The 133,181-nt window shown below is 40.8% G+C and overlaps 5 protein-coding genes across 5 annotated transcripts; 2 read left to right on the forward strand and 3 right to left on the reverse strand.

Moving 5' to 3' along the window:
* Window positions 1–934: 934 nt before the first annotated feature.
* Window positions 935–4,887, reverse strand: CMBL (carboxymethylenebutenolidase homolog; the record flags this gene model as incomplete). Its single annotated transcript, XM_079533831.1, has 5 exons — window positions 935–1,114; window positions 2,026–2,117; window positions 2,508–2,650; window positions 3,755–3,862; window positions 4,673–4,887. The coding sequence occupies 5 exons, from the start codon at window positions 4,885–4,887 to the stop codon at window positions 935–937; spliced, it is 738 nt and encodes a 245-aa protein (XP_079389957.1).
* A 19,510-nt stretch (window positions 4,888–24,397) lies between these two features.
* On the reverse strand, window positions 24,398–29,538 carry LOC306944505 (carboxymethylenebutenolidase homolog; the record flags this gene model as incomplete). The annotated part of the gene is made up of 5 exons (XM_079533046.1): window positions 24,398–24,577; window positions 26,126–26,217; window positions 26,621–26,763; window positions 28,598–28,705; window positions 29,333–29,538. The coding sequence occupies 5 exons, from the start codon at window positions 29,536–29,538 to the stop codon at window positions 24,398–24,400; spliced, it is 729 nt and encodes a 242-aa protein (XP_079389172.1).
* A 17,267-nt stretch (window positions 29,539–46,805) lies between these two features.
* MARCHF6 (membrane associated ring-CH-type finger 6) lies at window positions 46,806–94,196 on the forward strand (the record flags this gene model as incomplete). The annotated part of the gene is made up of 26 exons (XM_079533732.1): window positions 46,806–46,824; window positions 51,903–52,002; window positions 53,011–53,084; window positions 66,469–66,612; window positions 69,594–69,666; window positions 70,831–70,999; window positions 72,103–72,295; window positions 72,596–72,657; window positions 75,022–75,054; window positions 75,938–75,989; window positions 78,596–78,654; window positions 79,397–79,477; window positions 80,633–80,701; window positions 80,813–80,887; window positions 81,493–81,627; window positions 82,614–82,733; window positions 83,049–83,149; window positions 83,835–83,972; window positions 85,021–85,222; window positions 86,410–86,479; window positions 87,595–87,776; window positions 88,810–88,944; window positions 89,577–89,666; window positions 90,901–91,033; window positions 91,755–91,890; window positions 94,106–94,196. 26 exons carry the CDS (start codon window positions 46,806–46,808, stop codon window positions 94,194–94,196), a joined length of 2,736 nt encoding a protein of 911 aa, XP_079389858.1.
* Window positions 94,197–100,157: 5,961 nt separating this feature from the next.
* ROPN1L (rhophilin associated tail protein 1 like) lies at window positions 100,158–104,910 on the forward strand (the record flags this gene model as incomplete). Its single annotated transcript, XM_079533907.1, has 5 exons — window positions 100,158–100,288; window positions 100,989–101,112; window positions 101,287–101,448; window positions 103,050–103,225; window positions 104,847–104,910. The coding sequence occupies 5 exons, from the start codon at window positions 100,158–100,160 to the stop codon at window positions 104,908–104,910; spliced, it is 657 nt and encodes a 218-aa protein (XP_079390033.1).
* A 2,260-nt stretch (window positions 104,911–107,170) lies between these two features.
* SNRNP48 (small nuclear ribonucleoprotein U11/U12 subunit 48) lies at window positions 107,171–112,286 on the reverse strand (the record flags this gene model as incomplete). The annotated part of the gene is made up of 9 exons (XM_079533757.1): window positions 107,171–107,210; window positions 107,629–107,793; window positions 108,060–108,175; window positions 108,530–108,651; window positions 109,560–109,748; window positions 111,159–111,233; window positions 111,828–111,888; window positions 111,976–112,089; window positions 112,191–112,286. The coding sequence occupies 9 exons, from the start codon at window positions 112,284–112,286 to the stop codon at window positions 107,171–107,173; spliced, it is 978 nt and encodes a 325-aa protein (XP_079389883.1).
* Between the last annotated feature and the right edge of the window lie 20,895 nt (window positions 112,287–133,181).

The following is a 133,181-nucleotide window of genomic DNA, read 5'->3' on the forward strand; positions in this document are numbered from 1 at the left end:
TCTTCACTCATCCATTGTTTTTTTTCTATGTTCTACATATGGCTGATGACAGTCTACTGTTCTTACTTAGTTCTTATTTCTCTTCTGTTTCCCATCCTTTCAAAGTCTCTTTGTGCCCTACCATCTACACCCTTTTCAGTTCCTTCTTTGCTTGATCTGCATATTCCTCTCGTCTCCTCACATTTCTCTCATGCTTCAGCCATATTTCCCAACCTTCTGTAGCCCCTTTTCATTCTGTAGATATTTCCTCCCATTGTTCTGTTCCCTTTCTCTCTTTGTAGAACTTTCTCAGGCTCAATTTTCATGAGTTCTGAACATAGTATTTTTTCCAACAAAATGTCCCAGCCTTTTCCAGCAAAAGTCCCTACTCTGCCCTATAAATAAACTCCTACCCTGATATTGGTTCACTCTGTGCAGGTGGAAAAAAAAAAAAAAAGAAACATGCATCCCCATTTTCAAAGGTATATATAAAAAAAGTAACTATGTATAGATAATGTGGCTATTTAAACTCAAATAGATCATCTTTGTAGGAGCTTTCCCTCTCTGATGGCACACGTCTCACAGCCCAACAACTTTAAACACAGCTTGAATGAGAGCATTATCCGAGTGGACACAGGGTTTCAATAATTTTTTTATTACACTGATAGAAATATAAGAAAGGGAATCCTTCAGATTCTAGAAAACACCCCACATCACATTAAAACAATTCTAAGGTACATGAAGTTGAATTTAAAAAATTTTTTACAGTTACAACTTCCAGCATTTGTAAAAAAATGTATATAACCCCCTTAGAAAATAAGTACATACACATAACGCTATTGTAAAAGGTATTTGAAAGTATTCTGATGATTTTAAGAGCATTTTAATCACTATAATCTTTATTATTTTCTAATTTCATAAGCCAGTGTTTTGTTTTATGGGTGCTTGATTCCTTCTACATGTATTTATTCAGCCAGTTGATCATATCCCTTCTTCCTTCCTCAATATAAGGTTTATCCTGAGGATTGATGTTTTCTTTTTTGCGGTGCACAAAACCGTGAGTCTGTCCAGGGTAAATTTTAACTTCATAATCAACTTTAGTGTTTTGTTTAAGCTTCTGTTCCAGCACAGTAACCTGTAACAGAGAACACACCATCTTGGCTGAAAATTGAGTTAGCATGTTAGGTATTTACAGCCTTTTTTTTTTTTCCCCTCCTCTATGTTTTTAAGTTCCACTTTTTTTTTCCTCCAGAAGAATAAAAGCATGCAACTGTACAACACTGCATAAGGTGTATAAGTTACTCTAGTAATACCTCTAAAGACAGAAGCACTTACAGCTCATTGTCACAAGAAGGATAACATGAAGTCATTGCTACAAGTAACTTCCGAGAGGCTCCAAGAAATAAAACCTGGCAATATTTTTGAATCCATTTGAAATGGAGGGAGAAGAAGAACAGATGCAAAACTGACAGATCAAAGTTACTGGGATTTTTGCCAGGAAAACACCACTCAAAGAAAACACACCCTCCTGCTTGCTCCCCTTTCTAGATCATCTTTTTCTCCAGACATTCTCCACCCTTGCTCCCCAGGAAGACTTTTGACAAGTGTACCAGAAAGCAGAAGCTCTGCAGGACAAGCAGCCCGCACATGAAGTGTCCATATTTTGCAACAGAATCAGAAAAACATTTTTAGTGTCACTGTAAAACTTTTTGGGTTAAAGATAAGCAACAAATTTGTTTAGAACTGTAGTAAAAAGGGAGAAAAATGCAAATTGGAATAGCCTCCCCAGAGAGGTGGTTGAGTCACTATCCCTGAATGTGTTTAAAAACCATTTGGACATGATGCTCAGGGACATGATTTGGCAAAAGGTTGTTAGAGTTCGGGTAGTATGGTTAGGTTGTGGTTGGACTTGATGATCTTCAAGTCTTTTCCAACCTCAGCAATTCTATGATTCTAAATTCATCTTCTGGTTTCTTTTAAGTAAATACCAATTTACAAAACAAGAACAAAAAGCATGGAGAGAAATATCTTCAATGGGAAACTCACTTGCTCCAGAGGGACGACTTCATCTTTTTCAGCAAAAATGAAGAAGGTTGGGTGAAGCAAACTGCTTTTGTCATCAAAGAATCTGATCACTCCTATGGGAAAAGGAAAGGCATATGAAGTGACTAATGCTAGTTAAAGAGGTTAAACCACTGCTAAAGCTATCCAGTCAAAATAAAAGACATTACAATAACTTACAGCTGATCAGATTATAAAGGAATTAAACACAGTTTGTTTGAAAGTCCCTTTTATTTTGAGAAGTTCCCGTGTTTTGGGTTGCTGTTAAAGACAGAAAGACCAGTTCTGTTTGAGAAATTCAGGGAAGATCATTACTCAATTAAAGTAGTCAAAGTAATGGTATTTTGTAATCATATCACCTTCTTTAGTAAGCTGTCACACTGAGTTTTGTCGCAGGAGCGCTCCTACAGGACAGCTTCCTGCTCTGGTTGTGCCTTCCCACAACACAACAGCCATCTAACACTTACCATAAAGAGACACTCCTGTCTTTAGATGAGGATTTTTCAGCATCAGGTGTTGTACTGCTGCTCCACCCCAGCAGAACCCAATTACACCAATGTTCTTTGCACCACAATGTTCCTTTAGATACTTCATGACAACATCAACTTCTCTAAGAAACATAAAAGAAAGAGAATTAAGGCTTGAGCTCTGCTCCCCTGGCTTCCCTGATGGCTACTGCCCAGAGGCAGCTGGGCATCCACTGCCCATGGGAGGGGATAGTGACTGCCTTTCTCTTGCTTGTGCTTTTTCTCCTTTCCTTCACTTAATAAACTGCTCACAGGCTTCCTCAGCTATTTCCCTCCTATTCTGTTTGTTGTACTGCCTAGGAGCAAATGCATGAGTTCTTGTGCTGGCTGAGGTCCCACAACAGTACAATTACTCATTTCTGAATTATAAGATAAACTGTAGGTGAGAAACCCAAGGAGAAAATACCCAAGGAGAAAACACGCAAATTCACTCTTCCCAGATCACTGTAATTAGAACCTGAGGGGATTTTACATATAGTATGCCAATTAATTTCACAAGTGGCAATATTTGTCCTATAGCATAACATAAATAAAATATAACACAGTTAAGAGATATCAGATGAAAGTTTAAGAAATATTACTAGAGAATGGCAAAGTAGTATGCTTAATATCCTTTCAGCACTGAGGTGCCCAAAACTGAACACGGTACTTGAGGTGAAGCCTCACCAGTGCTCACCATAGCGGCAGGATTCCTTCTCTAGTCCTGCTCACCACACCATTCCTGATACAAGCCAGGATGCCATTAGCCTTCTTGGGCACACTTCTGGTTCATATTCAGCCAACTGTCCATCAGTACACCAAGTCTGACAGGAAGCAGGACTAATGAATTCAATTTTGTTAAGTGACTACACCTTGCCTGAAGCCCATGGAAGTTGTGCTTGCCTGTAGGAACTGCAACCAAACGGAAGTGGAACAAGCCCCCCAGCTTTGGGTTATTCTTTTGAGTCATTAATCTTCCTTCTACTCTCAGTAGAAGGAAATAATGGTCACTTTTACTCTTGCTCTCCAAAAAGCACCCCTCAGATAACTGTAAATTCAACACTTGAACTGCATGAAATTTTTGTTTCTGGACAGCCAGCTGTATTTGACACAATAATAATTTAAGACCTAATCCTGCATCTTCACTGAGGCAAAAATTCCTATGAAATAAGCACATCCACATGTGGAACAATGAACAACTGTTGTACTTGTCTATTTTGCCGGCATCTCGTGATTTCACCCATTCATAGAAGGTAGCCCAGTCATTCGAAGGTTTCCACGGTTCTTGTCCCACAAAAAAGTCTGGCAGGATGGCTCTGTAGGAAAAATAAAAACATTTTATGCCCATGACATAACACTAAAAAGGGATTAAAAGGAAGTCTGTGTGCGCTACAGCAAGTTTGGTTTCTTGAATACACATAGAATTTAATCTCCATCAAAACATTACACAAGCAACCTCCATTGTTTTTCTGCCTAAGAAGCACAGACAGCCTAACTTGCCATGCTAAATAATAATTTTGCCCTGCTAAAATCCATTAACTAATTTGACACATTTTAAATTGAAATTGGAAGTCCTTAGTGGCCTCCTATCAAAATAGAAGAAAAAAAAAAAAAGAGCGAGCGCCTACAATTTACAGGGTTCATTCATTAGGGCTAGAAGGAATCATAATGCAATAATACAGAGAAGAGGATATCCAGGCTACTTTCACATATCTGAGACCTTGTTTCTTTGTCTGGTACAAGCTTGTACACTTCATTTCCATAGAATTACTTTCAGCTTCCCTGAAATTTTTTGCCAAAACAGCAAACATGCAAGCATGCTATGAAGCAGGCTGTGTCAGGCTCACAGAAGCATTTCAGTCACCCAGTCAAAGATTCAAAATAAGGCTTTTCTTGGTTCTTTTTACCCCTTCCCTCCTCCCTCCCCTTCTTTTCAGTACTTGCATACTGCCTCGATATGGTAGGACTGCTCAACAATGTTCTTACAATGCTTTAGCAAACAGGAGATTCATTAATTGAAACCTATGAAATTGCTTATATTTCTATGGCTTATAAAGAAAAGGAAATGGAAACGCAACCTGACTTTCTCATTAAAAAGGCACTTTGCAAAGTGTAGGATTTCTTACACGTATCCGTTGGCTGTTAGCATATCGGCTATGTATCTCGTGTTTGGGAGCTCCCATCCAAATATGTCATGAATCACAATCACAGCTTTGTCTGTGCTGGTGGAGGGTTTGGAGACATAGGCCTTGATGTGCTCCACTTGTACTTCCTGCCCACGGCCACCATAATCAAATCTGTCTCCAATGTCACATGGACAGGGCCTTAACTCGTTCGCCATCTGGAATGCCACCCAGGAAAAACAGAACACTCAGGGGTGAATATCACAGCACGCTGAAAAAGACCAAATGCAGCGGTGTCACAGACCGGTGAACTTTTTAATCCCTTCACTGATATATTGTGAACAAACCCACTGCTGTCAGATCAAAAATAATACATGGGTCAATCAGCGAATTGGGTTATTTTTCATAATAATAATATCATTAGAGCTGCTTATGTTATCAGTTCTTCCACAGGGATCTGGTACATAGCTTGAACTTGTGCACCCTACAATAATAAAGGGCAACCAGGCAGGCAACCATCACAAATAATTAAAATAGGGATAAAGCCAAATCTTTTACCCTTCATCATATGAAGGTGTAACACTCTATCATAGACTGTAAAGGCTTCATACAGGGCTTAGCATTAAAAAAAAGTAAAAGGAATTAAAACAACTAGCATATTAAAAACAATTAGATTTATATTACATGCAGTATTTTCCTCTAGAAAAGTCGATTTTCTATGGCAGACCTTTTCAGTGTCAAGAAATCCTCTCTCTAAACCAGCTTTAGCCTCAGATGTTGCAGATTTTGAAGAAGGAGACTTAAGGGGTTTGCAAATAAAAATATACTCAGTGGTAACCAGAGTGCATAAACATATTTAGTCAATATTAAAAGGAATTAGTTTTAACTCCAGGATAGGAAAAAAACCCGAATGTAAGGAAAAATTCATGAAATTGAGTCAAATATTTTACAAACAAAGGAACAATAAGGGTATGGTTAAATATTTACCATTTAATTTTTACTAACTATTGCTTAAACGAAAACAAACAAGTAATTCACAAAGGTCAAAAAACACCAACAGGAATTAACAGTGTTTGTGTAGCTTCTTTTCACCACAAGTTAATGATTTTATGACACTGATCTTAGCCCAACCACCTGGGTTAACTGACTCCAGATTGCTACAAAATGACTCACATAAGTTGCCTTAATATGTGAAGATCATCTCAAAATTGTTCAAGATTTTTGAGAGAATGTAGATTAAGCTTTGTCTGAACTCTTCCCATACAAACTGCAAAGCCTGTGAGCACTGTGTAAGAAAAAAAACAACTGCTTGGTATACAAACAAGAATGGTTCATCCTGACTGTGCCAAATACATTCACAGAGAGAAATGGGAAAAAGCAGGTTACAGACCTCTCCCCCTGAACTAGGGTGACTTCAATCATAGTGGCATGAATGGGATAGCTGCCAACAGCCAACCAGCTTTACAGCCAGATCTGCACAGTGGTCCAGAATATTCAGAAATCCAACAATCTCAGATGAGTTGCACATCTCACGAGATCTCACTAGCTGTATACTATTTGAAAGGTGCATTAGCCCTCAGCAAACATGGGTGCAAGTCTAAGCCACACCCCCCTAGAGGTTTCTGCTGTTGTTTTTTTTTCCCCCCACATGCTGTATTCTCATATGTATATATGAAACCTAATTTAAAATAAGTTTGCCTGGGAAAAAAAATGAATTAATAGACAGGTTTATAAACCAAAGCACAGTATAAACATATAATAGAAGAAGTGGATAAGTATTTTCCCTTCCACAAACTGTTTCCATTTTATTAAACTGAAATCAGAAAGCAAAACCAGATCAATTGAATAGTAAAGAAGCACATTTTGGAACTTCCAAAAAATGCAAGTGCTATGCTCTACAGTTAAAGCCTTTCAGGATACATCGTGTACATTTTTAATGAAGTTGTCTGATAGATTTAATATAGAATATTAAATGTAAAATATTAAATATTTAAGGGTTCAGATGCGGGTAGAAGAGCTCCTAGCTCAAGGCTGTGCAGTGCTGTGGAGGCTCCTATGGTGCATCAGCCACATAGGCCTGCAAACTTTGTAGCACTGATCCGTTTCGATTATGTTTCTACACTTGCTCCAATAGGTGCTATATACAAATATTATCTTCTTGCATTTCTAGGATGCTATTGAAACTTTTCTCCAAAAAAAATCCCCCTGCTTTATATTCAACAAAGGCAGATTGGGAGGAGCTGTGAGCCCACCGCCATCACTGTGCTCTCATTCCCCATCTCCACTTCCAAGCACTTCAAGACCAAACAGCAACTTCAGCTGTCAGCAACCTGAACCTACACTAGAAAAATATAAAGGTAGTGCTGCACAGCTTTCTTCTGCTTTCGAGAGGCTGTCCTGATTCTGAACAGTCATCATCACCTTGAAAAGGAAAGCAAAGCCCTTTAAACCACTATCTGGAACAGTTAGGGAAGAAGTAGCACCCTGGTGGCCTTTCAGTGAGCATGAACTCTGTACAAAGGCACATGGATAACGTGCAGCTTCCCCAGACACGTTAAGTCTTCCCTCAGTGTGCACTTGCTTTATGATTCTCACAAGGAAAAACAGTGAAAATTAAAGAAAAAACAACTAGCCATGCCTACCTGTAGCACAACCGAGGTACGAGGTGGCAGAGCCAAACTGCAGCGCGCAGCAGGGACAGCAGGCACTGGACAGGAGCGTGGAGAAAGTGCTAACTCAGAGTGGAGGGAGTGAGAACCAGGATCAGGTTTCTTCAGACAGGAGTTACGTCAGTCACTGCCCTTATCTGCACATAGCACCAACAGTCAAAAGTTCACTTTTTTAAGGCTTTTCATTTTACTTAAGGACAAGCAGGAGGTGCTACTGGGGCAAGTCATGCTATGTCTGAATATGAAATGTTCCTTGTAGCTTGTACAAAACAGCATTAAGAACACTTAGGAAATGTGCCTGCTTAACTGAGCAATCCATTTAGAGCATTTTTTTTTCTTTAAGGGTGTTCCTTTGTTTTCAAAGATAGGGCTAATATCACTCACAAGTATTAATGCTGACATTTTTATTCCCTCAGATTATATATTCATTGATGATAGAGGAATGCTAAGTCATCAGCAGGGTGAGGTCCCTCAAATTGTTTACTCATTGGTGATAGAGAAATGCTAAATCATCAGCAGGGTGAGGCAGTGACACAGAGAAATCATTTCAAAGCTCTGTACGAGACAGAGTACAGCATAATAAGAACATGAGAACAAGTAAAACGTAAAAGGGTTACACTTTTGTACATTGTTCTACTTAAAATGCTGATACATTCTTATCATATCATTGGATGTGTTATAATATTTATTTTTCTTTTGAGATAAAATGACTCCCTTTCTCAGCCTTGTATACCTTTGTAAGAAGCTGGAATTTTCTGATCTTTTTATGGATAATTTGGTTTATTCTCTAAAGAGCTTTTAGAATATTCATGATCAAAACTGTTTTCTCAGAAGCACATCTGAAAAAAATACATCACTAAGTTCACTTCTGTCTTGGAAAAGTGACCTGGCTTACCATTTGGTCCTCATGCATAAGCTGTTTTCCCATGTTCTAAATAATTTTATCACTATTATTTGTTTACAGTTCTTAAAATGAAGGGGGAAAAAAAAAAAAAAACAAACAAAGAAATCTACTATGAAGTCATAATATTCAAAACCAAGTTATTTGGGAAGTCTTCTTTGGGGAGGGGCGTCCCCACATATTGTTACACAGCACAGTGTTGGGTTCTCCCCAGCTTCCTCAAAAAAAAAACAGTAGTAAAATAAATGTAAAGTAAATAAGCAGTTGAAATCATTCCTAGGAGCAGTGTTGTACAGATTCTCCTCTCCATTGGAGTTTTTTAGCCCCTGAACTGTAGCACTGTGCCCATGGAAACTATAAAACTATTCCCCATTGCCTTAATATTAACACCAAACCTTAGAATTTTAATGAGTTTTATTTTGATTTCCTGTTGGTTCTGAGTTCCTTGCTGGACAATGCATTCTAGTTTTTTTTATTTACAGCTCATGATCTCTCCATGTACACATTAATTCTGGATCTTAGAATTCCAGTGATCTGCAGTTTTATCGTGAAGATTTGGCTGTACTTGCAGTAACTTGCATTTATTCTCTTAAATTCGAGCTAACACTGTGTCTCAAGGTTCCTCCCCCCCCCCCCCCCCCCCCCCCAGCTTAGTCACAGTATTAGTTTTACTTCACAAGTCAATATTAATGAATCGCTGCAATTCTCTAAAATCCTCTCACACAATAGATAATCTTTTAATGTTAATAGAAGTCGACTGAATTTGGTGTTTGCCAGTTTTCATACTGGGGTAATTAAGACACAATGAACTGCCACTCTACAATCTTGTCCTGGAAGAAAGACGTGTTGTCAGTGTATTACATACAGATGGTATCTTATCAAAAGCAACACTAAAGCAATTGCATGCCAAAATTAGTGCTCTCCTTGAAGACTCAAAGCCAACTCTACAGTCTTCCCTTTGGGAAAGATAGATAGCCACCAGAAGCAAGTAAAGGGGGAAAATGTTCATTGAAGCAAGCGAAAGAAATTGAAAACCCATTGAGAGATGGTAAATTAATATTGTTGATATCATTTTTAAGTGAAACGCTACAATGTATATTTCTCTGATTATATGTTTAATGTGAGAGATTGCCACGACAAAAGTTAAAGCTTTTTTAAATTACATTCTCTTCCCCTTAAATCACACAACAGTTTATGTTAATAGCACTGAGAAGGTGAAAAGAGACAACATCCAGTGAAGATCCTAGGCAGCTGACTGCAAACTAATGAACACACATGTTCACCCCGTAGGGCATAATTAAACTGTGGAAGTCCCCATTGTGGGATGTGCTAGAGGTCAAAGTCATAAGCAGATTTAAAACAGGACTGGCAAATTCACAGAGAGTAAGTCACCAGTGGTTGTTCAACACAACAGCCCAGCAGCAAGATTCAGCTCAGGAAATCCCTACATTGCTGCCTGTTAGGACATGGAGCAAGAGGGAAAATTCCCTGAGCAGGCACTGCTGGAGGCTGAGGGAGATGCAATCTTGAGCTGCTGCAATGCAAGGATTTTTGCTCTATTAAGGGAAAGTTATGTAACAAGATGCATTATGCAAAAAACACTGAGCACTCCTTCTTTAAGCAGCAGTGAGGGTTTGTAAGACGCAACAGTGTGATGTTTGGAATTTGTATTATACTTTTTAATTCCTAAACTTGTTAAATACATACCTGTCACTGACTTACTGATCAAAGAAGCCTTGAGACTCAACACAATCTCCACCAAAGAATCAATTGGTGTCTCTAAATTTTGGGCCTATGGTTTACATGGCACTTAAATGAACAGTGGCCATAGCATAAAAACAGATTACCACTACCATAACTTGTTTTAATTACTAAGCTGAACAACAAAGTACTGGAGAATATTTTACAGCATATTAAGACACAGCACTGCTAGGTGACATCTAAAACCACTTCAAAATGAATATAACACGATAGGAGCTACAATCTACTGGGAAAAAAAAGGCTAAAGTATGTTTGCTTTTTTCTGTAATTTCTATTTTCTAAATAACAATTCCTAGTTCTCTAAGATGTGCTATTGAAAGTCTCCACACTCTATTATATGATTAGGTTATAAATTAGTCACTTGGTATTCTATTAAATATATTTAGTCAGTTAACCATATCCTTTCTGTCTTCCTCAATGTAAGTTCTATTCTTAGTATTGATATCTTTTCTGTAATGAACAAAACCATAAGTTTTACCAGGACAAATTTTAACCAGATAATCAACTTTACAGTTTTGCTTTAGCTCCTGCTCCAGCAAGGAGACCTGTAATATAGGGCATAGTCATGGTTACATTAAAATAGCTATATTCCACGCTGCCAGGCCATAGCTTACTCATCATTCAAGCCTGAAACTAATAACCAGATTCCCTATAGGCATAACAAAAAGTAAAGTTACATTAAAAAAAAAAAAACCACTTTCACTGATAGTCAAGAAAATCTGCTACAGTATAAAGGCAGATACAACAACCTGCAAAGATATGGCTACAAGAAAAGTACATATGAAACATGTCACTATGCTAAATACACTAAAACTGAATTAAAAGCCTCGCATGGACAACAGTGAATGCAAACTGGCTTATAATGCACATTCTGTAAGTGCATGTGTCCAAAAAATTCAAAGAAAAAATTTTATGTACTATTTAGAATACGTAAGTGATAGCAAGGTGTTTTTTTTTTTTTTTTTTAAAGTTTTAAGAATAAGTGTTGAAGATAAGGATTGTGTCACTTCCAAGTTTCATACAGCCATAGAATTACTGGGGGATTCTGGGGACCATCTAGCCTAACCCCTAAGAGTCAATTGCAGCAGGCTGCTTAAGGCCTTGTTCAGGTGGAGTATCTTCAAGAATCCAAGTCTCACCACTTCTCTAATAATAATAATAATAATAATAATAATAATAATAAAAAAGCTTCTCCTTATGAGTACTTGGAATTTCCTGTTTTCTTTTTTGGCCCAGTTACCTTTTCTCCTTTCACTGAATACCACTGAAAATTGTCTGCCTCTGTTTTACCCATTTTTGCATCACCTCTAATTTAAGTAGCACTGTAAAAACCATGTACAGTTTGACCTCACTGAGATTTCTGAATATTTATTTTGTAACATAGCTAATCAACTACGAACATAAGTCAGTTTACATGAAAATTCTTTCTCTACTTCAGACTATGCATGCAAGAGTGAGTACTTCAAGTTACAATTCCTGTAGACCAGCTCTCCAATTATGAACTTGGATTTCTTATATCACCCATAGAAGTCCTTTTATGAACTTGTAGATAAATGTGCACACAAACAAGTACAACTCTCAAGAAATTCATTCCACGTAATGATCACAGTTCACAGGACATGTCGAGACATCTATAAGTAAGGCTTACTATTCATCATTATATGGACAATCATTAAGACTTAACAGAAAATAGCTGCTGGTAATCTTGGCAAATGGAATGATTAAGTGCTCATAAATCCCAGACCAAAAGTTTCCTCAGCAACCCTAATTCTTTCTTTTGTGTTATATTTCATAACGCAACTCTCAGGATAACTCCTTTCATCCGTAAGTCCATCACTATTAAGAACACAAACTGTTTGACAAAAGAAAAAAGTTTGCAATGTGAACAGATCTGTGAATGCTGAATGAGGCAAAGAATCAAAGATAAAAAAAAAACCACAGTTTTTCATCCTGTAAGTATCATGACTAGAACAGGGTTAGCTGCAATGAAAAAACAAGACTGTTCTCATCTCTTTCTTAACTTTATCCCCTCCACTAACTTCCCACGAGTACAATCAACAAATTTACAGAGCGGCGTGGTTGGGCTGGTACCTACAGATTCATACAGTACAACTAGAAAGATTATCACAGCAGAAAGGGATAATTGAAAATGCTCACCTGTGTCCAAGGCTTGCAAAAAAAAAAAAAAACCTCCAAGGAGAGCAAACTCCAGAAAGAGACCCTTCTTTAGACGCAGTCAGCCCTTAAATAGGGTCTAGGAGAGATGCAGCCAAGCTCCACCCCTTCTGGTCACACAGCTTTATTGCCTTCATCTGTGCTCCCAGGGCTGACCCAGAGTTTGCCTCAAGTGATCAATCGGAGGTTCAGGCCGTCATTCAACAGTTCCTACACATCGCTTCTACACATTTTCTTCATTGTGAAGTCTGAAAAAAGAACCATGTCAAGGCCAATAGAAAAAAAAGTCATCCAGAGCAGAAGTGTTCCCTGAGTGCACAGCAACAGGATTTTCATACAACTTTGGTACTGAGTTACTGGCAATACTCTGGCAAAATAAAGAGACATAAGAAAAAAAACATTCTTATCTTAGGTTACATTAATCCTTTTATGTTTGGCTCCATTTTTCTGCTCTTCTTTCTTTAATATATTTTCAAATATTACTACGAAGCTGAGCATCAACTTATAATTCAGGAGGGAAATTTAAACATGCAAATGAAAGAAGACAGAAGTTGTCAGCATACTTGATGGAGGGGAATGAAGTCATCTTTTTCATCAAAAATGAAAAATATAGGTTCAGCAGAATGGATCACCGTCAGAATCCTTGATTATTCTTAGAAAATATTTTTTAAAATCTTCATTGACTTTTAAAGTGAAATTCAAATTCAAGTGCAGCACCCTGTTTATGCAATGAAAAGTTTGCATATCTAATGCAGTATCTAGCCATAAATGTCAGCTTTTTGTCAAGCTACTGTAAATATGGCTTCTAGTAGGACACCGCCCAGGCTTAACATTTTATCTAAGTCAGTTTCTTAAGCTACTGACTGAAATCTGAATGCTGGGTTCTTTTGAATTGATGGGGAAAGTCCCCATCAAAGAGTTCAAAAATTTACATTCTCAGTACAGTAGCAAAGAACAGCTTAAATATCTCAGCTTCTTGGGAAGAGCGTAAAAGGAAAGCTGATGTTAAACAACCACAGTCTAGCTGTACAGAGTAACTGGATCAAAAATAATGCTGTCTGCACGAGGGCGACATCCCAGCTCTGCAGTATGCAGTTGCCAAACATTAGGAAACAGGAAAATGGGGCAGAGTTGGGAAGATGACCCAATCGCGTGTCTGTCTGTCCAAACCTGAAATAAAGACACAGCTCCTATGATTCATTCTGAATCTAGGAAAATTTCCTTATCACCATCTTCTTTGCATAAGAGCTTTCCTACTTTACTGGAAATATCTCTCATCATCAACTGAGAATATAATTAGAAGAAATACTGATGGATCAAGTACATAAGCTACACAACACATATGTATACGTGTGCCTGCTTGTATTGCATCCTTGTATTTACATCAGCCTTCAGTTTGGGGTATATCATCATCATCACTCCATCAGAAACAAACAACTTCTAATTTCTTTGCACCACACTGTTCCCTTAGGTACTTCAGGACAGCATCAGCTGCTCTGGAACATAAGCAAAGCCAAATTAATCACCTATAGTAAAACCAGTACTGGAAAATATGAGAAGATAAAGATGTATAAGCGTCCCCAGATCATGTTCCTACCATATTTTCTTTCATACACTTTAAATAAATCATTACTTCAGGTAAATATTATGGGTTGTTAACTTGAAATCATCCAATAGAGAAAAAAAAAAAAGAAAAAAAAAAAAGAATGGAATTAAATAAAAACACAGCATGGACAACATGCACCAAAAGGAATAGATGGAATGGATGATTGATTAAATACTTTCCTAAGAGGTAAAAAAGCTTGAAATTCTCTGAAGAGCTGAATGAATTTTTGTTTTATTCATCCAGACAGAAAAAGAAATAAATGCCTCTCCAGTGAGCATAACTTATTAGAAAGTCAAAATGTTGACAGTAACTGTAAGTTAGCATCAGAGATATTTTACTGCAGGAAAGTCAACATATAAGATGCTTTTGGAAGATGCTTTGAGAATTCACGGTGTCATTTGAAATACACCTTACCCAGGCACTGTACTCAGAAAGCATTTACTCCAGAAGTAGGTTTCAACATGCAGGCAGAGTAAAGAGAAAGTACTGGTGGGAGAGGGGTATCAGAGTAGTGTTTTATATCACCTCGAGACTATTTTCAGCCCCTTTCCCCTGGGCATGCAATCTGTTTACGATCACGATACATTAGCCTTGCAAATATCAACTTATCTGCCAACACATACATACAAATTAAATGCCAAAAAATTTTGTTCACGGAGCTGACATTTGAAACATGCGAGCTGCCAGTAAGAAATGCCAGACAAAGTCCAACCTTTCCTTCCCATTGCAGCAGAGTGGGTACAGATTCCAAACTAAAAAGTTTCCACAACAACTGACTCCTTTGAGACAGGAGCTCTCTGGATTTGATTCAGCTATGTCTCCCATAACCTTCTCACCACATACCTAAACCTAGCAACTTTCAATATAGCTACTTCTAACAGATTAAGAAAGAGATCTGGTCTCCCAGTAAGTCAGTCAGCTTGGTATCTAATTAGTTTGGTCCCTTCACAGTATTGTCTTGGCAATGTCTTGCCCTTCTGTGTTATTAAGGCAGCAGAATATCTCTGCTAGAGACAGAAGGTCTTTGACAGCCAATGTCACTCAAGTCTTCAAAAAGGGCAAGGAGGATCTGGGAAACTAAAGGCCAGTCAGCCTCATCTCCATGCCTGGAAAGGTAGTGGAATGACTTGTCCTGGATACCCTCTCCAAGCAACTGGAAAAGAAAACAGTTATCAGGAGTAGTCAACATGGATTCACCAAGGGGAAATCATGCTTGAGCAACCTGGTAGCCTTCCATCACTGAATAAGTAGATGGGAGAAGAGCAATGGATGTTGTGTACCTTGATTTCAGCAAGGCATTTGACACTGTCTCCCACAGCATCCTTGTTATGAAACTTAGAAAGTGTAGGATAAATAAGTTGACGTGAGGTGGACTGAGAACTGTCTGACTGGCAGAACTCAGTCAATTGTCATCAGTGGTGCAGAGTCTGATTGGAGGCCTGAGTGGCACGCGAGCCATAAACTCCATTGCTGGTGCAGAATGAAGACGTTTATTGTAGGTGCTCACAAACTTTTATACCGCCGTAACAACCACTTGGTCACATGTACCAGCCAGGTGCCTTGTGTGTATTCACATCTGGTGCAAATAGCTACCAAGCTTGTTTACTCATTTGGAAGGCCTTTTGTTCATAATGTCTTTGTCCCCCAGGTCTGTAATAAGTGGAGTTCCACAGAGGTTGGTGCTGGGTCTGGTCCTGTTCAACATCTTCATCAATGACCTGGATGAAGAGATGGAGTCCTTCAGCAAGTTTGCTAACGATACAAAGATGGGAGAAGTGGCTGACACACTGGAAGCCTGTGCTGACATTCAACAAGACATAGACAGACTGGAGAGTTAGAAAGGAAGGAGCCCGATGTGGTTTAACAAGAGCAAGTGTAGAATCTTGCATTTGGGGAGGAATAATTGCATGCATCAGTACAGGTCAGAGGATGACCTGCTGGAGATGAGCTCTGCAGAGAAGGACCTGGGGGTCCTGGTGGACAACATGCTGACCATGAGCCAGCAGTGTGCCCAAGAAAGCCAGTGGGATCCATGGGGGTGTATTATGAAGAACATGGCCAGCGGGTTGAGGGAGGTGATCCTCCCCCTCTTCTCTGCCCTCAGGGTGCCACATTTAGTTTGCTGTGTCCAGTCCTGGGCTTCTCAGTTCAAAAGAGATAGGGATCTCCTAGAAAGAGTACAGCAGAGGGCTGCAAAGATGATTAAGGGCCTGCAGCATCTCCTGTATGAGGAAAGGTTGAGTAACCTGGGTCTGTTCAGCCTAGGGAAAAGAAGACAGAGACGGAATCTCACAAATATTTATAAATATCTAAAGGGAGGTGAGAGGCAAATGGATGAGGCCAGGCTCTTCTTGGGTATGTGCAGTGATAGGACAAGGAATGATGGCCAAAAACTTGTACGTAGGATGTTCTGTAATAACATGCGAAAGAACTTCTTCACAGTAAGGGTGACGGAGCACTGGAATAGGTTGCCCAGATTGGTTGTGGAATGCCCTTCTATGGAGATATTTAAGACCTGTCTGAACACCTGCCTGTGTGACCTGTTGTAGGGTATCTGCTTTAGAAGACTCATTATTCTCCTTCCAAACCCTGCAATTCTGTGATTCTACGAAATGTTTGGACAGTGTTGAACATGTGAGAGGAATAGGTCTGATCTCTTCAGGAGATTGTAACAGGACACTTCACATGCTAACACTAACAAGTTAAAATCAAAGAGCAGGTTAAATCCCAAGCTAATAGGAGCCATGGCAGGTACAGACAACTGCTTATGCTGTGTTCCTCACTGACTACTTCAAGTGTTATGCACTAGCTTCTATTTTGCAATGGTCCCAATGCAAACTTGTTCACTGAAGACATGACAGTCATCTACCATAGGAACAGCCACATGACTGTGGGGCACTACATCTACACCAGGGTTTAAAGATTTAAAGACTCTTGTTCAAGTTGCAGAGACAAAAACACCTTTGCTTGGGAAAGGAGCTCAGCATCCTATAGCAGCCTGGGTTCAACAGACCATACCTGGTATATAAACAGTGTCAAAAGCTTTTCAGTGAAGAGCAGCAGTTTGTACTTGCCTATTATTTTAATGTTCCAGCTGGACTGAACTGGAATTAACAGTTTCTTCAGCAGCGGTACCAAGATAACATTTTTAGGAGCTAATGAAGATACACTCTATCTCACTAACTGCAAGGACAAACAATCTGCATGTGTGCACAGCCTTGTACCTTTTGTTTGGCCAAAAGTTTGACTCTAAGGCACTAGCAGAGGACTCTTCGGACATACTGTCTGAAATTAACATTTTGTTCAAGTCAATCAAGGCACCATGGACTGGAATTACAGCAAACGTAGTCTTAAAAGCTCCTCACAGTGAAAAGAAGACTGCAAGCCTTATCTGCAGTCAGGCACCTGAACACATATCCTTTCTCCCCTGAGGGGCTTCCAGGCAAGTGCTGAGGGCTGACCTGGAGGGATCACAGCTGTGGGCAGCTCCACTCCCTCAGAGACCAAGGGGAAGGCTCCTGGGCAGCACTGTGCAGTGACCTCAGACCCTGTCTGCCATGGGATCTTCTTTTCAGCTGAGACTCTGCCACTTGGCCTTGCCTGAGCTACAGCTCTTCCTGTGCTGCAGCCATCCCTGTTCTGGGCCATGGCTGCCTCTGGGTAATGAACCCACAGACTGTCCTCCGAGTTTAGCCTCAGCCCTGCCACATCACTATGGACTTTCCTGGTTGGTCCCTGCAATGGTTAACATCTCTGAATCTGCTCCTGCTTCCAGATTCACATTCCCAGCTTGACTTCAGACCTGCCCAAGTCAGTTCTGAGGGGCCTGCCCTGCCCCTGTGCAGGAGCAATGTGAGATAAGAGATGTTGAGAACAGATGACCCAGATGTCAGCTGCCTGGGTCCAGGGACACTGTTCAGAGCTGGAATCAACTACCCTTATCTTCTTTCCACACAACATCTTAGAGTACCAGTTACACAGTTACAATCATGCTTTCTCACTTCTTGTGTCACTGGCCATTTTAAACTGTGGTTTTTGAGGCAGAGGAAGCAATTAGTAGTCTATGATATCAACATCATATGATATAAGTCTTCATTGAGCCACTGTTGAGACAGTTGTTCTTGGACCAATCATCAGAAGTCTTCCAAGCATTTTTTCCTGCGAAGACTAGATAGATGGCTCTGCAAGTACAAACATACACAGACAAAATCAAAATTAAATAAAATCTTCAAACTCTATGAATTTTTGGCCTTTTATACAATGAGATACTTCTACTAAGTCATTATATTATTTTGATTTCTTTTCCCTGAGAAAATCACATATAAATACCATGATAATTATTCTACAGAAAGATCTATATGTTTTAGAAAACATTTCTAAGCACCTATATGTGATTTTTTCAATGTTTCCATGTGAAATGATAAAATAAGGTCCTGCTTACAATTTAACATTTTGCACAAAACAATACATTTTGCATCATAGCATTTCACACAAGTCCATCATTAATGGACTCTGTAAAAAGAAAAGCATTTACAGAAAACAATTATTTACTACAGAGCACATCATGAGCCTCACTGACAAATTAAAAAAATAATGACGGACTGAGTGTTTCACTGCAGACGTCATTCAGTGACTGGTAAAAGAGAAGTACAGTAAGAGTCCACTCAGTACTACATAGTTCCTGCACCATGAAGAAAGCCAAACTCTGACTCAGGGTGACCTCAGCTAAGATGTGTTGCACGACCAGCAGCAGAATCAGGATGGTGCAGTCACCAGGGGATTGCACAGTGTTGGCATGCAGAAGGAAGAAAGCTGGCTCTGCCATCACTAGATCACCCTCAGACACTTTTATGTGTTCTGCCAAGCCCAGACCACAGGGTAGCAATGGGATCCTTGGGAAACCACAGTTGTCTTTCACTTACTGTCTTTGGCTCACTTCCCTGCTCAGAAACACAGTATGTACCTCCAGGATCGTGATGAAATGATTGCATCAGCTTTGCCTAAGGCAAACCAAAGTGTGTTGAAAGCATGTTCTTTTGTTTTGCTTTGTTTCTCAGCTCCTTTCTGCTTTACAAAGAGATCTTAGTCACATGGAAACTGTCCGCTGAAACCTGACTTCTGTTATGCTCTAATGGCTGAAACCACTAAAGGCAACATCTTATGAAACTAATGGCTGCACAGTTATGTAGAGCCTTGCTCTTTGGAACTGGAGGCCAGTCCCAACTCTACATTAATACATTGTACAAAGCAACCAGGGAAGCTTGTAGTATACTCAGTTATCATAAGGTACTGCTGCATTTTGGAATTTAACTCCTATAGTGCACCAAAAATGAGCATGAAAATTTGGAAGGCTGAAAAGGACTGTATTTAATAAGGCAGGTGTACATATGACATTCAACGTACATTCAATATCACATTCAACATATATAGAATTATAGAATCAAAGAATCATAGAATCCTTAGAGTTGGAAGGGACCTCTGAAGGCCATCTAGTCCAAATCTCCTGCAATGAACAGGGACACCTCCAGCTAGATCAGGTTGCCTAGGGCCTGATCCAGCCTCACCTTGAAAGTCTCTGGGTACGGGACATCCACCACATCTCTGGGTAACCTGCTCCAGTGCTTCACCACCCTTAGTGCAAAAGACTTTTTCCTTATATCCTAAATCTACCCTCTTTAAGCTTGAAGCTATCCAAATATAACCCGAATCACAATCACAGCTTTATCTGTGCTGGCTGTGGTTTGCAGACATATGCTCTGATGTTCTGATGCTCAACTTATACTTCTTACCCACAACTCTTTGGGAAGCTGTTTCATAGCTGTTTCGTAGAATTATAGAATCATAGAATTACAGAATCATAGAATCATAGAATCATAGAATGGCCTGAATTGGAAGGGACCTCAAAGCCCACCCAGCCCTGACCTCATGCCATGGGCAGGGCTGCCACCCACCAGTTCAGCTGCCCAGGGCCTCATCCAACCTGGCCTTGAGCACCTCCAGGGATGGGGCACCCACAAATCTTTTCTGTACAGCTGTGCCAGGGCTTCACCGCCCTCTGTTTATTGTCATTCTGCTACCACTCCTAGCAAATCAAAATGGCACTGGTTGCTTATTAACAAGAGCTAATCTCTCTTCCTGTATGAATGCATGCACTGTAATAATATTCCTTGGTCTCTGCATGTGCAGGCAATAAAAATGAAATGCACTCTTCAGTGTCTGACTCTTTGCTAGGAAAATATCTCAATCATGAATCCCATTTTAGATTTTTTAATTAATTCAAACACATCTCAGCTAAGCCCTTTAATATGCCTCCAGTACACCCTCCCCTCTGATATAAATATCTTTAACATTATAAGAATAGTATTAAGACCAAATGAGGAAAGCACAGTGAACATCAGAACTAATTACCTTAAATCCTGTTCTTTATATCAGTTATGCTCTTTTCATAGGACAAAATTCTTTGTTTCTACTGCTGGAAACATGCCAAAATGCTTAACATTCCTTTAAGGAGAGTGAAGTTATGCTACGAAATGTTAATTAAACTGACATGGATGTAGATTTTAAAAGTACAGAAGAACAGTTCACAAAAGGGATTGGTAGATACAGTGATTAGACCACCAAAAAAAAAAATAAAAAATAGAAGTTTCCACCACACCATTCTCAATGTATAATTTATCTGATACTGCTGAGAAATATGCATTTAAATAAAAATGCAATTTAGGAATGCAAAATGATTGACATTGTTTATTACCTGTATTGTGATTTTCCATGTGTATTTCTATTACCACAAATCTAACAAGAAGGAGGTGGTTGTTCATGGAAGCTGACTGTAACTGCAGTTTTGGTCAGCTCTTTGTATTTGTAGTTGAGATCTGTTCTTCCTGAAATTGCATAAAAAATAGTTAAAATGTGTCTATGGCCTGATGCATATGGAACAGGCTACCCAGAGAGGCTGTGAAATCTCTTTCTTTGAAGATATTCAACATTCTCCTGGACATTTTCCTGTGCAACCCACTGTAGAGCACTGTGTGGTCAGCAGGGCTGGACTAGATGGTCTCCAGAGGTCCCTTCCAACCCCTACCATTCTGTGATTCTGTGCTATCAGGTAATGACTTGATCTCCACCGAAGAAATTAGTTGCATTGCCATCTCTCGTCGACTTTTCTTTCAAAGCTTTATGAGCTGTGAATTTTGTCATGACTTTATAATACTGTATGTCTCACTTTTATTCAAAAAATTACTCTCTATACAATACTGTACAGTCTCACAGTTTGAGAAACTTCATCACACTTTCATCAAGACCACATATGATGTATTTACTGCCCAAATCTGGCATTTCCATTGTCTTGATTCACTCTCCCCAGCTACAGGAGTTAAGCTATCAAATTGGCCCCCTCTAAAAACAAAACAATCAAAACAATTTTGGTAAGACTCAGTTTAGGCTAACAGATTGATCAGTTTACTTTTAATTCTGAGACCACTGCACAACATCTAGACTGTTATCCTGCCCCGCGGAGAGCCTGAGGCTGCACTACCAACACAGTATCAACACAGAAACGCTCTTAAACAGCTCTCATTTTGTCTCCCAGCAACCTCCTTCATCCCCCCATTTATTTTTCCCGTTGCTGAGAAACATCTTTCTGAAAGCCCTTTTCCTGCTTCCTCCTTGGAACAGTGTCAAAGTGGCACCTCCCCACCTCCTCACCAGTGAGTTCTTATCCCTACATGCTAAGAACATCAGAGACAAAACTGGGAAGAATGGTTTGCAGAAGAGCTGGTTGAAGCAGATGTTCCTCCTGCCTTTCATAGCGCTGGTGATGCTGGGTGGAAGAGGTTTGGGTTTGCAGGTTGCTGTTCTTTCAAAGCTGCTTCATCAAATAAATGTATCTGGGTTGCATAAGGTCTGTCCTCCCTCAGTTGTGTTCCAGTTTGCTGAGTCATTTTAATGTGATTTTGCACTATTTGGCCAAACAAGTTTATATGACAGAGAATTGTAAGACAAACTCAGCTACTGGAACTAATGCCATTTAACATGGTTACAATTTGCTTCAGTAGCTCAGCATACCACTATTTATATTTGTATGAGAAGAAAGCTCACAGTGAGGATGAGCAAGCACAAACAGAATGCCCTCGGGGCACAATCAAAAGCATGCTTCCTGCAACTTACTGGCTTATCAAGCTTTAATGATGTCCCAAGACGATTTGATTTTGTTGCATGCTGGAGATAAGCTAATCTTCCAGATAACAAACATTCAGCAACGCATAACGAAATACAAGGTGTCATGATGATGTAACACAACCAGGGCTCCTTCTTTCAGAGTCCCGAGGTGAAAATCCACACTTTACCCAAATCCAGCATCCTACAGCGCCTTGCTGCATTCAGAGACAACACTCAGCAGCTCGGCTGAGCACTGATAAGCCGGGCTGCGTGTGAGAGGCAGCGCACTGTTACTGCAGTGTTTGACACGGGCCGTTCTGAGCGTCGGTTGCCTCAGCCTGAGCCAAACCTCCCCTAGGCCTCCTTGAGGACGACCACGGAGAGGGGCCCCATCTTGTGGACGTTTCCTGGAGTACGCACGGCTGTAGCAGGCGCCGTGCTCGTAAAGCAGCGCTGTAAAGCCAGCTCCCGTAGCCATCACCGGGACTTAACCTGAGCTAGGGTGCCTCGGCCGAGCGGCCGAGATCCGTGTGCTAAAAGCACCTCCTTTCTCTTGGGCTACTCCTGCCTGTCCTGCAGGTGTGAGGAGCCCAGCCTAAATTTTTGAAGACCTGGAGAGAAACTTCTGCGCTGCCTGCAAGCTCCATCCTTGTGCTCAGGGGAGGGGAGGATGAGGGCAGCCGGGGATGAACGGAGACGAGCGGAACGGGTCAGACTGCATCGGCTGCAGGGATCCGGGGCACTGGGGGGAGAGGGGGTAAGTAAGCTGTGAGGGTCTGGAGCACTGCTCTTATGGGGAGCAGCTGAGAGGACTGGGATTGTTCAGTCTGGAAAAGCAGGAGCTCAGAGAAGATCTTATCACATTCTACAACTGCCAGAAAGGAGCTTGTAGCAAGATGGGGTTGGCTTCTTTTCTCAAGTAACAGGGATAGAATGACAGATAAAGGTCTTCAGTTGCACCAGGGGAGGTTCAGGTTGGTTGTTAGGAAAAATTATTCTCAGAAAGAGTGGTGAGGCATCGGAACAGGCTGCCTAGGAAGGTAGTGGAGTCACCGTCCTTGGAGGTGTTCAAAAAATGTGTAGATGTGGCACTGAGGGATATGGGTTAGTGGGCATGGTGGTTAATGGTTGGACTGGATGATCTCAGTGGTCTTTTCCAATGTTTCCTTCTCTCCTGCAGCTATTGAATGTTCTCCATTGCTTCCCATCTTTGCTTATCATCTCTTTGGCAATACCTCCATTGATACAGCTGCCCAAAATGCAAGATGGACACATTGACAGCAGACAGAAAAGCAAGCATACTTTGGTCAACTCAACCCAAGAGCTGAGCTTCATGCCGCTTACAGCATCTCTGACTACACACCTTGTAGCAATATGTTCTGACAAATTCATCTTGAGGTATGCAGACAAATGGCACACAATATAGATAGGTCGAGAGCAGAGCAATCTGTGAAACTGCCAGACCTTCTTGCTATCAGAGGGAAAGTAATATCCATGCAGATGGTGGCCTTGATTTATGGACCTTGTTAAGGTAATCATATGAGAAACTAGCAGATGTTGTAGAAAATAAAATAAGAAGAGATGAAGACTTTGAGGATCTCTGAATAAGCACAAACTACCCAGTTATTGCCAAGGCAGTTAAATTCAAAACACCCCCCAAAAAAGGTCATCTGGTCAGCAAAACCGGAACCAGTGCAGTAAAAGTTAACAGGAATGTTTATTATTGTTTATATTTTTGTTTGTTTGTTTACCTGGTTTACCTGTTGGTCAGCCCTGTCCCTGATCATTGTATCTTGGAGCAGCACATTGAACTCACTGTTTCCACAATGTTCATGCCTGACTTACTTTCACAGTTGGGAGGGGCTGTCTATGTTTTCCCTTGATGTCAATGAAGCAATACTGGAAGTGCTTTTTTTAACAGAGCTAATGGAATTCCTGGAGGTTGCCAAACAGCATCATTCCCTCCTAAGTCCTTAACACAGCCAATTGTTCATTTCATGAATGCGAATTTTGATCACTACAGCATCACTATATCTGAGACAAATGCATTGTCGGTAATAAAAATGTTCTTCACGCAAACTTAGGGTGGTTCTATTCTAATACCTACAACTAAGAATCCTCATACCAAAATAAAACCTGAAAATACTCAGGTAATGTCAGAATGAAAAGTCATACCCTTTAGGACACATGAATGGCAAAACAGTTTCATTACTGTTGATGTCATAATGTAGAATAATGAAACAAATACAAATCAAGATAAATTCAAACAGTGCTTTAATGCTTAATGGTCCTTCAGTCCAACTTTGAGTTCACAATCTTCTGTAAGCCTTGCAAAAAATAAATTAGTGTAAGTTAAACTGTTTCTGTTTCTTGTTTCTATCCATCTTCCTCTTGCCCGTTTTCTTCTCTAAAATTCAATTGAACTCTGATTTTGAAGCCAGTGTTCCTTTATGTTTTTGTCAAATAAATGTCTTGATCCAATCAACCATATCCTTTCTAGCTTCTTCAATATAAGGCTTATCAGCAGGTTTCATATCTTCTGGCTTCAGTTGTGCAAACCCGTGAACCTGTCCAGGATAAACTTTAATTTTATATGGAACTTTACAGTACTGTTTCAACTTCTCATCCAATAAGGTAATCTGTAAAATAAAGCATTTTTCTGTTAGGCTGTGTTTTTTTAAGTTTGACAAACTTGCCATTAATCACATCTTTGCTCTTTCTCCATTATCACAATTGAAGTGGATTCTGTTATTCAGTACATGAGAAAATCCCTCTTCGGAATGTGAGACTGAAGTGGTTTTTGAAAATATGGGTGTGCCTGAGTACCCCCAGCAGCTACTGCTAAGATGGCTTGGTGAATCTTGTTGTAAATGAATAGATGCACTTCTATTCAGAGGCATAACATGGCTTATAACCTGATTTTAAACTCTGATCTTGAGAGAACATATTCCTCGAGAGAATACATTGCCTAAGTCTTAATAATTCACAGTCCTAAATATTTTGATAAACTTAGTAATAACACTTAAGAAAGCAGTTGCTTTTTCTCATTTTGCTGTACAACAAAAAGGCATTTTTCTTGCACAATCTTTTGATGTAAAGTACATGCAGAGTGCTAGCCATATGACACTGTACCTGTACATGTTTATAGACACACTTTGTGCTTATTTCCATAAGTAAGTCAGGAAATAGGGGATGGTCACTTGATTTACCTCTGCAAGATTAATTCTACTCATTGTGCCTTTAATCTCATGTAATTTAATGTTTATGTTGTCTCTTTTTTCACAGAACCCTTCATTATTCAGTGCAGAAAATAATGTATTTGAGGATGATTTTTTAAATTAAACTCAGGATACAAAAACTCTGAAAGGGAAAATCTCTGGAGAAAATGGGATATTTCAGTGTCTGACATATGATGGGAAAAAATAAAAATTAATCAATACATTGGAATACACAGTGAGAAGTAAAATTTGGTTGGCTTCTTCATTCACAGAGCATGCTGCTTGGTCCCCAGTGAGACTCTATTATTGCAGCAACAAACTATGCTAGAGGTGGTATGCTATCATTGCCTCTAAAGAGGAAAAACTGAGCCACAGAAGAGGGCCTCAGTTTACTACACATATACTTATCCAACCTTTCAGATGAGCTTATTATACAGATTATGTAAGAATATAGTTTGCAGTCAGGAATCAAAACAGAATCCCCAAGTTGTCATCAACTTATTAAAAATTCACAACCACTCTTCTGACAGAGTTTACTTTGTCTTGTTGTACCAAAAGCAACTGTCATTGGTCTACATTATTAGAAAGTTTTGTCACTGAGTTGACACTATTTTTTTCCATTCGAGGATGGTCCAAATTCAGTCATCTAACTATCCCTTGTCCCATATATGACTGCAGTATCCAAGTTCTTGAGGTGTTTGGTTCATACAAGTAGGATCTTCCTGCCCAGTTTCACACTCTGCTTGCATAGCCACTGAGAGACCAATAATAGATTTTTACTGCATTTCTCAACTCAAAGAGAAGCTCCAAATAACCTGAGCAAGATATGGGGGAAGTAAGCTGAAATATAAGCAAAACAATCCAGCCTATGTGATTTTTCATATCTGAAAATGGTTTCTGACAGGCTAGGAATTCTCTCTAGGATAGAAGAAAAATGGAAAAATAAAAATCATTTCTAATACAACCTACCTGGTCATAAGAAATAGTGTGGTCTTTCTCACCAAATATAAAAAACGTGGGATTTAGTAAATTGTATCTTTCTTCAGAGTCCCTTATTATTCCTATTTGAGAAAAAGAATGTTAGTGAGGTTATCATTCCTGCAAGATGAATGAAAAATTCTGTGACAAAATTTCTATTTAGGTTTATTTGTTAGATACTTTTTTTACTTGAGGAGAGTTTCTATTCTGATGGATGAAAAGAGCATTTGGAAAATAGTACATTCTCCACAAGCACTGAAAAAATATTAGAAAATGTACATGCACAGGAAACACTTATTTTTTTTCCAATTTACAGTATTCTTATAATGTTGATAGCAATATAGCACATTGCTGAAACAGCCATAATTAAAATTTTCAACTCACCTTTAGGTTGAGTACTTACAGAAAACACTACAAAGCAGTAACTAGAACTTACAGACTACATATAATGATGTGAGCTCGTGTAAGTTTTCATTTCTACACTACCATAGAGGGACACCCCAGCGGATAATTGAGGATTTTTCAGCATCAAGTGATGTACTGCCATTCCACCCCAGGAAAACCCAACGATACCAATCTTCTTTGCATCGCATTGTTCCTTTAGATACTTCAAGACAACATCAGCTTCCCTAAGACATATAAACAAAAGAGAACTAAGGGATCTATAGCATAATCAATATTTGACTGCTTAAGAAGTAAATTGAAAGAGATACATGAAATTTTCTGCACCTGCACCTCCAATCACTTAAAACAGAGAGTACATTAAAAAGCAATGGCTTCTATTCTTGGATGGGAGTTAACATTTCTGGTCCTAATTTAGGGAAGTAGCCATACACAGTTGTAGTGCTTAAATACTTACCTGAATTGTGACCTGCTCCTTTGCTTTCAAAAGAAGCATTTTTTCACTGAATCACTTTGTTTACGACAGGACAACTAAAGACAAGACATATCTGCAAGCAGAACAACATCTTGCATTATGGAATGTGGGAATAGGTGAGCTTGAATGTGTTATCTCTACTGAGTCTACCTATTTAGATAAGGAATTATCTCGAGTGTGTCATTCCTGTTGCATGAGTTAATAATATCCAACCAAGCCACATACAAAATTGGTATGTTAAATAATAATTACTCGATATTAATATATCACCAGCTACAATGTTTTCAAAAATGAGTATTGCATGAAGTATAATGAATTAAATACAAAACATTGTATAGATCAGAGCAGGTCACTTTTTAAATTAATTTTTTAAATTAATTTTTTATTACTAACTTCATGGGGGTAATGTTTTTATCTTTTTCATTATCTACAAAATTTTAAGTGAATTTTAAATGCAGACTGGGTACACTAATAACCGTATTTTCAAGTATTAGGTATATTAGTATGTCTATCACAAATTTGGATAGTCTGACAAAAAAGCAGTATGAAAGTGCCATGATCAGCAGATCATGTTCAAGGCTATATGAGCAGCATGTTATGAATGAATGAGTTCTTTCAGCTCTGGTTTATTTGAGATAGTATAACGTAAGTCATGAGTATGTGGGATTCCTGGTGCTCTGAGAGATCTTAAGGGCAGCTACAAGTCAACGCTTAGTAGACAACACAGCTATGTTCTTCAGGTGTTCAATGGTTAAGACAGTTGTCTGGAGTAGGAATTCTTATAGGTATTAGTCATTTGTCTTTTCCAAAATTTCAGTCACAAATCTGCAACTGTACAGTCAAAAGCTTTGCTGAGAGATGTTGGTTGGGCCGTGAGTGCTGCAGGGGCCAAATAAACACTTTGCAGCTTACAAGATGATAGCTGAGTAATAGGGTGTCACTGTCTATTGTTCTCTGAAGTTTCAGGTTGTGGTAACAGATACTGAAGAAGCAGTAATGCCTGCCTTAATTTAAGGAAGCTTTTTTTTTTATACTGGCTTTGCTAGGATCTACAGATAGTGGCCACTCCACATATTGAGAAAAACAGCATAGTTGATCAGACGAGTATTTGGGCAAATTCTGCAAATTCTGACCTAGTACTGCTCAGGAGATTATCAGCTATCTATCATTTACAAGGGAGAAAGAAAGATGGGCAAGTGACAACTGGTAAATAGCATGTGTACTTGTGGAAGAGTTTTCCTCCTTATCCTAAGGACCTGGAAGCAGTATCCATACTAATGAGTGAGAGTTCTAGGTGTTTCATAGCCTGTGAGACACCAGGCATGAGCCTGTGCAGCCAGTGTGACATAGTTAGAAAAGGGTCTGTGAGGAGGGGACAATAAGCAGCATGATAGATGGAGCAGATGACCATTTCCAAATCCCAGGGTAGTGCTTGGGACCATAGAAGAACCACGCAGAATAAAATAATTGTGTGCATGCAGCCAGCTTGCCCTGCTGTGAGGGTCACTTTAAACATTTCAGATACATACAGTTTCCCCTTGTTTGCAAAATGCTTTTTAAAATGCAAGCACAGTTTTGCATCCTACCTGTCTACTTTCATAGGGTCATGTTCTTTCATCCAGTCAGCAAAGTCATGCCAGTGATTTGTAGTTTTCCAGGGGTCCTTCCCCTTGAAGAAGTCTGGGCAGATGGTTCTGTGTAAGACATGGAAACAAATCAACTTTTATGTCCAGGTGGGGAGAATCTGTGGATATCTAAATGACTTCTAATGTCTTTTCTACTCCAGGGTGTACACCTACACAGTTATCATCTGAATCATATTCTGCTTATCCTGTTCTGGCAATCAGCAAAGCTAAAATTATATGTCTTGCTATGGAAAAAAAAAAAAAAACACATGCAAATAAACTCTCCTACTTTCCTTAGACACAGTAGAAAAGTAAGGGAATAAAGCAACCCTCCTGATTCCAAATGAATGGTTATTTATCTCTTTGCTAGTAAAATTTAAAGCAACCCTTGCTGCTGTATGAACTCTGAAAGGCTTGGCTTGAAAAGCTTACACAATTTAAAAGTTCATACTAATGTTTGGGTGTTTTTTTTTATCTTTTAATTATCCACATTGCCACATGAGCACAAACACTGTCACTTCATCACATTCCTTGCAGCTTTTTGCTCAGATAGCCATTCTTGACTGATCAGTTTTAGTACCTTTGGTGGCCACGAAGTGCTATAGGTGTGTGGAAAACATACACAGTGCTTAGCTTTGGGCCTGGTGACCTATCAGTGCATTGATTAAGAGGAGAATAGGAATGATAAGTGCTTACATGTATCCATGACCTGCAATTAAATCAACTATATATCTATTGTCTGGAAACATCCATCCAAATATATCATGAATCACAATCACAGCTTTGTTTGTGAAATAAGATGGTCTGCAAATGTATGCCTTGATATGCTCAATTTGCACTTCATGTCCAAGACATCCATATCCAGATCTTTCCCCAGTATTGTACAGGAAAGGATCAGCCATCTGGAAACCTGGGAGAAAAAAGAAAAGAAAAGTGTGAGAAAGTCAAATTTGTTAGTACAAGATTAGGACAAACAAGGGCAAGTGCAGTCAGCAGAAAGTAGTTCAATAGCTTTGATAAATAACATTGACATCCTTGTCTGAAAGGAGAAAGTAGTAAAATGCAAAAGCCATGCACCAATTCAGAATGGATCTTAGTCTATTATATGTTATTAAACTGAGAATGAAGAGAGACAAAAAGTTGCAGTGTGACTACTCTCGTATAGATCTTATATCACTTTTGTTTGGCTCCCATGACAGCACTGAGCACTGAAACTGAGCAGTGACAGCTTCAGATGTCACTGTCCCCAGACATGTGGAACAGTGACCAGTTACAGCACTCACACGTGTCTTCACCCAGACTCATAGGCTGGTTTCTCTGAATTGTGTGAGGGGTAAGGACCACAGCACTCAGCTGCTACAGAAAGGCATAGCATTCAGAGCTTCTTGCAGTGCTGGCACCTGCCAGCTAACGTGTGTTTTCAGTAGCAGCTATGGATTGTCACAGTAACTCTGGCATCCTGTGTACCAGGAGCGGTTGGCAACAGGCTGCAGTACTGATTTCTAGATTAGATTGAAGGGCATTGGCTTCATATGCCTTGAAAGGGAATTCAATAAAGCAAGCAAATGCCAGAAGCTGTTCTGACTCTGTGTCTGGAGCATGGGATGGACTCTGCACAAAGTAGAATGTTGATCTTGTAATTAAAAGTAGAATTATAATCCATCTATACAAGGAACCCAATTAGGTTTGCAGGGGCAGAGTCAATAGTAAAATTTCCTAACCACACGCTGACTTTAAAACTGCCCTTGGGAATTCGTACACACACCTATATACACATCATGTCTGTCTCAGTTTCATCATTTCTACATCAGTCTATTATTTCCATTTGAACTGTAACGTGCTCTTCAGAAAAGTGTCCAGTTATAGAAAAACAGCAAGTTGTGTTAAAAATGCGTACCTTCTTCAGCTCTCCATTAACCACAGCAGCAGAGAGCTAGGTTTTGCTGAGTAACAAGAAATTTTGGGTAGGTAATAAAGGCACATTGGGAACTATGGTGCATCCAGACTGAAGGACAGAGTTGAGCTGCAGTTTCACAGATGTCTTGTACCCATACTGTACTTTCTTACTTGCATGATTACCACAGGCCAAATAACAGCATTCAGTTTTTTGTACACATTTAATCTGCTGTGTACTTAGAATAATTAACCTTCCTGAAGTATGATCTAGAAACACTGCTCTTCCACTGGTCATCTTCTGAGGATGCTGTCACTGGGTCAGGCAGGGCCAGCACTGAGTTTGTCTAAATATGCTTTATTACAATAATGAGTACTGGTTGTTTGAGTGTGGTGTAATGATATCTGAACTGGGTGGATGTGGTTTTATTTCGAGAATTGAGATGCTTCAGAAATAGAGATGAGGTAGATGATCATACACAGTGAGATAATTCATTGTGCTGATAACTGAGAGCTGATTACGTTTGCTAATTGTTCTCCCATCTTTTTCAACATCCAAACATCAAGGTTGGTGCTAAAAAGTATGAATTAGTCCAGTCTTCAGGGCTAAAACCTCCACTGCTTTGTCACCAAACCTTCACGGCTTTGTAACATGCATGGGAGAGTATCTCCTAGCTTTCATCCCCCATAACAAGCCTCAAATGCTTGAATGAGTTTTGCTTATGCAAAAGTACTTCCTCCCTGTTTTTCTTTTAACCCAATATGATTGAGGGTGCTGAAGTGCTAGAGATTGCTTGAAGAATTCACAGGCATTCCCTAAGACAGCTTACACCACCAGTTCCTGAGACAGCTGCTCAGTCTTACACCCTTAGCAACTTCTGTTCAGAAGGGCACAGCACATAGTGTCCCCTTCAAGGAAACATTTAGGAAGCATTACACTTTGCAACAGCTGTGAAAGAGCCTACTGCCTGTCTTTTGATTGCTACCCAGAAATTATTTCTTTGGCCTATCTTAATTAATTCCTAGCCAGCTGGTTCTTTTCCAATTACCTGTCTGCGAAGAACTTATATAACTTAAATACTTAACTTAAATAGTCAGCCACACCTGAGCTGCTTAGAAGTCTTTGATGGGATCCTGTTCAGTCAGACGATTTATTTGTTCCTGCCCGCTTTGTTTCACGCAACGCTGTGCACTGAAGCAACGACCTAGGATATTTCCTACCTGTCCTGTCTCACCTCATTCTCTCTTCCCACCAATTTCATCCATTACACTTTTCCCCTTCCTGCTTTCCCAGTGGCCCAGTTCCAAACGAGGAGAAATATTTAGTATTATCACAAGGTGAAGGTGGTGTCCCTTGAATAGTAGACAGACCCAAACTACTTCACTTGTAGGGAGCAGCAAATAACAGGAGTAAAACCTACCTAGTCTAAACTTTCAATGAAAAAAAAAAAATCATACTCCAGAAGTGGGGCTAAGAATCTTTCAAAAACAATCAGGTAGTCCTGAAAAGGTGTTCCTGAGGATAGTCCCCACCATTTAGAAACTGAGTATGAGCACATGATCTCAAGGTGCTTTGCTTTTTGCCAAGATGAACCGATGATGCTAAGATTTCCTGGATCCAGTGATAACAGTTTTAACTCCAGCATTAACTTATTTCAGTGCTAAATGCTCCACTGTACCAAACAAGGGAAAGAACAGTAATTAATAATCATGAAGGCAAAATTAATTATCATGGTCCTCTGACATGATCTTGCTACTGCTGGACATGAACTGGAGACCAGTAATTCCTATAGAAAGACCCCAGACTGTGGCTGATTTAGGATATCTTCAACAGAGTCAGTCTAGAGTCAAAAGCTTCCAGTGAATGTATTACCTCCCCTTGTGCCAATGCATGATGATGTTTAGAGGAAAAAATATGTTTGGGGTGTCCTTAGAAATACTGCTGTGCTGCAGCAGCAGGCACTCAAAATCTACTTTCCCAAAGCTAAAACCCTATCTTCACCTTGTCTGTTCCTTAATACTTATTCTTGTGCATTTTTTTTACTGAAGCCAGAAGTCCTTCTATAAATGTTTTTTGCTGAATATTTTATGCATTTTCAATGCTGCTTAGCATCTTTGGTTCTTATTGCTCAGCAGCTTCAGATTTCTCCCATTCAATGCAGTTAAAAATAGTTAGCCTTTCTCTGCTGCCAGCTCAGTCTTTGTGGACCAGTTTGCTATCACTTACCTGGAGTACAGGATCCTGAGTTAGCCCAGCTCGCTTCTTCTGTTCAGTGAGAAACCAGCTAGATTTCACTATACACAAAACGAAGAAAACAAGTTCTGCTGATAGTTTTTCTGCTGCTGCTGCTCATCCAGTTTCCAGGTGCTCTTCAGCTCTGCTGCATAGTTTGGGATTGGGAATAGAGGAGGAGACGCTTGGTACACCAAGTCACCCAGACCGGAAGGGGTGGAGACAGATCATGCAGAGAGGCAGGGTTTGGTACATTCATCAGACTCCAAATCAATTGCCTTTTACTCCATCTTTTATTTATTTATTATCTAAAGAGTTCTGAAAGCAAGACACACAGCGACACTAAACAACACTTGTTTTTCCATTTCTCTAAAAGTATGTAATTCCTGACAAAATAGAGAAGTTGAATGAGAATCAGTGACTCTTATTATCAGCAGACTTTATTTTTTTTATAAGCTTTCCCTTCTAGTCCTGTACAGAGCAATGAAATGTTCGATGCAGCCATTTAAGACTGCAGAACCTTTGGATCTCAGAAGCTGACACCTAGCTTGTAACACCTAGTGGTGAATTTGTTGATACATTACTAAGTTCTGAGATGCATTTTCTTGTGGTACATTCATGCACTTATGATGTCTTTAATGGAATTTGTGAATTAAGATGAATCTGTTCCGGCGAATTTGCAGCATAAGAAAATTAGTCTCTCCAGCACACAGATGAAATGTATTACAGCCACACCCACATGTATTCCAAACAAGTCTAAAAGTGTTTCAAGTTATTTCTGATTAGACTTGCTTTCAACAAGTTAGAAACATCTGAGTCTGCGTTGGTTGTTATTGATGGTGACTTGTTGAAATTTTCCACTTCCATAGTGGATTTGTATGCGTTAGCTCAGCCCCTGGACAATGTCTACTACAGGTTTAATTTTCTGTGTGTGCATGAGGTTTGTGTACGTATGCATGCTGTGGAAGGCAAATTAAAGAGACAAAAGGGCTCCCTCCTGTTCTGAGGACTCCACATCTGCATGCAGTACTCCAGGTGTGGTCTCACCAGCGCAGAGTAGAGGGGCAGGATCACCTTCCTCACCCTGCTGGCCACACTTCTTCTGATGCAGCCCAGGATACGGTTGGCTTTCTGAGTTGTCAGGGCACACTGCTGGCTCGTGTCCAGCTTGTCATCCACCAGAACCCTCAAGTCTTTTTCAGGAAGACTAGATCCTGAGCTGTACTCTGTATAATGACCACCACATCTGAGAACTATGTAGAACAGGCTGGATTCAGTTCACCCAAACTTCAGACATTTACAATGAGGATGTCTGTATGGTAGCAAGGTATCTGCACCCCACATTTTCCATTAAGATGTGTGACTCAAACTTTATGGACGCCTTCTTTACAGTGACATGGGTAGTCCCCTAGACGCCACCAACTGTGATGATCTAATTATCTCTGAGTTTAATGGCAGCTTACCCACCTAGTGCTGGTGTAGATCTCTGTGCTCTGAGCATCAGCAGGCAGGCAAGACGAGTCCCACCTCTGTGTGTTGCATGCAACTCAAAATTAGGGTTTGTCATCTCAGAGAGACAGTATTTTTTACCTGTCCTGTCATGCCTGTTATTAGCTTTGTTCTTGTTTAAGAAACTATTAAAAAGATTGCTAGTGTTGCAAGGGAGGGAGCGGGACTTCACTGAAAAGATCTGATTTTACTTTGATCCTAATGGCATCTGGCTTGAGTCTGTCTAAGCCCCAGGATTTGAGAACACGCAAGCTGCAGCACCCTCTGACAGAAACAGGCCAGAGAACCAGAAATCTGATCGAAGATGCATACTGACATTCGCAAATGTTTCCTTGTTTTGTGCCCAGCATCTCTTTGGAGTTTGCTAGGGTGAAAGGAGAGCAAAGGACAAACTCTGTTGTAATGCAAGCCTTTACCTGCACGCTGTCATTACTTTTGACCCGCAAACCCCAAATCATTTAGATCTCCCTTATTTGAAGAGGCTGGCTCTTTCCCCACAAGATAGAATCATCTCTGCAATAGGCTCGCAACTGTGGAGTTCATTCTACACATGCATTCAGACACACAGTAGTTAAATTTGTCCTTCACCTGAAACACACAGCTGCTTGCTTTTTTTGGTTTTGTCTGAATTTTTTTATTTTTTTTTTAAGGCTTTGCACCAATATTCCTCTTGCTTTTACAGGAATGAGTGTGGAATAAAACCCCAGAGTAAACCCTCACAGCTGTCAGCTGCATTTTTAGCTGCACAGTAACGTAAGAAACAAGATGCTAGGACATGCAAGCCTGTTGTCTGGAGGCAAAATAGCAAGATACTTTCTCCCAGACAACTAATGATACACAGAATCCCAGAAAGGCAAGTAACTCTGCTGGATCTAGTGTGGAACAGTCTGATTGAGAGACTAATGTACAGGCTTAAACACGTTCCATTTACCTTCACCTGATACAGTATTTGGAGCGCTGCTGGTGGCAACAAACATGTCAGAAACTTGAAATCCTTACAAATGTAATATTTACATGTGAAAGCCCTGCTCAAAGTATGTGTGATGAACGATGATCTTTCTGCTTGCAGCCTCAGCCCCCAGCAGCTGCAAGTGAGAGAGGAAGGATGGCAGGCCTTGTGGGGGGCTGCTAAACGGAGGAGGTGGTGGAGAGGCCTGAAGGAAGAGTGAGAGGAAAGGCTTAGCAAGGTCAACAGCTGCAATACCAGTGAGGACTCTGTGCCCTGCCCAGAGCTGAGACCCGAAGGCACTCCCCTGGGATGTGGGTGGCTACTGGAGGGAGCACTTCCAGGCCCTCTCACACAGTTTCACAGAGCTCATTAGTGGGTTTGTAATTGGAGTTGGGTTTACGGATTTTATTCGTTAGTCTGAGTCTTTTGCATCCATTCTGTATCTAAAGTTATCTACGGAGTCATCACCTGCGAGTGAAAAAAATGCAGCACAAGGACAAAGACCTGGGGGGCTTGTGATGATTGATCTTGTCGTGGATAACGCCTCTGAGCTTTGCTCTGATAGTCTTGCTTTCTTTTTGGGTAGCCCAATGTCAGCCCTCAGAGCACACAGCTCCTTTTCTCCCTAAAATCAGATCTATAGCACAGGCCACCAGAACAGAAGAATGATCTGAAAAACAATAATAATAATACTAATAATCTCAGATAGCCACATTCCTCATTTCCTTGTTGGTGTGTAGAACCAGTGGGCCCAAAATCTTCTGGGTCTCTCATGCTTGGATTGGATTAATTTGGATTAATTTTTACCCAAATTAAATGGTGAATATTTACTCCCAAATTTCATAGGGGTTAATCATAGTTGGAAAGGACCCACAAGGATCATTGAGTTTCTGTGCAAGCTGTCTGTAACTTCAAGGGAGTCAATAGATCCTCCTAATTTAGTGTCATCCACAAACTTACCTTAGTTCTCTTATTCTGAAAGAGCTTGTGGAAGACTAAAGAGTGAGGTTTGTGAACTTCATGGAAAAATTGTAGGGTGCAAGTTTAATTACACCAAAGCAATAGAGGGAAAATTATTTTAATGTTGCACCTGACATTTACAGAGCCATATTAAAATTACCTAACACTGCCCAGGTGTTTCTAGGTAATTCAGTAGCTCATCACTTGATTAAAAAACACTTCTAATAGATTCTCAGTATAAGGCATATGATTCCTAACACTAACAATAATGAATTGTGGTAGAAAAACATAGAAAAACTAGTAAATTTTGGAGCAATTACTCCAAAATAGCCATCTAAGACCGGAAGCAGCATTACTGCACTGAATGCTGTAAACAGAGATATGAGCAGGACAACAGAATTAGGATTATGTGAATAATTACCGGGATTCAGAGTATATTTCCTTCTCTAAAAAATCTGAACTGTTTTTTTTTGTTTGTTTGTTTTGTTTTGCTTTTGCATGACATAAGAATATGTCTATTAGGTTTTCTTACCCAACATTTTGTCTTTTCCAAAACTTCAAAAATTTGACACCTAGAAATAGCTGAAAAGTTCTTTTTCTTTTAGTTATCCAGCTTTAGGACTATTACCTTCAAGGACGAATAAACTGTACATCTTCTGGATGAACTTTCAGGCTTTTTTTTCCTAATTTGGATAAGGGAAAAATGTTTGCTACCATCACTGATTATCAATAAATTTTTGCAAAAAAAAAAAAAAAAAAAATTGTCTACACTAAATCAGTGTTTAAACTCACAAAATTATAATAGAGTGAAAGGGAAAAAAAAAATCTTCTTCCATGTCTGCCTGTCTTCAGGAGTCCTGTTTTGCAAACGTCTACACATTAGTAATCTTGGCCAGAATCCAGATAGTTTTGGACTGTATCCCAGAGAGCAATATAGACGCCCAAGTACAACATCAAAGCAACAAGTTAAAGGAAAGCAAATATGAGACTTTCTAATTGCATTACAAGGTGATTACCATACATACATCAGCTCAGAGCGATCAAGGTACTTCAATAAATACATTTCCAGAAAGCACATGTTCTTACCCATTTTCTAAAACAAAATAAGGAACTTTGGACAAGCATAAAGAAATGATATTTCAGTGCAACCCTGTAAACTGTGCTGGGGGTGCACTTCTTCTATAGTCTCTGCCTGTTCAACAAAATTGGTTTCTAAAAGCCCCATAGCATACGCTGAAGTAAACACTGAATGGAAGATATGAGGAAAAAGGTCCCAGGCAGTGGAGGTGCTGGCCCACTCCACCTCCCAGGACACCAAGGCACACCATGCACCTGAACCCACTGTGCTATGTGTGGTAGGGAGCTCTGGGAGCGCAGAGTCCAACAAGCTGAAGTCACTGTCCACCTTACCTATTTCAGAGAGAACATCTGCTGCGTGTGCCATCAAACATCACTGTGTGGAAGAAGTTATCTCCCCCTGCCTACCTGGACAGTTCAAACTTTTTTAAGGGTCATTTGTGTCAAAGTAGCTGCAACAAAGAAGGGTGAAGTCCTAAGCTCACTCTTCCACAGCTTGTTTGTGAACTAAGGAGTTTGAAACTGCAGGTTCAGCAAAAGGAAAAGCATGAGATAAGCAGAAAACTCCGTGACCTTATCAGATTTGCTTTTAAAGGGATGATATGACTGCCTCCAAACCTTTCTAGTCAGAAACAAAAGGACCTCAGGTGCCTGTCAGACTTGTGAAGAGATTTCAGAAAGCTGAGATGTTGCAGGCTGTGAAGTAAAAAGCTTAGCTCCATCTTATTCACTGTTTTGCAAGTTCCTCTTTCAGGTCCTTTAATTTTTCATTTTTTTTCCCATAGGAAACCATGGCCTGCATACACTTGACAGAGCAGCTACAAGACAGGCTCCTTTCCAGAGCCTTGTCTTTTGCTGTGGCTCAGACATCAGGCCAAGCTTGTCTATTCACTACAGCCTGTTCTCCTGGTTCAGTAGGAAAACTCAGCCCCACAAAACCAGAATCCGATCTCCAGTCACCTGCCTCTCTTCAAAGAGACCAACAGTATGCATCACAACATAATAGCTTCACCACACATCTCAGCTTGCTTGTAGGTTTGCTTTCCCCAAGTTCCCCACTGAGATGCATGGTTTTGAGTAAAATCACAGCTTGCTTCTGTGAAACTAGACCACAGTGGGTTTCCCCTCCTGCTTCTCACCAGCTCAGATACAATAATTAATGAGTTCTCCAGGGTGTGAATGATCTTTAGATTAGTTAGCTAAATAAAGAAGAGTAAGAAATAAAGGGAAACTAGCCATTTTCTCCCTAGAAGCAATTCATAGTGTGTCTCAGCCATTGTGTACTCTTTTCCATGAGAGAGCAATAGATAACATTTTCCTGAAAGTCTACATGAAAAAAATATGGATATAAAGACAATAGAAAAAACTGTGTGGAAGGAAAACTTGGATGAGAGCATCCTGAAAGAACCTAAGAGTTTGTATCAAAGGCATACACAGTCCAAACCTGCTGCTCTGCCCCACTAAGTTCATTCATGTAGGGACTATCATACCCACATGGCTACTTCTTACCCTCTGTGCTCTCTAGATCTTAGAATCACAGTCACAGAATGGTTTAGGTTGGAAAGGACCTGAAAGATCATCTGGTTCCAACTCCTCTGCCATGGGCAGGGACATTTTCCAGTTTGGTTTTGAACATTTCAAAGGATGGGGTGTCCACAGCTTCTCTGGGCTACCATTCCAATGTCTCATCAACCTCATAATGAAGACTTTCTTCCTTAGATCTAATCTAAATTTACCTTTAAAATTGTTAATTCTTGTCCTGTCACTACATACCCTTGCAAAAAATCTCTTTCCATCTTTCTTGTAGGCCCCCTTTATGTACTGGAGGGCTGCAATGAGGTCTATCCAGTACATTCTCTTCTCCAGGTTGAACTTGGTATAACTTAACATCGGTAAATTTGCTGAAGGTGCACTCAATCCCATTGTCCATGTCACCATCAGAGGTGTTAAACAGCACCAGTCCCAACACCAACTCCTGAAGAACACCATTCATCAGTGGTCTCCGCTTGGACATAGAGCTGTTGACCTCAACTCTTTGAATGCAATGATCCATTCTATTCCGTGTCTTCCAGGTGGTCCACCTGTCAAACCTATGTCTCTCCAATTTAGAGACAAGGATATCATGTGAGACAGTGTCAATCACTTTGCACAAAGGTGTGTAGATTACATTAGTTGTTCTTCCCCTGTCCATCAGCGCCGTAAGACCGTTGTAGAAGGCCACCATATTTGTCAGGTGTTATATCTCTACATATTACATTTATACATAATTTTTTGTGGATGGGAACCAGATGCCTGGTTCCTCTTGTTTCAGTCAGATGCAGGTAAACTATTAGCTGTTACTGCGAGCTATTCCAAAACTCCCTCCGTGGTTTTAAGCAAAAATCAATGTCTGCTGCTGGTCTGTTCCCTGGAATTTTTTTTTCAAAGTAGCATCAAAACTGAATTTTGATCATATACATTTTTTTGTCTATATATTTTTTTAACTTAAAAAAAAAAGGCACCTCATTTCCATTCCTCAGCATTAAAAATATAAAACACAATAAAACCCAGTTTAATAGTACATAATAATTTTTATATATTATGCAAAAATCACTATAACTCTTTCCTCTAAGACAAAAATGTTTGTATTTTCAAACCTAGAGCTCTGAAACTTAAGCCAATTTGCAAGGACAACTACATATTATGAGATCTGAGAACAAATACTAGGCATGGCATGATTCAGAAGAAAAGTGATGAAACTGCACATTCCTTAGTGAACTTGTGAATTGCATGAATAGAAAGTCAGAAATCAAACAACAGCCACCCTCCTTAGCATTTATAATTAAGTCTCTTCATTTGCACATAAGAAGATTTTGTAATACACGCCTGTTAAAAGGCCTGTTTTAAGTTTCCTACTTCGATGGGGTAAAAAGGTTTTGCAAAGTCTGGAAAACTGGACCCACATTTTACCTGGGTACAACTCAGAGTAATTTTCAATACATGTATGTTCATCTTTCAGACAGCTGAAGTATTGGCAGTCAAACTGCTTATTCCTGGAAACCTCCCAGAGAACCTGCAACCTTCAAACACTGCTAGACATTTTTCATGTTCTTTAGACAGGGTACCTTTTAGAGCAACTCTTCTTACTGTGATGTCCCAACAGCAGATGGAAGCCAATAATTATACCTCTTTGTTATGATTATAACTTTCTTCTCTCTTGTACTAAATGCCTCTTTATTTTAAAAACATAATTTAAAAAAATATTACTTGAAATGTGTTTTATTCCAAGTTGATTGTCTTCAGATTTATAAAAGAACTTCAGCTGAGAGATTGAAGAAGAAGCCAAGCTCAAGCCAAGCTTTGAACACCAAGCCAATTCTGACCCCAGTCCTACCATTTACTCTACTTTCCTGAGGCCCAACTCGCTTCACTTCTTGGACTTCACAAAGGATTTAGATTTTTCCATGAAGCACAACATTAAATACATACAGCAATTTTGTAGAATCACAGAATCACAGAATCAAAGAATGGCCTGGGTTGAAAAGGACCACAGTGATCACCTAGTTTCAACCCCGCTGCTATGTGCCAACCACTAGACCAGGCTGCCTAGAGCCACATCCAGCCTGGCCTTGAATGCCTCCAGGGATGGGGCATCCACAACTTCCTTGGGCAAAAACTGGGTTTAGCATTAACTTGAAGATGGGTGAAAATTTATATCTTTCAGCTTCCAGTTTTCATTAAAATATAGTCATGTTAGTTCAAAATAAGTAGGCAAGAATCTTATTGAGTCCGTGACTATAGTGATACTAAAGTGCAGAAGATTAGTAAATATCTTCAATAAATTGACAGAGATTAATATAACAACTGGAATACAATGAACAGGGGAAATGTGATGGAAAAACAGATGGAAAATCGCTGATCTGTAGTTACATTTTAGTAAATGGTTTGTTTTTATGCATGCTATAAATATGAGTTTTCAAAACCAGAAAGATTTCTTTGAAGTCCCTCCTCTTTTATTCAGTGACAATCTAAATCCAAACCTTTTTTGGTCATGATAAATGAAATGGAACTGATACTACATTCAGAATTTAGAAGCCAATACAAAGTGTTCTATAGGTCCAAGAACATTTCTGATCTAATCATGGAAGATATATTAACGTAAGTACTTCAAATTAAATAGCACAAGCATACATTTTCAAAATCCAGTTTTAGACTATGAAAAAATCTAAAGCAGCAAACCAGTTTCTCTTCTGCTGTACAGACTTCCAATTCAGCTACATTTACCGATCCTCATTGCTTACACATACAAGACATCTTTCAGTCTCCTGTTCCTTGACCTACTTGGACTGCCTCCTGTAATTGCAAGGTAAAGGCTGCTGATGAGGGCACATCAGTTCACACAAGCGTGCTGCTAAGCAGGACATGCTGTCAGACAACATCCCATCCCTCACGGCCAGACCCACACAACAGGCTGCTGGCATGACAGCACTTGGAGTGTCTGTGCTGCAGTGCTCACATGCCTGTCCCTGCCTCTGCCTCCTTCCCTGTGGGCAATGAAAGTTCCTCTCCTCCTGACTTTGGGCTCTTGGTGCTGCTGACTCTTTACCAGGTAGCATCCAGTATGCCCTAGATTTGAGACAAGAATTGGCAGAAAGGCTGACCATCACTGGGGGGAGAGTGACCACCTGGGCCAGACCTGTCAAGGTCAGGAGCCTTAGGCAACATTAGAAACTCCCAGCAGGTTGTCCCCACTTTGCCCTGACTGGGAGGACAAGGAGCAGTCCCTTGGGCAGGCAGAGACCCTCAGCCCAGGTGCTCCTAGGGGAAGCCCTGAGCCCTCAGGTCTTTGTGGTGCACATCACCATGCTCTCTTTCTCCCTGCTTGGCTGCCCCACTGCAGGTCCCAGAGATGTTCGGTGTCCTCAGTCATCATCTTCTCAAGTCCCCAGGCCACCTCCTGGGATTGGAACAGAGGGGCCCTCTTGTGGCACACGTGCATCATTTTCCCCTCGCTGGTCCTGCTCCTGGGCTGGAGGTCTGTTACCTTGAAGCTTTCACCACAGTTTCTCCATGACAAAATCAAGAGAAGAGTATATGCCCAAAACGTCATCTCTTACATAGCCCTTCTTCTCCCGGTTCCTTGTACTCACACACTTCCCCACTCTCTACACTTATTTTGGCCATGCTGTTCAACATAATCCTTTCCAGCATGTTTTGCATCTGTACAGCTCTTGTCTGTTCTTTTCACACTCCTGTACTGTAGGACTTTGCTAGAAGAGAAAAAAAATCTTCTTGCCCAGCTCCAGCTTATATTCATCTGGAGTGAGACTTAGAGTGGTGGAGAGAGTTGTCCATGAGCCTTTGCTTTCCTTGAAGCAACTATGAAATTCAGGCCTCCTTGAGTACTCTCTGTCCTTTACCATATGAATTCTCCCCTGCCCTTCCATATAAGCAGGATTGGGAACTCGATCGAGTGGACCAGGAGCATACAAGAAAAGCAGAGACAGTACATGCCCTCAAGGGGCTGTAAATCATTTGAATACCCCTGCCTTCCTTCCTGGAAAAGGTCAGAGAATGGAGGCAGGAAAACAATCTTGAGGATTCAGAGAAGAAATGAAAGACATGGAAAACCCCATTTGCTACCCTGAAAATAAGAATCCTGACCAGAAAATCTGGTATAACTTTCTGACAGCTATTTGTATGCCCAGGATTCAGCTAAAAATGAATGAGAAGGTACAGGCTCTCAAAAGACTCTTACTTTTAAAGCAAGGATAAACTGCACACTTCTAAACTAGGGAATTTTCCTTCTTTGAAAAGGATAGTTTCCAAACAGGCTTGCTCTCAAGAACTGAACAGGGGTCCTAGGGTGAGCAGTTCAGATACTTTTCACATAACCTCAGGACAAATCTGTCAGAAACACTATGCACCATCATTTCTGTGAGCATCAGCATCTTTGTGAGAGGACTTTAGCACCTTGAACCAACAGGCTGAGATCCTGGCAGAAGATCATCTGATATCACGACCACATTCAGAAACAGGTAAATCAAAATGTTTCATTGATCCATGCAGAAGAGCGAAGAAAACACAGGTTTTAAGTAGTAAATGTGTTTGATTTTTCATACCAGTCACCCATCTGAAAATCTACTTCACTGATCCAAGCACTTTGACATCCTTCTCTTTAAACATCAAAAGCATTAATTGGTTTCTTCACTGCATTTGCCAATCCTACAGTAAAGGCAGCGCATACAGTAAGTGCACTGTTGCCTTGAGGAAACAAACCAAAGCTGGCTTTTATGTCTGGCTTCTCAGCGTGCAAGGGAAAGCTTCTATGAAATCACAGACCTCATAAAACAGAGGCTATTGACTGATTTAACTTGTAATAACTCTGACCTCTGGACTGCAACTCGCTTTTCCCTGGCCAAGACAACTCTCATCTTTTTTCCTGTTGCAGAAAGATCTGAGAAAAAGTAATGACAAATCATTAGAAACCTAAGCCCTTCCAAATTTCTCCCCTAATTAATGCAGGAGAGGCAGAGGCAATAACAAGTATCTTTCTAAAAATATCTATAGCATCAATATGGGTAAAATGAAGATCATTCTCCACAACAGACATGTTCTTGTTTTTTCAGTGCTAAAAGTTAAAATGTGGCTTTAAATTCAATTTAATTTCTTTGGTATAATCTCCAGCAACACCCACAAGAAATGGTCAAGAAAAGGTTTCTGGGAAAATAGGATTGCTCCTGCTAAATACTGAGGATAATCCCCAACTGCTGTTACCTGTGACTATAACTTCTTAGATTTTTAAAGACATAACAATCAACAAGCCTTCAGAAGGACTTATAAGCAGTTATTTGACACATGTAGCACTTTTTCCACTATCTCCTCCTGTAAGAAGAACAAGAAGAATGCAAAAATTAAAAAAAAACAACACCCTCATCCCATGTTAACAACATGTTTAACTAGCTAGAAGGTCCCCTTAATGTTGATGGGATGTATAGAACCGCCAGCCTTAAATGATATTATAGCTGGCAGGAATGGGATATTCTGGAAGGCAAACACAGCCCATTTTTAGAAGCCTTCACAAAACAACAGCACCCGCAGAATTCTCAATATCCAGTACATTCCTAATAGCCATGTGCTCCATGCAAAGCGTGGCAGCAAGATCCCAATCGAGTTGGCAGTCTGTGTTTTAAACAGAAAATCCACTGTAACCAGTACACGTGAAAAGATCTCTTCTGCACTTCTGCAATGTAAGATACTCATCACAGCCTAGGTTCAGGATGAAGCAAATGCCAGCTGAACGGAAGAAGGCTGGTAAATACGGAATCTTCAAAGTCAGCATGGAGCATTAGTTCAACAGCTTGGGCATCCTCCTGAGGAAGCAGCAAGTGTTATTGCCTGTACAGCATTCCTAAGACTACTTTCCTCCATTTCTGTATCAGGAATCCTCTGGCACAGCAGATATCTACTGATAAGATGCAGATTGATGAGATATTGTAGCCACATGGCCAGGGTCAAGACATGTGCCCTTCAGAAGACTCCCATAGTGCACTGGGAAGATCTGTGGTGGCAATGACTTTCACCAGAACTTTGTACTCTCTAATCTGATCGTGTCACACTAATTTCCTGTAGGATGTACTTTATGCTGTTATCAGAGTCCTTGCTCCGCTTCTAACAGCTTCTCTTTTACCATGGAGACTCTTTCTAGTTCTCCCTTGCGATGGTGGAAAAATTGGATCAGTTACAGTCACCCAAACTCCTGCCTGATTTATTGAGATAAATCATGGTTTAGTTGCTTTCCTAAAGATAATCCATCATGTTTTCCATATTTCTGTAACTTGCTGCTTATAACCCACTGAGCAATGTTTGTTGTGAGAATCACGTGGACAGCTGAGGAAAAAAAAACTAGGTCAGCACTAGAAGGCAAGCTGCTGCCAACTGTGAGTGACAGCCTTCAGAGACTAGAGCTGAGACTTATACCAGAAACAGTGGATGCCATTTCACACATTCTTTTTTAGACTGAAAATGTTTAGCTAAAGAAAAACTGAAAAGCATTAACTTTTGCTGTTTGGATTTTCAATATTTCAGACATCCAAAATAACTCTAGGATGTAAGGGAACCTTTTCTGTGAAGTTATTCTAAAACTGGACAAAAGATGGAAATATCTTAGAGGTACAAATAGTGGATACTTTCAATTTTTTACGTTCGTTTTGTATTTTAAGAGAAATACACTAAGACAATATATTTTCTAAGCATTTAAGCACTGAAAAACATAGGTGCTTTACAAAAATAGGACCATCTTCAAAATAATTTTGTCTTCTTTCCACTCCTACTCATTCTAAATATATCTTTCCTTTTACCATGATCTTCAGAGATTTGGGATTGAGTCTATTCCTATCTTAGGTTTCCATCTATAAAATTTCCCCATTTCCACTGTTACTCACATCATAACTTATTTGTAGCAGAGATATTTTTTAGCATGCTTGTTCAGAGCCTGTTGGCACCAATTCTTGACCTTGATCACAGTCAGAAGCAAATAACAATCTCCTAACATCCTCTTCTGTACCAAACCCATACTGAAACACTGGGTAAGAACAAGTCTGGGGGGAGTAATTCTCTCTAATTGTTGAGTAGGTGGTATAAATTTAATGCTTGATAGGTGATTTAAATGGCTGGATAGATAGACAACAATAAGATCATTCACTGGCAGCATATAGCTACTCATTTCTAAGGTTTTCATCTGATTTTTAGAAGTCTGCTGTGAAAGACTGAAACTTGGACAAATGCATAAATTAATTAAGGGGAACTTTATGCATTCATTTTGTCTCAGTCTTTTGAATGTGAAGGATGACCTAGGGACTTCTATGTGACGGTTCTTCTGTATTCATCGCAGCTGAGCAACAACAGTGGTTGCAAGCTTGGAAGAATGTGAATTACAGCGTGCCTGGAAACGAGACCACCTTTTGGTGTTTGGTTGGATTGATGGCTCCCATTCAGACGGATCCAACATGCTGCCCCTTCTGCTATCTTACACTGGCACTTTTTTTTAATATGCCAAGCTAATCTGCCAAGGTCAAAATCAGCTTACTTGTAAACTAAACTGATATTTTTAAGCCTTCAGTCGGAGTCTTGTCACCCTGCCTTGCTCAGGAAGAGCCGAGCGTGATGTAACCCACGTGTGTTGCAATGCAGCACTTTGCTGTAGTTACACCATTATTGGGGAGCCACGCTAAGATTTCACATTTTCCTCAAGATTATCGCCTGCACCGGCCGATACCATCCATCCCATCAGCAGCTCTGGTGCTTGAAAAGGGTAATCTGGAAACACTCTGTCCATCTCAGCAGCACCGTGCCGGGTCACAGCTCCACGTCCCGAGGCATCACGGCCTCTCGGAGGGGTCGGACGGCCTGACACGGGCAGACCGCCAAGCCAGCAGGGGGCGCTGTCGGAACGGACGGCGCTCTATCCTTGACGTGTTGGCGGCGCCATCGCCCCGCGCAGCGCCGCGCCGACCCGCCCCGCCGCCGTCACGCCACCCTCTCGGCCGGCGCTGCGTCAGCCAGCCAAGATGGAGACCGCCGAGGAAGGTATGGCGCTCGCTCCGTGCCCTTCGCTTTCCCCAGCTCTTCCCGGCACGGCGGGGCTCTGCCCGCGCTGCCTCTGAGGGCGCATTGGCGGTGCGCAGGGCCCCGTTGGCGCGTTACCCGGCGGCAGCGGGGCGGGCCGGGGCGCGCGTCCCTTACATAACCGCGGCCGTTGGGAGCCGGGTGCTGCCCGGCGGGGGAGGGGCGGCGGAGGTGCTGTGGTGGCGGTGCGGCTCGGCTCGGGTCGGTTGGGTTGGAGGAGAACATTAGCGGCTTGGCTTTCGTTACTGAGCCGTCCCTTTGCATGTGTGTTTGTATGGCACTCGGTTTTCCAACTTGAGAGGATAAGACAGCTGGGAAAACGCGAAGCGATGGGTTGAAATCAGGCCGTGTCTTCGTAGATATGCCCGTTGTGCTGTGCTGTGCTGCGCTGCGCTGCGGGGAGCTCAGCGCTCGTGGAAATCACAACGTGCGTGTGCTTAACATCCAACAACTTGTAAAGCTGCTTGCTGCAGCAATCCCCTGCCTCTGCAGCCCAGCAGCTCCATCAGATGGCGTGATTCAAGTGACTGCTGAGGTTTTGGTTACTTGGCATCCAGTTGTCCGGGATGCTTGGATTACAGCGAACTATGGGGCAGGTTCTCAGAACTGACCAGTCCTGCTCTCACCATGCCAGTCGTTGGTAAATCCATCTCGGTGGATTTAATCCAAAATCCACAGCTGATAATTCGTAACAGGCTGCTAGGAGTGATAGCCTTTGATCCTGTGTGCTTTCAGAGGACCTGATCTGGTGACTGGGGAGAATGGGAGGAGAGAAAGGGGGTTGTTAGATATCCTCTAGGGCGCATTTGTGCTGTACTTTCCACTTGGACTTTACACTTGTGGTGTTTCTGTTTGTATTTATTTATTCATTTGCATTATATGTATATCTGTGTACCATATATAGCACCTTACATGTTAATGTTACCCTCAAAAGCTTAAAAATAATAGCACTGGGACTAACTATCGCATAGACTTGTGCTATAAATTTCAAGTGGGCCTTTGTAAGTGTTGATAACCCAGTAGTGATATTTGTGGCAGTTGCACTTCTGGTAGAACCACAGAATTGCTCAGGTTGGAAAAGACCTTCAAGATCAGCAAGTCCAACCACAACCTAACCATACCTCCCTAACTCTAACAACCCTCTGCTAAATCATGTCCCTGAACACCACATCCAAACTGTTTCTAAACACATCTAGGGATGCTGACTCAACCACCTCCCTGGGGATCCTATTCCAGTGCTTAACAGCCCTTTCTGTAAAAAAAGTGTTTCCTGATATCCAACCTAAACTTCCCCTGATGCAACTTGAGACCATCTCCCCTCATCCTGTCATCTGTCACTGTTGTGAAGAGACCAGCCCTGCTGTTGCTGTAAGCACCTTTCAGATATTGGAAGAGAGCAATAAGTCTCCCCTCAGCCTCCTTTTCTCCAGACTAAACAGTCTAAACAGAATGGCTGATTGATCAAGTTAATGAGTGAAGCAGAAAGAAACTCACGTGTCTTTCCAGTTAAATAAGTTTCTTGCTGAATAATCTGAACTTCAGTTTTAACTATTACACTGGTGAATGTTTTGTTAGGTATGTGACAGGCAGAGAAGTTTTCTGTGGGGAAACAAAGAGCTGTGTTACCCAGGACTGTTATTTCCAAACTGCATCCTTGTAATAGGATCAAAGTGTATATGCAAGGAGAAAAATAGCATCTACTGCACAATGGAATTCTGTCTGTACTTGATCTTATACATAAGGTGGTGTTGACCCCAGGGGTCGTTGATTTGAAATTAGATGTTGCTAAATGGACCAGATCGTTGCTTCTCATGTGTTTATTTGATTTTATAAAACAAGAGGGAATCTCCTTTAAAAAACTAAAAATTAGGCTTAACTTCTTTTAATAAGCTAACAGAAGAATGAAATCATTTTCTTAGTAAAGAATTCATTGATTTTCAGTAAAGAAAATTTTGCTCTTCCCAGCAATCTTGGGAATGCATGAACAGTCTGTTGTGAAAGTCGATACACCAGTAATGAGTGGGCTCAGAGGGTGGGGGTTCTTTAGAAAACAGTGTGCCTTTAACTTCCTTTGGTGTCATGGTGTTCTTAAAGCAGCAGTTTCACATCAATTGAAGCCATGTAACCCCGGGTTCCTGTGTTCTGTTATTTGCCCCATCCTGTCTTTTGTCTGACCTTTCACAAGGCCACTCTGACATATCAAGTTGTCAGCCTGCTGTGGGTAAGGTGCTGGAGGAAAGTAGATCCTGCCTGGAAGTTGAAGAGATCTGTTCTCTATGGTTGTCTGGAAATACTCTCTGTGATAAAATGAATCCTTTGTTTCTTGAAGTGGTGGTTCTGGCCTTCCTTGTAGGCAGAGAGACTAGGAGCTCTTGGTGTTTACAGCCATGTGGCGTTACTTGATGTGACTGCAATGGAAATACTTTTTGTGTTTGCTTGTAGCATCACTGATGTGATGCTTAATATCAGATTCTGGAGTTAATTTTAGATTTTCATCCCATGAGAATGAGTTAAATCTCTTAGAATTTTTTTTTTTTTTTTTTTTTTTTTTTTTTTTTCCAGAATTACTATAATTCTTTCATGCTATGTGTAGAAATGATTCTAATACTATGTGAACTGTGGATTTGGTCAAATTATGACTTCTTTGCAGAAAAACCTTCAGATTGTAACATTTGGTTCCCTTTGAAATTCTTCATAGAAAAACAGTAACGTTTGGAGATTTGAAACAAGAAGAAAGATGTGTGATTTGAACTTGAAATTGTGTATTTTCAGTATTGTTACATCACTGATGTAAGTTAGTATTTTCCTTCAATATGCGTCAGTTACTTCTTTAACATTGCTGGATGGTTATTGATGGAGAAATGTTTCCTAAAAGAGAAAATCTTAAACCTAAGTCTTCTGTAAAGATGGACATGTTATATTTGTTTCCATAATGCAAGTACGAGTGCAAGGGTATGAAAAGAGTAGGGGAAGATAACACACATCTGTCAGTAAACAAACAAAATAGTTGAGTTGTGTTTAAATGCTCTGGAGAATGAAATGGTGTTAGAAAAGACATCCCATCTTTAGAGGGAGAAGGATACATTCACTTCTTTGCCTGCAAAACATCTTGCAATGGTTAGTTGTAAGAATATGTCAAAAACATAAAGAAGCTTCAAGACTCCTGTGAAATAAGAAATAGAAAATGTCTTTCACCTGGTGACTGGACTGCAGGCTGTTAAATGGATGCCCTTAGCTTCAGTGGCAAAGTCACAAAATATTGCTTTGTGTTCTTCCTGATTTTGGTGTTTTGTTTATTCCTTTGTTTTATTCCTTGTGGCCTTCTATGATGGAGTGACGGCATTGGTGGACGAAGGGAAGGCGACCGATGTCATTTTCCTGGACCTGAGCAAGGCCTTTGACATGGTCCCCCACCACATCCTCATCTCCAAATTGGAGGGAAGTGGATTTGATGGGTGGACGACCCGATGGATAAGCAATTGGTTGAAAGGCCGCAGACAGAGGGTGATGGTCAATGGCTCTATGTCCAGGTGGAGGCCGGTAACAAGTGGTGTCCCCCAAGGGTCTGTCTTGGGACCGGTGCTCTTTAACATCTTTATCAATGACATCGATGAGGGAATTGAGTGCACCCTCAGCAAGTTTGCTGACGACACCAAGCTGAGTGGTGCGGTTGATACGGTGGAAGGAAGGGATGCCATTCAGAGGGACCTCGACAGGCTGGAAAGCTGGGCTCGGGTGAACCTAATGAGGTTCAACACGGCAAAGTGCAAGGTTTTGCATTTGGGCCGGAAGAACCCCAGGCACCCGTACAAGCTGGGAGGAGTGATCCTTGAGAGCAGCTCGGCAGAGAAGGACCTGGGGGTCCTGATGGACGAGAGACTCAACATGAGCCAGCAGTGCGCTCTGGCAGCTCGAAAGGCAAATGGGATCCTGGGCTCCATCAGGAGAGGGGTGGTCAGCAGGGACAGGGAAGTGATTGTCCCTCTCTACTCGGCTCTTGTGAGGCCCCATCTGGAGTACTGTGTCCAGGTGTGGAGCCCTCAGTACAAGAAAGACATGGAGATTTTGGAAAGGGTCCAGAGGAGGGCGACTAAGATGATCAGGGGGCTGGAGCACCTCCCCTATGAGGACAGGCTGAGGGAGTTGGGCTTGTTCAGCCTGGAGAAGAGAAGGCTGCGGGGCGACCTCATTGCAGCCTATCAATACCTGAAGGGAACCTACACCCAGGAGGGGAGTAAACTCTTCATAAGGGCTGACAATAGCAGGACTAGGGGAAATGGATCCAAGTTGAAGGAGGGAAGATTTAGGTTGGATGTTAGGGGGAAGTTCTTTACGAGGAGAGTGGTTAGGCCCTGGAACGGGCTGCCCAGGGAGGTTGTGGATGCCCCGTCCTTGGACGTGTTCAAGGCCAGGTTGGACGGGGTCCTGGGCAACCTGATCTAAATGTGTATGTTTGGTGGCCCTGCTAGGCAGGGGGGTTGGAACTACATGATCCTTGAGGTCCCTTCCAACCCGGGTGATTCTGTGATTCTGTGATTCTGTGATTTGCTCACAAAGGAGCATGCACTTATGCTCCAGAGTAGTGACTGTCTTATGCACGTGTTAGGAATTGGTAGATCTCTTCTACTCAGCTTCTCTTGAACTTGCTGAAAACTCAGAATCATTCCATTTCAAAGTTTACATTTGCTTTCAGAGAGACTGTCCTTTGCAACCTACGTGTTGCTTTAGAGGTGATGTTATTGTTATGCTCTACATACAGCTCTGGTATGTGGATATCCTAGAAACCTTAAGTATGTAATAAAGAAAAAGGTGTTGTTTGTGTTTTCTTTTAACGTGATGACCAGGGAGATAATGTGGTTCTTGTTTTTGTTCTGCTAGTCCTCAAGTCTTCGAATCTTGTGTCACATGAAATCAGTCTTAAAGCTTTTTCCAATTTATTTTTGCGCATTTTGCTATGTGGCAAAGCTTCTGTAGTGTGTAATTAGTTTTGTAAATGTGACTTCTTCCAGCAGAAGAGTAATAACTGTTGTCTTGTTCAGCAGATATATGCAGAGTCTGTCGGTCTGAAGGAACTCCTGAGAAACCCCTGTATCATCCATGTGTGTGTACTGGCAGTATTAAATTTATTCATCAGGAATGGTAAGTTCTGAGAGTTTTTGGTTTTCTTCATTTTTCTTTGATAAAATTAATGTATTTCTAAAAGCAGTACTTCATATGTCTTCTTGTAGTCAAGTTTAAGCAAATTTTCAGAGGAGATGTGTTCAGGATTTGGGTTTTTTCTTGTATGATGGTTCATTACGTAGAAGTGTGAATTCTCACAAGGAATTTAGCAGTTACATGTGAAAAGGAAGTACTCACAAATACGTTTGTTTGAGAGTACAGTTCTCTTCACACATCTGCCTTATGAGAACAAGAAGCAGAAAAATCAGTATAGGTTCTTTTTTTCTGCCTTCTTTTAATAGTGAATGAAGAAGAGTACCTAACCTGATGCTAAGAATAAAACAAACAAACCATACCAAGATATTTTGAGGTGATGTTCAGTCGGGGAAGTCCTAAAAATGAAAACTGTAATTCTAGTCTAGGATGCACTCTCCTTTTGATTTTATTTTAATTGTCATTCTCTCACAGATAGGATGGTTTTTAAATCTTGAAATATTTTTAAGGACTGGTGCTCCCAGTCAATATCCACATGAGGGTGTGTGCTTTCAGTCGTTACCATTTTCAGTAACATACATATTTGATGATGTACTTCTGTGTAAGCGATGTCACTGAGGATGTATCATAGAATCACAGAATTGCTCAGGTTGGAAAAGACCTTCAAGATCAGCAAGTCCAACCACAACCTAACCATGCCTCCCTAACTCTTAACAACCCTCTGCTAAATCATGTCCCTGAGCACTACATCCAGGGATGGTGACTCAACCACCTCCCGGGGGAACTCAGCTTTCTTTTTTTTTTTTTTTTTTTTTTTTTCCACTTTTTGAAACTTTGTGGCCTAAGTAGACTTAATAAACAGGTTAGTTTGTCCTCCATGATATTATGAAGGTTTTGCTTTGTTTGAAATAGATAATTGATTTGCTTTTTGTAATGGAGAAGAACGGGGAAAGATATAATAGCATGTCTAAATGTGATCACTTTTTGTTTCAGCTTAGTTCAGTGGCTTAAACACAGCAGAAAAGAATACTGTGAATTATGTAAGCACAGATTTGCTTTCACACCAAGTAAGTATGTTTTGCTGCTCCTGTTTTTTTCAGAACTTCATTTCTTTTTATCGTAGTGTTTGTCAAGTGCTTGCTTTTCCATTCAGCATGCTAGGTCCACACTTGTTTTTTAATTTCTGAATTCTTGCTTGAATTAGTTCTGTATTATCACAGATCATGTGTATTGCTTAAATGATAGATAATGTGGTGCTTTCATAACCTTACGTGAGCAGTAACAGAAGTATCTTTCATACCTGTTCCAACTTCCTTAGTCCTATGCTATTACTGTCAACATTGGTGCATATGGCTTTTTTTTTATTTTTATTCACTGGCTGTTTGGATGTCCGAATGTTAAGGTGAAATTTGAATTTGAAACACAGTTTTCAGTGACCTTTGAACTGTCTACCTGTGGCACTACCGTATGACTTCTGGCAGCTACAGTTCAAAGAGTTGTGACAGTAATGCAAACAATAATTTTTCCACTTGCATTTCAGTCAAGATACAGTAGCTACCAGATATTACTCTGCCTGTTATGTTAGATTCATTTCAGTAAGTTGTTATGAAAATGGCTGTATCTTTATATAGTTATTGATTACATTTTGGCTAACAGTAGTAGCAATAAGTGAAGCCCTTTGGCTTGGTGGCAGGCTAGGTTTGTTATTTAGTATTACCACATTACTGAGTGTTGAACAGGTAACACGTGTTGTGTGTTTTTGTCATTAAACTTATTTATACTGGTTTACTTTGTACAGGTGGTAAACTTTGCTCTTCATAGTGCAGGTCATAGAATCACAGAATGGCTTGAGTCAAAGGCGATCTTAAGTATCATCTAGTTCCAACTCTCCTGCCAAGGGCAGGGTTGCCGGCCACTAGAACAACAGACATGTGCTGGTGTATTTGATTTGGGTTTAGTATTTTACGTATTTGGTACAATCAAAACCAAAGCTCCCTTTCAGCTTGTCCTTGTTAGAAGGACTGAGCTTTCATACTGTCTTCTTCCCCATCTTTCTTAACTAGCTGTGTATTGGTTCAGAGGACTGAGACTGAAGATCCATATGTGTCAGTGTGTGCATTTTCCTTTCCAAAGATTCTGTGATTCACCTGCCCCAATATGTATTGAATCTCAGAATTTTATGTTTCTATCAACAATTAATTTGGCACATTAGGCAATTGTTGAGATTATCAGTATCAAAGTGTACAATACTATGTCTGACCTCTGTGAGGAGAACAGCATATTTTGCTTCCATCTCAGCTATCTCTCATGCTTTCAGATTATTCATTTTCAGTAATGCAGAGGCCCTATGTAAGAAGTGTAAAAGAGATAAGACATTCTAATTTTGTATGAGGGGGAGAAAAGACAAAAGCCTGTTGTTTGCATTAAGATTTAGAAGAAAAGTGATGAGAAGGTTCAGATGCTTGGTTTTTAATATATATGCTAATGTTCATACTAGAAAATGTCTTTACTGCCGCAATCAATACAGGTGTTCCTGCAGAAGTTTTCTCTTTGGCTGACTTATCTGTTACCAGCACAGCTTGTGATGTAGTTGCAGATTAGGGACACATGAGAAAATGTGATTGAATTGCTGTGGTGTAGCAAATTAGTATTTGTTACAGGAGCCTTGAAACTGGCAACTGGGGATCCTCTTTAGCAAAGATTTACTTAGCCTTCTCTGTCATGAGCTGGCTGCTCTGCACACTTAGCACTATCAATTGATAACATTTTCTTCCTACATTGCACAAATGTATATATATATATACATTTATATATGTATATATATATATACATATAAATGTGTATATATATATATATTCTTTTTTTTTTTTTTCCTACCAGGCTGCATACATTGGTAGCACATGTCAGTTAGCTAGCACCAATTTCTTCAGTTCTCTTTACCCAGCATGTCTTGTTTTATCACGTCCTTCAATTTCCTTCACACCTGAAATTCATGCAATTATGCTTTTCTTAGTTTCTCTTATCCCTCTGTATTTGAAAAATAATTTGTATGTGCAGTGTGGAAACTGGATCTGCATGTGGGAGCTGGGAAGGTCATGCATGCTAGAGAGAAAATGGCAGTGCGGGGACAGAATTGGTGGGATTGATGTATGTGCCAGTCATCCATAATAAGGTTAGTTCTAGCCTATAACTGTGCCAGGTGTAAAGCTCTTAGCAGTTTATTCACTGTGGCATGTGGTGGAATAAACACGTTTATATAGCCGGTATCTGTGCTTCAGCTGGTAGGCACTGAGTTGAGAAAATTTCACTGTGTTGTAATACCAGCGATTACTCTTTTAGGTTACCTTGATTTGCTTATTGAGGCTGTTGCTGTCATTCTGGAAAAAATGTTCCTTTGCCAGTGTAATGGAGTGTACAGAGTATTCGTGAAATATTCCTAGTGCTATTCTTTAATGGCCTTTTAGTATATAAAGGAAAGAAGGAAACAGACTCTTTAGGAGTGTCTGTGGTGACAGAACAATTGGAAATGCTTTCAAGCTCAGAGAGGACCGATTTAGGTTAGATGTAAAGAGAAAAAAAATCTTCTACAGTGTGGGTGCTGAGGCACTGGAACAGGTTGCCAGGTGCTGAGGCACTGGAACAGGTTGCCCAGTGCTGTGGTTGATGCACCACTGCTGGAGACTTTCAAGGTGAGGCTGGATCAGACTCTGGGCCACCTGATCTAGCTGCGGTGTCCCTGTTCATTGCAGGGCAGTTGGATTAGGTGGCCTTCACAGGTCCCTTCCAACTCTAAGGATTCTGTGATTCTAGTGCATATGTTCTGAAGTCCTTCACTGTCTCTAAATTTGGTAACATCTTGTATTTCAACATCTGAACTACGTACTGGTTTAGTTACTGGGTATAAGGAAGGAAGCAGAGAGTAGGAGGTTCAGCCTGTGTCTTGGAAGAAATATGAAGGAACTGATTTTTCTTCTGAAAAGGATGGTTCTCTAAAGTGTTCGACCATGTAGGCAAATTACCTGATGATACATTCATGTTCTTAAGTAGCGTACGCAAGAATGTTGCCTAGTAATTGCATGTGGTTTGTAGTTCTACTTAGTTTGTTAAGGTCCAAACTTCTGGATCTTTGACTTTATACAAAATGATCTGTAAGATGTTGTCCTGTAATTACACTGAAGTGAGTAACTCATTTTCTTGGGCTCATTACTTACAGTAAGATTTAACTGAAGGATAAAATGGGATAATTCTTATCTGGTTACTTGGACAAACTTTAACACTATGGCCAGTGTCTTCAACCTATCCATAGTGTCTAGTTTGAAGAAATATAAACTTCTAATATGCAAAATGCTACATGGTGCAGAATTTGAGGTGTCTGCTGCCAGCTCCAGGGGAGCTGAGATGCACAAGAATGTTAATTTCATATGCTTTGTTGGAGCTATGGTTTGCATAAGGAGGGATGACATTTTTCTCATTTTGAATTGGTAATCTGTAACAAAGTCCGTATCACTCAAGATTGTAGAATATTCCTTTCTTCTGCAAATTAGGTAGACTTTCATGATCAGTGCACAAGGTTGATTAAAGTGATGTATGAGTGACTTGCAAGTGTAATGATATCTAGGAAATCTCTGCATAAGAGAGCTGATTAAATGTGGAGGTTCTGTGAAGTTGGCTAAATGGCAGTTTTGTCTATGCAAAGTAAGGTGGTTTGGTTTGTTCCGTACTGGACATACATCTGTTTAGGTCATGGGCAGTAAATGGGCTGACTCAGTTGGGAAAAGTGAGCTGTGAAATATTATACAGTTGCATTATGACAGCTCTGGGGAAAAATGAAACTATTAAAACATTTGATCCTTCATAATAGTATAGGGTTGTTTTGTTTATGTTTTTTGGGAGGGAAGGGATGAGTATATGTCTGAAGGGTGTTGCTTTTCTTTGTGCGGTTCTGGTTCTCTCAGTAAGTGTAGTAAGATGGTGCACTGTAGGAAGAGACTTGCAGGTTTGGGTGGTGGGGTTTCTTAATACTTGTATATACCTCTGTTGCTGGGATACTGCTCTGATTGGAGCTTCTTTCTGTACTGCCCATGTCATGGCTATTAACTCTTACATTTCCTTACAAGGAGAATAGCACTTGCAGGATAGTTTTCATTTGGATTAACTTTGGTATTCGGAAAAAAAAATGGCAAGGAAAGGTTGAGTTGAAGGTGTTCATTTGTTCTACTTGTCGGGAAGTTTAGTGGTTATTATTTAGGGTCAGCAGGTTGTCTCCATTGTGTTTGTCAAAGCACAAATATGTAGTGTTTGTGCTAAATAACCTCTGAGGAGATGGGAATGCTAAGAATGCTTCCTGTAATAAGCCTGAGGGTATCACTGTGGTAGGATGAAGTACTGGGAATTCTTTCCTACTTTTCTGTCAGCTGAGATGTATTGACAAACTGTTCCCCCAAAAATTGGGTAAGGATGTGGGCCTTCTTCAACAAATGGCTACATAAATAAGGAATAATAAGTAACTGAGCACACTTAGGTTTGTGGACTGTTCGTTGTACCTTTCCATTTGATGGCTCAAAGGGGCAGAGAAGTCAAAATGAACTAGATAAAAGCTTAATGTATTACGAAATGTGGCAAAATCAAGAAAAACATCAGTTCTCTCAGCACCCGCCTACCCAGCTCCTGGCATCACCAGAAATTAAGATTTGGGGGATGTAGCTCAACTCATCCTGAGCAGTAGCTATATTGTGTGCTTGTTTGAATAGTCCGCTGTCATCGTGGAGCCATTGGAAAAATTAGTATGTAAAATTACCTTCCTGTGTTAGGATGGGCATTCTTCTTACAGATCCCTCTGTTCACACAATTTCATGAAAAATGCATCCTCTGTAGTTCCAAAGCGTTGATCAAAAATACCTTTTTTGAAGATCAGTAAAAATAATCCTCAAGCTGTCTGCTGAGTTGTGTTTTGTCTGAGTGATACAGTGAGAAATACACTGTAGGTAGATGTTCTTTTAGCACACTTAACCTAAGTGTACTTATTTCCTCATTAAGTTATCAGGGACGTTCATTCAGTGTGAGATGAGATTGTTAGTAAGGCTTGAATGAGTACTGTCTGTGGTTCTACCCAACTGCGTACTAAATCTGATTCTGTAATAAGAAAATCGGCAATTAGTAGACGATGTCAAAATGTGTTTGAGGTGCTCTTCAGCTGCTTCTCTCGCAGTTATGCTCCCCTTCTGTTACACTTTTATTTTAGTCCTTTCTTAATGAATTTCGTTTGTTTGCCGAGTACTTTGAAACCTAAAACCAGTTTAGCTGACAGTTACATTTTGCTGTTACTTTGTGTCACATACAATCCACTTATTGTGGAAGTGCACCAAACTCTCTGCATTCCTTTGCGTATTGATGCTGCTCCTCTGTGCTCCTGTGTTCTCCTTACAATACAGATACTTAGGGAAGAGTCCCTGGAGAGGAAAGAAGTGGTCTGTTCTCACATAGAGGCTTTCTGAGTAAAAGCATGAACACACCTGAAGAGAGCAGGGTTGTTGTTTAGAGAAAAGGTGAATGCAGGTGAATGGCATGAAGCAGTGTTTTTCAGACTTGCAGACAAAAGGTTTGTATAAGAGGGTGGAAAAAACTTTCTCTAATATTTCTTAAAAAGAAAAACGTAGGTCACTTATGTGGCTGAAAGTACATGAGGTTTTCAAAAAAAAGTCCAGGTTAAATGTGTGATATCTTCAAGTTCACCTGTTCTCAGTGTAACTGCTAACCACCCTGGCAGCAATATCTTCATGCTAAACTGTAGTTTATCTTCTTCATTCACATCTGGTATCGATGCTGGACACTGTGACTTCTAGGCATCCATATAAGTGTGCAGAAGCTACTTGTATGTAATGACATAGTTAGAAGTAGCTGTTTCCAATTGCTTAATGTGCCATGATGTCATGGTTTTATGATTTTTGGTCATCAGTATTCCACACCATAACATCATGTAATGCACTGGGGGTGGGGTTTGATATCTGCCGAATGTTCGTCCGACGGAGAAGAACTGCATTTCCCCAGGAGGCTTTGCGGTCAGCAAGGGGATATAACTCCATGCAAGGTCACCTGATCCTTCTTCTTCGCCTGCGCTTCGCTGTCTGCGCTTCGCTATCTGCGCTTCGCTGCCTGCGCTTCGCCATCTGCACTTTGCCGTCTGTACTTCAGTCACTCAACTGGACTGCACTTCTCACCCCAGCATTGTGGTGAGGTCTATACAATTCAAACAGATTCTCTCTCTCTCTCTCATTGTATTTTACTAATACTATATTTAGTAAAATCATTTGTTCCACCTCAGATTAGTGCTGTTGTTTTCAAGTATTTTGGGGTCCCCTGCTTCCCCTTTCCCAGAGGCGCGGATCCGCAGATCCCTCCGCCCTGCTGGTCACGGAACTGGGCCGGACCAGCCCATAAACCGTTGACATTTTTGGTGGAGAATGCGGGCAACAGTTGCTTTCTAGCTGTTTAGACTCTCTGCTCTCGGAGAGTTCCGTTGGGAAAGCTTATCTGTTTTACCACTACTCTCTGAAAACGTGACCTTGAGAACTCCAGGCGGACTGCCAGTATCGTAGGATATTTGTAAACTCTGAGCTTTACTATCTTGCCTCTGTAAAAAAAAGAAAAAAAAAAAAAAAAAAATGCTTTCTGTAGTGAAACTGACTCTTAAAGGGCTGCACGCTGCTGCCTCTTCTTTCCTAATGCTCAAAACATACTGGGCATTAATTAAGCTGGCCACCTTGCTCTATGGAGCAATCGGCATATACAATCAATTGAAAACATGGGTGGAAATATGGACCTGGCACGTTCGTACAATGTGGCTTACAATTCCGGAGACAGCTGTCAATTTTACAGGACTGGGATTTTTTAAGGTTTCCAGTCTCACCTTTCAGCCTGTAATGCAGTTTTTGAATGAACACCTAGTCGCATTACTAATCTCCCTGAATGTATTGCTCATCATTTCGCTCAGTATTAGTATTTATTATATTTTGAGCATGTCCTCCCCAAAACCAGAGAATACTGAGTGGCAGGGAGTGTGGAGAGGTCTGGGAAAGACTTTAGACAGATGGAAATCTTCAGTCTCATGGAACTTTACTCCAGAACACCTGAAAGACCCCGAGAGTCTAAACAGCTATTTAAGGCAGGAATGTTGCGGCTTGGGCAGTTCTGAGGAGGCACATATGATTTGGGGCCTGGCTAATGCTTATCGGGCCTTATTCAATACTATCCTGGAGAGAGAGAGAGCTTCTGAAATTGAAAGGGAGAGTCTCAGGGAAAAAGTTCAAAATGAGCGAGAGAGTCTCCTGCTCCAGAGGAAAAACCTCCGATCTGAGAGAGATGCCCTCCGAATTGAGAGAGACTCCCTGCAATCCAAGCTCGACAATCTTCAATCTCAACAACACGCCCTCCAATCTGAGCTAGATACTGTCATAATCGAACGAAACAAGCTCCAAGCTGAACTGGAGGATGAGAGCATTGGAACTGACCAACCTGATCAACCACAGGAGGCACCACAATCGATGTCAGTTGCCCCTGTAAGAGGACGGAAAACAAAGCGAATCTCGACTCAGTTAGAAGAGAAAAAAGAGGAGGAAAGAGGTCCAGAGGAGTGGCTCCGAGGGCCAAGAGAAGCACCTCTGAGTCCAGGGGAGGGGCCCTCAGTAAGACCACGGTCACCAACACCTACAAGGGCAAGAAGTCCTGGAAGAGCAAGAGGTGAGCAAGATATTGTTACCTTTGTTGATCGATCTCTGAAAATGAATGAAATTCGAAGTCTGAGAAAAGACTTCTCACGCCACCCAAATGAGCCTATTGCTACTTGGTTACTTCGATGCTGGGACAATGGGGCCAACAGTGTGTGGCTAGATAGTAGAGAAGCTCGCCAACTGGGTGGCATTGCTAGGGACTCAGCCATTGACAGAGGTATTAGTACATGCCAGAACCAGGCCTTCACCCTCTGGAAGCGGATGTTGTTAGCTGTAAAAGAAAGATACCCCTTCAAAGACGATCTGATGCCTGAGAAGAAGAAATGGGCTGATATGGAAGAAGGCATCCGTTATTTGAGAGAATGTGCTGTGGTGGAAACACTACATAGCCCCGATTTCATTCCTGATGAGCCAGACCAAGAGCATGATCCCGAGAGAGCCAGGTGTACACCAAACATGTGGCGTACATTCACAAAGACTGCACCAGAAAGGTACGCCAGTACATTTGCAGCTATGTATGGCAGAGGGGAAAGAAGACCCCTTATAAATGAGTTGCTTAATAAACTTCAAGACTTTGAGTTACATTTAAGCCCTCTACGAGCTTGTGTTTCAGCCATTGAAAAAGTAGCTGAAAAGCTGGACAGAATGGAGAACAAACAAGAAGATATAATAGGTAAACTATCAATCGTGCCTGATGCCGATGAATACATGGTGGTAACAGATACATCCAATGAGGAACAGAATTCCCAAAACAGCCTACTTGAGGGGCTAATCAACTTGATTTCCTCCCAGTCAGTGTCATCCAACGTCTCAGCTATCAAAAGAAGACGTCCTCCTGCTCGAACAAGTGACAACAGTAAGACCACGTCACGTTTTGCCTTGTGGCATTACCTACGCAACCATGGAGAAGATATGAAGAAGTGGCATAAGCAACCTACTCCAGCACTTCAAGCACGGGTAAAAGAATTACAAGACAAATCAACCACCAAGGTGAACTTCTCCAGAAAGGTGATTGCTCCAGTTGCTGCAGACAACGGAGGTAACAAATAGAGGGGCCCTGCCCCCAGCCAGGGGGGGGAAAGGGATAATAGAGTTTATTGGACTGTGTGGATTAGATGGCCTGGCACATCAGAATCACTAAAATATAGGGCCCTGGTGGATACTGGTGCACAGTGCACTCTAATGCCCTCGAGTCACCAAGGGACAGAATCAATTTATATTCATGGGGTGACAGGAGGTTCCCAAGAACTGACTATGTTGGAGGCCGAAATCAGCCTCACTGGTAGAGACTGGCAAAAGCACCCTATTGTGACTGGCCCAGAGGCTCCATGTATACTTGGTATTGATTACCTCAGAAGGGGATATTTTAAGGATCCCAAAGGGTATCAATGGGCCTTTGGAATAGCTGCTGTAGACACAGGTGTTAAGCAGTTATCTGTTTTGCCTGGCCTATCAGAAGATCCATCTGTTGTGGGGTTGCTACAAGTGGAAGAGCAACAGGTACCGATAGCTACAAAAACGGTGCACAGACGGCAGTATCGCACCAACAGGGATTCCTTGCTCCCCATTCAGAAGTTAATTCATCAGTTAGAGAATCAGGGAGTGATCAGCAAAACTCACTCGCCTTTTAACAGCCCCATATGGCCAGTGCGTAAAGCCAGTGGAGAATGGAGGCTGACGGTGGACTACCGTGGCCTGAATGAAGTTACACCCTCATTGAGTGCTGCTGTGCCAGATATGTTAGAACTCCAATACGAACTGGAGTCAAAAGCAGCTAAGTGGTATGCCACCATTGACATTGCTAACGCCTTTTTCTCCATTCCTTTGGCCAAAGAATGTAGGCCACAGTTTGCTTTCACATGGAGGGGCATTCAGTATACCTGGAACCGTTTGCCCCAGGGGTGGAAACATAGTCCAACCATTTGCCATGGGTTGATCCAAGCTGCACTGGAACAGGGAGGTGCTCCTGAGCACTTACAGTACATTGATGACATCATTGTGTGGGGCAACACAGCAAAGGAAGTTTTTGAGAAAGGAGAGCAAATAATCCAGATCCTTCTCCGTGCTGGTTTTGCTATTAAGCGAAGCAAAGTGAAAGGACCTGCCCAGGAGATTCAGTTCCTAGGCATAAAGTGGCAAGATGGCCGTCGTCACATCCCGACAGATGTGATCAACAAAATCACTGCCATGTCTCCCCCCACTAATAAGAAAGAGACACAATCGTTTCTGGGTGTAGTGGGTTTTTGGAGAATGCATGTTCCAAACTACAGCCTCATTGTAAGCCCACTTTATCAGGTGACACGGAAGAAGAATGATTTTGTGTGGGGTCCTGAGCAGCAGCAGGCTTTTGAGCAGATTAAACAAGAGATAGCCCGTGCTGTGGCCCTGGGGCCAGTACGGATGGAACAGGATGTGAAGAACATCCTCTACACTGCTGCTGGAGAGAAAGGCCCCACTTGGAGTTTGTGGCAAAGAGCCTTAGGAGAGACCCGAGGCCGACCCTTGGGATTCTGGAGTCGAGCCTACAGGGGGTCGGAGGAGGGCTACACTCCAACTGAAAAGGAGATCTTAGCTGCGTATGAAGGGGTTCGGGCTGCTTCCGAAGTAGTCGGTACTGAAACACAGCTCCTTCTGGCACCTCGACTGCCAGTGCTGAACTGGATGTTCAAGGGAAAGGTTCCTTCCACCCATCATGCTACTGATGCCACTTGGAGTAAGTGGGTTGCACTGATTACACAACGAGCACGGATGGGGAACCTCAGCCGTCCAGGAATCCTAGAAGTCATCATGGACTGGCCTGAAGGTAAAAAGTTTGGAACACCACCAGCAGAAGATGTATCTCGTGCTAAAGAAGCCCCACCATACAATGAATTACCAGAGAATGAAAAGAAATATGCCCTGTTCACAGATGGATCGTGTCGTATTGTGGGAAAGCATCGCAGATGGAAATCTGCTGTGTGGAGCCCCACACGACAAGTTGCAGAGGCCACCGAAGGGAAAGGAGAATCAAGCCAATTTGCAGAGGTAAAGGCTGTCCAACTGGCCTTAGATGTCGCTGAACGGGAGAGGTGGCCAATGCTCTATCTCTACACTGATTCATGGATGGTAGCAAATGCCTTATGGGGGTGGTTACAGCAGTGGGAGCAAAATAATTGGCAAAGAAAGGGCAAGCCTATTTGGGCTGCTGACCTATGGAAAGATATTGCTACCCGAACAAAAAATATGGTTATAAAGGTGCGTCATGTAGATGCTCATGTGCCCAAGAGTAGAGCTACAGAAGATCGGCGAAATAACCATCAGGTAGACCAAGCTGCCAGAATTGAGGTGGCTCAAATAGACCTGGACTGGCAGAACAAGGGTGAGTTATTTTTAGCTCGGTGGGCCCATGAGACCTCAGGTCATCAAGGGAGAGACGCAACATACAAATGGGCCAGAGACCGAGGGGTGGACTTAACTATGGATGCCATTGTACAAATCATTCATGACTGTGATACATGCGCCACAATTAAACAAGCTAAGAGGATGAAACCTCTCTGGGAGGAAGGGCGATGGCAAAAGTACAAATATGGGGAGGCATGGCAGGTTGATTATATCACTTTGCCACGATCTCGCAATGGTAAGCATTATGTGCTCACCATGGTGGAGGCAACAACCGGGTGGCTCGAAACATATGCAGTACCCCATGCTACCGCCCGAAACACCATATTAGGTCTGGAGAGGCAAATCCTGTGGCGACATGGCACCCCGGAAAGAATTGAGTCAGATAATGGGACTCATTTTAAAAATTCACTTGTGGATACTTGGGCCAGAGAACATGGCATCGAGTGGATTTATCATATCCCCTATCATGCACCAGCCTCTGGTAAGATCGAACGCTACAACGGGTTGTTAAAAACCATGTTGAAAGCAATGGGTGGCGGAACATTTAAACACTGGGAGAAGCATTTGGCAGAAGCCACCTGGCTGGTTAACACCAGAGGATCAATCAGTCGAGATGGTCCTACCCAATCCAGCTCCGTACATATTGTAGAGGGAGATAAGGTCCCTGTAGTACATGTAAAGAACATGTTAGGAAAAGCAGTTTGGGTTTTTCCTGCTTCTGGGAAGGGCAAACCTCTTCGCGGAACTGTCTTTGCCCAGGGACCTGGGTCCACCTGGTGGGTGATGCAGAAAAACGGGGATGTTCAGTGTGTACCACAAGGGAATTTGATGTTGGGGGAGTGCAGTCTGTAATCCCATGTGTTAAGCATGATGTAGTGATGTAGAATAAGGGGTGGAATGTCATGGTTTTATGATTTTTGGTCATCAGTATTCCACACCATAACATCATGTAATGCACTGGGGGTGGGGTTTGATATCTGCCGAATGTTCGTCCGACGGAGAAGAACTGCATTTCCCCAGGAGGCTTTGCGGTCAGCAAGGGGATATAACTCCATGCAAGGTCACCTGATCCTTCTTCTTCGCTGTCTGCGCTTCGCTGTCTGCGCTTCGCTATCTGCGCTTCGCTGCCTGCGCTTCGCCATCTGCACTTTGCCGTCTGTACTTCAGTCACTCAACTGGACTGCACTTCTCACCCCAGCATTGTGGTGAGGTCTATACAATTCAAACAGATTCTCTCTCTCTCTCTCATTGTATTTTACTAATACTATATTTAGTAAAATCATTTGTTCCACCTCAGATTAGTGCTGTTGTTTTCAAGTATTTTGGGGTCCCCTGCTTCCCCTTTCCCAGAGGCGCGGATCCGCAGATCCCTCCGCCCTGCTGGTCACGGAACTGGGCCGGACCAGCCCATAAACCGTTGACACATGAAGACTTTAAGTAATCAGTGCCTGTAATCTGAAAGATACAGTTCCATATCTGAGTAGCATTTGGGGAAGGATAAGTTAGAGATATCAGTGGTGCTGTGAAAGAAATGGGGACGCGCTCAAAGGTTAATGAACTGTGGTGCGGCTCTTTTATCTACTGACTCAGGTAATAAAAGTGAATGCACATTAAAAAAACCTTGACATTATTTTTCTTGACTTCTGAACGTAGTGAGATTTATGTAGTATATGTGTGTTCAGTTAAAAAGCTGAAGAAAATTTACTTTTATGAGAATTGCCACATGTTCCTTAATAGGTGCGACTGTAGTAGAAATTGATATCCCTTGAAAAGGAAAGTTTATCTATGTGAATTTCAACACTTGTAGATACTTCATTAGTTGCCTTCAGCTTATGCTGTTTTACTGTGCTTTTTCTTTGCTGAATTTTGTCCTGTTGGATAGCAAGTGTAGGCTGAACTATTTAGTACAAACTGAGAGAATGCAGAACTGGTGATTTATCTTGTTCCATGTGCTCTTCCCTTGAACTAGATTTGTAAGTAACAGGGATCTTTCCAGGTGATGTTGAGTGGGAGAGCTGCTGAATTTAAAACCTGCTTTTTCTTGTAGGCTTCGGCTTATTTTGACTTTACAGTGAATGTAGTGAAGCTATTAAGAAAACAACATCTTTTAGTCAAAAACTAGCACAGAGAGTATTGATTTTCCTATTAAACTCAATGCATAACGTAACAAGTGTGTCATGCCATTTTTTGTTTTTTATTTGGAGTAATCTGTTGGAAACCTACAGAATATGCTTATTCTCATTGTAAGATTTTTCTCAAATACAAACGTTTTGTAGCTGTCAGATCTTCTACGTAACTGCTTGTTTAAAGGCCCAGCTGATTAATAAGTGCCTTTTCTACACAGTTTATTCCCCAGATATGCCTTCACGGCTTCCAATCCAAGACATCTTTGCTGGACTGGTTACGAGTATCGGCACAGCCATACGGTACTGGTTTCATTATACACTTGTGGCCTTCGCGTGGTTGGGAGTAGTACCTCTTACTGCATGTGAGTACAAATTTACTGTACTGTAATATTTGCACACACAAGAAAATTTGCTGCTTGGTTCAGAAAAGCTTTGGGTGGGTATTGTTGGGTTACTTCAAACAAACAAACAAACAAAAACTGTCATTTGACTTATTTCACTCAGAAATTGGCTCTTGAGCCAGTACTGCAATGCATCGAAGTGTTGAGACAGGAGAAAATGCATAAGAGCTTTTAAACTTCTTACTGCAGTAAAATGCCAATGTTTAATTGTCATCTTGAAAATCTGCATGGAAGTTTTAATTTGATACTAGTTGTTAATATTTGGCTAGAAGAATTGTAATTTTGTTTTTTAACTGTCCAAAAATAAGTGCACATTTTTTGTTAGTATGAAAATTGAAATTACTTTGAAGTCATGCATAAACTGGACAGTAAAGCTGCTTTTGAAACAACTTTTAAAGGTGTCTATAGGTAGTTAAGAATTAGGCAGAAAATAGAGCACACATTGAAATTGGTGCAGCTTCTAGTTTGAAATTCACTTTCAAATACGAACAGAGAACTATTGAGGTTTCAACAAAAAAAAGGGAAGATGTAAAAAGAAGGGATGAGGAATACAGTGTTCAGTGAGGAGAGTGATTGGAAGAGCATCTTTACAAATGGTAGAATACTCTTTGAAAAGAAGAGCAGGAAGCCAGTGAACAAACCTCCCTTGACAGTTTCTCAATATGTTCTATGCTTTCAAGTGTGTCTGATTCTGGCTTAGTTGGAGAGTAGCACAGTACCAGCATCACGTATCAAAGAGTGATCCTATTCCTGTAGCTTGTCCTTTCTGTGCAAGAAAAGAGCATTTCTGTACGCAGTAAACGCGATGACAAATCACTCTAGACTAAAACTAGAAAAAGTTAAAATTCTTCAGGTGTCTGATTTTAGCATAGCCTTTGCTCTGACCTTTGTTAGCTATCTGTGTTACAGGGTTTTGAACTGCAAACTTCTGCATATGGGAAATGTTAGTAATTTTAAATTTTACAGCAGTGTGAAAGAAGAATGTTCTGTATGAGTCCTCTGCTTATTGGGATGAATTGCAGCCAGCCAGAAGTTTTCAAAACATCTTGTATCATTCTTTCATTCTGGTAGTCTTTTTCTCACTTTTTCATTTTGTCTTGTAGATTTTTCTTTTATTTTCTATCATATTTTTCTTATTTCTTCCCCCTTACAAATTTTCATTTTGAGGAACTTAATTTCTTCTGAAAACTATTTTTATTCCTGGGGTTTTTGACAAATCTTGATTTCTACCTTTGATTTTCAAAGTGTAGATATCACACACTTCTCTTATTAAAACTTTCTATGGACAGCAAATAAATATTCAGTAGATTAATAGAAGCACTTAACTGTCTGAAAAGCTGATGAAGCTCTTTTATTTTGTCTTAGTTCTTTGTTTATGTCACATTAGAAATGGTGTGACCCTCCTTGTAGATTCCTTAGGAGTTAGTGTGCTGTGAAGGGTATTTGCATAGGATAACCAATGTGATAGAGACATTCAGTCTAAAAACCTTGAAAAATCCATTTATTTTCCTTTTGTAAGTCTTGCCATCTGATATTAAGTGCTTCTTTGATTTCCCCCCCGTTCTCTCATATGGCTCACATAACTGTGTGTGGCTGGCTTCACAAATAAGTGCTTTTCTCCTTATTTTATACCTGGAAGAAAAATGTCTGCAAAGTTATTTGTGCAGCATATCCCAGATGAGGTACTTGCTTGAACAAAGAATTAAATGTTCATCTTACAGATTGTGATGCTAATCATGCAGTTATCTTATCCATGAGCAAGCATGTGGTGGGGAATAAATTGTTCATGCCTTTTTGGTAATTTCACTTTTTTTCTGGCCTTCCTATCTGAGATGGGTGGGTACAAGGAATTTCTCTTACCCTCAGCCTAATCCCAGGGGGCTGGTAAAGCTGTTGCTGTTCTCCTGGCATGCAGCTTATTTGGATGGAAAAAGCTAATTATATGACACATTGTGATCTCTTCAGAGAAGTGGAATTAATTGAGCCAATTTAATCCAAAGTGGCTTTATTCTCTGTGATAATTGGATTTAGCCTCTTAGTTCCCAGGGCAAAATTCCCAAAGTGCTTCTGCAGTACATGGGTAAGAGAGACATGAACACTGAGTCAAGTGGGTGTGTGTGGTAAGGCAGTGGGAAGTGCCATAGTGTGAGATGGGTTATCTAAAGAGCTTCCTTTGTCTCTAGTTTAAGAAATCACATTCCAGCATTGCAAGTGAGTTTATGTTTCTGGAGTGATTCAATCACCACTTCAAAAATTATATTGGTGAAGAGAGCAGTTCTGTATATATTTCATGTAGTCACACGGTGGTTGAAATTGTAGATACTTGGATCTGTGTGAGTAAGGTATGAATGGAATTGGGTATCCTGGTGAGCACCAGGAAAAAAAAGAAAAGGGAAGGATCAAAGAGAATATTTGTTGATTGCCAGAGAGCATTCTATTATTCTATATGTGATTTCATTCAAAAGAAGAGGGAAAACAAACAGACCTAACCATAAAGGGTCAAGAAAGTGAACAGAACAGGACTGGAATTATAAGTTGTATAAGTTATATAAGGAAGACAAGAGAACTCTGAAATCCATGAATTTTACCTAAGACTAAAAAGGGATAAAATCTTGAGTGGCAACTGTGCATGAAAAGCAAATTTAAAATCAGTTCCTTAGCACCAGACAAGAATTATCCAAGAGGTATGACAAGGATTTAATGGCTGGTGTCCTTTGTCTAAAGTGTTGCACCCAACATCTGTTCCAGACTTCCTGACTACAGATCTTAGTGCTTGTATCTGAAGAGTGAAGTCTGTAAGGAAAAAGTAGTTTGGGATCAGTTTCCTTATGGATTAAATTGTGATTAAATAATTTAGAAAGTCAAGGGAAAAGATAATAACTCCAAATGAGATGATAACCAAAACCAACTTTATACCATGCTTGTGGTTTTTTTTTCTGCAGGTCGTATCTACAAGTGCTTGTTTACTGGCTCTGTGAGCTCACTACTGACACTGCCATTAGATATTCTATCAACGTAAGTACTTAACCAGACTGATACAAAGACATTTTCTAGGAAGATAATCATGAAAATGGTTCCTTAATGTCCCTTTTTTCACCTTTTTTTTGCATCCATTACAGTCTACAGAACCTATACTTAGGGAGAAAAATAAAGGACTCGTGTTTGAAAGTACAGCTTCACAATGCTTTGACATGTATTTCTTTGACAGAGTTGATTTCAGTAGCATCTGGTGTCACCTTTTCACTTTAGATTTCTGCTGCCTGTGGTCTTTGCTGTACTGTGCAAGCACAAGTGTTTGTATAGCTCCATAGAGAGCCAGACTGCTGCTTCACAGGGCATGGCAAAGTACTCTGATAGCATATTTCTTCCTTATTTTAAAAGGCTTAGCGTGGTTAGTCAGTTTCCTGAGCAAGTTTGGTATGGTCAAGGAGATGTACAAGGTTGAAAGAAAGTGAGAGGGAACACCTGGAATAGGAGTGAGGATTGCTTAACTCAATTTAAGTATTTCTTGCCTTATATGAAACCCTAGATTCAGCTGCCTATCTGAACGTTTTGCTCCTGCTTTACAGTTTTATGTGAGTTGATACTTCAGGTTTTCTAAGGTAGAGTGGAAGAAAGAATATCTGGGGTACAAGACTGCCTGAAAAGTTGAATCAAAGACAGACACAGCAGTTCCGTTTGTTTGGTTAGGGTAGCTCTCAGATAAAGCTTTTTGGTGGATAAACAGATCGTTTACTGTAGTAAATCCAGATTTTCTCTACAAGAAGCAACTTTGATATAGCAATTTTGTTTACCTATTAGCTAAGCTTTTCCTGAATGTTCTTTTTCCTGAACTATTCTTGAAGCTTTTTTTCATCTTGTTTCTACAGGAATATTTCTACTTAAACAGTGGTAATTTCAAAAGTCAAAACAGAGGGACATATAAAGTTTACCAAATTAGAATTTATCTTGGCACTTAGAACTGCTTGTACACAGGTACTTAGAGAAACTGCCTTTCAGCAGAGTTTTAAAAATAAATCGTACAGTTTCTTCACCTAGGCACACAAGTAAATTCAGCTTTTCACACAAATGTGGATTTTTTGTTGATTTGAACGGGGAAGATTTGTTTGAGGTATTTAACAAGTTTAGTCTTAATAAGCAGTATACATTTTTAATTAATGTTTGTTTTCTCTTTAACAGGGAGAACTTGTTGGCAGACTGTTTGCAGGGTTGTTTTGTGGTGACATGCACTCTGTGTGCATTTATCAGCCTTGTTTGGTTACGTGAGCAGATCGTCCACGGAGGAGCACCGCAGTGGTTGGAACAAAATCAGCAGCAACCACTCAATGGTGTTGGTCAACAAAATGAGGTAAAACTTAACTGCTCAATAGCTCCTAATAAATATAGAAAAGTGTTTATGTGAATGAATATGTTATCGAACCCAACAGTAATTTCATCTGATTGTGGTGTATATTTGTACATTTACTGAGGTTGAACATGTGCTTCTGTATAAATACGTTTTTGCCTTTTTTTTTTTTTGGTAGTTCATGAGGTATCAGTTCACTGTTCTATAGGCAGTTGGAAGCTTTCTGAAACCTCTGAAGTTAGAGATTCTCTGATCTCTCACTTGACCCCAATTTACTCATTTGCTTTTTGTTCTTTGAGGAGACTTTTATGTAGGATAAGAGATGATACAAGCAGTACATGCATGGGGGGAATATTTGATTAAAGTTATATATCTTTTTAATGTATCAGCTTTTTAAAAAGGGAGATACAAATCCTTAGTTTGATTTATTTAAGTTGTCCTTGAATTATCTTTTTAATTTACTGGCAGTTTTCATAAGCTCAGGAGAGTTCTTCTCTATTAAGCACTGGTGAAACCACATTTGGAGTGCTGTGTACTGGACTCTCCAGTACAATAGGGGAGTGGACATACTGGAGGGTCAACAGAAGATTAAACAAAGAGCCAACAGAAATGATTAAAGAACCGGAGAGGCTAAGAGTGGCTAACTGTTCTGTTTGGGCAAGGTGTGCCTTGTTAGTGTGTGTAAATGCATGGTTGGTAGGTATGAAAGAAAGATGCAGTGGCTTCTCAGTATTATTTAGTGGCAGGACAAAAAGCAACAGCTGCAAGTAGAAGTACAGGCAATTTCATTTGGACCTTTTTTTAAAAAAGAGAGAGATGGTGGAGTTACCTGAACACCATCGGGAAACAGCACTGTGCACCTTGCTGTAGCTGACCCTGCTTTGAGTAGATAAGATGATTAGGTGATTTCTAGAGGCCTCTTCCAACATAAGCTAGTTTGTTTAGAACACTGAATGTTTGTCTTTGTCTTCTAAGAGATTTATTGTTACCATTTAATGATTACCTAAATTAAGAAAAAAAAAATTGTTTAGTTTTTCCATGAATACAGGATAAAGTACAAAGACAGTATAAGCAGTTTAACTGAATGTTACATGCTATTTCTGCAGGCTCAGGCTGTTGCAAATGGAGCTGTTGAAAACGCTGTGCTTGATCAGCCTGCTAACCCAGCTGCTGACGATGCAGTTGTAGGTGAGAACCCTGAAATACAAGAAGAGCAGGTAGATGAAGAGGAGGAGGATAACGAAGATGAAGAAGATGCTGTAGTAGAAGATGCAGCAGATGCAAACAATGGAGCACAAGGTAACAGGTGACTCAAAACAGTAATGTTCTAAATTTTCTAACATAAATGAAACTGTTGAAAATAGAACTCTCACAATTCAAGGAAGCTATCTGTATAAGTTTCCACTTCAATTTATCTTCTTGCTTTTTCAAATTTCATGCATTTCTCTTGAGTGCTAATGCTCACTGGAAAGCTGGCAGCATTGATGAGTTGAATGTTATGCACCTTAGCTGTTTTATTCATTGAAGACAGTGTGTGGAGTAGTTACATCTGTTTTTGGGTGAATCTGGCAGCTGTAAGAATGGCCTTTGTTTCCTCAGATGACATGAACTGGAATGCTTTGGAATGGGATCGAGCAGCAGAAGAGCTTACTTGGGAGCGAGTAAGTAGGAATAATTTTCTTGAGTTATTTCTCTCTGGTTTGTACTTAATGATATGCAGTATTGCTGCAACAAAATCTGTCTGGGATATATTTGAGCACTGTTGTTCGGTGTGAAAACTTCAGTAAGAGGCTTTACTGACCTAAAATTAAGTCAGTGGGTTAAAGACGATATTATTATTACTACTACTCCTTAAGCATCAGAAAGTTACTCCTTTGATTTGCAGTGCAGTAACAGCTTAAGATCTTTTAGCAGAGACCTTTCATAATCTTCAGCTGATTGGTCAGTTTTAGAAATGAATTGCAGCTTATATTGAGGATGCTATACCATGTTAACAGCATATAGGTGGTATATAGTTGAGTACTTCACTTTTGTAATCCTGAAAGTACCAATCAAACTAAAGAAAAGAGGAAAACGGAAGTTTTTATTACATACTTTATTTACATATTTGTAAAAGATAAATGCATTTAATAAAAAATGGAGCAAGTTAATGTAATGTTGTTTTTGTTTTGTTTATGGGTCACAGCTTCCATAATTAGACATGTGATGTATGCTATGATTATTTTGTTTACCATCACCACTAGTGTCCAAGGCAGGCAGCTGTAAATCTGGCTATTCTGTTTCTAGGTTATGAGACAGTTGTTGCCTTGAACAAAGTCTAGAAATCCTCTTTTCGTTAAAGGGATTGTTGTAATTTAAACTCAACAGGCAGTTCAGCACCACGCAGCTGCTTCCTCACTCTCTTCTGTTGAGATGAGAGAATTGAAAATGTAAAAGTGCAAGAACTCATAGTTTGAGATAAGGACAGTTCACTAGGTAAAAGTAAAAGCTCCAAACACACAAGCAAGGCATGACAAGGAATTAATTTGCTATTTCCCATTGATAAGCAGGTGTTCAGCCACTTTGAGGGAAGCACAGCTCACTACTTGTAATGCTTTAGTGGGAAGATAAATGCCATCACTCTCAGTGTTCTCCCTCCTTCATCCTTTTTTGCTCCAGCCTTTACTGCTGAGCACGGTGCCATTGGATATGGGATTTCCCTTTAGTCACTTGGGGTCAGCTGTTCTGGCTGTGTCCTCTCCCAGTTTCTTGTGCATGCCCAGCTTCCTTGCTGGCATGGCAGTATGAGAAGCAGAAAAGTCTTTGTCTCTGTCTAAGCACGGCTCAGCAACAATTGAGAACATCGGTTTGTTATCACAATTTTCATTTTAAAAAAAAAATAAAAAAATCCAAAGCACAGCAAAGTATGAACCTCTACAAGGAAAATTAACTACTCCAGACAAAACCAAGACAGAGACAGGTCATGATCTTTTTATGTAGCTAATGGAAAGTTCTTAGCTTTGAAAAAAAAAAACAAAACCTGTTTATGAAAAAGAATATAGGTACACTCAGATTTCTCAACTCTTATATTGTATATGCCAAGAGGGGAGTCTTTTTATTTTATGTTCTAGGACATATTGTTGAACTAGTGAAAAATACTCTGGATGGCTCTCTATGAATGTAGAAATCAATATTAGCAAATTCTTACAATATTTTCTGAGCCTATGAGCTGGTATAGGCAATACTCTCATTACTGTTTAGCAGGGTAGGTTTTCCTGCTGTTTTATCTTGTGCAAATAATCTTCAAACCTTCTAAGTTTTCAAAAATACATTTGCATCTTGGTTTACTTTGTAAAATATGTTCAGTTTTAATATCTTGAAACTTAGCACAACACCCTGAACAAATTAGTATCAAAACTGCCATTTTTCAGCAGCAGTATTATGAGTCAGGACTAAAACAGCAGACAATCCTTGAAGTGTGGAGACAAGGGAGGTTTTGGAATAGGTATTGTATTTTTGGCAGATCTGTGGATGCTTCCTGTAGCAGCTGTAAGCAGTGATGGAGGATTTGTTTCCTGTAAACCAGTTTTGTTCTAAACTTAGTAGCACAGAATATGGCAGCATTATCTAGTTACTAATTGCTTTTATGCCCCGAGGGTAGGATGATATTGTTGCAGTTCTTTAAATGAAACATAAAGTAATACCTTGCAATTAGGGAGACAAAATTTGCATTTATTTTTTTTAATGCTGTGTTGTTTAAACAGTTTTAAACAGTAGTTCAAACACTAAAATCTCTCGTAAACATAAAATCTTCATTGATTAAATTCTTCATAGTGTTGGTAAGAAGTAGCCTATAAATTAATCCATTACATTATCAATACGTTTTTATTAAGATAATTCTACATGTATGTCACTGCTTTTCATCAACTGCAGTTATACACAGTATTGAATGAGAACCTAGTTACTACCATTATTGTCAAGAATTTGTCTGAATAAATATATTGTATTTCTCTGAGTGAATAAAACCAATTTTCTTATATCTGCAGATGCTTGGGCTTGATGGATCTCTGGTTTTTTTAGTAAGTACAATCCTGCATTTCAGAAACTCACATAATAGACTTGTCTTTGAGAAAACTGGCCTTGTATTAGTTCTGTTTGAAGTCTGTAATTTCATTTGGTGTACATTTATAGATATAAATTATATAGATTTTCATACAATATAATGACCAAGGAAACCATTTTATTAGGAGTTCCACAGAGTAGGGTGCTCTGTGTGGCATCAGCGGTGTTTCTTGGCTTTGAGTTCTTTTGCTATATGTTATTTTTATTGATATCAATAGGAAGTCTTTTTTAAGATCTTAACAATAGTCAGTCTGCCTATTGCAGGGCTTATCTTTTAAATTAATTCCAAAGTTTCTCTGGTTTAAGAAAATTTAGCAATGACCTTCTTAAAAGTTGGCTTTTTTGGGCTTTTCTGTGAAAAGACTCGTGGTAATTATCTCCCCTGAAAAATTGGTCTGTGTAATGCATGTCGTGCAGTAGGCTTTGTTACTGTTTGTTTGAAAGATTCTCCCCACTGCCCATCCTCTCTAATTGTTGGGGATGCCTGGCTTTGGCTTGAGGGTGAGGACAGGGACAGTGAAGAGTCAGTGGCAACAAAACTTTGACCCATCTTAGCTACATTTATCAACGGCCAGATCTCCTATTTTAAAAATGGAAGCCCTTTATATTTTAAAGGGAAAGCTCTGTCATGCTGTTTTTGAGCAGTATTATTTCTGCTTTATCTCCTGTCTGAAAGAAACAGATTTCTTAAATATGAATGTATTTATTAGATAGTGTAGTGAATAAATGTCTCATGTTCAAAGCATAAGGTCTTATATTTCAATGTTGTGTCTCATATTTAGTGACATTTATGTACTGTTCTCTTGTCTTCTTCCCTTCTTCCCCCCGTTCTCCTTGCAGGAACATGTCTTTTGGGTGGTATCTTTAAATACATTGTTCATACTTGTGTTTGGTAAGTGTCATTTGCTCTCACAGTAAAAAAATAATTCTTTGTAAAATGATAATGCAGCTTAATTTTAAGGCTGTTGGCTCAAAATATGAGCCAACACAGTTGAGACTTTTAAAAAGGGAACCACAAATGAACTAGAAATATGAATAATAAAACTGTAGTGCTTCTAGCTTTGTCAGTTTCAGTTTAAGTGAATAATTTTAAAAATAGGAAATCTAGCAAAAGCTTAATGATGTCAGTCAGCCCTTAGGAAATAGTATTTTTGGAATACTGCTGAAGGAGGAAACTTTTCGAGTTTTATTTGTGAGCAATTGCAGCACTTGCAGAAATGAGTCTGGGTACTCTTATAGTTCTGCTTAGGTACAGTCAATTGCTTCCTCCATCAAGAATTCAGTTTTGGAGATCAAAATTAGGAGAGAGTGGAATGGAAACGAGAATGTAGCTGAATGTGTAAAGCTGTCAGAAGGACTTCCATTCTCTGTACAAAACAACTACTGAACAATTTTCCTTACTTCACGCTGCTGAATTAGTCTGACTTGTGTTTTGAAAATGGTAAATTCCGGTCCTTGGTGCATTTTACATTGCTTTCCATGCGCCATTTTAGAGATAAGGAAGCTGAATTGCAACTTAAAAGTCTTGCAACATTCTTTGAGCTCCAGATAGAAATATTTCTATGTTCTGATTGCCTGTGTAGTTAGAGCTGGGAAAATCTCTGGCATAAACTTGTCAGTCATGACTAAAAAAAAACCCAAAGTGCAGGCATGTAGTTTAAAATCATATGAAGCCTAAAAGAGAAGATTCAAGTGCCTTGCTTCTTTTAGGTAGCAGTGAGCTCCCCCTTAAGAGTTCCTGGAATTTTTATTTTTTATACTTTCTGCTTCAAGTTTAGCCTGTACTTGCATTTTCCTCTCTGCTCTGACAATAGAAGGGGACATTGGTTTAAATTTAATAATAACTGAGTAATATGGGTAATTAATAAGGTAATTATTAGTGTATAGATGTTGTTTTACAATATAGATTACAATTACAATTTTTACAGATTAAGTAGATCACAATTTTTACAATTTTTTTTACAATAGTTCTTGATTGAGTTTTCCAGTTGGGAAAGTAACAATAAAAAAAGGAATGACTTTCTAGAGTAAGTGAGCAGGAGATATGGGAATTTAATTTGTATCCCAAGCCTATTTTTAGTATCTTTCCTGCTGAGTAATACTGCTTAACTTATAATTGCCAAATCTCTATCTATTAGTTATCGCAGCCCTGGTGAGTTCAAATGTCCCAGGAAGTACTTCAACAGTAGGTAAAACAGAGGGAAAGAATTTGGAACCTTAATTACTGGTCCAAAAGTTCTTCTGTGATGTTCTTTCCAACAAGTTATTTACATTGACTTAATTCATATGTTGTGTAGCTTGTTATAGGACTCACGGAGGAAGTTTATAACGTTTACATTGAAAGGGATCTATTAGAAATTCTTGAAGTTATTAAAAAGAAAAGGTAGACTGTGCACGGTCATCTCATAAAACACTCAAGATACAGCAGTGTAGCTGTTAAATCTTGAGTGTGCTGTCTGTAATTATTGTGGATTTTTCATCTGACTACTACTTGTTCTCGCTGGGCATGAAGAACTCAGCGCCTCTCATCCTTCACAGTACCTGCTAAGCTCTTTGAAAAGGATTTGGATTAAGACTTTCTAATCGTTGGTTAAGATAGCACAGCTTAATAAATCTTTCAGGTTTTGTTTTGGTTTTGTTTTTACACTTTGGTTGTATGAAAATGAGGAGGAGAGAGAAGATTATCAGGCTTTTTGAGGGTATATTTAGACCACAGTAGTCCCCAGAGAGGATTGTTATGATATAGCAATAAAGGAAAAATGAAACACAGCAGTTACTGCTTCTCTTTTACTTTCTTATTGCCTCCCTCTAGTCTTTTAGGATAGAGAGCTTGAACTCTTTAGTCTTTTGTAGCTTAGAGAAACCACAGAATGAGCTGAAGTGACTGGCTGATACAATTGAAAATACACAGGTGTCCAGAAGTAGGGGAAGTACTGTGTTTTTTTAGTACATTCCTTCTGTGACCTCAGAATGGGGGAAAGTTATCAAGAATTGTGACAGTTCTTAGTACAGTAGTTGAGGGTAGAGGTAAAAGCCTTCTCACTTTCTTCCTATGCCTTAATTGGAGCGTTGTCTCTTCCCCTCATATTTAGGTCTTTCATTTTTCATCATCGTAAAAGTTAGAGCAAACTGAATTATTAGTGAAGTAACAGGCTCCTTCAGCAGTGTGTGTATGAGATCAGTATCAGTCTTGTACATAAGACTGGAAATTTAATTAATTTCCCCACAGCTACATGAGCTAAAAAGGAAAAGTGCAATCTGGTATGTGCAGTTTTATATTTGTAGTCCTTCAATGGGAGTTCTAATCCAACTTTCAGCATTTTTAGGATAGTGGAATTACAAGGCAAACCTTTGTACAGAGTTGTTTGAGTTGTTTTCTCAGAATTGATGAGAAATAGAATGATTACCATGTTGTATAACATATCCTGCAAATAAGATTCTGATTAGCAGTTTTCATGGCTTTTTTTTTTTTTTTTTCTTTCTGCTTAAATTACACAGCATTTTGTCCGTACCACATTGGTCACTTCTCCATTGTTGGCCTGGGCTTTGAGGAATATGTAAGTACTGTTTAGTACTTTCAAAATGTAATAACTGCCACTATTTATGTAACCACAATATTTTTGTAGTACTTTTCCACTTCTGTTTGTGATTAGAAAAGCGACCTGAAGAGTCATTTTCAAGTGTGCTTTCTTCCTTTTACAGAAAATGCATGTATGGTGTTTTTTTGTATGTGTGTTTCTTGAAAGCACCTTGTTCCTCATGCATTCTTTGTGTATTGGGTAGTTTTCATATCTGGTATTGAAGGCAAGGGAGTTGTGTAAGGTAAGGTTTCTTCTTTCATGTATAGAGGTAAATGATGGAAGTTGGACAGGACCTGTGTGTTGGACTCATGAGGATCATTGAGTCCAACTCCAGGCTCCACAGAGGACCACCCAAACCCTGTGCCTAGAATCATAGAATCATAGAATCACCAAGGTTGGAAAAGACCTTCGAGAAAACCTTCATCCAGTCCAACTGTTCACCTATTCCCAATAGCTCCCACTAAACCATGTCCCTCAACACAACATCCAGCCTAGAGGGTTGTCCAAGTTCTTAAAGTTCAGCAGATTTGGTACCACGTCCACTTCCCTGGGGGAGCCTGTTCCAGTGCCCAACCACACTTTAATGTGAAGAACCTTAATAAAATTGTCATTCTTCTTGAAGAGTTGAGATTTTGACTCTATCTTAATTACATGGAATGATGGTGTAGCCTTTTAAGAGATTGATTAATCTTCCCCCATTGTTTTTTTTTCCCTCTAGGTTCAAGCATCTCACTTTGAAGGTCTGATTACAACTATAGTTGGATATGTTCTGCTGGCAGTGACTCTAATAGTTTGTCATGTATCCTTTTGTCATTAGTTACCTGGTTCAGGTCTTACATGTGGGTTGTCTTTCTGGAAATACTTTGGAGATGCGCAGAAGTGTTGCAGGTGTACCTGATGTACTGTTTTCCTCTGTGCTTTCAGTGAAATTAGAAGGAAATTTTTCCTTAGTTTTCTTGGATCTTTTAAAATTGTCAGTGGGACTGCATGCTTCAGATCTCTTACACACATTTAGTAGGACAAATCTGTAGGATATTAGGAGATTTTACAGGCATGTTTGAGTGCCTGTAGATAACTTTTGAAGATCTACCCGAGATGACAAGTAAAGATCCTCTGATTATTTGTTTATTTATTTATTTATTTCCTCCTCACCGTTCTTAGATGTTACTGCAGACTACATAGTTGCAGGATTTTGAGAATGGGACTGTGAACAGACCAAGGACACAATAAGAAGTTTATTCAAATCTCTGCTCCTGTCAGATCTTTAGTGTACAGACTGATTTCTCGTTTCTCTTTCTGAAATACAGAGGCTTTGCTGCAAGCATTGCTTTCAGATGTTAGCCTTTATTACAGAGAAAATTAAGTAACAGTGGATTTTTGAAAGGTAGAAGATCACGGGCAATTAGTTCACACCCTAGCAGCTTCTTTTTAAAGGAGTTGCCTCAACTTCAGTTTAAAGAATGAATATTTGTTAGTAGTTTCCTCTTCAGGTGTACGTACACAAAGCTCAGGTCAACTTCGAGCCACATTATGCCAGTGTGCAATGCAGTGCAAATGTAATAAGGTTGATGGCATGTCTCTGTTTTGCCTCCTAAAAGAAAATGTTGAAATAGGCCTGACAGTGCTGTTCATAGCATGTGTTTTTCAAAGGCAGTAGTTTCTCTGGAGAGAAATTCTGGTTGAATGCTTCAAGATAGTTTATTATTCTTATTTTAGATTTACATTTTTGGAGGTCACCTTTACATTTTTGGAGGTTACCTGGCACGTTTGTCTCCCAGATCCACAACCGATTTTGAAATAGAGAGCCCTGATAAAGACTTGTTTTTTAATTTTTGTCTTTTATAAAAACTTCCTGTAGATAAGGCACATAACAGTGTTCAATATTAAACTATGAAATGCTGGGATGATTACAAAAAGTATTTTTCAGTATTATTTTCTTGACAGAACTATTCAGGGTTTGGCAGCGCTTGTTAAGTTCCAGCGATCACGTCGTTTGTTAGGAGTTTGCTATATCGTCGTCAAGGTAATCCCATCTTTTCTATAGCAAAACCATTCTCAATCAAAATTTGCATGATACTTTTCTTAGCCATTTCTGTTAATCTGCTGAGATGTTCTTTTTCTTTTTCTCCTGAAGGTTTCCTTATTAGTTGTTGTAGAAATTGGTGTGTTTCCTCTCATCTGTGGCTGGTGGTTGGATATATGCTCTTTGGTAGGTATAAAAATATGGGATAAAAACTTTTTCAGTGGTGTTTGTAGTCAAACAAAAAGGTCTTGATGAGAATTGTGATCAGAGTTGGATAGCACGCTCCTGTTTTTATAAACACAGTATTGCTGAAGTGAAGGGATTGGAGTGGATGCCACCTGATGCTAATTTTATTTTCCTTTATATAACTTAGTACAAGACTGCTGTGATAACAAGCTTATGGCAAGCTGGTGTACTGAATAAATTTCTTCATGGTTTGTTCTGGGAAAAAGCGATTCGTTTTAAGTGGAGAAAGTTAAATTTATAGCTCCACTAGTGCTATAAAGAAATTAACAATTGTTTGCTTGCATCACAATGCCACCCTGCTTTATAACTTCTTTAATGTATGTAAAAGGTGGAGTTCTCTCTGTTGTTGATCAGAAATTGATTTCTAATTGCTGTTCTTAATGTAAATTTAATAACTGTTGGGGTTTTTTTGTTTAAATGCTGTAATTATAGATTAATGTGAGACAAATGTTTAAATGTTAAGTATTGTATATGCACCAAGATAAACAAAATGAGTAACTGTGAAAGTTTGCCAGATGTCATTGTTTTTTTTTATCTACTTTTAGGAAATGTTTGATGCCACTTTAAAAGATAGAGAATTAAGCTTTCAGTCTGCCCCAGGTACCACAATGTTCCTGCACTGGTTAGTTGGGATGGTTTACGTCTTTTATTTTGCATCCTTCATTCTTTTACTGAGAGAGGTAAGTTGACAAGGGCAAGATTGGTCTGCTATGTAGTTGAAGCTTGTGTGTTGATGTATTATATCTTTGGCAACTGGGTGTTGTTTCCTCTGTGTTTTGTGTGTAGATTGGATCTCAGTGCTATTTAGAAAGGGCCGTGCTGGTATGGACTTTCGTGGAAAATGATGTAGGGTAATATTTTACAGAAGTTGCTCAGAAACTAATGGCTCCTGTTTATTTCCATGGAAACTACAATAGATGTGAAGAGGACAGCACTATTTGATAGAGCAAATTGTCAGCTACAAAACACCATTTTTCATCAGTCATCACCATTAGCATGCATTTTTGCCAGCCATGAACAATAGCCTGCATGCCACACCAATAAAAATCTGCACCAGTGGAGGAAACCCCACTGTTGCCACTGCTGAAACACAGCACCCACCACCTCACCGTGCTCACATCCACTGTTTGGTCTCCATTTATGTTCACCAATTGTCATTGAGTATCAGTGGGTGCTGTTTTCTCCACATGGAGGAATGCAGTGAAACTCCTTTGCTTCATCTGCACTCCCATGTCAGACGCCACCATTCTGTCAGACTGCCCCTCTGCTGCCATCTGTCACAGAGCAACAAAATGGAATATTGGCAGGAGGGTTCAACCTCTACTGCCATACCACCAATGTCCACCTCTGATGTTTTGGGCCAATGTAATAAAATAGGAGGCATTGCTTTTGGAGCAGCAATCATACTGTAATGTTTCAATTGAATAATAATCTTTATTTGTGCGTGCTGCCTTCAAATTAATAATTGAAAGCTAAGCTTGTAATTGTTAATTGCTTCTTTTATGCTCAATGAAAATACTTTCTTATTCTTTCCCTGTTCAATGTTGTTATATTTTATGCCACTGTTATGTTTAAACGTTGTTTTTTTTTTTGATGCAGGAATGTTATGCAAAATGTAGAACATGGAATTCAGAACTTCATGTTTGTTCCCTGTTTTCCACTTTAGGTATTGAGACCTGGTGTCCTATGGTTTCTCAGGAATTTGAATGATCCAGACTTCAATCCTGTGCAGGAAATGATTCATTTGCCCATTTATAGACATCTCAGGAGGTTTATATTGTCAGTGGTAAGAGCTTTTGTCATGTATTTCTTTACTTTGAAAGAAAATTTATGCAGTCTATATAATTAAAATATTTAAGGAGAACTGTTTTCACCGTGAAGGTGATCAGATGCTGTACCTGGTTGCCAACAGAATCTGTTTCTTTGAAATAATGAAAACTCAACTGGAGAAGGGAATGAATAAGAGGTTGGGTGAATGGATGATTGTCACTTGGCCAGAGCTAACCCATCATACACAAAAAACATGTTGGAAAGGTGGATGGGAGAGTAGGGTTGGTTGATTCTGCTATTCAAACTAACATGGTTGATTTCTTTTCTGTAGATTGTCTTTGGATCAATTGTACTGCTCATGCTCTGGCTTCCTATACGCATCATTAAGTATCTACTGCCTAACTTTCTTCCATATAATGTTATGCTCTACAGGTAAGCATTTCATTTCAATAAGATTTTTCTCAGTCTCTCAGTAACTAGAAAAAAGTGCTCTTTGAGCATTAAAATGGCATTGTTTGGTATGTTATTTTTGTTATTTTGTTGGGGTTTCTTTGTTTGCTTTGTTCCAATTGAATCAAACTTTATTGCCTGTTCTCAAAAAATAAAATGATGTAGTATCTAGGTGCATCACTGAGTTTGTCAAATGAGGATCTGATAAGAAAAATAGAAGGCATTTTATAGAAGTTCCGTGATGATAACAGTTTGCTTTCTGTATGCCTTCAAAACAGTTTTCTCTTCAGCCTTATGATAGGAGAGCTACTCTGTTTGTTTTTCCTGGTTACTCATTAAATAAAAATGGTCTGTAGATGCATTTTTTAATAGCAAGGGTATTTTTCTGTTACTAAATAAAAGTTGAATCAGCAATGATTAAAGCATATGAAAGAGCAAATTGGATGGTGGAATAACACATTTCTTAATATTTCTTCTAAAATTTCTTGTGCACTTAAATGCCTAAATTCATTTAGTAAGTGCTTAGAATAGTATGCAAGGAAAAATGTTCATTTTTGTTCTGTTGATATCCAGTATAGTTTTTATTGGTTTTGTCAGTATGATTCAGTGTAAGAGTTTACTAACAGAATGCTCCTTATGTTTGACTTTCTGCTCTTCCCATTTCTAGTGATGCTGCAGTAAGTGAGCTTTCCCTAGAGCTCCTCTTGCTCCAGGTGGTGCTTCCAGCTTTGCTAGAACAAGGGCATACAAGACAGTGGTTGAAAGGTCTCGTACGAGCATGGACTGTTACTGCTGGATACTTGCTGTAAGTACAGAAAGCCAAAATCAGCTGGACACAACGCTTGTAGTTTAGCCTCTTAATAAAGGCAATATGCTTTCAGGAGAGTTATTCCAGCAAGTAGCTTGATCAGTTCTTTTTGTGTTTTGTTTTTTTTTTTTAATAAATAAATAATTTTTGAAGAAACTACTATAGTGATTTCCTATGGGTGTTACCTCTTTCTATGAAATTATACTAGTCTTTGACAAGTACTGCCTTTCGTATGCTATTACAGAGTTTGCTTAGGAAAACTTTCACAGAAGTCTGATTCAACAAGTTGTTAGATTTCTATTAAATGCAAAAATGAGGTGTCAAAAGAGCATTTCTTGTCTCATTCATCAGAAAATAAGGTTGGTTTTGTTTCTGTTAATTTCTTAATTCATCTTCAGAGTGGATCGACATTATCCCACTATGTCGTGTTCATCTTGGATCATATAAATAGAGTGTTATTAGGATTAGGAGTTATTACTGGCTAAGCTTTGTCTGAGACTCTGTGAATGAGAGACCTTTTCTTTCATTGCAATCTGAAATATGTTGTCAACTTCTCATGAGGACCTTACTATCTCATCCTTAGTTTGCATTTTCAAGAGTTATTTTTGGAATTGTCCATGTTTTGGTAGCATTTAAACACGGTGGAAGAAGTTCAGATGATGACAGAAATTGCTTTGCTCTTTCCGTTGTTGCAGTTGCTAAGAACAACTGTAGAATATTTCTGAGCAGTTTTAGGTGAGCAAAGATTAAACTATTTTCCTCAGCTTTTCTTAAAATAGCAAGCAGTACTGTGAAAATGCTTTCACAGTCTGGCATTAGACTATCTACATGCACCTTTTCTAATGAAAATTCTGCTGCAGCTGAGAATAATTAATGTTCACGATTTATTTGATATTGAAGTATACAAGGAATATGAAAGGCATGCTTCTCAGATAGACTGAATGATTCTGGGATTGATGTTCTCAGGAAGTTGTCAGCAGGCTTTGAACGACTTAGAATCTCATTCATATCAAACAGAACAAAAACAAAAATTTGACTGTTGCAGAGACCTCCATTCTTACCTACTTGGTGACCAGGAAGAGAATGAGAACAATGCAAACCAGCAGCCTAACAATCATCATGCTCGCAATAACAACGCCATTCCAGTTGTGGGAGAAGGTCTTCATGCAGCCCATCAAGCCATACTTCAACAAGGAGGACCTGTGGGTTTCCAGCCTTATAGGAGGCCTTTAAAATTCCCACTCAGGGTAAGCTATATCTAATGTGTAAAGAGCAAAGGGAAAGGCATTTTAAAAATAACTGTGGAGGGGGCTTGTGTTTTGTGTTGCAAGATTCTGCTTACACATTATGGGAAGTCAAATGGTGAGTCACGTTTTGTATTCTGTGGTTTTATATATTTTAAAAGTAAACTTTCATTTTATTTTCACACGTTAGTATTTAATCATTTATTTTTGTCAGCTTCTTCCTGTGTTACTTATTCCTACATAGACTAATTTCTCCGCAGCATTCCTGTAGTTATGATTTAGGTTGCATTGATCCCAGGCAAGTCACACCATACATTCCTTAAACGGAGCAGTTTTTCTGAGTGACAGCTGCACTCCAGTTGTCAACTTCTTTGGTTTTCATGTTATTTGGAATCCTTAGCCCTAAATATGTTCTGTGTGCAGAAGGTTATGTGGCTGTCTCTTGGCTTGCACTTTGAGTATTGTTGAATCATCCCCCTTCACACAGGCTACAGAATCACAGGGCTTCCCTTCCTTTAGGCAGTGTTGAAGATCACAACCTAGAGATGAGACTGATCTTCGCTGTCTACAAGTCTCATTGAGAAAAAAATGTTACAGATTTAACTTAATCTGTCTGTTGTGATAAGGTGTTAGTTTTCCCACAGTAAGCATGTTCCTTGTGTGATCTTGATGAAGCAGAACTTCATACCACGTGATGCTTAATGGCTGTAAACGCGATCACAGAGCCACCAAATATGATGTTATCTGCTGCTAACATAAATCTGAGGGCACCTATAAGAACTTGTTACCAAGTTTTTCCACGTAATGTAAAGTCACTGTCTTGCTTATCCAACATAGAGAGCTGGAAACCTTTCAAGGTTAATTGAAAGTCATTGTGCTAGTCAGTGTAAAAAAGATTTTTTTTTTTTTAATGTCATATATCAAAGAACTTTGGTTTTGCTGGATTCAAATCTTAGCTTTATACAACTTAACTTTATACAACTGACAAAAGCTCTTAAAAGAAATACCTAATACTGTACATGTGCTGCATGTATGGTGGGGGTAGGCCTCGTAGCCCTGAAACATGAGTTGATATTTGAGCAGCAGACAGCAGAGGAGTTTTGGCTCAGCTGCCTTTCTAGAATGATGCATCTTTTTATATGCTTGTTGGCTTTTAGTAAGAAATAAACAATTTCTCTTTCCTCTTCCAGATATTTCTTTTGATTGTTTTCATGTGCATAACATTATTGATCGCCAGTCTTATCTGCCTTACCTTACCAGGTAAGTCTATTCTTGTAAAACTGTAACATGAAATAACCCAGAGAATAATGCTCAATAATGGCAGATGTTTTCAAATCACAGCTTAAAGTTAAAAGAAGAAAACATGGAGAAATCATGTCTCATTTTGAAAGGTACATCATAAAATTATAATGAAATTTGTATGATTGAGGTAATAGTTGTATCTAAACAAAAGCTCAGTTGAGAAGTGATCAGTGTTTCCTTTGTTTAGATGTATGGGGATTATTTATGTTTTGAGACACTTTGTAGCAGAATTGAGAGAAGAACTGAATTGATCCTCTTACATTTGTTTTGCCTTTTAGAGAAGGAAAATATGTATGGGCTGTTACCAGAACTTCTTATGCTGTCTTCCTTATTTAAATATTCATCATATCAGGTCCCTAGGACACTTGAAAGTGATGTACGTCCCACCTTCAAATATGTATGAATAAAGTCTTTTAACCAAATGAAATCTTTTTGTACTTGTTTTAAAGAATTTAGAACAAATGGGGACGTGTAAATTTGTTTGAATTTCAAAATCTGGCTGCCATAGTACTGTGTCATTTTTACCTGCTTTTATTAGTGATCCTAATGTCAGTATTATCAAGGTATGAGTTCTGAGTTTTGAAGTGGTTTGAATAGTATTATGTAAAATAATTCCACTGTAATACTAATGAATTGGAACTCTATTTAAAAAATGAAATGTAACGAACAAGTCTTAGTATTTTGTTCAAAGAGCTTGACAGTGAAATAACCCATACATCACTCATAAGTTCAAGCTTATGCACTAATACGTTATTCCTTTGAATAATGTATTCAAAGATTACTAAAGATGGCTATTTAGGATTTAACAGTGCTGCATGCAGTGTTTTATTATGCAGTGGCTCAGATTGCATTGTTGGTGCAAGTACGTTTTAGAGAAAAAAACTTACGTATTTGACATCATCTACCCTGCTATTTCTGTAGGGCTTGCACATCTGTGCCTTGTGAGCATAGTACCAAAATGCTGTTTGATACTTTGTAGCACTGATAATTAACAATGAATGGAAGTATTTGTTAGCATTTTTCCTTACTATATCAAAAAATATTACTTTATTTAAAAGTGTTTGTGTTTTCAGTGTTTGCTGGCCGATGGCTAATGTCATTTTGGACGGGGACTGCCAAAATTCATGAACTGTATACAGCTGCTTGTGGTCTTTATGTCTGTTGGCTGACTATCCGAGCGGTGACTGTGCTGGTAGCCTGGATGCCACAGGGTCGTAGAGTGATTTTTCAGAAGGTCAAAGAATGGTCTCTCATGGTGAGTCTTAAGAAATATTTTTACTGAAGTATCAAGAAAAGCTAGCAGACAAAACTTGTTTTTTCATTTGTTTTACTTGCCAGTTTTGCACTGTAACTTGTACTGCATTTTCCTTTTTCAGACTTAAGAAAAGTGTGGAGTTTACATTCCTATTGCATAGGCTAACTCTAATTTTGAAAAACAGTTTAGCACAATGTTAAACAATCAGTGGAATGAGTTTGCATATATATAGGGAGACACATGTACATGTAAACGTGTACGTATTCACTTTACAGTAACAAAGAAAAACATAGATGTTGCACTATATTACCCCATATGCCATGTGTCCTCAGGTATGCATAGGTCACTCTGAAAGTAATGCCTCCTATATATTTCCATGGAAACTACAATAGATGCAAAGAGCACAAGAACACTGTTTGATAGGGCAAATTCTCAGCACAAAACACTATTTTTCAACACTGTTGAACCACCAGCATGCATTTTTGCCAGCCAAGAGCAAGAGCCTCCATGCCACACCCATAAAAATCTGCACCATTGGAGGAAACCTGCTGTTTCCACTGCTGAAATGCACAACCCACCACTTCACTTGCTTGCTGTTTGGACTTCATTCACGTTCACCAAGTGTCAAGGAATGTCAGTGGGTACCATTTTTCCACATGGAGGAATTCAGTTGCACGCGTTTGCTCCATCTGCACTCCCATGTTAGAAAATATGTGTAATAAAATGCCATAGGATAGTGTTCCCTGTTGATAAGAGCAAAATGTGAGTTTGTGGTTAAAAATTATACGGATACACATAAGTGCAATCATGGCTTTTTCTGGACAGCCTGAGGAATGGGACTTGATCTTAAAAATTCGTATACAAAACTGTTGATGTGGTTGTAATGATTTTTATGGATGTGTAATAATGTATGTGCATTAGAAATCTATAGTGTTTGTTCTCCAACTCTGTGTAGTTTAAGTTACATTTTGAAGTTGAAAAAAAACCAAGTTTCCTAACAACCATATGAATTGGATTTTTTTTTTTTTTTTAGATAATGAAGACATTGATAGTGGCAATACTGCTAGCTGGTGTGGTTCCACTTTTGCTTGGTCTTCTGTTTGAGCTGGTCATTGTTGCGCCTTTGAGAGTCCCTTTGGATCAAACACCTCTGTTCTGTCCTTGGCAGGTCAGTTGCTCCCTTCTTCTCTTAGTGATCCATTGATCCATTTCTTCACTTAGGATTAAGGGTTATTTGAGTTCCTGTATTAAGGTTTACCTGAGTTCATTGTTTTTATTTTATACAAGTATACTGTAGAGCTGTTATTTTAAGTAAACTATATCATTGAAGTGGTAGATGCATATTTCACATACCTTTTTGGAAAGAATTTGTGCTATTGATTCTACAAATTTCTAATCCATGCATATCTTTTAAAAGTTTGGGTTAAATATACTGAAAGATGTTATTTTCATTTGGCAGAGCTTCTTCAAAAAAACAGACTAGGGAGACTTGAGACTTTTTAAATTAACAAGGAGCTATGGAGATTGCAAGTAATTTCCATTTTTCACAAAAGGGGCTTAATTGACTTAGACAAGGACTATGTGCTTGAGCTGATTTTTCCAGATGCAGGGAGTATAGTATTTTATAGATGTCACTTAAGTGTGAAAGTATCCTGTCTCTTAGGAATTTGCAGAAGAAGCCAGCTCTTTTAAACAGCTTCCCTTGTAAATAAAAAAGTTTAGTTATGGATTGGTAAAACCTTTCAGACAGAAGCTGTTAAAAAAGTTGCTAATGCTAACTGTATGCTTTTACAAAATTAGGACTGGGCTCTTGGAGTTCTGCATGCCAAAATAATTGCTGCCATAACTCTGATGGGTCCTCAGTGGTGGCTGAAAACAGTCATTGAACAGGTGAGAGAAAATTGTCTGTGTGAATGATCTGTGGAGTGCATATTGATGAATGTTTTGTGGAAACAGTCAGAAGATTGAATTACTGTTCTAGCAATTTCAGTAATTGAATAAAACTGAAGTAGTCTTGTAGAATCTCTTTAAACTGTATAGCCTAATCCATTGAGATACACTTAGCAATAAAAGAAATATAAGCCTCAGAAATCTGAAATCAAGGAAACGCTACTTATGGGTATAAATTTTCTGAAGTATGTGTTAGAGCCAGAAACACCATTCTTTCCTCAGATGAATTCATGTGTGTATATATAGTGGACATATGCAGTGTCCCACCACTCAGGAACAGGAAATATGCAGAACTTCTTTATGGTAAGGGTGAAGGAGCACTGAAAGGTTGCCCAGTAAGGTTGTAGAATCTCCGATGGAGATGCTCAAGATCCATCTGGACAGCAACCTGTGCAACCTGCTGTAGGGTACCTACCTTAGCAGGGGGGTTGAACTCAATCTCTTGATGTCCTTTCTAACCCCCTTCTAAGAGCTGTAGAGATTCCCTCATGCATACGTGAATAGATATATCAAATAATGTTTCCTTTCCCCTTAAATTACTAAGTCTGAGTGATCTGTTCTGAGTGAGATTTTTGCGCAAGTAATTTTTCCTTGACTACCATGTTTAAGTTCTATATTTATCGTATCAACAGTGTATCTCTCTTCTTTGTTGGAAAGTAACTTTTCCGCCTTGCGCTGAGTGTAATAATGGCTATTGGTGTGTCTTAACCTCAGCACAAAAGGTTTGTTAGATCTAGCATGTTCTCCCAGTTCTTAAACATCCTAGGTGTCGCCTAGGAGAAATGTAGCCTTAGTTCTTTGAGTAACTCAGTGCATGCCATAGCAGCTTCCATTCCAAATGCTCTTCCTGGGCCTGCTTTATACACATGCACTTCTGAGCCATCCTTAGAAATGACTGCATCCAGGCTGTGGGACAGAGGCCCTCATATAGCTATATATGCTAGCTGATTGAGGTTGTTCTCTAGGGAAGTATTGAAATGATTTCCTGGAGTCCTTATGGGGCAGGCTAGCAGAGTCTTTCCTTTTATAATCATGACCATCATGATTTCTTCAAGTTGGGGACACCATTTGCCTCTCGTAAGGAGAGTTTTGTGAAACCTTGTAATTACTACTGTAAGCACAAAAGCATTGCTCTTTTGATTGACCTGTTCTACTTCTAATTTGTTCTTCTTAGGTATATGCAAATGGGATTCGTAACATTGATTTACACTTCATCATCTGTAAACTGGCAGCACCAGTGATCTCTGTTTTGTTGCTTTCCCTGTGTGTACCATACATCATAGCTTCTGGTGTTGTACCTTTACTAGGTATGTATACAGCCAGAATACCTGTCTGTCATCTGATGCTTTAGAGCAAGGTGAGCTTACCTGTGGAAATAAAACATGAAGCACTAGATTATTTTTTATATAACCATTCTGCCAGCAAATATAAATGCTTAAGTACTGTTCTGTCAATGAAGTCTGGAGTTTGAGTTTCTTTTTTTTTTTTTTTTTTTTTTTTTTTTTTTTTTTTTTTTTTTTTTTTTTTTTTGGTGCAGTGTGTTATTCTGACTGGCTTTCTGATAAACTAGGGTGCAGAATATATCAGAAGTGTGGGATTAAATAATTTCTAGTGGCAGAAATGTAGGTAGCTAGCTAGTTTGAGGTGGTGATGTTTAATTAGTTTCTTTGGACAGTCAGCTTTTAATTTTATACTTTGTTCAAGAAGTACTACTGAACTTGAGGACACCTTTTCTGTCTTGTCAGTGAGATTTTCAACTCACTTCTTGCTGATGCAAGTTACACAGAAGTCAGTAAGCAAGTGGAGTTGATAAACACTTATTCACTGTGTTTAATGGAAAGCTTTCAGCTCTGCTTAGGATGATCAGGACAGCTGTGGTGTTGGCTATCTTGAGATAATTGGATGTTATTTCACTATCATCCTACTGAAGTTACAGAGTAAAAAAAGCAAAAGCACATACAGAAGCAGATGGGTATGTGTTACCTTCAGCAGTGTTAGATCATATGAGGTTTGTATCTTGTTTTGTAGGAGTTACTGCTGAAATGCAAAACCTAGTTCAGCGTCGGATTTATCCTTTCCTGCTCATGGTGGTGGTTTTGATGGGAATCCTCTCCTTCCAAGTCCGCCAGTTCAAGCGCCTTTATGAACATATTAAGAATGACAAGTGAGTGCATAGTATGCTTTTGGTGGTGGTGCTCTGTTTCACTTTTGAATTTTTCCACTTAAAATAATGATAAGTAATGATTATAACCTTAGATTGAATTTAGATGCTGTAGAGACGTAGGGCTAAAATGGATTTCAGGGAGCTTTTTATACAAAAGAACCCTCTAAGGAAGACTTAAACTCTTCTTGACAAATGGCTTCCCTGCGGATCAGGCAGACAAGCACAGGAACAGACTGACTTTTAAACAGAAGACATTTCTCTGTTTCTACCTTGAACTTTTTTGTAACCACAAATAATGCTGGTTGTTTGTTTGTTTCCCTCTCTGTAGTCTTGAAAGACAGATGAATATAATGCAACCTGTTGCTTATAAAAGCATTTCTGCAACCTTTTCTGTCTCTTTCTACTTGTTAATTCAATTAACCTGATAAAGTTCAGTTGAAAGGCTAACTTGCCCCATCAAAATTTGTGCCATTTTCTGATGCTTTGAATGGTTAGGAGCTCTATTAGTAATATTATCTGTTTTACTCAGATGCGTGTTCAAATGTAATTTTCTCAGAGTTTTTCTGGTTAGCCCAATTAGTTTGTAAGTTTTAATTGTTACCCAAGTACTTGCTCTTCTTCAGTCCTTTAAAAACATGCCCTTACTGCTTGAAATTGATTAGTAATTCATCAGACATTATGAAAGAACTGTTCCAAAGCATACTGGTGTATGTATGATTTAGTTCTTTGTATTTGGGTGCAGCTTAACAGATGGAAATATTGATTATTTAGATTCTGTACAATTCCTTTCTTAAATTCTTAACTTACTCCATTCTGTATGTCTACATTATTTTCTTAATGCAGTTTACTATCTTACTGGTTTTTTTTTGAAGTTGAAAGCAACAATAAATTAGATAAATAAATATCTCAGTTTATTCAGCCGACGTTGCTTGCTCACTTCTTAGTACTGGAACTAATATTTCTGTCTTGTTCTCATACTTAAAGAATATACACAGGACCTTTTTTAAAAAATAATTCTATATCCCTTCCTAAGTAGTGCTCTGTGCAGTTCCACTGCTGTGGAGGTTATTTGGAAAAGCTAATTGTGAGCCCCAGCAAGTTGCCTTCCTACTTTTTCTTTTGTATAGAAAATGAATAAATGAGTTTTATGTTAATGTGCTGAGATAGCATAGAATAGGTTGTCTTTCCCTTGTTTACAAAAGGAGTCAGACTTCAAACCTAAAAAGAGCTTCTTTGAAGCTTAGATGTTAGGAATGAACTGATACATTAAAAATGTTTGGTGTAAATGTAAAATTAATGAAATATTGAAATAGTTAGAGTTGTAACAAACATGAGCCATGAGCAGTTCCCTTTATATTTTAGTACTTTTAAAATTGTTTGTTGTCCACCTGCCTTTATAACATTCTACAGTATTTGCCCTACTGTAGCAAATGCAGCTTGTATGCATTTTTATACATGTTCTGAGATAAATATATTTTAAGCAGAATTCAACTTCTTTTAATATTATTTATTGCTTTCTCGCAGCATGCAAAGCTAAGAAAATATCTATAAATGTAAATTAGTTCAATATTTACTTACTGAAGTATTGTAACTACCCTAACCAGTAGAGAATTATAGTCTAGAAATATACTTGTTTCATATAAGATATTTAAAAATTATATGCAAGTTTTTGATATTATGAAATGTGCAAAACGTGTCAGTTGTTTGGTTACGGTAAAGTGAGAAAAGCAGCAGTGACAAAAAAAGTCTGTAAAAAAAAATAAGTTTCAGGTGAAGAATTCATATGAGTTTACACATAAAACCAGCAGACAAATAGGAAGCATGGAAAAGAACTTAGGTGGCATAAAGTAGGTGTGTGAAGCAGTGATGTAGAGGAGGTAAGCAATTATGTGTAACGTAAAGAAAAAAAATACTAAGCTGATGGGATGGTCAGATGTGGCAACACTTTAAACAAAGGAATCAATTTATGACTGCAAGGGTCAAGTCTGTAAATGTAAACCCATAATACCTATATTCCATCATGCAATACCTGGAAGTTGAGGAAAAAAAAATATATGGAGAGTGTTGAAGACTGTTGGGCTGGGGAGGGTCATGTGTAGAATAACTTTTATTGAAATAAGAAAGCTAATTCTGCGACAGATGAAAGAGAATGGATTTTGTGGTTCAAAACAATAATGACTTGAGTTATTTTCTCACTGTTTTTTTATAATTCTAGGTACCTTGTTGGGCAACGACTCGTGAATTATGAACGAAAATCTGGCAAACAAGGCACATCAACAACTCCACCTCAGTCTTCACAGGAATAAATGGTCATGTTAAAGCATCTTGACCTTCCCTTTGCCTTTACGTGTTCCTTGTTCATAGACTTTTCTTCAGTTTTTGGATATCTCCCTCAATAATACTCTCAGCAGTGTTTTGGCTTCTGCTCGTAGCATCCAGATTGCAGTTAAGGCACTGTTCCTTATCTGCGTTTTCTGGTGTTATCAATACTGTCTGAGGTCTGTATATGTGTAAATAGAAGTATCCTGACACCCTAAAACCTTGGATTAAAAAAGAATGTGCATAGTACATCTTTTAAAGAAGAAAAAAAGTATATTAATTTATTAAATCTAGTTGTCACTTTATTTTGGACTGTTGTTCTGTTGACAAACAATGTGCCACAAAGCAATAGTGCAAAGAGGCAAGATGTTTTTATAAAATCTGGAGCTTACTTTACGGTGTTCATAACAGTTCTTATTGTAGTAATATGGTATGATTTTTCATGAGTGGAAGAAGAGCCACACGGAGAATATGAGAAGTAAACAGCTGTCTTACAGTCAGCAGTGAAGTGGCTGTGGTGAAAACATAATGAACTGTGTATCTTGCTGTCAAGTCTTTTTTTATTATTTTGTATAACACCAAAGCTGTTGTACATTTTTCTATTGCCTGATTGTTTTTTCATGTGTCTGAGTTTGTAATATTGTACAGTTACTGTTAAATCAAGAAAATATGTCATTTTCTGAGAATTCGGATGTGCTTGTTGAGGCTCAGCTGGGTTTTTCTGTTTGCTTTGGGGATTTCTGGGGCTTTGGGAATCAGAATTTCCAGTACTGAAGCAGTAAGTAAAAATTCACTAAAGGTAGGTGATTCTAGGTGATGCATTTAAAGGTACCAAGAAAAATAAGATAAGTTTACCACTTAATCAACAGAAGTATTTTTCAAGACCCCAAGTGAAGGGTTTAACCTTATCAATGTGTTTGCACAGAAACAAAGAGCATAGTGTAAGCAATACTCTGATCTGGTCTTTAATTAAAGAGCTTGAAATCTTTTTTTTTTTTTTTTTTCTTTCCTGTGAGTTACCTAAGTTGCAAATCTCTGTATGAATTTTATTTATACAATTACATTTAAAAAAAAAAAAGTCTGTTCTTTCAGAATTGGTCATAGTGAATTTTTCATGGGAGTAGTCCTGAGGAAGTCATTCATCACATACCATAAATTGCCTGTGGAGAAGGAAAATATATGCTATTAAATCTGCTATTAAACAGGCAAGAAAAAGTTACCAGGTTTCTTTGCAAGGACAGTCAAGCAAGAGCCAATAAACCAAGTTTGTGTTGTTCCCATATGGAAACAGAGTTCTTTTGCAGCATTTTTTTAATATATATCTTTTAAAGAAAATGCATAGTATCACAAAGCTTTAAGTACCATCAAATCAGTGCTAAAACTGCAGTGCTTTTCCTAAACTAGATGAGAGAACACAAGTATCCACTGCAGTAATCAGGAAATTGATGAAGCAATCAACTTTGGGGCTTAGTACTTTGTCCTTCAGTATTCTGCACTTAACCATATATGTATCTAAGACTTGAGCATTTGGCAGGTTTTTAAACCATGTCATCTCTTTTTATTGATGTTGCATCTCTGATCTATGTGTTTTGAGCTAGTTTGGTCCAGACTGTGATGGTGGTAGTGCGTATCTTGGTGTCTGGACTCTCGTGTTCTGAGCACAAACCAAATGCATCAGAATGCATGGATCCTCACTCTCGGGAGGTCAGAAACTACTACTTTGCAGAGTTATTGTTTTCCTGCTAGTTTTGAACCACAAATATTAGCTTTTGGAGTGATTTAATTAGGATTTTTCCAGTTAAATGAAGTTATGGAGAAATAGCCAGGATGTTTCTAATTCATTCTTGCTGACTAAAGGCTAAATTGAGTATTCACCCCAAATATTTTTGGTGTGCATAAATGTTGCATTTGAATATTTTCAGTGGTGCACCTTGTGGGACAAGTATTTTTTTCACAAGATTGAATTCATTGGTAACTTACATTCTTATTTTTGCCAAAATTTTGACCTTAACAAATCTTTTGTAAAGAGTCCCAAAATCTCAAATACTGGCAGCACTGCTGTGCGTCATGCAGAATTTGCAGTAGTGCAATTTGTGTAACTTTTGTGTTTTTATCAAAACTGGTCTTAACATTAAAATTTATTAAGAAAAAGCCATTGTGCTGTTTCTTACTAGTGTTAATTTTGTAAGTCAAGATGTTAACCAAAAAAAAAAAAGTTGATTCGGTCATGTAACGTGAACTGTAGCTATTTTTACATAGCTTACACTGTCTGTATTTGCTCTTTGTTAATGAGAACAGGTTTCAAATGAAACTCGAGCTTGCTTTTGCACTACTTGACAGTTCACAGATGGGGTGAAGTTTCTGAAACTGTATTGTAAGAGTCCAAAATATCTCATCTCTATCTCTTTATTTTAAGCATGTTCTAGGAAAGAAGGTTGTATAAAAAAAAATTAAATGATTTCTTTTAATTGTTGTTTAAAATTTTTATAGTTTGCCTTGCTGTGCTGTGTGTACTCTCCTGCAATAGACACTTGATAGTAAGCTTGTCAGTGAGCTGACTGTTGCTAGGGCAGATGACAAGCTGTGTTCCAGTGACTTCCATCTGTGTTGGAGTAATAATACAGCGTGCAGTGGTTTTGCATTACTTTTCAAGTGGGAGAAGACTTCATCACAATCTCTGTTGATCTGAAGTCTAGAAGGGGGAGGGATTGGAGTTACCTGCCAGCTTAACTGCACCAGCTCTGTGGTGTTGAGTGTCTACTGGCATTAGTTCTACAGGCCTTTATTCACGAGCTGTCGGATGGCTTTGTAGCTATCTTTCACATACTTAACTGCAGCATGGCTTTGACTGTTTTTACACTGAATATTTTTATATTGATTAAAAATAGTTAACACTTTGCATCTTTTCTCTGACTAACCCTTCTCCACTGGGTAAAGCTTAAGTTGTTTATGTTCCGAGGGGCCCTCTGGAGCCCATAACTGTTTTGTCAGCTGCTTTGTTGGTAGGATGCAAGCTCCAGCACCGATTGCAGCACTTACATGCATCATTTTTCAGTAGGGTACATTCCTCCCTTGCTCTCCCTTCCCTACGCTTGAGCGAAAGTCTTCGTAAAAGTGTTCACAGCAGCCCTGTTATTCTTCAGAGAATTCTCTAAAAAGCCCCTTCCTACAAAGCACAGATGGCAGTGGTTTGTTGATCTTGCTGCCTAGCAGGCTGATCAACGTGGCTTTGTTTTCTTCTGCTTCACTATTTGTCCATTTGTCTTTACTTCGACTGTTAAGTGTCTTGTGACTGGGCCGGTGTTCTTGTTAGGTTTGCCTTGTGTGTAGGTGCTGATGGTCTGAGCAATGGCTGGGGTTCCCAGCAGAAATGATGAAATAATAAAGACATGAAACAGGGAACTGAATTTTTATAACAAAGTTTAAATGAAGAACAGAAGTTGTCCTCAAAAACAGATACGGAGATGAATGTTTACAATGTGCTAAGGTAAGTTAGAGCTCTTTTCCTCTGATACCTCAGTTAGTAATTGGATTAATGAACAGAAGAATAACAGAGTTACAAAAATGTTATTGTCTGCGATTATTCCAGTGACAAGCTATGCTTATTTTTTTTAATTTCTTTATTCAGAAGTCACCATAAATTGAGAAATGTGATGCTGAAATCAAAGTTACTTAATGGACACATTTAGGAAGTATTTCCGAAGGCCAAATATTACTCCAAAATAAGAGGGGTGGAGCAGTGACATGATGATTGCACAACTATACACACCAGTTTTGGTGCTTTACTGCTGCTTTGCTGTTGCTACTTACTGACTGGTGGCCAGTGCTAAACAGGCAATGGGCTTTTATTTCCATCCGGCATGAGGAGAAATGAAATATTAACTGGACTTGGAGGGAATTAACTTTACTTAGGTTGTTTATGTCACCTCACCTGTCTTCCTAGGATTGGTTCTATCCTTAAAAATGAGACAGGAGGTTTAGGTTAGATATTAGGAGGAAGTTTTTCACACAGAGGGTGGTGATGCACTGGAACAGGTTGCCCAAGGAGGTTGTGGATGCTCCATCCCAGGAGGCATTCAAGGCCAGGCTGGATGGGGCCCTGGGCAGCCTGGTTTAGTATTAAACGTGGAAGTTGGTGGCCCTGCATGTGGCAGGGGGGTTGGAGATTCATGATCCTTGAGGTCCCTTCCAACCCTGGCCATTCTGTGATTCTGTGAAGGCCAGGCTGGATGTGGCTCTGGGCGGCCTGGTCTGGTGGTTGGCAACCCCACATAGCAGGGGGTTGAAACTCGATGAACATTGAGGTCCTTTTCAACCCAGGCCTTTCTATGAATCACTTATTTTACATATCCCTGAACTATGGTAAATTTTAGGCTAACACTTTAGTGTAATTACTGCGGGGGGAGAGGGGGGGGGGAAGCGGGAAGGGAAAAAAAATACCCTTTTTCAAAAGGACTCGGTGATTTACTTTGTTTGTTTTCCCCAGAGTCCGCCATTTCATTCCGTTCTCAGCCACGGGGCACCCCGTGGGCTCAGGCCTGTGCGCTGCTGTGTGGCTCAGCCGTGACATGCAGCCCGCGCTCGGCCGCTCCAGTCGGCGAGGCTAAGCGGGTTCACAGAATCACAGAATCACCCGGGTTGGAAGGGACCTCAAGGATCATGTAGTTCCAACCCCCCTGCCTAGCAGGGCCACCAAACATACACATTTAGATCAGGTTGCCCAGGACCCCGTCCAACCTGGCCTTGAACACGTCCAAGGACGGGGCATCCACAACCTCCCTGGGCAGCCCGTTCCAGGGCCTAACCACTCTCCTCGTAAAGAACTTCCCCCTAACATCCAACCTAAATCTTCCCTCCTTCAACTTGGATCCATTTCCCCTAGTCCTGCTATTGTCAGCCCTTTTGAAGAGTTTACTCCCCTCCTGGGTGTAAGTTCCCTTCAGGTACTGATAGGCTGCAATGAGGTCACCCCGCAGCCTTCTCTTCTCCAGGCTGAACAAGCCCAACTCCCTTAGCCTGTCCCCATAGGGGAGGTGCTCCAGCCCCCTGATCATTTTAGTCGCCCTCCTCTGGACCCTTTCCAAAATCTCCATGTCTTTCAACGGGTTCAACGCGGCGCTGCCCCCGCGGCTCAGCGACGCGGGCCGCAAACGGCCGCCCCGCCGGCCCGCTCTCAGCCGGCACGGCACGCTCGTTGCCAGGGCAGCGGCTGCGCAGGCGGAGGTGAGGCGGGGTTGAGCGGGCCTCTTCGAGCCGGGGGCGGCGAGGCGACGTGTGGGTGTCAGTAGCGCCGGGGTACGGCGTTGGGGAGCTCCTCGCAATACGTAGGTTACGCTGCGGGTAAGAGGAACCGAAACGTAGAGCTGCGTGAGCAAAGAGTGATGCATGATTGCAATGAGTTTTCTTCTTTTCTGGCATTTCTTTGATGTTAGTTCTGCGAGGAGCACAGGTTACTAACTTTTTGCTGCAGGGTGTCTTTGATTATACGAACTCGGTAGAAATCTGTTAATCTGTGTGCAGCAGTTTCTGTACCAAAAGGACAAGGTTCGGCTGGATGGGGGCTCTCAGCACCTGACCCAGCTGTGGGTGTCCCTGTTTGTTGCAGGGAGTTGGGCTAGACTTCCCTTTCACGAGTTCCTTCCAACTGAAACGGTTCCGTACTGCTCATTCCACAAACACATAGCAGTAGTCTCGAGGAGGAAAATCAAGAGCTATGGTTGGAGTTCATCTCCAGGCTTTTGCTTGATACCAAGATTAAGATTTTAGAGACTGCCTGGTGCTTGTCTGCTTTCCCTTCTGAGCTGTGTGAGTTCTCTACTAACCCAATTAGAAAGGAGGCAATTTGGGTATAAACACTGTTCCCCTTACATATGCAGGCAGTTCTTGTCATTCTACATCTGTTTTATTGTTACTTCCTTCAGGTCTGTGTAACCAAACTTGAAAAGACCATGCCTCTTCCAGAAACCCTGTTTTGTGCTCAGCAGATCAAAATCCCCCCTGAGTTACCAGATATTATGAAACAGTTCACCAAAGCTGCTATTAGGACTCAGCCTCATGATGTTTTGCAGTGGTCAGCTGCGTAAGTATGGCATCCTCATAACCATGTAGCACTGTCAGCACAGAACCACAAAGACCTGAGGCTTTTGTTGACTGTACAGAGGAGCATTGCATTCTTCAGTGTGTAATACAATCTGTTGGCCTTTTAAAAGTAGTGTAGTACTTGATTTAGCCTTATAATTTAAAGGATTTGTATCTAATTCTCTTTCTGCTCCATCCTTGAATTTTATTTTAGAGTGGGTAGAACTGACACAAATGGTTTTGTGAGCATTGCAATATGGCCAGTTGTGTTTTGCAGGTAGCATGTGGGAGGAATGCTAAATAAATCAGCTAAATAAATTGGTAAGGTACTCATCAATCCAATGGGAAAAGACTGTGCTTTGGTTGTGCAAGCATATTCTTGATGTTAATAAATTTTTTTCTGCCTTTGCCAAGAAGGGCTGAGTATATCATGCACAAAATAAGTTAAACTACTTATAATTTATGAGAGTATTATAAAAAGGAGTTTGTAAAATCTAGAAACTGTCTTTCACTGAAGAGAAAGGTGGGATCTGGGCAGGAGGAGAATAGTAATCCTGCATGTGGAGTGCTTGCTGAACACTGCTGCATATCTACAGGAGCATGGAGATTGATTTAGGGAGCTGTAAGTGTGAGACTACTCACTTCTGTGTAGTTTTAATCATCCTAGGTACTGAAGTGTCTTGCTGTTCCCATTCACTTAGGTACTTTACAGCACTGTCAAAAGGTGAGCCCCTTCCAGTGAAAGAGAGGATTGAAACACCTTCAGAAAAACAGAAAATGGATGCTGGTTTGACCCCAGGACTCCTTAAAGTCTTGCACAAACAGGTACAACCAGACATTTAGAAAATTCGCAATGCTAATGTGTTTGTCTCAGACAAAAAATATGGCAGATGATCAGTAGGTGACTGTCAAAAATTAGATATGTTTTGGGAAGCATCTTTGTTCTTAGTTCCGTTCTTTTTCACTGTTCTTATTGTGGTACTGTAACTTTGTTTACAGCTTTCTGCTAAAGGCACTGTAAGTGTTGCAGAACTGAAGGAAAAATGGAAAGACTTGTGCTTGCCAGAGGAGCAGCTGGAAGCTATCCTGCAGTTGGACATCTTTGATGAAGAGGTGGAATGGATGAAGATTCTGGCACTTGGGTGCAGCGTGCTTGGTGAGGTATGGTCACAGAATCATAGAACTGTTTTGAGTTGGAAGGAACCTTTGGAGTTAATTTATTCCAGCTCCCTGCAATGAACATGGGCACCTACAGCTAGATCAGGTGCGCAGAGCCTCCTCCAGCCTAACATTCAAAGCAGGAACCTTCATGGCTGGCCACTAATGGTAATGTATGTGGTAGACCGTAGAATAATTAATGCAAATGACCTTTGAGTTAGATTGGGTAAAGGCGCTTCTCTGTCACTTTGAGAGCGTCTACAAACAATGCCTGTCAAAATGGTTTACAGGTCATTCTGGGAGGAGAGCTTAAGCAGAAAGGGCAGGTAGTATCCTCAGCTTACTGGGTTGTGGCAGTAGGACAGTAAGCTTGTCCACTGGCAGCTCAGCCCAGGAAGAGATGGGGCGATAGAAGAACAGTGCTTAGGACATCAATGTAAAAGACTGAAGAGCTAGAGCGAGAAATTAAAACATCAGTTTCTAATTGTGTAGCCAATTACATTTTCACAGAAGCAGTTAATGTTACTAAATCTACATTTAATTCTTCTAATGTCAGTAATAAAATCTCAGCAGAGCGTTGTAAATGAATTATTATAAAATACTTACGCTAAGCTGATGTTCTTGTGAAGTATAAAATTAAAGACTCCAGAAGGGGTACTAAGAAGAAAATAAATGCTCAATATTGTTTTGAGAATGTTGTGTTACTGAAAAGCAGTGAATGTTGACCCAGTCTGGCCATGCAATTGTGCTCGTCCACTTGAACTGCATATTTTTTTATTCCAGTCCCCCCCCCAGAACTGTATTTTGTGATTTCTTTTTCTTTCCTTCACTAAAAAGAAAACAACTGAAACAAAAAAGCAGTCTCAGGGGCACTGTTCTGATGGAGCTGAACAGCATAAATTTATCCATCCTTTCAGATATTGAAATGATTTGATTTTATCTCTGCATGATGAAAACCTGAACTTCAGTTTGCTGAACCAGAAGGGCTCACAAATTGTTACATTCTTTTCCTCCGGTTTTAGTTTACATTCCAAGTGAAGTAGGGTTGCAGCTGAGATAAAAAAGTAGACAGATAGAGCCCTAAGCTAGGATAATGTGGACTTTTTCAGAACACCATTCATTTGAAGTATCTTTCTGTAAAACTGATGTGTATTTACAGACTCACCTCTTAAGAAATGTTCACACAACTGGGCTGTTAAACTGTCTTTGAAAGGCAGGAAATTCGATTGGAATAAATTTACTGCACTGTATGGGAGAATGAGTAGGTTGGAGTGGCTGCAAGCGTGTGTGGCAGTGTAGTATAACCAGTGGGAAGAGGCTGATACCCACCTCACCACAACGTCTTTTTAGGGAGTTGTAGAGAGTGATAGGGTCACCCCTTGAGCCTCCTCTTCTCCAGACTTAACAATTCCAGCTTCCTCAGCCTCCTCATAAAGCTAGCTCATAAAGTTAGAAATTTGGTATTTAGAGCTGGCTAATGATGATAAAGCCTTCATTTCATTTTCACTCATTTTCTGTGGCTTACAGTCTGCATTTTGTCATGATATACAAAAGATGTTCGTGGCTCTGATACTGTTCTCATTCCTTCCTTGAACCCCTTCCAGTCCTTGCTGAGTTCAATGAAACACGCCTGTGAAATTTTAACACAGGACCCGGAAGGTGGAGCAGCTCGTATTCCCTATGACACGTTTTCATTCCTTTACTGCTATTTGGCAAGTATCGATGGAGACATACCAGATGAGAAAATCAAAGCTTTCCTCCAAAAGATTAAAGAAGACGCGTAAGTAAAAGTTCGGGCATCAATTTTAAGTTATACATCACCTCTGGGTTCTCCACAGACCTCTAATTTTAGATGAGTTGTCTGTCTTCACTTGAGGCGTATCCATGATAGGAGGAAAGGTTGACTCGGGTTATATCAAAAGCGTACATAGTTATTTCCTGTAAGTGGTAAACCTTGGGGCTTTGAACTGTGAAATGACTTATTTAGCCATCTTTGAAATGTTTTAGTCACTATCTGGTGATGTAGTTTTCCCCTTAGGAAGCGATTATATACAGCTTTGTATCATCTGTGCACTACTGGTAGTGGAACTATCAGCATCTTATGGGCTGCTCTTGTGACAGGGATCATGAATCAGAGAGAAACTGGGAGTTCCCACCTGAAGTCTGTCAACTTTCTAATGTGTTTCTCCCCAGATTACCTCTGCCTGGAAATTATGTGGGGGAATATATAGCTTGTTCTTAAATAGTTCAGCTCTCCAGTTTTTGTTGTATGAGATATAGTAAACTGTCATTCTTGGAATGGTCTTGGTGTTGGTTGCCTCCAGTGGATATAAAAGACAAAAAGACTACTCATCCCACCTGAACTCATCCTGTTTTGGTTTTCATATCACAGTAGGAAGGCTGGCTATCTTTCTAGTCTGTTATGTTCCTCTTTTTAATTCCTCTGAGCTTAGCTTTAATTTTGTCAATAAGCCACAAACTGATGCAGTTCATCACAGCAGGAGATGTGTAGATTGAAAGCTAAGCAAAAAGCTCACAATTTGACTATCCCATCAGGGGCAGCTTTGCTCAAAAACTTTTATGTGCTTTTAAGTAAGTTTTGCCTTACTTTGTAATAAATGGGCAAACCAGTTCTCTTGACTTAATAATTAAGTGCGATCTGTTAACAAATGATGAAGCTGTTTGAATGATTCATCTCTCATATCATGACAAGGTAATTATTTGTAGCACCTTATTAGCATGGTATCAAAAGTTTCATTGCTAGAGAATACAGGTGTGATCAGTGGAACAGACAATAAATCACCTTAATGGTGACCATCTCTAATACACATACATTGGTTCTATGAAGCCTGTGCCACAAAACTCAATGTGATAACTCTAACTTTAGAAAAAAACTGGAGGCGAGGATGTATCAATACACTACATTTATCCCTTCTAGAACTAGCTGGAATTGGCATTAGGGATGTATGGAAACGGCAGACTTCTATTCACATGTCAGTAATAAATTCCTACTTGTTTTGCCCATAGTCACACACAGGTCACAAGAAATGCACTCCGTTTTTCACCAGTTTTAAAAGATCTGTAACAGCCTTGTCCTCTGAGCACTGCAAATTTGGCATGCTTAGATTCACATACTGACTTTTCTCATCATCTGCTGGTCCTTTTATTTTTAGGTTGCAACCAATTCCATGCATATGGAAATCCAAAACTGCACAAGCATTAAGAAATTAAGAAATCAACTTAATTTTCTTTGTTGTTAATTACCAGAATGATTCCTAATTAGAACTATTTTTTAACAATAGCACTCTCAGTTAATGTAATCCTCAACTGTATCTTGCCTTACGTACTACAGTTTATCACCTTGAAGTGTTCTAAGACATTTGGTTCCTATTCCTTTCCAGTGACAAACAAAGTGGCATGGTACTGCTCAGAAATTTTCAGAGCCAGCCCTCGACACGGCTTTGATCAAGTTGACTCTTCAGCACCAGATGAGGCTGGAAAAAATGAAGTAAATACAATACACAAAGAACCTCTTCTCCAGCACTCCTTTTTCTTTATTTCATTCTTGAAATTGCCTTTTATCAGAGTGAATTGAACATATTGTCATATTGTTTTTTCACTTCTGAAATACTGCTGCTCGCAGCTTGGGAGTGGTACTTTCACTAATTTGTTTATATTTAATCAAATGTATTTCGTTAATCTTTCTACCTAGACTTTCTGAATAGAAAATTAAATTTAGAGAAGACTGGGCAGATATAAGACTGGTTCATTTCTTAAGTAAAGTAACAATTTTCTTCTTATCTGTTTTTAACTCCAACAAAAGCATAGCCTGTCTTTTGACTACCCTGTCTGCATGAACAAACTCTAGTTAAACATATGGTTTCACCAAGTGCTGTTCAAAGACCATGAAGAACACCGTAGCCAAGATGGTGAAAAAAATATCAACTAGACTAATGGCAACAGTTCCATTTAATTTGATCCCTAATTTGGACTCATCATCATAGAACGACCTGGGTTGAAAAGGACCACAATGATCATGATTAAAATTAAGAAATTAAGAAATCAACTTAATTTTCTTTGTTGTTAATTACCAGAATGATTCCTAATTAGAACTATTTTTTAACAATACCACTCTCAGTTAATGTAATCCTCAACTGTATCTTGCCTTACGTACTACAGTTTATCACCTTGAAGTGTTCTAAGACATTTGGTTCCTATTCCTTTGCAGTGACAAACAAAGTGGCAAAGTGGCAGTTTCAACCCCCTGCTATGTGCAGGGTCACTGCCCAGAGCCACATCCAGCCTGGCCTTGAATGCCTCCAGGGATGGAGCATCCACAACCTCCTCAGGCAACCTGTTCCAGTGCGTCACTACCCTCCATGTGAAAAACTTCCTCCTAATATCTAACCTAAACCTCCCCTGTCTCATTTTAAAGCAATTCCCCCTTGTCCTGTCACTATCCACCCTTGTGAACAGCCATTCTTCCTTCGGTTTATACGCTCCCTTCAAGTACTGGAAGGCCACAATGAAGTCTCCCTGGAGCTTTTTCTTCTCCAACTCTCTTCAGAATTTAAATATTTTTCTCATTCCCAGATGGACTTTTAATTAATAAAGATCAGTCTCCTGCCTGCCTGCAGCCCACAGGCACCGTGCAGAGCGTATCGCCTAACACAGCCATGGAGGAGGCCAAAATGACAGTGCTAAGGGGTGTCCTCTGCTGGCAGCTTGATTGAAAATAAGGAAGTGTAGAAAAGACTGATCTGTAAGATGTTGCTGTTGGCTTTCTTCATAGAAGGAACAAGCTGACTGTAGTAGATTGTGTAAGAAATTAACAAAACTAGAAATTGGTATAATCCCACGGCAGTTAAGTGGAATTCTCCTTTACACCCATAAGCTGTATTTGGATGGTTGAAGTCTTAGTGCTTTTATAATTTCTGTCGTTAATACTTTCACGTTAGTATACAGGATGAAAACTTAATGGGTTCTTTGCATAAATACCATGATCTATCAATCTCACGTTTGAAAATTAGTCGATAAAATTATAGAAAGGGACATCTCTACCTTAGTAGATGTCTTAGAGATGCCTGTCACCACCATCACCAGCTTGACATTGATCCTAAATTTCTTTAAGCACAAGCTTGGGAACAGCAGCATGCCTGTTACCAAACTTTTACCACTTTTTCATTACTGAAAGCTGCAGATGAAGGTAACAGCCTTCTGGAGAACTCTGAAATCTGCTCTGTCACCTTCCATGCATGCCATAATGTGACAGTAAGTGCTGTCTTTCTGGAACGCTGTTCTCAGAGGTGACAATGTCAGGTGGTAGAGAGAAAGGGAACTACCTTCATCCCTTTCCATTTGTAATTAATTCTGCTGCTCCAGGGCTTAACCACATTCACCTTTAGATACTATCAGTGGGCCAGGACAGTAAATTAGTGCAGCCTCTCTCAGATTCCATTAGCCTTTGTTAAATTAAACTCAAAGGGCTAAGAAATCACTATAATTTATTAATAGATACATAAGTCTTATACATTTGTACATTTTAGGACGTACACTGCTTCCATCCTGCCAACCCCTGAACATTATCTGATTTTCTCACTGAACACAGCTGTAAGGCAACACCAGCATTATGTTCACAGCATTACAGTCTCTGTTATAACAGCAGTAACAACAGTACATCCTGTGCAAGTAATTCTTTGAACAAAAACTCATTATGTTCTTGTTTCTACTTTCTTCTTTTATGGCTGTGATACTTGTCTTCTTCCCTGAAACAAGAAAGCAAACACCGTGTATGTTGTTAATGTAATCTGAAGGAATAAAAGTACCTGAAAAAAGAAAGCTCTCATTAAGTGTAATCATATCCTTTTCTAAGGAAGAAAGTAGGCCTTATATTGGTGAAATTAACAATGCAACTGATGCCCAGTGCCAACTATCCCTATGGGATATGTCAAGATAAGCAGCCTCAGACCTGTAACATTGTTGGAAGCATCGACCTTTCAGCTGTGGAAAGTTCTGAACTCTAGATCACAGCAACTTTTGTTTAGGCACTGGCTTGTTGTACTGCATGTGAGATTATACTAGATTTTTCATTAAATGAGACGTTCTATTCCCTGTAATAAGTTATTCTTCTGCACGGTGGCCTGATTCAGAAGCAAGAATGTAGCTGATGCTATTTCATCTCACCTTTCTCTTTTTCTCCGAGAATCTCTGTCTTTCCCTCTGTCACGACTCCTTTTTCTTTTACTTGGACTCCTGCTGCTCTCTCTCCTATGTCTGGTGCGTTCAGTGTCCTTTGAGCTTCCTCCAGACTGCCTCGAGTCCACCGAAGCTGACCGCCTGTCTTCCTTTCTGAGAGAACAAAAAACAAAAACATTACTGATTTTGTTCAGTAAGCACAGTTTCACAGTCACTAGTTTTTCAGTATCAGTTCTGTAACAAAATGACCTACTAACAGTGTAAGAAAGACAACATCCTATTAAGCCACTTCCTCTTAAAAAAAAAAAAAGAGGACCAAACAACAACAACAAAAAAACCATTACAGGCCCCCAGGCTGCTGATGTCCACACAGAAATAGCAAATCCCTCATGAATGTTTGAATGTCAACTGTGATGTACCTTCCTGAAGATTTTGACTTTCCCCCTTCACACATCTCTGCATTATCCAACCTATTCTCTTCCTGCCAGTGGTTGCTGAGTTCCTCCATATGTACACCAATCACATCCCGAATCACCTCAAGAGTAAAGAAAGATATTAAAAAACAAAAAACAACAAAGCAGTGCATCACGATGTGCTTCTTAAAGAAGAGCATTTCAGCATAAATGTAACAGTACCATTTTACAACAAAGTGTATCTTGCTGCCATTTTCACATGAAAAATTCACTACTGCCAGAAATACTTCTGTTACTTGTAATTTCCTGCAGCAAACTAAACGAAAGAAATTCTCTTATTAGCAAGTCTGCAACTCTAACCAGGAAGGGCACAATAAGCAGAAGAGATTTTTCCTCGTCTGAACAGGCATGCCATTGTTTATGCTGATATGAACTAAGCATACAATAAACTCACAGCTTTCCCTTGAGCTGCTTACCTCAGTGTAAGACTTCTTCGTTATATGAACGTTCTTAGCCCTGTATGACTGCCGGCGCCTTTTGTAGTCTCGCATTTCAGCCAGAATCTCAAGATGGGACTTTGGACCTTTCTGACTGTCATCTATTTGAAGTAAAACAAATGGGTATTAGCACAGCATTAGCACCTGCAGATATATGTCTGCTGCTTTATTACTAAAGTGTCTGAAAAAAAATATATATATACATTGTGTTGTTCCTCAAGTTCTCCAGTGTTGAATAGCTATTATGAATTAACACAAGCTTCCTCTTCAGCCTTGTTATCAATACAAGACTAAAAAGACAACATTCAAACATTATTATGTGATCCTAATCTCCCAACAGTAATCCAAATCAATGTACAGGCTTGCAGGTTGGTCAGACCTCTTCAAAACACAGGCTGCATCTTCAAAGCCACTATAAGTGTAAGACACAGCAGTTGAGACAGCCAAGTTCTGAGGAATGTGTATCCATGTAGATGACAAACATCATCTCTCCTACACACAGGGTCCACAGAATAACAAAGGGAAGTTTTGCTTGGAGACACCGGCATGTCTCAATAGCAATAGGAGGCTTTGTCTGTTGTATCCGTTCCTATATTGATCAAGATTTCAACCCAGAGACCACCAACCACTCCCCAAGCTTTTAATTTTAAATGATCTTTAATCTCATCATTTCTTGTAGTAAATGCTGTTCCAGGCTTTGCAGTAACTTGTCAGCATTAAGTAACCTGAAGTCAGTTGCAAATGACAGCAGATCCATCCATTAAGATAAATGCAATACCTATGCCAACAAAAGAGCACCAAGGCTTTCTCAGAACTGTCAGCACAAAGAATGCCAGTCTGCTGTTTCCTGGTGCCAGACTTGTCATACAATTTTAAAAAACTGCAGTGTGTTCCCACAATAAAAGCCAACAACAAACAACAGTTCAGGCTGGCTTTCACCAAAAACTCATCTACTGATGCAAAGTTAAAGCTCTGAGCAATAAACTCAACAGTAAATTATTTTTCAAACCTTGAGTAATCTTGGCTGCTAAATCCACAAAGAGGTCACTGTCATTTTCTGTGATTTGTGACCTAGACCTCTGTTTCTTTGTTTCCTCAACAACATAGTCATAAAGAGCAAGTCGGTCAGCTTGAGTCAGGTCACAGGTGAAACGTTTGTGATTTTGAGGAACTTCTACAGGCAGTGATGAATAAGATCCTGGAATTTGAACAGCACTGTTATTAGTAAAATGGCATAATTACACAGGAAAACACTGAAGAGCTCAGCAATGCAGTAAACACCTGTGCTGCGTTCACCCTTCTCTTACACATCTGTAAGAAGTCCTTAAATTGAAAGGATAATACAAGAATTTTATTTTTAGAATATACTATTCCTACAAGGTCACAGAAACCCAGAAACATGCCCTAACAGTTACATGCTTGTGATTTTACAATGATCTCACAGCTTATGATCAAGACCAGCCTTCCAGCCCTATTACAAGAGCTTCAGCTACATTTTCACTCCCCCCCCCCCCCCATCTCTACTGCCAAAGACTTCAAGTTAAACAAGTAATTTCAAGTCAGCACATCTTAGAAGAGGCCAAGGCACCATAATAAAAACTACTCCATACAGTTTTAATGTTATCTTCGTAGAAATGCAAAATCGCAGTGAAAACTGGATGGCAAACACTGGCATCTGGTGGCTCACTGACATATCTATGTGATGCACCTCTTTACAGGCTTAACTGATTTTTCTCTACTTGGCTATAATTGTATCAAATTTGTGAATTATCGCTTGTTTCCAGAGCAAAATGCACCTGACATGCTATAAAAGCCCAGTGCCAATCACACAAAGGCTTTGCTCTGTGAAAGAAGCAAGAACATGAAAATTCTTGGACATGAAATACTTGCCTGAGCAAGTGCTGCTGTATCTGAACATCAAGTCAGGAAAGTACAACAAAGTTCCTGTAGGTGGCCCTACTTTTCTACTCTATCTCATCTCTCTACAAGAAGTGCAAATTGGTCTTAACTACTCTGTCACTAGACCTGCTATAAAATGTGACAAACAAATGTGGTGAGACCAGCGGTAAAGAACTTTATAGTATTTGCAGATGTTCGAACATATTTATTATGTAACTACTTAAAAGAGTCTAGAAACAATTCAACATAACACCAATGCATGCACTGTTCAGCTTTTGATCTAAGAAGCAATGGATGAGCGTGCACAGCTTATAACTGACAATCCTTAAACTGAATTCAAAGCACAGTTCTCTTTTTTCCCCTTCTTCCTCACTCATGCCATGAAGAACAAGGTGGGAGGCAGCTTGTGAAGAATTTGGGCCATAACAGGCAGAAGAGAGTATCAGAAAATAGTAAGCTGTATGGAGTGGGACGGGAAGTGACGGACTGGTACTTCAGGGAACTCCCAAGTTCTGCACTACCGATACTATCTCAAGTTCTTTACTTGGCTGCCCTTCATAAAGAAAGCAGTTTTACTCCCAAATATAGAAGGGAAGGAATTTTAAAAAACCAAATAAATGAAAATTTCTCACAGCAGTTCAAAAGGGGAAATCGAGCAGCTCTCCACAGGACAGCTGAAAAGCTGTTTCCCCACCTGGATGCCACTTACCTTCAGTGTAGCCTATGCCTTCTTTGGCACTCTGAGCTCTAGCTTGCTGAACTATGTGAAACTGTAGATCTTTATCTGCAGACAGAGAAGAGAAAGTATCACACAGAACTTTTAAAATCAAGTACTTAGTAGGCTTAGTCTTTATTTCCCAACCTCTATTATGAGACTTAAGATATTTCACAGAACATTGCAGTTTTATTTGTGCACAAGAGACAGTTGAAAAATATTCTTATCTATTCCATATTTGAATTGAGGGGAGGGAGGGGAAAAAAAAAAAAAAAAGAAAAAAAAAAAAAAAAAAGGAAGGATTTTTGGGTTACAGAGATAAGGAAAGATACGTATGTATACTGAAATCCTCACCAGTGCCATTAACAGTGTTGTTACTGTACCTCCAAACTCAAGGGAGGGTTTTTAATGACGATGATTACTGACGGCAGGGCAGCATGGCATGCTATGGCGAGGACTCAGGTTCTGCCACGTGAGGGGTGCTCCAAACAGGCCCACGACTGCACTTCGCAGGGGCAAGGGTGGTGTTAACAGGCTGCCCAGAGGCTTGGAGGTGTCTGGAGCTGGGCACGGGCTCTGGGTGAACCTGCAGCTCCCTCAGCCACGCTGTGATTCCACCTCCATGCAGCCCCCCAGCGCTCTGCCGCCAGCCCGTGTGCTTACCCATTGCAACGGTGGGCACCTTCAGGTTCTCATAGAAGAAGCGGGAGTCATACATCTCGGCCTGTGGGACACGGCAGCCCAGTCGTAAGACCTTCTGAGTTGCAGCCCCCCGCCCCGACGCCCCAGCCTGGCGTCCCTCCCAGCCCACCTGCTCCTCGGCGGAATAGCCCATCTTGCGGAGGCGGCAGGACGCAGCATGCCTCTCCAACGACGCCCGAGGCACACGGTGATGGGCGTCGTAGGGACAGGGCACCCGGTCCACCTGTAGCGGGACACGCGTCAGAGCGCACCGCGACCCCCGGGCCGCCCGCCGACCCTCGGCGGGCAGCACAGGGGCTGGGGATCGGCGGGTGGCGCCATTACCTGATCCTCCAGCCACACCGCGCAGGAAGTCGCCATCGTTACTGATGGCAGGACAGCCGCCAGCACCACGGAAGCGGGAGAAGGTTCCGCCGCCATCTTTACTCCGGGCGCGCCCTAAAGCGGTGAGGCGCCATCTTGTGGGGCGCCTTCAGGCCGGCTCTGAGGGGCGGTAGGGAGGGAGGAGGGGTGGGAAGTACAGCAGCTGGCTGTCCTAAAGATGCTCTGACTGAATGTGGCTGCTTCTGAAAGGCATCAGACAGCTCTGGAAAGGACGCTGGTGGGAAGAGCTGCTGCGCTTCGATGCCCTTCCCTGGGTTAGGAGCTTAATAAGAGCATCCGCGGGTGTAAATCTGCCCCGCAGGTCTGATCCTTTCCCCGACATCGGCAGTGGGCTGAGGTGGTGTAGAGCCAGGGTTGCCTTTGTTCCCAGCGCCGTTCCCGCGCAAGCACAGCCACGAGGACCGACGCCTTCCCTCAGACAGCGAGGTTGCAGCAGGGCTCAGCACGGCTGCAGCGCGGGTCGAGGAGAAAGCAACCATCCTAAAGAAAATATAATGTGACTGGTGTTTATGCGTGCCTATTGTTGGCACCACTCGTGAGGAGTGGGACGAGGCGGTCTAACAAGGCAGGGCGGGGTGGAAGAAGCACGGCAGATGTAGCTGCCAGAATGGCCCTGTACATCTGTTTTTATTAGCAGATTACAGCCATTTCTCTCCTGCGCAGAGAATTTGAGACTCAGCTGGGATTTTAGTCCTCTGAGAGATTTGCTGGCTCTCGCCGTGTTTGCCTGAGGATCTCAGACTTCACACGATAAAGAATACTGAGAGCTGAAGGCTCCCCATCTGCCCTTGCAATTTCATTTGTGCTCTAGTGGAGTATGCTGGCTCCTATTAGCACGTTTTATCGGAGGAGTGATGAGAACAGCTGGGCAGAGCTGCTCTGGCCATCTCCACTGGAAAACACCGTTTCCATAAAAGTTCAACAGAATATCAAAGTATTTTTTATGGTAGCTTGATAGAATCAAGTGACTCTTATTATTATTTTAACCTATCAAGTTGATATTGAAAAATCAAAATATTTGTTTTGCTCTACTAAATCAGGACATTTTGAATGATTCAAAATATTTCTTTGTTCTCCTAAAAGTATCAGTTCCTGAGATCATCTCTGTGGTGTTCCCTTGTTTATTTATTTGTTCAGTTTCCAGCCTTTATGGATTTAGGGAAATCCCTGAGATAGAAACTTGCTGGGGTGGTTCTTCTTTCCAGAGTTCAGGGAGAAAAAATTGAGTCAAGCCTCATTTCCTGAGCTACAGTAAATCCAGTTATGTGGTGCACAGACACAGTGGGGGCCTGGAACAACATAGGACTAAGGTGAAACCCCTGAAATAGGTTTACAAGACAATCAAGGACAACAGGTGAACCAAGGTCTTTGTAACAGTGCAGCAGGGTGTTCTGAAGCAGCTCCATTATCTAGGGAGTTAAGTGTACAGCTCAACAGGGATCCTTGTGCTGCCCACCCCTCTGCCAGCTGAAGTGACAGCAATGCTCTGTGAGAGGAGGGAACCAGGAGGGATCATTTTAGGCTCAGTGATGCCTTGGGAAACGGCCACAATTGTAGTGCCTTCCAGGAATGCCCTCAGGGCAGCTGTGAAAGCTTCTGAGGCTGTTGCTGTGTTTGTTATGGTTGGGAGGTAAGGTCCTTGTCGAGGAAAGGTGAGCCACATTCCTGCCAGATGTTGTGGCTACAGACTTTCCAGGAGCAAACTGACTGGCCAAAGCAGAGACTATCATCTCACAAAAAATCACAGTATCTTTTTCCCACATTTATATGAGTTTCCTGTCAAATAAGGGGTGAGATCACCTATCTGGTTGTGTTGTCTCTCCTGGCTGATTCCAGGCAGTGGCATCTCTATTCTCACACAGTGCAGACTGCAGGCCAATTGCTTTGTGATTCTAACACTGAACAGCATGGTTCATAAAGCACCATCGAGCTTAACACATTTCAACCCTTATGGTCCTTTCTGAGGAGGAGAGAGGAAATAACACAGCTGCATTTCCCAGTGTGAAACAGCCTCCCAGAAGGGGGGAGCATGAATTTCAGTCTGCCCCCCTTGCAGTGCAAAGTGCTGAGTGTGCTAGTAATCTGGTGCTTCTCCAGGAGCTTTTTCTGGGCAATATGGATCTCCTGAGGAAGTCTCTGTGGTAACCAGCCCCAAAAATCCTCACAGCACAGCAGAACAATCTGAAACTGGGGGATAAGCAGAAAGCACAAGAGTGAAATAGTGCATACATTATGTCAACATAAAGACCATACAGCACTCCTGGGAAACTCCATCATGTGTCCTCCAGAATGAATCTGTATTGCAGAAAACCCAGCTGATCACATGTTGTATGCCCTCTAACCTCCAAACCCGGAGGTAGGAACCTCAGTGCAGGGTCAGAAGTGTTGACGCAACAGAACCACTCTACCTCCCCTAAAGCAACAAGCTAAAATCATGGTGAAATCTCACTGTTCTAACAGGCCAAAACTTTCTGGTGGGTACACTCATTCTGAGATAAAACTCTTCCTACAACAGATCACACAGGAAGGAGCATTCTTCACCCATGGCTTGCACTTCTGTTTCTTCACTGATAACAAAACCTTGCAGGCTTTCTGTATTTAGAAGCATAATGACTGCTTGAAGAAAATCTTTTTTTTCTAACATGGCAAAGAAGACAGTTTTCTAATACTAAATATGTATTTCTTCTTTTCCCAGATACAAAGCATTACCTGGAGATGCATGGTATCAGTAATTCCTCCTGGAAATAAAGGGGGGGGGGCAGGGGGGGGACTTACTATGAAACTTCATATTGTTCCTTTGCTTTAACATGCTTCAGATAAAGAGAAATTAAATAATCATTTTAACAGCTTTCTTGGGCTTTCCTGTAGTGGACATGCACATTTCTGGACCAAAAAAGGGCTAGAGAGAAGGGAAAAGCAAGTTAAAAGATGAAAAGAAACTTTTTGGGGCTACCCAATGGCAGGAATTTCTGCTGGCCCTCACCCCAAGATACCTGGCAAGCTGGGAGCTAGCACAGGTTGAGGAGCGAGCAGCCTCTGCCTGGCAGGCACCAACCTGTCCTGAAGCCAAGGATGGCTCCAGTGGGGCATAAGCAGTACAAAACCCACCTCATCCCAAGATTCCCTTCTTTTTAGCATCCAATGCACTCACCTACTGCGCTATGGAAATGGGAGGCTGGGTTGAGCAGCAGAAGCACCCAGCACCTCACTGGTACAATTGACTGTATCCACCTCAGGGCAGCTCTGCTAGCTTGCCTACACAGTGACACTTTCTCTTCTGCCTTGCCCCTAGAGCCCATGTGTCAAACTCATCTTCTCCAGAGAAGAAGATGTACTCAGGTTGATAGCACGGGCTTCATCCAGCAAAAGCTACTGAACCAAACAGATTTTGTAAAGATAAAGCACACAGGGACTTGAAATTCCATTTTTTGTTACTGTTTCTATTACTCCCTGCTATCCTAAACTTCAGCTAAGATGCCACACTCGAGATCTGTAGGACAGGCTCAGTTGAATCAAATAATAGAAATATTCTTCATGGCATAAGCAGACATTTCAAAATTCCCCTGGTCAGGATCTTTACCAGAATTTAACTTCTATCATTTGCTGTGTGAGTTCCAGTTTTGCTGCCACTGTGGGGCAGTATAGGTGCTAACGGGAACCAAATTAGTCAGAGATTGCTCTCAGGCCTCATTAGTTCCTCTGCCAAGGAATTGCCGATGGCTTATTCATTCAGCTGTGTATTGGTCAGAGCCTGCTATAGGTCCTTGACTTACCATTTTTCTAGCTTAGTCTGGTTGAAAATTAAAGCCTAAGGTATATTTTATAAACTGCATTACACTGAACACTTCTGAATAGATTAACAGGTGGCAACTCTAGCATCTGTTAATGCCTTATCGATTCCTTCTTCTGTACCACCTTGTGATCTGTTGTGGAGGCATCAGATTTAAGTCAGTGTATCAGATTGTTATGATCCTGATCTTTAAAGATAAATCAAAAACTTGTTGCCCCCCCCATGTCAGACAAAAAGCATCCTGTTATAAGCCTGGAAATTCACCGTTACACAGTTGGAAGCAAATCCAATGTCCTCTTGTGTGCTGAACTTTTAATATCGGTGATTTTGAGCTCACATGGATTTTGCCATTTAAGCTCTTACACCCTGGCAGTTGTTGCACTGCAATCTATGATCCTTTGCCTGCTCCTGCTGTCCTCCCTTTCCGATGAGCTCTGTGGCAGGCAATGCCTGCTGGCTGCTCAGTGCTGAGATTGCTCACCTGCCTTCTCCTCATGATCTCCTCATGGCCTGGCCAGCAGAGCCTGGCATCTGCCTGCAGTACACACCTTTCTTTACTGCCCATGGTGATTAAGCATCTTGCCCTGAGCACTTTTGGTGTGAAGGCCCTTGTGGCATGGAGCTACTTGTCCTCTGTGCTGGTCAGGGTGGGAAAGACTGTGCAACAGATCCAGCTATGTCTGCTCCCATGGAAATGGGGAGCCAGCAATTTGCTCAACCACTCGCTAGGTCTGTGTCAGTGCTCCTGGGGAAGCCTTCCAGCTCAGAGCTGGAGGGGAGGCTCTGCGACAATGTTCTTCCTGGAGACATCTCCCCACAAGTGAGCATGAGCGTGAGTGAGGTCCTGCACTGCCTCTGAGCAGCAGTCCAGATGGGCAGGGAACAGCAGAAGTACCAGTAATATGCAGCCACCTCTGAAAATGTGTGCCTTACTGCCGCCCTGCTTCATTTTCCACAGTAACAGCAACAAAGGCTAATGGATAACGTATTTGTTAATTTGTTAATTGGCTGAAAGGTGTTACCCAAATGAAGAGTGCAGTCCATTTCCCTCCCTCTGTGCATGTATGTAAGCCTACAGCAACACATAGCTGCTGCTCTGTGCGTTGCTGTCACAGCTTTATGCCAGCCCTTTGTGCCTGGGTCACTGCATGCTGTGCAGTAACACTGCCCTCCGTTTGCACCACCCATGACCTGCACAGCACCTCGTGCCATGGGCTGAGCCAGCTGGAGCCCACAGCCAGCTGGAGCCCTGCCACCCTCCTGCAAGCTGTGCAGGGCCGGCAGGCAGTGGCTGGGCACCTGCAGGTAGAGCTGCACGCTTCTGCCGCAGCTGCTGGCTTGTGCAGCCTTAAGGGTTGCCTTGAAAATGTGGCCTCTCTTGTTCAGCGTTGTTGGTACAGTGAACAATGATAGCTGTCCCTAGGTGTTGCTATTTCTTTTCATAAGGGTGTGCAGAACAAGCAATATTATTTGAAGCTGAAGCAATATTTCCAAGGAAGTGCTCAGGAAGGAGAAACTTACTCATCCACAGGAGTTCCTTGGGAATAGGAGCCAGCAGGCACAACGGCAGGGCAGTTTTATAATGAGCTTTGTATTTGGGGTGTGGATTTGCAAGCGCTGCCTACCAGTCCCCTTTTTGCAGGAGGATTAACTTGGTGGATTACAGATGCCCTCTGAGGAGTCTGGTGTACGCTCACATAGTTGCACCATGACAGGTTTCCTGAGCACGTGAGGGCTGAAGAAGGAAACAGCAAGCACAGCAGCAGAGCTGAGAGCCTTCCAAAGAATTACCAGTAAGGCTTTAGCTCTCGCAGAGGCTCACAATTCAAGATCACTGTATCCACTGAGTTCATCCATGACGACATTTAATTGAGCTCAGCACAAAGTTGCACTGGAGGCCACTGGTGGCATCATGTTTGGAAGAGTGACTTCTCAGCTGAGACAGAAAGCACAACGGCTTGGCCGTGATCCAACACAATCCTTGGGCAGTGCCTGGACTGCAGCATCGAGCTCCATGCCCAATTTCTCCTGCCTCTGTTACTGCTTTGTACACGCTCCCGTCTCCTCCCCACTCAAGGCTATGGTTTTGCGATCATTCCCACCTCTTCTTTGTGCCACCCAACATACAAGGATCTGTGAGCTCCCAGCTCTTTCCAGTTCTGTTCAAATATTCAAACCTTCACTGTAAAGCCAGAACTGTTCCACTGTGGTGTTACAATGCCACTTCCATGCAAGTGATGTACCCCAGCCAAGCAAAACCCCCATTCTGCTCAGCATGTCATTATTTTTGCAGTTCTCAACCCTCCTGACACCGTGCTGCGTGTCCCCTGGCAGACACCTTGTGTCTCCTACCTTTGCCAAGCAAGCTGTGACCTGGCTGTAGCAAAAAGGGAGAGCAGCCATGCTCACCTGTTGCACTGATGCTGCTTCTGCTCTGGCACCCGGCATGCTCTGCCCCTCAAATGTGCATGAAGAATGAGGCTGTTTGCTTTCAGTGCTTGTTTATTCCTCTTCCCTGACATTCTGGCAGAACCCCCCGTGTACTGCTCTTTGTGTCTGTCAATGCTCTGTGCAGCCAAGTGTCTCAAGTTGGTTCTATCTGCCACCCACCAAAGCAGACGCAATACAGAAGCACTAATAAGATCTATCCTAAGAGAACATCTCCATTCACATCAGCAGAAGCTGTTAGCAAGGCACGAGTGTGTCAGTAAGTAATCCGGGGTCCACAGTCGTAAGCTGCCTCACAACCATCTTATTTGAGCTGGAGACTAAACAGAAAAAGCCTCACTTGTGCCTGTGACCCACGCAGCCCCTCGTGTCTGCAGGACACCGCTGTCCGGGCAGGCAGGCGGCATCTCCTGCGGGAACGGCTGCAAGTTGCCAAACCTCCCATAGGGTTGCTAAGCGCCGGTATTATTCTGCTCTATTCCTGGTGCTGGCAACAGGGTATTCATGGATCTGGCCGTGATTACAGACAGGATAAGCACGGCCAGTGGCTGGAAAGCCTCTCTCCGAACATGCCTGTGGCTGCCTGTGGGGGAGGTGGAGCTGCTCCCGCAGCCCGGCGTCCCTCCCCACACGTGGCATGGACCCGTCCCGCTGCAGGAGGTGATATTCTCATCTCTTGTGTGGGCGGGGATGCAATCAGGGAGTTCCAGAAGCGATAGTTGGTGTGACAGTCAACGCCAATGCGTCCCCTCTTAGAAGAAGCCAGCTGCACGCAGCAGCTTTGTGTCAGCTGCACAGCGACACAGCGTGCCACCCTGGCCAGGGACAAGAGGTCCCTTCGCCTCCGGGCTGTGCAGGGCAGCAGGACGCGTGTCTCCTCAGGCCCAGCCGAGGAGATGAAGTTTAGGAAGAAACGGGCGGCTCTGCGGCGCGCAGTGGCAGGCAGACGTGCTCGTTGTGCGGGCTGACGCCAGATGGAGCTGCACAAAACGAACGGCAGGCCTCAGCGCTCTCAGTGCGACGCTCCCTTTCCTCAGACAAAATGTCCCCTGCCTTGTCTAGCTTTATTTCTTCATGTTCCTCTTTCTTGCAGGTCGTGGTAGAAGAGCTTACGCCTGGCTCCCGGTGCATAGCTGCACGCATGTAGTCACGAAGCAGTTACACTCTAACTCTCTTCTCCGTTTATGGAGCACTGCCATCTTCGCATCACCAGGACAGCCCTGCATCTCACTCCCAGGGTAAGCCATGAGCATGTGGGCAGACTCAGGCCACAGCCACCTTGGAATTGACAGGGTTGCTGTGCTCCCCGTTCCCTGCAGCCAGGGAGGGAGCTTTTTTGCTCCGAAAATGAACAGCTCAAAGGAAGAGCACTTCTGTGCTTGTCAATCACAGGATCATACAGTGACTTAGGTTGAAAGTCACCTTAAAGATTGAGTTCCAAAACCCTTGCCACAGCAGGGTTGCCACCCACTACATCAGGCTGCCCTGGTGTTGTCTATTTCTTCAGCTTTATTTTTTTCTTCAGTGTAATATGCCAGTGGCTTAAGCTTTGAGGATTTCAGAGAGCCGTGTTATGACAAGAGCACGATGGAATTGAGGCAAGGTTCCTTCAGCCCAACACTGCTCATCTGTTCCTGCACCACCACCTCTGCATCTTCCCCACAGTAGCAGTTCTTCATTCCAGCATTCTGTGGTTCTTGCTCAGAGTGCAAAATTAAAAACAACAAAAACAGTTTCCAGAAACAAAACAGACTTGTCATCTGTCTGGAGGTGTTTCTCAAGAGGCTCCTAGAAATTTTCTAATATTGCTTTGCTTCCCCTGTACTTCTCAGGCCCATTCGTGACCTCTGTAACTTGGAAGCTGGAGATTTTTAGATGAAGGAGAAAATCCCCAAGGAAATAAAGCAGATGTTTTTCATATTATATACATGCATAAAATGTATGTTTATTTATGTACATGTATTTTATGTGCATATTTAAAAGGTTAATGGTATGTATGTCTATTTATATATATATATATATATATGCATGTATGAATGCATACACATTTATATGTAAAAGGTCAATAGTGCGGTAAGGAAAGCGAGTCTCAGTATTTCTAGCTGTTCTATTTAATTTTAAAACACTGTAGGTCACCTAGGATGGCCATAAAGGCTGGTAGTCATCACCATGTTCTGCAGGTTTTATAGGCTTACCTTCAGAGAAAATCCCCAATGCAACCTTTTCTCTCTCAGCCTGCTAAATTCAACAGCACTCTTTATCATGGGGTACTTTCCATCTAATTACTGGAGGGAGAAGGCAACTGAAGATTGCAGTACAATTTTCCCCAAACAATCCTAATTTAAAAAGAACTAAAGGGCCTGTGTGAAAGCAATAAGGAAAAAAAAAAAAAAAAGGTGGGTAACAGATGGTCCTAGAACTGAGGAAAGCTCTCTAAAATGAGCTCAACCAGACTAAGCTGTGAGAGGCTCCCAACAAATAGGCCAAAATAGCCCCTGCTAAATACTGGAGTCATTATCAAATACACAGATCTGTCTGCAAACAAGACAGTGTTTGTACTGAAAGGAAGACTGTAAAAAGTACAGCCTCCTTATTCTGCATATTTACCAGAAGTGACTTTATTAAAGGTGTGTGTTGCTGTTCAAGTGCCAATAATAAGCTTTCACCAGATGCTTCTCCCTCTCTTGTCAGTCTAATACAGGTGTGAATGCAATACACGTGTGATTTCATCCTGCCAGTCTTACTGGGAGGTAGGAAAATCTGACTGCAGTTGATCTTACGTGTGTTTCTATATTCACACCTCTTCAGAAGACTGATAAAGGCCCTGATCAAGCAGAGCACTCAAACACATGCTTAGCTTCAAGCGGCCTTGTTTTGTAGTTCCAGTGATTTCACATCAATGGGAACAGGCATATGCTGGCAATGTGGTGCTGGCCTTGAGTGCTTCTGGGTACAGCCTGCACAGTTCTCTGCTTTCTGGCCTCTGTGTTGGTCTCCCTCTGGAGAGCATTGGGGTAGGAGCAGGACTTGGTTCAGGAGGCTCAGCTTCCAGGTTTGGAATGAAGTTCATAGTGACTGCTTTTCCTTCCCACTGCAAACGCAGAACATTGTCAGCACAACATGGTGGAGTCTTGAATTCTCTTGTTGCTTTTTTTTTTTTTTTTTTAAAACCAATTTCCTAAGGATGTAAGGTTAATGTGACCATATTCTGCACATTGCTGCTGTACCTTCCTCCTCCAAGAATGCCAGAGGCAGGATTTAAATGTGAAGTTGACAACTTGGAGAAGCAGACTGCAAAATATTAGGATGAAAATCTGTAAAGACAAGTGCAAAGCGCTAAACTTGTTTAAGAGTAATCAATTTCATGAATACAAATTGGGACCAATTAGCTAGGAAGTAGAGGAGAATTGGTTCTGGAGATTGCGGTGGGTCATAGACTGAACAAACCTGTGACAGACTGGTGTGAAGTAAATGAACACTGTGCAGGGCTGTGTAAGCATCAGGATGGCCAGCAAGACCTATAAGCTGTCCTGCAGGTGTTTCTCCTGTATGTTAGCCAATGGTAAGGCTTCTGCTGGAGTTATCTGCATTGTCATTCATAAATACAAGATTTGGAATAACTGATGTGAGAGGGGCTGTGGAAGGTCCAGTGTTGGAAGCTTGTAAGTGTGCAATGGTGAGATGCTAAACTGACAGATCAGTAACGTTTACTCCTATGCTTGGGAAGATATCTCCTGGGGTTCAGGTCATCGTGTGGTGACATAAAACATGCTGATGGAATAAAAAAGCTTCACACACTCCAGCTGTGCATGGAAGCCCTTGCTTTCAGCAAGTACCCATGTGTTAGACCTTCAGAAGGCAGGGCTATCTGTGTAGTCTGTGTGCAGACTATACAGGCAAGACTATCTATGTAGTTTGCATCACTTTGCTTGTTTTAGAGGGAGCAGAGAATAACGCTGAGAGAGAGAGAAAAAGGCATAGCCACCAAAGATTTCCTGTCTTCCTATAGAAATATGAGAGCAGAGTCATGCAAGAGTCATGTGGAAAAAGAAAGCAATTACTGGAATAATGTAGGCGTGTGCTGTGTTTGTTTTGTTTTCAGTTTTAATACACTGAGAGACTTCAAACAGAAAAAGGCAACTTTGGCCAGCTCCTGTCAGTTCTCCTTTCTCTCCTTCATACTTCATCATTTGCAGATGACAAGGAAGATAACTGTGCTGCTCCACAAAGGCGTTGATGGCAGTGGTATTTTGTCTTACAAAGGTTTCATTGTTCCTCCAAAAAATATAATGCAGAAAAAATGCAAAGGTGAGCAGCACAGATCACCTAATGAGATTTTGCTGTTGGCTTCCCTAACAGAGATCCTGGCTGACTGTGCTCAGGGAGACTGGAGAAGTTTCTGCCCAACCACACGTTGCTAAAGAGACGTCCAAAAAACCAACTAACCAATTTCTTAACAGCATGATACTCAAGTCCCTTACAGACATGCCTGGCTTTACTCTTCTAATCTTGCTAGCAGGAAGGAAAATCTGATTGCAATTAATCTTACTTGACAAATAGAGAAGTGAGCCAGAAAGGCAGAAGGGCTCGCTGAAGGCAGCGATGTGGTGGAGCAGCAGAGCCAGGTCACGAGCTCAGCCCAACCCTGCCAGGCATTGCCTCAGGTGCACAGACTACCTCCCCTTGCAGCTGGGAACAGAACACCCCAACTGCCCTTAAAGTCAGCATGCTGGTGGCTTTTTGTGTTCTCAATTCTTCCTCTACTATATCTTTACCAGCACAGTCAATAAATATTCTTACCACTGTCACGGATGAGTCAGATTCAACATCATTTATTGTGTTACACTGCTGTGAGAGCCACGCACTGAGCAGCTCTCCAGCTGTCTCCCACTGAAAAGGAAATATTTTACTGGAAAAATGAGACTCTGGTGCCATTGTGCTCACCTGGCTGAGCTGGGGGCACAGAGATAGGTGGGCAGAGGGGAGAGTGTGATATTGCTCAGTGTGAGCAGCACTCTGAGATCTCCTGTACCCGCAGCGGTGTCAAGAGCTGCTAAGGGCTGGCGTGAAGAAACATTCTCTCACCTGTGTCTATATACATAGATAGATATGCATAGAAAGAATTTGAAAAACAGCGTATCGCCTTGTGGTACGAAGTAAATTACTGTTGATGTGTGTATTTCTAGAGGAAACAGGGATTAGTTTTAGGATACCTACACTTGTATTGAAAAGACTGTGGAGGGCGAGCTTTTCAACTGCTTGTCATACTCCTCTTAATTATTTCATTCCTTTTCTTTTAAGGAGTGGTTTGAAAATGCAGTGTGCATTGCTGTATGCACACTGTTTGCACTGCCTTACAAAAACGAATTGCCTCACCTGTAAGCAGCACAGAGACTGACGCAAAGCGCTCTCTTGTTAAGCTGTGATAGCCAACATGATGACTTTTTCTAAAATGCAGTTTTAATAGTTTTGCTATTCCTAAATATATTTGACTGTTTTGCTATCTTGTTCTGCAGCTCATTATTTCCCAGCTGGGAATAGAGCAGACTGTGGGCCGAGGCATCTGGCAGATGGACAGGGAGGAAGAGCTGCCATCCCCAGCAGGCCTCACCCACACTTGCTGGGGAATTGCTTTCCTCACAGCACAGCCCCAATTCAGGTTAGTTGGCAGCTATTCATTTCTGAAGGAGTCTTATGATACCCAATGCTAAAAGAAATGCAGCAAAGAGTTCTGAGATGTATTTCTACATCTCACCCCTCTGTACAGCAATAGCCCCCTCTCAATACATGATACACAAAAGAAAAATCTATTGCAAATGAAGACTTTATTCCCTCCTCACGCTTCCATTGCTTCTTATGTCTTAAGCTATGAACAGAACTAATTGGAAAACTCACACCACTAATTTTCCCTTTGGTTTTGGACTGATGAATTCATCAGCTCCCAGATAGAGAGGCAATGCCAATTAGTCCAGTCTAGTGTTTTGAGGGATGAAGAAAGGAAGTCCATCCAAGCACACTTATTTAGATGTCTGAGAAAAGAAAAGTTTTGAGTTCAGAACACGGGGGTCCCCGGGGGCTATCTTCACTGCAGCAATGGCAATGAATAGCGTTGGTTCTGATCTCTCACAGTTTGACTGTACATCTGGGAAAGCAGATGAGTTTCTTCAACGTGTGCTCTGTATCCCAAAATACATAACAAAATGCTTATGGTGCATATGGGACTTGGCTGTGCGATCGTTTTGCAGGCAGCAAAGCACGGGAACGGGCTGCCGGGCTGTAAACACACTGCTGCTGCACCAGGGCTTTAGTCCCTCACTGGGACTCCTCTCATCCTCTCTAAGTGAGCCCTCGTTTGACTGCTATCAAACCATGGTGACAATCCGGGGAGTCATGGCCAAAGTGGCACTGCGAAATTCCCCTTCCTGTGCCATGTACCTGTTAGCATAAACAAATGCAAATTAACGTGCCTTCATTTGCACAGTGTGCTGCAAAGAACAAAATACATGACTTTTCCAAGACACTTCCCCCATGGTAAAGATGGCACAACCAAGTTATGGTAATTATTTGCAAATGACAATGTTTGTACCAGCAGCTGAGTTAGGGGCTTCTGTCCATCCAGTTGGAGGGCAGCAATGACAGCACTTGAGGTAAATTGTTCCTTTTTCTGTGGTCGGAGAGCTGCTGCTGGCTGCACATAACTGCTTCCAACATATGGGAAGGGCACAGAATTCCCAGGAGACCCTCTGAGACCAACAGAGATTGACCGCAACATTATTCACAGTGAGCTATTGGAATTGTCCCATGCCATTCCTCAAGCAAAAGCTGTCTCGGTTCCAGGAAAAGATCAAACATATTAGCTAAATCCCACACACGAGCACTGGGTTCTCCAAGGCAATTTCCAGTTCAGCTCCAGGAAGGCCACAGTGCTGTGAGTGACTGCTCCCCTGTGACTGACTGCGCTGGCATGGCACACACGTCACAAAGCGCACTCATTTACTGCAAATTGCAGGGCTGGAACCTGGGACTTCAGATCCTTTAGGATGGAAACCTCTTTTAGCTGGGGTTATATACAGTGCATAATAATAGCCCTGTGTCTAGCATAATGATGGCCTACCACGTCTACTCATTAGCACTGATGATCATGTCGCAGTATTACCAACAGTTTGCTTCTCCAGAAAGCAGCTGGATGGCAGAAGGCACTAAAAAGTTTCCCTCTGCTAACCTACCTGGTGGCATGAATAGGGGATGCTAAATCCCTGTAAAAAGACAAAAGCTAGACATCCTTCCTTCTCTCATTAAAAGGCATTTTCTTAGAAGGAGGTTAATTATTTAACGAGCTATCTGATTCACCTCCTTAGCTCACTTAGCTTGGCAGTCCTGGTGCTCCCTGTGCTGTGAGGATGCTGTGCTGTCCCCAAAGGCGAGAGGGATGCTCCAGCACCTGCCCAGGACTGCTGAGGCGAGCTCCTCTCTACAGCATGGGGGGATGGAGGCTGGGGTGGCTGCACATCTCTGCCTCTGCCCTACTGCAGCAGCTCCTGCTGCAAGGGCACGCGGCCAAGACTTGCATGCAGAACGGCTGCAGGGCCCTTAACAGGAATGGATTTGTTAAGAGGATGAAAGCTACACCTTCTAGGATGGCTGATATGATCTTGCAGTCGCACAAAGATGCAGAGACTCCCATACAGATAATTTGGGGCTGCATACATTCATACATATTTCCAAAATAACTCAAGAAAATACAGTTGTGTTTACCAGAAACCTTTCAGCGAGTACCTGAGCCTGGGCTGCCCCTGGAGCAGTGGTGTGCCACATCCACACAGGTGGCAGAGCCAGCTAAATAGAGAGCAGGAGGCAGCAATAGCCCGCACATGTCTGTAGGGTGTGCTTCTGTGGAAATGCAGCTCTGCATCCCATGTGCTCAGCTCTGCCCCATCCCAACCCTCTGGCACCTGCTCTCATTTTAAAATGCTTGAAGATCATCCAGCTGCATCTTTGACTTTCACAGACATTGCTTTCATAAGCCTTCCCTGGTCAGCCTCAACAGATCCCCATTGTGAGATTTTGCTGGGAAAAGACTCTTATGTAGGGCAGAAGTCCTGCAGAGAAGAGCCTGCACTATGAGCTGCTGCTCCTGTCCCATAGAGAGTGGTGATGGGGCTGATGGGACAAAGCACTGCCTCTCCCTTTCAGAGGAAACCTGTGGTCTGAAACAGGCCGGTGCCAAGACCTCCAGGAGCAATTAATTCCTAAGTGGGACACAAACATATTTTCTAAGCCTATGCTCTGTATTCTACTGCTATACACATTGTAAAAATTATGGAGAGGAAAAAAGAATGCTTTAAGTGGCAATTACACTCTGTTAAGCATACTTTAGCACGACGATATTACGCCTAACAGACAACCAGAGTCCCATGAAAGAAGCAGGGGAAAAATTAGCAGCACCAGCAGAGTGCTGACTGCTGTGACAGTCGGTCATTAGCAACATGGCTGTGTGCTCAGCCCGGCACAGCCGCACTGATGGCTGTCCTGCTGGCACTGACTGCTTCCAGCACATGGCTGGCTGTAATAACGTGTAGGGCATGTCCCGATCACTCCAAATATCTGTGACCAGTAAAGAAATATCATACCTGAATAACAAAATAAGCTCCTCGTGAGGTTTTTAAGACAGACACTTATTTGAATTTATATTTTCATTTGAAGCCTGAGTTAAGGCTTGTGTGCAATTTTAAATAAAAGCATGCTAACTGCAAATGATCAAGGCGTTTGCTCCAGCTTAGTAAAAGACGAGACAAATGGCTTGATTAATAAGTACCTTGCTGGAATACTCAATCTAATCAGAAACTTCATATCAATTGTTTTAATATATCAAAGATCAGGAGAGATGGAGATTCGCTGATTGCTTATTAGCATCACAGTTTGTCCTCTTCTGCCCTGTACACTGCGCTACTGTACAGTACAGAATTTCTGTGCTCCTAATCCAGATACTATTCTTTTTCAGGAAAAGGGGATTTGCAGCTGGTGGAAAGGTCTGATCTGTATTTCTAAATGGAACGTGAACGTGCTGTGTGACCTGGGGGAGCTCAATTATTCTCTTGGTTCCTTTACTTTCACCAAAGAAACTCAACACTTACTTTACTCCTATGCACTACGAGAATTATTCCATCAGTACTTGTAAGCTACAGAGGTCGTCAGTGTGAGGTAAGACACATGTACAATTTGTTTTCTCTTTTGAAACGCTTTGGAGCATGATGTTATGAGATTAAATTTGAAACAAAATAAATGCTGTAACATCGCTTCTAGATGAAGTACATTTTCCTGACTTGTCTCTGTTTGCTGATGCTGAGCCCATGTGTCAGCCCCAAATTGAAGTAAATTCACCGCACCACCAGCAATACAGCCATCTCCGTGTTTAGTATCAGTGCACGCAGCCAGCAAGCTAAGTTAGCCAACATCATGTAAACCCCTCTTTCAGCTGCACAGCTTCTTAAAATTCATGTGTAACACTGTAAGATGGAGCCCATCAACTGGCCAAGCCATTAAGGCTGCCAAGTTGGCTGTGTGTTGGAAGCTGTTTGTCTGAATGTGGTACAACACGTAGCAGGTTACACCTCTGTGTGAGCCTATCAGCCAGAGTCATAATCATCCAAAGGCTTCCAAATGCTCTGACTGTTTTTAGATGCTCTCCTCCCTGTACAACTAATGGGCTCAAACACTTCCATCTGTAATTAGCGTATTCTCATTAGAGTTTTGTTTCAAGGTGAGGAATACTTGGCAAATTTATGTTTTTGATGCGGCCAAAAATTTGAAATGAAATCAAAATGTAAAATAGCACAGTATGATTTCATACATTTCTGTTCCTGCCTGGCAGTAATGGGAAGAATATCTTGTAAAAATCCGCAGACACTCATTTCTAGAGTCCTCAGTGTGCTCTGTGTGTCTTAAATCTCAAGTGTGCATTCAGCCTGTGTGAGTAACCTTCATACATAAATACATGTAAGAGGAATTACATCTGTGTCTAAGTAATATATATGTAGCACAAATTCTCAGGCCCTCTTTCTATCTGAGACATCAGCGGCCTCAATTGTTAGTTGGCCTCTCCATTATTAGGCCAACTGCTAATGGCCAGAGCAAGCACTTCTGAGAGTATGCTTGAACTCTCATGTTTGGGACACAGGAGACTTCTTTAGCCGCAGAAGTATTGGAAAGATCAAGTTCCAGGGAGTTCCAAAAAGGCAAAGTAAGATTAACTGCACTTCATCCGTGTTCCACCTGAAAGTGCCAAACACCAAAAGCCAACAGGGGAGCTTAGGGGCAGGTGTAGGTGTTTCAGATTCAGGCTGCAATGAGTTAGGATGCATGCACAGTTTCAGTTTCTTCGACCACATGAATCATTCAGAGCTTACTGACAACCATTAAAAGCAAGTGAGCTAAATGTTTTATCTTGCAGAGCTGTCCTTAGGGTATTTAATTAAAAATAGGCTCCTGACCAAAATAATTTCATCAGATTATTTCTCATGAAAGCATTACTGTGAAAGAAGGTAATTACTTGGGAAAGACTTATCCCATGGCACGTTCTTCTATTATAAAAGTAATTTCCATTCACATTCCAGGTATTCTGGCAAGAAAGGAAGGACCATAGCTGGGTATGTGGCTTTTTGTTTCATCTGTAGAGTATTTCAAATGATTTGACAAGTGTTTGACAAATGACACTTTTTAGTTCTCCATTAAAGTTGACATTAAACTCTTGTTTATCGTGGAAGGCTGTGATGTCGACGTTAATGCTGAGTTCTCAATTACTTTCTTGAAAACAGTCCAAAAAACCTCACTCAGCTGTTTATACACGTCAGAATTTATTTGATTTTTGCTATGCTTACCTACTTAAACATATAACAAACCACATGGAGAAAGTCCATCATTGTTAGGATTTAGTATCTCTGCCCTTTCAATAAACACGTGTGAATGGAAAACATGGTGAAAATCTCTTCAGTTTCTCTTGTTTTGAAGTCTGTAGAAAAAAGAAAAATGCTACAGACTGAAGTTTCCAGATATTTTTTAAATCTAAAAAAAAGTAAACATGACTGCTTTTAAATAACAGCTAGAAAACTTTTCAGGTCTCCTGTTTACATAATAAAGAAATAGTAAAGGACAGGAATCCAATGTAGTCTTAAAAATAATGATAATAATTTAATTTTAAAAAAATGCTCACATTCTAAACTGATGTTGGTAGAAGTGCCATTATTGGTGTCCCACTTGTCTTGCAATTCAGTCATTTGTCCACAAGTTCTTCCTTTCCACCCGATCAATGTGTACATGGAATAATACTTCAACGTCATCAATGCATTTCTCCCTTAATATGGCTGTGAATTGTATTTTTCTAATGTCTGTGGCTAGAGAAATGAGGCCCAGAGAGAGTAAGCAACTCCTCCACAGTCACACAGGAATTCTGCCCATCATGGCAGTCATCATCTCCTACATCCCAAGCTGAGATATTAATCAGACTCTGGAGCATTCCCACTCATTCCTGGCCAGCCCAGACACCTTCTACCTGCAGGTGAAAGCCCAAGCCGTGATCTTCACAGACTAAAATGACCTGTTACTAAGCTTGAGAAACAGATTCCTGTTCTGCAACAGGAACATTTTCATCTCTGAATTATTATAGTACAACTTAATTCATAATAAATAAACTAAAAACCATATACTTCGATTTTTCGACTTCATACAAGTCAGCAGCAGAGCTGTTTGACATTGTAATTCAACAGAAAACCAGGCAGCTAGGCTTAAACAGGAAGAGAACAGCAGTTTGCAGGTGCCATGAGGGCTGTATCTCCCTCCCTCACTGGTCCAACAGCTCACAACAGCATCTAATATAAACTTACCCTCTCATTGCATTGCTGTCAGCTTGTTGAAGTTCACACTTTGCTCATTTGTTCTTGGATAGCATTCTTTTTGATCAAACAAAAAACTTGTTTGTTTGCCTCAAAATATCAGCAAGGATGTGTCTTTCGCGAATCAAACTAGTATAGAAGACGACTTGGTTTGCCGCCTTAATCTGGAAAGAAGTGCCAGCAAGGCCTTCCCATTCCTCCCGCCCCATCTTCCATCTCTGCCTCCAGGGCCCAGGGAAGGCGAGCTGTGGGTCACAATCCCCAAACTAATGAGCAGTTCCAGCACCTCTTTTACTGCCTTTTTTTCCAACTAAAAGGAGTGCAGTATATCTCAATAGTAAGGGAATCAGTAACCCAACTAAATGGGAGCACATTGCAACCTCCCGAGGAGCATGCCACTCAGAGACATTATACATCTGGACAGCATGGGCCCTGGTCACTGAATCCTTTCTCAGATGAAAGATGCTTTTTTTTTTCACATCTCTTAGAGCACTTTATGTGCTGAACTCTCAGCTAGGCCTGTTCTGTGACCAATGGGATATCAGCACTAACACAGTCTTGCCCTAGCACAGTAAAGAAATGAGATGGCAGGACCCTAGAGGTATGGTACACTGAAAAACTCCACATAGTGTGTAATCCTGGAATGCAGAGGATGGACAGCAACACAGCAGGCCTCCCCCCTGTGTAACCTGGCATTGGTAAGTTCCGACAAGTTACATCAACATTGCCTTGATCCATCACTGACACTCAAGTAGCAGCAGCACAGCAATTACCAATTTGGTGTGTTCTATTCCTCCTGGTAAGAGATTTTTGCAACCTTTCCTGGCTCCTCAGCTGATATAAATCCGTACAAGCCTGGAATAATACCTTCTTGTGTTCGTCGTATAATAACCTCTACAGCATTGCATCAGATCAGTGTCCAGTTTCCCTGATTTATCCCCACAAAACGGTGCCTCTGGGTAGACCGTGTCTTACATTATTTGCCATTTGACAACAGTAACTTGATTCACTACACTGAGAAGGAAACTATTTATTTACACCACATGTAACAAATATCCCAGAGAATTATTCCTTGATTAAGCATTAGACAAGATGGTAATGAAAGATCTTGTTTCACTGGACAGCTAATTGCACTTGTTGGGCATGGCAGCTGAAGAATAATGCAAGCAAACAGAGATGCAGTAATTCCCTTCAGGACATGCCATGCACAATTCTGCAGTGAACAAAGTCAGCTGAGGTCCTATTGGCCAAAATGTCATTAGTGACATTAGGAAAATGCCACTGCTTGCTGATTTATGCAAAGTCCAGGGACTCTTCAGAACTAGGGAGAATGCTGCCTGTGAATTTTAAGTCCAGCAAAGATGCCGTTTCATATGGCTGTTGCAAGTATTTTTGTCATTCCCACTTTTTACCCTAAAAAAACAGCAATAAAAGATCACAACTTCTTACTTGATTCAGACACTGAACTAAAAATGTAATTACTTACACTGGAATAATGGACTTTGCACTACCAGGTTGCTAGAAGATTAAAATGTTATTTATTTTACTAATTCCTTGTACCTCTATGGAGGATATCTGATTACACCAATCTTACTGCATTCACTCGCAGTTCATGTGCACACACTGTATCACTCTGCCCTTAGATAAATCCTGAACACTGCAGGCCAACAGTGATCTCCAAACAATCCGTACAAGAAGTCTGCAGTTCTCCCTCTCTTATTGTGCTTGGATCTGCAGCACTGGCTAACTCAAGCTAACTGCTTGGTACGATTTTTATTCCTTAAATTTGAGTGGCCACAGTCAGTAGCTGTACCTGAGCCAGGGGCAGGACCCACTCCGTGCTGTCAGTGGAAGGCTGTAGGTATCTGCTGTGCCACTGTGCACCAGTTCTTGGTGGAGCTCTGGGGCACGTGTGTGGTGAGGGCACTTGGATCAGGGGATGGAACCAGCTGACGTAAGAGACTCAGCCTTCACATGGCACAGGTGCAGGGCCCTCAACAGCACTTAGATTACGGACCTGCTGCTTTCACAGTGCAATGCCTTAGCATTAACAAATACTGAATGTTTGTGGAATTTTCCTGCGGCTTCGTGTCACAGCTTACTCCCTTCTACTGTATATCCAGATGATTCAATTCTCGTCAGATTTCTTTACTTGCCTCTAAATGGACTCCTGGATATTTGACCATACTGCCCTTAATTCAGCTCCTGAAACTATCAGCAGAGGGACATCTTTCCTTTTTCAATTTCCTTTGAATGTCATTTACCCATGATTCTGTTAGGAATAAAGCACAGTTAAATGAATTTCTTTTGTCTGCAGTTAATAAAAGCAGAATTAATGTAATTGAGATGGGAGTTTCAAACCCAACCTGCCTTCCAATTTCTTTCAATTATGTTTCATTAAAATTACCCCATGTCATCGGTAACAGTTATGTCAGGTTTACAAGTCAAGGAGAGAACTCAGCTTCAGATGACAATTTTCCACCAAACCAAAACCAGTAGTTCTGTAACTACATTGTTGAGCATCCATGCTGCTATTCCTCAACTGCAAATTTCTGTGTGTAACTCCTGAGTGAGTTCTTTCCTTATGCAGCTCTTGGGTGTGCCACTTAGCCTATGCACAACTGACTGACATTGCTTTAATTTATAGTAAATATCCCTCTGCATCTTTGTATTCAAGTGAGACACTACTTTGGGACACAGCAACTGCACAGCACTTCATTCTGCTCTAACAGTATTTGAGTTGTTCAGGTGCAATTAGCACCACTGATAATTTTTTGTGGGTTTTTTTTTTGGGGGGGGGGAGGG

This window comes from Tetrao urogallus, assembly GCF_951394365.1.
Source record: "Tetrao urogallus genome assembly, chromosome: 3".
NCBI lineage: Eukaryota > Metazoa > Chordata > Aves > Galliformes > Phasianidae > Tetrao > Tetrao urogallus.